The following is a 144,179-nucleotide window of genomic DNA, read 5'->3' on the forward strand; positions in this document are numbered from 1 at the left end:
TAATCTGCTTAATCCAGTATTGCTTTGTGGGGGCTGTGGCTGTGACAGTGTGAGGTCTATCCTGGCAACATTGGGTCAATACTGGAACCAGCCCTGGGTGAGGTCCTGACAGGCAGTGAAGCATAGCGGTTAAGGCTTTGGACTTCTAAGACCTGAGATTGTGGGTTCCAATCCTGCTACTGACACTGTGTGACCCTGAGTAAATCACCTCAACTTCCTATGCAACAATCTGAAAAACAAAAGAAATGTAACTATCTCAAATATTGCATTGGATGAGTTTTATACTGAACAACAAATCAAAACTGCACATCTTTGGAGAGAGAAACGGGACTAGTCATACAGATACAAACAAGAATGTGCAAATGCCACACTTGTAGTGACCAGATTGTAATTTGAACCCAGGACTCTGGAGCTGTGAGAAAGCAACACTAATTATTGTACCACTTTCTCAAATTGCATTATTTGTTTTTGGGATCATAAGGATTTTGAAGGCTTTCTTGTGTATATGACACAGTTGATTGTACTATATGGGAAATATGATGAAACCTAAACCTTTAAAAAGTCAATGCCAAATTTGCTATTTTAGTGTTAAAAGCTGGGGAATTGTCAGCAACACCATAACAGATTCACTGTAGTACATTGCAGGACAATATCAAGAACAATTAATGTGAACCCTGCATTCAGAGGTTAATGTTTAAGATTATCTTCTAGGAAGTAAAAATGTTAGGTTTGAATACACAATGGCAGGTCTGAAAATCAAGAGTACACCTTATGAGAAGGCCTTAGGAATTGTAGTGGACTATACACTATCGACTGGCAGACAGTGTTCAGAGGCCATTAAGAAGGCTAACAGAGTGTTATGTTATATAGTGCCCTGATGTGTGGAGTATAAGTCCAAGGGTGTTATTCTCCACCTTTATAATGCACTGGTGAGGCCTCATCTGGAGTACTGTGTGCAGTTTTGGTCTTCAGGCTACAAAAAGGACATAACAGCACTAGAAAATGTCCAGAGAAAAGCGACTAGGCTGATTCCAAGGCTACAGTGGATGAGTTATGAGGAAGAATTAAAAGAGCTGAGACTTTTCAGCATAAGTAAAAGAAGATTAAGAGAATACATATTTGAAGTGTTTAAAATTATGAAGGGATATTTACAGTGGATAGAGATTGTTATTTTAAAATGAGTTCAACAAGAACACTGGGACACAGTTGGAAACTTGTTAAGGGTAAATTCCACACAAACATTAGGAAGTTTTTCTTTGCATAGGGAACCAGACATTTGAAATAAACTACCAAGTAGTTTGGTAGACAATAGGACTTTAGGGACTTTCAAAAATAGACTTGATGTTATTTTGGAAGAATAAAATGGATAGGACCAGCGAGCTTTCTTGGTCTGAATGGTTTGATCTCCTCTAGATTGTTCCAACGTTCTGATATTCATATGCCAGTACAAGTTTGCAGTGGCAGAAGCCAATCCCAGTAGCACCAGATCCAAAGCAGGAACCAGTCAGGGATGTGAGGCTTTTTCTAAAGTCAATGCTCATTAATTTCATGGTGGATATATTTCATGAATAAGTACATTAACTGTTAACAATGTATTGTAAACTGTTGAATTCATAACTGATTCGCACTACGTTAGGAAATGAAGACATGGATACCCGCTGCTCCCTACTTTTCTCTCGACTAGTCTTGTCTGTGTCCCATCGATGTGTCCAGTCTGAAGGCATCACTTACCAATCACGGCTAATCGATGCTCGAAAACACGGAGCAGAAACGCCGGCGACAGGGGGCAAGGAAAGTTGGAACTGTAGAAATGGCCCTGCTCAAAGTGCGACGTTTTGACAGTATCGGCTTGTGGCTGAAGACAGGGGATTCTTTAAATTTCTCCGTATGTTGCTGTCATTGTTTTGTATATTTACATTATATACATTATTACATATTTTGCATTAATACCATGAGGACCAGTGACATGACGAATATAACTCGGCTGAAATTCTGTAAATGTGCTGTTGGAAGTGTCATTGCACATAATGCGTTGAACCGACAATTTCACGAGTCCTTAGATATTTAAGTACTTTTGTTGCTAATAATCGTCATTATACGTTTGTGCACATTAACTGCTTTAGAATTATTTTGGAACGTTTAGAGATTTGTTAATGAGTCTCAAGTGTTTGATCAGCTGGCGTCTTACAAAAGTTAGAACGCTAATTTAGTTATGTTTATAACGGACATAAGTATGATGCCGCTTATGCCTGTAGCACTTGTTTAATGTATATTAGTGTCAACAGACAACGTTAAAAATAATGGAATGCATTCTCTGCATCAATAATGAGACGAGCGTTCGGGAGTTGACCTTCATCACCGCCTGGCATCGAACAACGCTGGTAACTGCTCACATTCGAGAAGCTGCCCTCAACATCTTTCAGTTAAGTCACCAGTGCATATGTGTTGGTGCGTGCGATTTAGTCATTGCGCAATAGCATACTTTTTCAGAATATATTAAATAACCCACGATCCACTTTATTTATTGAACGGTACACGTTCTGCATAGAAATTGACATATGCGGTAAATTCTATACTAAGTTACGATTCAGACGGATGAATTGATTTGTCTAGTATAACTTGATGTGTCACAAATGGCATTTTGGCCCAACGAGAAAGTCGAGTAAGAATATTCTATTGCTTAAATAGATTAACTTTATAGTTTCTTTTATTTACTTTGTAGGGTACTGATGGCGTATAATTAATATAGTAAAATAGTCAATTTCTGGTATGGTATTCTGTTTTATTTTAGGGCTGTATTACCCAGTCATGTAGGACTTCAAGTTCAGTGTCAGATAAGAAGCAAGCACTTGTTCATGGCCCAGATCTTGAAGATTTCGTTTCTGGAGACCTCCAAGACAGAAGCAAGTGGGCAGAATACAAAGGAAACTTAAAGAGACAGAAAGGAGATAGGTAAGAAAAGAAACACATAAGCTGGACAATAAATTGCTTGCACCAATATCATATTTATTACTTTTATTCTGGCAAAGATTACACCAGTTAATACTCTTTTTAATTTTTGTTCACCAGAATAACCAGAAACTGAATACAGTCACAATGTATTTCTGCAGGAACTCACTTAAAAGTATGGATAAACATTGAACAAGTACTGATTGGGAGAACTAATTAGAGGTCAGACTCAAAAAATATAGGATTTTAAAAAGAAGTTATAAACAATTCACAGTAGTTTTTGTGAACAACCTAACAACCAGTCAGGATATTCAGTTTTCATTAATCACTTTTACAGTATATCAAGCAGTAACTAAGTGAGATCTGTGAAGCACCTAATTAAGGCAGGAAGCAATCAGGTACCAAATAAAACTTCTCAAAAGAAAAAAAAGCCTGACACAAGCTTCATGTGTGCAGTTTAAATTTATTTTAAGCAAAAACTACCATTAGAAAGTTATACATGAAGTACATACCCTATTGATTCTGTCATGGTTTTAGTTTCTTTCCAGTCACTGTATTTAAAAGTTATTACCCTTAGGGTGACTCACAGTGAATTAAACATGACATGCTTTTAGGTCACTTTTCACATTTGCTCTCAATTCCTGATATTACAAACCTCACTTCTGTCCAGTGTCTATATCTATATACTGAACTTTTTTCCACAGTCCCACCTGTATGCTAAAGGTATCATTCAGCTCCCATAAGGTTTTGTACCTAAAGTTTCTGTATTCTTCTTCTTCTTTTTATTATTATTATTATTGTTATTATTATTATAACCTCTGCCACACAAAATAAATGTTAGTCACTCTCTCAAACTCTCAAATAAAAAAAATTGCATCTTGCTGCACAAAATATTAAATTGGGCCCTGCAGACCTCCCACATGAGCACATATGGCTACCAAAGAACATGTATATATTGTGAAAATAAATATGCAATTGGATGAAAACATTTTATGTACAGTACAGGCCAAAAGTTTGGACACACCTCCTCATTCAATGTGTTTTCTTTATTTTCATGACCATTTACAGCACTCCATCACTCTCCTTCTTGGTCAAATAGCCCTTACACAGCCTGGAGGTGTGTTTGGGGTCATTGTCCTGTTGAAAATTAAATGATCGTCCAACTAACCTGACTTTTGCACAACACAACTGCTGGTCCCAACCCCATTGATAAAGCAAGACATTCCACTAAATAACCCTGATAAGGCACACCTGTGAAGTGAAAACCATTTCAGGTGACTACCTGTTGAAGCTCATCGAGAGAATGCCAAGAGTGTGCAAAGCAGTAGTCAGAGCAAAGGGTGGCTATTTTAAAGAAACTAGAATATAAAACATGTTTTCAGTTATTTCACCTTTTTTTGTTAAGTACATAACTCCACATATGTTCATTCATAGTTTTGATGCCTTCAGTGAGAATCTACCAATGTAAATGGTCATGAAAATAAAGAAAACACATTGAATGAGGAGGTGTGTCCAAACTTTTGGCCTGTACTGTACTTACTTAAATTTAGCAAATTTAAAATTACAATTTACTGTATACTTAATAAAGAATATCTATGAATTTCCTCTAAAACAGTACTTATTTTTTTGTTCTGTACTTATTTCAGTTTGTCTCTGTTCTTTCCAATGTTGACTATACAAAGTGAGATTTGTACATACTAAATACCTGTCCTAATAGCATTCCTCTCCGAGTTTATGATTGTGACATGTACCCATCATTTTCCTAGTACTGTATACAGAACATCTAAATGGAGCCATATATAATTGACCAGTTCAGACTTTTTAATGTTTGTATATCTTATAATTTAACTATGCAATTAGTTTTTATTTCAGAGCAGCCAGAAAAATGACATTTTGTGGATATAAACGATAAAATACTATTTGATTTCTATTACAGGCTGAGATTACCACCCTGGTTGAAGACTGAAATTCCCATTGGAAAGAATTACAATAAGCTGAAGAATACATTAAGAAATTTAAATTTGCATACAGTAGGTGGAAATTACTCCTCTACTTTGTGTTATTGTGGTATAGAAATTGTTCTAAAAGTTAAATGAGAACTGATGTACATATGTAGCTTTTTAAGACAATATTACAAAATTATTTATAGTTATATTTGTCTCATCTCATTTTCAAAGCCACTTAATCAAATGGAGTATCTGGACCCTATATTGGAGCCTTTGTTGGCATAATAATGGATAATAGTGATGTACTGTATCTTGCTTTAATATACAGTAGTTGCTTTAATATCTTGTTCTTGTACTATAACCAGAGTTGTTAGCTTGTTGTTTTTAAAGACTAGGGGGCCCTGCTCACTTCACTCGCCAACCCCTGTGTTTGGTTTTCCAGATACAAATTTTTAAGATTTTTTTTTTTTATTTGAATTTTGGCAATTTTTATTAGTTTCACTTTTATTTCAGAACTTCTTTAAAAACAATATTTGGAATCTTTCGAGTCCCAACATACTGAATCTTTTAAATGAGGTCCATGAGACATGTGTTTAATGACTTTGTACAATAATTCAGGATAGGTTTCTCTGTTTGGAATTTCAGCACAGACAAAATGATCTACATCATCAGCGGTTAATATTTTTTTTGCAAAGTAACCAATAAATGCAAGTGAGGTAAACTCCATTTTTGCAATTCACTGACTTAAAACTTCAAAGCCTTACAATATTTACATACTTCAGACATATCATCTACAGTATGTCCATATATTCGATCTCTATTCGCCTTTTCGTTATTTCTCAGAGTAATAATTTCTCTTTGTTTGTGCTAATTCAATGTTTATTTTCTTTTTCTGAAACTGACGTTTTTTTCTGCTTTCATATTCTTTATCTTGCTCTGCATGTGTTTCGCGCCTACGTTTTTTGAGTCTTTTGAATTCCAGTTTTCATTATCTCTAACCTGTTCTGCATGTGTTTGGTCCACTTGCTTTTTAACCTGTTTATGACGTTTTACTTTGTTTTCTACTCTTTGTCTTTTATTTCTGACCTCACTTTGTCGTGCTATTTTTTCAATTACACCTGGTCCATGATGCAACCTCCGCGTCTGGCTCGAAAAGAGAAGAAGTAAAAAAAAAAAAAAAACCTGACATACATAGTAAAGTCTCACAAAAGTTTTTAAAACAATCAAGAAAAAGAACGCTGACTTCGTAACCCCAAACACAACCTTCTAGCACCCTCTCCAACCCCCTTATCAATCAATACCCTGCTATCAGTCTTCTGTGCTGTACTCTGCTCTCCCTCAATTGAACCTAACAATCACTCAAAAAAAAAAAAAAGGCTTCAACCTGGCTGGGACACTAAAATTGTTTCGAATTTTACTGCTTTCATATTCTTTCCCTTTCTCTGCACGTGTATCACACCATTGTTTTTTTTTGAGCCTTTTGAATTCCACTACTTTCATAATCTCTAACCTGCTCTGCATGTGTATAGCACCAACGTTTTTGAATGTGGTTATGAAGTTCTACTTTGTCTTTTAATTCTGAGTCCGATTGGACGTGCTTTTTTTCAATTCCACTTGTTCCTGGCTGATTATTACTTTCCTTATTTTCTGAATTTGCACCTAGATTATTCTTTTTTGCATTTTTTTCTCTCCAACACTTTTGAGTCTCTTTTCTCCACACTGCTCTTTCTTCTTCGTTTGGTCGTCGACGGTTTATCTATAACGTATTGTCCTTATACGCTTCATATGCACTGAGAGCCCTGGATCTGTGTGTGCTCAAAGCCTTGACACGACTGAGTGTTTTGCTGCCCGTGGTCTTATTTGATATTAGTTGTAAGTAAGGTGTGTCTTGCAAGAATATCATGTTCTACATCCCGCGAGACGGTCCTGGGTCAATCTCTTGCAACAAAGTCTCATATTTAAGGTTCCTGCGAGACACTCCGTGGCCAATCTCTTTAGTCTCACAGGTCTTTTAAGTGTCTTCCGTGATCTTCATGTGAAGATTACGTCTCGTCTACGTAGTCTTTCTCTCCTAGGATTTTTTTTATAACAGAGAGATTATAATGTTACACTTTTTTGTGTGACAAAATGTTAATGGTGCAGAATTCATTTCATCCAAGCTAACATGAATGAATTAGCGCCCACCACCTCTCTAAATTCTCAAGCAGTTCTGACTATTTCCATTCTAAAATATTCCTTTCCTGAAAGCTGTACCGTACAGCATTAGTTAGGAAATAACATGTTAGCCATTACATCTGGATCTTTTCCCCAATGTTATGACAGCACTGCAAGGTGGACTTTATCTGAAGGTGCTTCTGTTGGAAATTCTGAAGCACCATGTGTGCTCTTCCACATCATATCCAGTATAAAGTTACACACTTATGATATGTTTCATATCTTGTATCTTGTGTAAAGTATGAATTCCCCTTCATGGACAGCATGTTGAAAAGATAAGGTCAGAGAATATCAGCAAGGCATTTAAAACAATTTATGGCTATGTGGATAAAGCACAAACTATATTCATGCTACTAGGTGGTGTGTTTGTCTTACCATCTGAATGCCTTGTCTTTGAAGTTTTGCCTGCCTTCTTAACATGCATGTGATACTAGGGAGGCCAAAATTCCTGTAGAAGGTAATTAATCATAATAAGTGCTAAAATTCGAATTTTTGAAAATTGTGAAATATTGACAAGCTAATTCATAACTGATCGTTCAATTTTTATTTTCTTTGGTGATCTAGTGGTAGGCTTGCAACTGTACTACACTAATGACAAATTTTTAGACTCTAAAGAAAAGGTACTGTTTGCAGTGATATGTGATAAATCTTTACAGGTTTAGAGGTGCTGTTTACATGAAAGGGTGCATAGGCCAGAATTCTCATACTTAGTTCTTGAAGTACAGTTTTGGGTGGAACAAGTTTACTGATTAAAAGCCACTTTTTACTTTTAATGAAACATATTTTTTCCAAGCTTATTCTGTTATTTTCTATGTAAGATTATTATACTTTTCAGAGATTATCAACAAAGTGGTTTATAAACAGGAATCGATAAACACCATACAGTCCCTCAGAATTTATCTCTTTGTGAATATTGTTCATAAACATCTACTTTACAATGAGTTTAACACAATGCACTGTTATATATCTTATTCACAACAAATATATAATAGATTAATAAAAGTGAAACTAATTAGGAATCATAATTTAGTAAGTAGAATCAAACAAAGATAAAGGTAAATTACTATGCAGTAAAAGTTGTAAGTGTAGTAGGACGTTTTCAGAAACCTATTTTAAATTTACTATACATTATCTTCAGGGGTTCTGTCAGAAGGGATATAAATACTTGCATCTGCTTAAACTCTTTTAAATGACAAAATGCAACTTTTAATTATTGATCTTGAATCATTTAAATTTCTTTCTATGAAAAAAATGTTTTGTACCCTGGGTCAAGAAGGGGTGAAATTTAAAAATGACGGTCATATTCTAATAATTGAACTGTTATTGAGATTTGACTCAGAAACTATTGTTTCACATTCAATGCATATTCACTGAGCTTGACAATTTGCAGTAGCTATTCTAATTCCACTGATACTGCAATGTTAACAGGAGATACTGTATTTAGACTGCTATAGCTTGTTTTCTTTTACTTTCTTAAATAAGGAAAAAATAGAGCATGTATCAATTTTTATGGCACATGATTAGTAATAATATTTGTTAAACATTTCAGAATTAACCCTAATTATTATTAAGATATTATCCTCTTGCTACTTTTTGTGCCAGTTTATTATGTTCCTAGTAGATCAAGGGCCTAAAATTGCACCATTTAATGAAAATATACATCTTATTAGAAAAACAAAAATCAGGTTGTGAATTCTTATACCTTCTAAGTGATCACTAATATTTTATGAACTCATGAATGATGAAGCCTTTCCACAGTTTATATTAAGTGTGTCTGCATGGAGTGTCCCTTTTATAATATATGTCAGTTTTAAATGAAAGCTAAGTGGAGAGATTATTTCACATGTGTACTGATTTTGGGAAAGCCTTGGAGATTTTAGTTTCTGATTTAAATCGGTTCCTGCCAGAGGTAAGGTGAGAATTTCTTAACCTTAGATCAGTCTTTCTTATGCATGCAGGTATGTGAAGAAGCACGATGTCCAAACATTGGAGAGTGCTGGGGAGGAGGGGAGTATGCCACAGCAACAGCAACTATCATGGTATGACTCTTATTATTTTTAAAACATCTGCAGCTAACCATAATATCTTGCCTCAAGCTTCCTTTTTAAAGCATGTTTTTGTGAAAGTCTAGCTCTTTATTTTATTTTATTTTTGGATAACGGTACTTTTCAAGTCAAACTTTTTTTTGAAAATCATGGTGTATTTTAATTTATCATATGAAATTGCTTTCTAAAATGAAGCTAGTTTTAATAATTAAAAAAAAAATTACTAGCCCACTGTTTACAATGGAGCTAATGGTTACTAGTGTTCAAATTTGTAAAAAAGCCTTCAAATTTACTGAATATGCCCCTTTGATGTAGCAAAGGTTTCGATTTAACAAAGCATGCCTTCAGCATTTCTAGGACATGCATGTGAGGACAAAAGTAAATTGGAAATATTACATTTTATTACAGATTTCTGGTATTATTTTCTCAAGGTAAAGATATGTTATCAACCCCCATCACCAAGCTATATTCTGCTTACTATTCTACTTTTGCGTCTACAATTCTGTTTCTTCGTTGGTTATGTTTTGCCATTGCTTGCAACAACTGACAAATACACCCTTAAGTCATATGATTATTTTTCCTAAATGGCACCTAATATTCACCTATTACATTATATGTTGTTATTTTACATATCCTACGGAGTGATGGTAGTTGGTGGCACGATTGGAACTCCAGCCACCGTACAAAATCTCACACTGTTCCAGTGTGGTGCTGAGGTGTCACCCACTGCACTCGGGTCCCAATCCAGGTGGGTCGTCATGTGGTGTCATGCTCCCAAACTCTCTACAGGGTGAAATTCACGTCAAGTGACAACATCGTTCGTAAACAGCTTGTATGCGAGTTTCAGTGTACAATATACAAATAAAAATAATGTGAACTGAGCTGATTACAATGCATTATATTTTAGTAAAAGCCTTAGATTTTTGAAAGAACCAAGTCACCTGCACAGCTGCATTTTATGGGAGATTGTATGCATTTGTGTAATAAAAAAAATAAACTCCTAAAATGAAAAAGCTAGAGTGCAAAAGAGCCCAACCACAATGAAAGAGTTTATGCTCCACAATCCAGTTATCAAATATTTAACACATGATGAGTTACACTTCTTGAGGATGTGGTAATGAAAAAAACTGAGGACAATGTTTTTGAGTGATTAAACTCAGTGATACCAATCAATCTGTAAATACATGGAGAGGACATACAGAAACTGGCACTGTGGAGGATGAATGTTAGTATTGCATTACCATTATGTTTATGTTAAAACATCTGTACTAAACTTACTAAACTACAACCTGATTAAAACTAAGTGTATGCCTATGTCTGTTCAGTTCTTATTACATGGGTGCTCAATCTTTCTCTTACCAGAGCACTGAAGTACATGTGTGCATTGTTGTACTGGCAGCAACAGGCAATATCTTTGCAAAATAATACATTAAGCTTCAGTATAAAGAAGGAATGTGGACAATCGTAAGTGTGACTTTTTCAGGGATTATTATTTAGTTGTCTACAGAACAAAGACGGCAATTCACATCTGGACATCCACATTCAGTTTTGTCAACAGCGATGCTTGGTGTTGACTTTCTGAGATGAATCTATGTCCTGAAAGGTTGCTGCAGAGGAAGACAAGCAATGAACTGAAGTTGCCTTCTTTTAAAATGGCTGAATCTCACAAACATGTTTTGCTTTTTGAATGTTTTCTTCTTAATGTGTCATGAATCCACTGTTTTATAACATAGGTACAATGTCAAGATGCAGATCAATACTTGGTGAAATTTTTATTTTGAAAAATGGATGTATTCGATAAGTTTAAATTATTTTTTGTTCACATTGGGACTCCAGTACCACCAATTAACAAAATGTTAGAGCAGGCTAGATATTTTTTAAAATGTATAAAATAAGCTTCATTTTAGAACACAATTTCATGTGTCAAATAGATAACTCTAGTTATTGTCATGACCAATAATTAAATACAGTGAACCCTCGTGTATCACGGTTAATCCGTTCCAGACTCTACCGTGATAAATGAATTTTCTCGAAGTAGGATTCTTTATTTATAAATCGAATATTTTTGCAGTTAGGAGTATAGAAAACCTGTTTACGACCTTCTAAATACGTTTTTTAACATTATTAGAGCCCTCTAGACATGAAATAACACCCTTTAGTCACCATTACACTCGTATTACCCAATATATTAGACAAAATAAGGGAAAATAAGACATATTAGACGTTAAAAATATCATATTACTAGGCGCACTCGCCTTTTAAAGCGACCGACTTTTATCCTCAATTTTTGTGCGCTCCATGTGTACATCAGGCATGTAAGTGTAGGGAATGAGAACATCAAAGTGCCCATTCATAACATCTTCCGAAAACCTAAGTTTTTTTTTTATCCCCTCAAGTGCCTGTCTAAAGTCGTACAATGTCAGCCCAAATCTGTACCGCTAAAGACGGAGTTTCATGCACTAAATAAGCTATAGATGAGAATAAGCAAGCACCATCTCCCCTGATATTTACTATGCGGTGAGGCATTTGTACTCCATCAACATTAATTATTTCCAGAGACATAATTTTGTCTATTTTTCCAGCGCATCGCGCACAAAATTTTGCAAGGGAACGATGGGAGCACCAGAACTCTGCTCACATCACGTCGCTTCGTACCTCAAGTCTGTAATAAGCGGAATACCGCTACGCTTTGCACTCACGGGATGGAAGGACAATCCCGAACGCTTTTATATAGTAGATTATTGTACTGTACATTTAATTGCACACAAACACACACAGTTCTTACACACAACCACTAACCTATGAAGGCACGACCTCAGTAGGAGAGTCTTCAGAGGTTGGTGCATTATCTTCAGCAGGTGCGTTGTTGTCTTCTTCCGCTGAAGGAGTACTAGGAGTAGGCAGTGGGTGTCTGGGTGCGCGGCTGAAGAACATCTTGATAGGCAGTTGCTGGCGCTGTCTTTTCATATGCGTGAGGGGGCTTTTGTAGGGTATTGCCATCTTTAATCATATCCAAGAGTTTCACCTTCTCCTGGATAGTAAGCATCTTCCTCCGGCGCTTAGTTTTATTGTCAGAAGGCTTAGAAAAAGCAGCGTTTAGGAGCCATCGTAGGGCTTAGATAAAAGTTCTCAGAAAGCGCATGCTTAGTGACGTAAGCGTGTATGAGAAAAAAATCTCGATAGACTGAAGCCGCGAAAGTCGAAGCGTGATATAGCGAGGGATCACTGTATTTAAAATAAATTAATGATTAATAGTTGTCATGATTGTGGTGAAATAATTTTAACATGAAAAATACCAAAATTATCATTTAGCAAAGTTTAATTGGTTTTAATGTAATCTATTCAGTATACCAGAAAGTACAACTTGATTTCAGACCTGATTAAAAAGTTATTGGGGGGAGTGGAGAAGTGGAATGAAACACTTTGCATTTTAATGAATGGAAAACGACAAAACATTCTGCAGAAGCACAGATACCTAAAGTGATTATTTTTAAGTAGCACTGTTACTGTTCAACATTTTACTGTACAATATATATTTGTGGATTCAGCACCTTATTTTTTCTGTAGTAATATGTGAAATGGTAATTTGTTGATTTTTTCATAAATTCTAAATATTTATTCCATAGCTAATGGGTGACACTTGTACAAGAGGCTGTAGGTTCTGCTCTGTTAAAACATCTAGACAACCTCCTCCTTTGGACCCAGATGAGCCACTCAACACAGCCAAAGCAATTGCTGAGTGGGGTCTGGACTATGTGGTGCTGACTTCAGTAGACCGAGATGGTATGTACCTGTAAAAATTCAAAGGATAAAAATTAAAACCATAATAGTGTATGTTGCAGTATTTACTTAGAAAATTGTACTTGTAGTTAGAAACCAGTAACTTTAATACTTTGGGATGTTTACAACACTTCTTATGTTAAAGTTCAGGTTAGACTTTAAAAGCAACATATGATATGTGCTGCTTAAACGTTGTATTACTAGATGACTTCCAAGAATTTTGTTCAGTTACTTCAAAGCTTAAGCTGTGTCTGATTTTTTTTTTTTCACTGTTAACTAAATATGCAAAATATTTCAGATTTAGGAGATTAAATCACATAAGGTTGAAAACACTGCAGGTTAACACTCTGTAGGAATATGTCCAGAATAATCCATACATTCATTAATTATCCAACCTGACTACAGGGTCAATCCCAGCAAACACTGGGCGCAAGGCAGGAAACAAACCCCAGGCAGGGCACCAGTTCACCGCAGTGTCCAGAATAATTAATTGTTTAATGAATATAATTGCAGTATGCAGGGACTATCGGATACAGACGCCCTTTACACCCCAGAAAGTTTCATTCAACTTTTGTCATAATATATTTTTTAAACTTATGAATGTAGCTGTAGTCAGTTTTTTGCAACCAAACTTTAAAAGTTGTTTTAGAGAGAGCTTGGGAAGCTTTCAATAATAATTCATACCAATGAAAAGTTACATATTAATATTATTCTATATTTTGTTGACTCTTATGTAATTTTTAACCTTTTTTTGCTATTGAAGCACAAGCAGATAATGTATGAGCGTCACACAGTGAGGTGGTGGTAAAAAAAATTTAACTTTGGTACATAAAATTTGCTTTGTTTCAATATATTTTACTACATTCCAGAGAAAATGTTTTGTCTTCATTTTATAAATGAGTTTAAGTTATTTCCATAAAATTTCTTCGAGACTCTTTGTAGTTTTATTTGTACTGTTTATATTTTATTCACATTCATTAATGCAGTTTTTTTTTCAAATTAAATGTAAAATCACTAGTACAAAATACTACTGTATTCAGATTGGTTGAAAAAGAAATATGTTCGTGATCTCTGTATGTATATATGCGAGTTGCTTAGTTAAACCTCTAGAAGTGCACACTGGAACCTCTCATCATTGGCATTGTATGGCAACTGTTCAACTTAGGACCAAAATTCACTACAGAGGGTAGTAAAATCAGCTGAAAATAGTACAGCTCCCTTTGTTCAGAATTATACTTCTTTTTAAAGGAAAGCAGACCTCAGCCATCCCACATGATCACTTTTCTCTCCCTATGTTTGGCAAATGGTAAAAAACCATTAGCACTTGCCCCTCTAGATTTGAGGACAGTTTTTCTCCTTGAGTCATAAGGTTACTCAGTGGTCACTTGTACAGACTACTGCCTGAGCATACCTAATGTACGTTCTTGCGTTCTGTATGTGTTGTCTGATGTTTGTATTTAATATATAGTATGGTGTTGTATTCATTGTCTGCTGCTGATATTACGGATATGTTACGAGTCTTTAGGAATTGTGCAAGTGAGAATCTTGCTGTATTGTGTACACATGACAAGAACATTAATCTTGAATGTAATCCTTTCTTGTCAATAATTTGACTTATCTTTTTGTGTTATTATTAAGAAATATTTATTTTATACTACAGTTTAGTGTATAGCATATTTATTGACTTTTGAGTTTAAACAAAAAAAAACTAGGATATCTATATAACAATAGTAACTGTTATTGCTCAAATTTAAAATATAATGCTGAAAAAAGTATAGTACAATCACAACTTGCATGTTTAATATTGACACAACCACTTATTAAAATAAATTTATCTAGTTCTATATACATTCACAGCTTTTAGCATAATGATATGGAACAGATGAATATAATAACTAATACAAAAATTTAGTACAGAATTAAAATTAAAAAACTAGAAAGTATAGATAATTGTAAATCAAACTGCGTATGATTTAAAAGGCTCTCCTCCTTTGCAAAAAAAAAATGTGAAATATACCAGCTTTGCCCTAAAAAAGAAAAAAAAATAATGTAAAACATGTAACTATATTATTAATGCATGATGGATCAGTCACTTGCCAAGAAAAAATAAATGGTGTTTAATTTTAATGAAGGGCGCCCAGTTATTTTTCTACAGAGTTATAGTTTGTGAGGGCTCGGGTGACGTTAGCTGTTGGGAAAAAGTAACTGCTGATATGTCAAGAGGCTATACAGTATGTTACCTGTTTTATGTGTGTGTGAGGCTGTAACTTAAATGACTGCATATTATAAAATGTTAGTTTTCTGTTGGTAAAATCTGAACCTCAGGTAATATGTATCATTAGTAGCGGCTACATGTAAAAAGGATATGAATAATAAGTAATACATTTTGATTTTAATCAGATATTGCTGATGGAGGTGCAGAACACATTGCAAAAACAGTTTCTTATTTAAAGGAAAGGTAAGGCAGTTTTATTTAAATAGCAATGTTCAAGATTTCCTTCACCTGGGTGTTTGAATGCCATGGTTTGAGTCAATGAAACTAACAATCCACTTATTCCTTTTACATAAGACACAGATACTCAAACACCAAATCTGGCATTTAGAGACTTTTTTTCTCCAAAGGAAATATGAATCAGTAAAACTTTTTTGTATTATAAAATATTTGAGCGATATATGAATTTTTTTAAGTTAATGTGGCAAAAGTTCTAGTATATTTTAAATTGTGGATGGCATCATAGTCTTTTGCAGAAAAACATCCTTATTGTGAGCTATCTAGATATATTTGCTTTTTAAAGACCTACATTTACACACACATTCATATATATTTTCCATTGATTAAATATTCTAATGGATACTTTCAATTACACGCATTACATCTCACCTTAACAGCTCCTTTTAGTGTTTTTAAATGGTTAATAAGTAAATAGTGCAGTCCTTGTGATAATGCAGATTTTTTTTTTTAACTCTGTCACCTTTCCTTAGTTGATGTGGTGTCAAAAATATATTTTGTGCTCATTCTAAGCACCACAAACACACATACTCTACCAGTCCAACTCACTCTGCAGTTTATGTTCCAGCCATAATTTGTCTTAGGCTGTTCAGTCTTTTATTTTATAACTTTATTCTGTAAAATATGCTTTAAAAAACTTTAAAAGTGTGTGCCATGATATTCCTTGTATAGAAAACACTGTAGGCTTCCTGTAGTTTATGTTGTGGTAATTTCAAGACTGCCAAACTGTATCAGTCATTTTCACAGTACCATGTGATAGCTTTCATATAGTACAAGCATCATTATACCTTTCTGATACAAATTAAGGACAAAGTACAGAAAAGACATTTCACCTAGACAATTATTTAGTAGGTATCATATGTAAATATTAACAACATCTATCACCAGAAGTGTATAAAACAACATCACCACAAAATGAATAATAGTAGACAGTGTTTATACAGGGTGACACAGAAAAATAGGAACTTTCAAAATGCGTAGTGGCAGCCATGTACAGTTGGCAGCACTGCAGAACTGGGACCTTCAGCTGTAAACAATCTTGCCATTTAGTAATTTAGTAATCAATTGCAAGGCAATCCATGGCAGCTGTGCGAGGATTGTTCGGTAACAGTGTCATCTCAAGATTCGGTGACATTCCCTGACCCTCAAGATCACCGGATTTGTCCATTTGTAATTTTTTCTTGTGGGGCTACCTTAAGAGTCAGGTCTACATGACTCGGCCAACGACACTGAATGAACTGAAACAAAGAATTCAAGACGAAATTAGTGGTATCCTACCTGAGATGTTGCAGCAATCAATGGGGAACCTCAACAGCAGATTGGAAGAATGTATACGTACAGGAGGATGCCATCTACAGGACGTAATTTTCAGACATTGATAATTTGGATTACTGTCTCTTAAAAGGCAAGTTGTAGTGGTTCAATTGCTGTCAATAAAACTTTTTTGGTGGATTTCTTCGATTTTTATTGGGTTTTTCAAAAGTTCCCGTTTTTCTGTGTCACCCTGTACTATTCTTTTATCTTTATGTATCTTCAATTAAATTGACCTTTCAGCTTGTGCAGTCACTTCACCATATCATCCTTCCCTAAATTTTGTGGTGCATATTATACATTTAAAATGGTAAAGTAGCATTTTTCAAGAGTCAGAGCCTCCATTTTAAATAGGCAAGCAAAAATAATGCACTATGCATATCATTGTCCAAATATCCATGCAGATAAATACAGGGTGATTTTAAAGGACTCATACCACACGTACCATTCTTATGCATGGTGTGTTCCAAGATTAACTCCTTGTTAGCCATTAATTCTAAAACTTGAGTGATATTTATCTAAGGAGTATGAACAGTACTGTACACTTGTGCATAATGTAATGCATTGTAATCATGAGTGATTTGTTATATTTATTAAAAAATCTTTGTTTTCTTCTTTATGGACCCAGTTCAAAGTTGCTTGCACCTTTTTTGAGAGGATTAACTTTATTGTATTTTCTTTCATTCTACAGAAATTCAAAAATCCTAGTTGAGTGCCTAACTCCAGATTTCAGAGGTGACAAGACATCTGTTGAGAAAGTTGCTTTGTCAGGATTAGATGTTTATGCGCATAATGTGGAAACAGTCAGAGAGTTACAGCGGTAAGGGAAACTTTTTAAAGTATTTTTTGCATAACATACTTAAACTTGTTACATAGTGGAGGGTAGGTTCCTTTTGGAATACTTTGCTCATGACAATACTGTTATTCTAGGATATTCAGTTCATAATAAACTAAAAAATGAGAGATGTGTAGTGAATATTATGTATGTTGGAAGTAATTTGCCATTTGCCATGTATGTATATGTTTACAAGATTTAGAAAGGAAATTATCAATTTGGATTTTTTTAAGTGGTACATGGCTTATATGGGACAAAATAGTAGTAAGCAACATGCCTTTAAGAGTAAAATTAAATTAGGCAAGATCATGCAATGACTATTCATTGTAAAAGTTAATTGCCGATTTCATTGTTCCTTTTTAAAAGAAATGTGTATTTAGCATTGACAAACAAATACTTTGAGTGAATGCTTTTGATTTCCATAAAGTATTAGTACATTTTTTGGTTTTCTGCAATTTATATACAGTAAATTCATTATTTAAAAGCTACCAGGAGAGGGCTCCAATGAGTCATACAACCGAGAATAATTAATTTGAAAGTGAAATTTCCAGAATCGCTCAAATTCTGGTAAGCATCCTTCTTATCCAGCAGGTGGAGCTTTGTTGTAAAATGGTTTAGTATTATAGTAGGTGGTGTGTGTTTGTTTTGTTTAACATGAAACCTTTAGTAAAAAATATATTTTAACACCTGGAATGTCCAAAGCTACATCAATACTGAAGAGATTTAACACAAGCCATATAAATAATCCCACTAAGACAGACATGTGCAATTCTATAAAAAGCATTTGCATGGTCATAGTTGTAGAAGAGCACCCAGTAAAAATCAGAAGGTAGTTTTTTTTTAATTACAGGTTCTTTATATTGAAGCATGGTAGTTAACCTGTCCCTATTCCACAAATTATAAAGGTAAAATAAAAAATATTTTATGTGCTTTTGTTTAAGAGAAAACAATTACACATGATATCAGTGTTTTACACACAATTTTCTTGATGTTTTGGCTGCTCCCACTAGGGTTTGGCATAGCAGAACATCTTTTTCCATATCTTCTGCGTCTTGTTTTGTTACACCCATCACCTGCTTATGTACTATATAGATATTATATAAAACGACCTGGAATTGGGTTTTAATCACAGGGTTACATGACATTTTGAGTAAAACTCGGATTTTCTTATTCTTATATATCCGATTTGTATGTTGAACTAGCACTCTGCATTTTATTGTCATTTTCAATCAGTTTAATATCTGACCCAGTTATTTTGTACACTTGTATTTTAATAATTACAAGGAACACAAACTTCAAGGTCACTGGTAAGTAAAGAAAATTATACTAGAACTTTATGATTTTTTCAGACTGGCATAAAATGGACCAAGGATTTCTTTTTACAATATATAGTGTTTATTATATTAGGTCTGTTGACTAAAACTGTATTGTTCTCATTTTAAAAAAGTACCCTGTGGTAATAACTCATCAACTGCACCTCAGATTAAACAACCAGGTATCTATTATAGCATCTGTGTTTTGCCTTGGATACAAGATAATGACACCTGTAATAACATATTGTTCATATTGATGGACAAAAAGATTTAATAGGTTATAAATGAAGCCTTAGTTAACTTGTTGTTTGTGCATGTAGTATATCTATTATCATTTTCAGCATTCGATTTCTATGTTCACGTGTTAGGTTTCTATATTGTAGATAAAGCAGAGTGGAAGAAGTGCAGAGGTGGGTGGTTTTGAGAATGCAAGAAAAGATTTTTGCCGCTCCATGTAATCTGCTTTAAACTGACTGTAATTAAAGCCTTCTTCCTAACAGTGCGAATCTTGTACTTGTGTCAGAAATAGTAGTGTGTTAGCCAAGTCCAGAAAATGGCCGTTTCAGTGGACTGTGAAGTGTTGCCCTTTAAGAAAGAGTGGACAGAAAGTTAACACACTGATGATGTACTTTTTCATATTCTTTGAGCATATTGTATAATTTTAGTTAGCAGTGTAACATCAAACAGAATTAAAATAGTGAGTGCTTCAAATTAGAGTCCACAAGTACAACATATCCGTTCTCATTAAGCTGGAAATCAACAAAAATCAATTGAAATGGGGAGGTTGTAAATCAACAGTATAAGTTTATTTCACATCATTACGATGTGCAGGCAGATTGTATAAATGCCTGATAGTGGCCATTTTGCAGATTAAATGTACAAGGCTGCAATATGTAATGGCTTTGTTTAGAGGAGAGGAGACTACAAAAAGAAAATGAAAGCAGCACATCTGTTAAATGTTGGCAACGAATAAGTATGTCTAAAACCTTTTAAGTGTTTCCCACTTTTAATACTAATAATTCTGTACATGTATACAGCGCTACAGTGAGTGGGGAGCCACTTCAGCCACCGCTAATGTGTAGGACTCACCTGGATGATGCCATGGCAGCCATTATTACACCAGTACACTTGCCACACATTGGCTATTAGGTGGTGAGTGAGAAAGAGGGAATGATTAGGGGGCCTGAATGACTAGGCCATGGAGGGGTTTAGCCTGGACTTTGAGATACACCGTTCTCTTTACGAATGAGGCCCAGGGATCTTTAATGACACAGAGAGTCAGGACCTCGATTTTTATATCTCATCTGAAGGACAGTGCCATTTTTACAACACAGTGACCCCATCATTGCATTGTAGCATTGGGATCCACATTCAGACCACAGGGTAAGTGCCCCCATCTGGCCTCACCAGCACCTCATTCAGCAGCAATCCAAGCTTTTTCCTAGATGGTCTCCTGTCCAAGTATTGACCAAGCCTGAACACGCTTAGCATCAGGTGAATGAGCTGTTCTGACCTGTGGTATGGCCGCTGGCTAAATGTTTGTAAATTTTAAAGTCACGTCAAGACTGCTTTATCATACTTTATAAAGAAGGGTCAGGTGAAAGTTGATTGGATTAAATTATGAGTGAGGAGTACGTCTCAGTAAGTCTGTAAAGGAGTAATATGTCTATGTATGATTCTGTTTTAATATCTAATATTAGCACACAGAAGGATTAAAATGACCTATATTTGCTTGAAGGTCAGCATTTGAAAACCAGGCATTGACTGATATTTTTTAATTGAGCAATGTCAGTACATTTTTCAGTTAAAGCGACCAACATAATTTTTCTGTAGAAGCTTTGTTTCCTAACATACACATACAGTAGTTAGAATTCAATGGTTTATTGTGGTTTAATGTACAAAAAACATTTTAAGAGGTTTGTTTTTTTTAAATTGTAGAATATACAGTAACCAATAAAATCAATATAAGCCTCTCAGTTTTTATTTGTTGTTGATTTTTACTTGGTTACAAAAGCATGTTTGGATATTAGCCAGTTTTAGTTTGTAAGACGCCTGGATGATGCTTTGATCAGTCAGACAGAAAGTGTTTGCTAGTAAAAAAAAAAAAAAAACAAAGTTTCATGGAAAATACGGACCAGTCCCAAAAATAAATCCCATTTATTTCCAAATCCAATGCTTTGAGTAAAGGAATTCAGTCTTCATCTCTACAGTAGGGTACTTCAAACTGAAAAATGTTTTGCTTTTGTGCATATTGCTGGGAATCTTTTTAAATACTTGATGCCAACAGCAATGTCAAATCAGAGCTTTCATCAGCAGACACAGAATCTGTTATGTTTTCAGGGAGACATTTTCTTACGATTGTTCACATATGGTTGCATTACCAAGGTAGGCATTATAATATATTATTAATGTGCTTTTTGGGGTTTTGATGAGTCCTGGGCACTTTACTTTTATTTACTACCCATGTGAAAATGTCTTAATTGTGAAAAGTGGATACTAAAGTAGAGCAGATGCAAATAAGGGAGGAATGCTGTTGAAGAAGCAATACTGGAATGAACTGCTGTGTTTTTAAACATGCTGGTCAGTGCTGTGGTAGAGTAGACTCCATATTTGCCTTTACTCCCACTAATTCTTATTTACATATTTGTCATTTGAAATTTCAGGCGGCCTCTGGTGCTGAAAGTATCTAAAGAACTTTATTACTCAGACAAAAAAGACTTTTATATATTGGAAAACACTTAGGTAGTCACCACAAAAAAATGATTAAACGATAATGTTCAAGTCTTAGAAAACTGAGATTAAAATGATTTAATGTTAGATAAGAGCCTCCCCACTACACAGTGCATTAAAGAACAAACCCGTGTTTCAAAGAATTTTAAAGCAGTTGATCTGGGTTTAAAAAGAAAAACGGAAGTGTAATTGTTGGTTAAATCGTGCTCTCTGATTTCAGGCAGGTTCGTGACCCTCGAGCAAACTTTGATCAGTCATTGAGTGTCCTGAAACATGCAAAAAAGGTGAACCCTGCACTTTTATCAAAGACCTCTATAATGCTGGGGCTGGGAGAAACCGATAAACAAGTTTACTCAGCCTTAACAGGTAAGTTTAAAAACACACTATACATTGTATAATGCAGTATATTATTTCAGCTTGTTTCCTTTTGCATGAGTGTGAAATTGCATGATGTAAACCAGCAGTAAAGAACCATTTCAACTTTGAACATGAATTTAGTGTTTTTTTCCAGTTTTGACTACACCTGACATGTCTAAAGAAAGTCATAATAGACTATATTGAAGCCTCCCATGCTATAGTAGCCATGAAGAAACAGCAAATAAGGCCTCTTTAGTTATAGAATTACTAGAAATAATACAGTCTGAGCTGCAAATGTGTGTTCATTTGTCCCTTTATTCCCCCACTTCTGTTCTTTAATTTGCCTGCTTAACAGATTTACTCAAAAATCTCACATTCCCCACAGTGAGTGTAGACTCTGACAGATGGACAAGCAGGCCGTGACTGACGGATTTGTAGACATACAGGTAGGGGGTGCCAAGGACTAGGATTCTCCCACCTAGCATTAAGCATTTTTAACAACCTCCTGCCATAGGCTGTCAGCAACGATTCTCAGAAAGGCAGTGCTGCAGACCTTACCATGTTTATAGAGACTCCTTCCCTGACGAGCTAGAAGTCTGAGATTTTAGCACATGGAGAAGGTGTTGCTTTTTTTTTTTTTGCTTTTTTTCTTTTGGCTCATATGTGGTTTTGGTGTGTTTTTTCTTTCTTTCATTCATTAAGCTACTCCTACTGTGTATTTTGCAAATGTTTTGGTTAATTTATCAAAATGTTTGGTATACATGTTGAGTGACATTATGTTATGTATTTAACATTGCAGTTTTACTGTGGAGCTGGCATAATCCTCTGTCTCCGGCATTCTGGTTACTTATCATATTCTAAAAATGTGTATGTTATCTTAAATAACCACTCTAAACAGTGCTGGTGTGTGTGTGTGTGTATGTATGTGTGTGTGTGAGGGCATTGATTCTCCCCACTGCTGGTAACCCTATCCTGGAAAAAGGAAAATTCAGAAAATCCATGGGCATCCGAGTACCTGTGCCCATGTCAGGCATTGAGTTGGTGGGCCACATCAATGCTGTGCCAGGCCTTCGTACACTTAGTATTAAATTCAGAAGCTGCCTTCTCTAAAATTATAATGCAGCTTTATTTTTAGAATTGTGATCATGGAAAGACATAAAAATTCTGTTTTGTTTTCTACAGAACTGAGAGAGGCAGGTGTTGATTGTTTAACCCTAGGACAATACATGCAGCCTACAAAACGACATCTTAAGGTCAGTGCTTTGAATTTTGTATTGTCAGTCAGTCAGTCAGTCAATGTCCAACCCGCTATATCCTAACACAGAGTCACGGGGTCTGCTGGAGCCAGCACAGGGCGCAAGGCAGGAACAAACCCCGGGCAGGGCACACACACACACCCCCACACCAAGCACACACTACGGACAATTTAGGACCAGCAATGCACCAAACCTGCATGTCTTTGGACCATGGGAGGAAGCCCATACTGACACAAGGAGTACATGCAAAATGGGAAGTGAACCCAGGTCTCCTTACTGTAAGGCAGCAGCGCTACCACTGTGCCACCATGCTGCCCAAATTTTGTATTGTTTACAAAAAAATGTTATCAATAGTGCACATTAGATCATTTAATGGAAGTGTGACATGTAAAGTCCATGTCAGTAGTAGCATTGCATGAATGTAGAAAATGCACTCCTCTTCAGTCCATTTTTAACAGCTCAGAATTTTCTTTGATGCATCTTTTCTCCTTGTCTATGTTTGCTTCATTTTAACCATGTCTCTGATCAGGGTCTGTATCCAGCAGGGGGCATCAGTTAGCCCCCTTGTTAGAATGAGTTCTTTTGTAATTGTGGCGTGTTACATAACCCGAATCTATACAGATAGGATATTAAAAGGCGATACCCCTCCCTTAGTGATACGGTGATAAGAAATCACATAGGAGAAATAACTTAGCTTTCCTTAATGATGGCTTACGCTGCATAACAGACAAAGGAAGCCAATGGCAAGAACCCAGTTCAGGAGTGGGGGCTCGATGTGTAGGGTCTGCCATTTTCGCCACTGCGTTGGAAGGATTTTCAGGATCAGATGACGTTACCTCCCATCCGTCTGTCTGCTTCAAAGGTGTGCCGGCAATGTTCCAAGGCTTTATACTCTTTCTCCAAGTGCAGGGCCCCACTTAGGTGAATATTACAATTCCAAAGAAGGCAAAGAGGATGCAGATTATCTGTCTTGTCTTATGCTTTGCCTAGCAGTTCTTAAATGGTGAAATCCTGTGCTAAATCTGGCTCTGTGCATGTGAGTAGAAAAAGCCAGATTTATAAAATATATTTGCACAGAGCACAGTGACATATTAAACTTATACACTTATTACAGGGTCCATACCACCCAGCCACATGTCCTCCCTGGAGATTGAGTATGGGCCACTGAAATGAAAAGCAGCAAGTTCTTTTGTAGTTTCCAAAGGAGTTCTCTCTCAGCCAGAGGTAGAATGGATGCTGGCTTCAAAGAGGCTTCTTGTGCAACTGCTGGTTACAGCAACTAAACTGGTTACACTCGTTCCCCCATGAGCAAAGAGATGAAGTGGCTGTGAATCCCAAGGCCTTGAGTTCTGCTGTCTCAGAGAGGGTGTATGGATGAGAGAGGAGTGACTCGCTGAGCAAATTCCTAACCCCAGACAAACTGGAACATCTATTAAAGTTTATATGTAGTCAGACTTGACTTTTCGTTTTATAGGAATAGTGTAAGACATCAACAGCCTTTTATAATTCAAAAAACACCCTTTACCACGATAGTGACCATAGTTAGTTAGACCCGAGTTAGTGCAGGGCTGTGTTAACATTCATCTGCAAAGGAAAAAAAAAAACATTAAAGACGCAACATTACAGTTGTGGAGCCATCATGAGGTGAGCATTTGAAAAGGGGGAAACATAAGTAGGAGGATGGATGGACCAACAGCAGGACAGATGAAAGGAGAAAAGTTGAGAGTAGGTGAGAAAAGGCTATCACTTGAGAAGATGAAGGGAGAGTTTAAAAAGTTAGTCTGTCATTAAGAGTTGAAGAAATCTGTGATCCCAGGCTGAAAATGAGTTTAGCTTCTTCAGTTTGACGCCGTGTGAAAGAACACAAATGGAGATCAGTGTGGCAATGATTAAGGGATGTCAAGTGTTCTACAGTAGGCTTTGTAAGGTCTTTGATTTGAAACAGTCAGCTAGCTGTCTCTCTGTTTCACCAGTGTAGATGACTGGGCACATCCTACGAGAAATGCAGTAAATATAATTGTTAAATGCAAGAGGTCAGTTATTTAATATTAAATTTACCAGAGGGCCCAGATACAAGGGTATTGTTAGTGACATACTTGCCAGTGACACAGTGGCGCCTGTTAGAGCTGAAAGTGCCTGGTGGAGAACGTAACTGTCCTCCGTGAAGTAAGCTGTGGATGAGAAGTTTGCGTAGTTTAGGTGTTCGACAGAAGAAGATCAAGGGAAGGTTAGGTTTTCTTTCTGTATTTTTTGCCTTTGGTGAATGATTCTGATCAGAGCCATGCTGTCACAACAAGATTGGGTCTGAATTTGGCCAAACATCTGCTTTAGGTTTTTTCCTAAGTGACAGTAATATTTTGCCAGTGTCTAGTGCATCTGGATCCTCGCCACTCTTCACTTTTACTTGACTGACGCTGCATGTGATCCTCATACTTCACCGAATGGACACGGTTAGGTTTCTGGACATTGTTGTTGGGCTCACCTTCCATGACAAGGTGTGGAGCACAGCAATACAGCAGGACCTTGGAGATGTACCACTGTAGAGTTGTAGTGGTTTGGGCAGGTAGTTAGGAAGACCCCTGGGTGCCTCTCATGAGTGTACCAGGCACAGCCCACTGGGAGAAGTTGGCAAGGATAAGGAAAGTGCAGAGTAAAAGTGATTGGACGTTGAGCTTTCCTTTACAGCGTTGACTTAAGGTGTGTGGCTCTGAGTGGACATATTAGGTTGTTTGTTGTGAATTACTATGCAACGTGACACACAGCTCTAGTAGAAGGACAGAAAGCCATGTAATCCACAGGGCCCACACTTACCTCTAAATCAGGGGTCCCCACACTTTTTCAGCTTGCGGCCTCCTTTTAAAATGACCAGGTCGAAATGATCTACCTACATTAAAGATTACATATATACTAGCAGAATACACGCGCTTCACAGCGGAGAAGTAGTGTGTTAAAGAAGATATGAAAAGAAAAGGGAAAATTTAAAAAATAACATAACATAATTGTTAATGTAATTGTTTTGTCATTGATATGAGTGTTGTTGTCATATCTATATCTATCTATCTATCTATCTATATATATGATAGAGATATATATATCTCAAAATACCCTCGCTTCACAGCGGAGAAGTAAAAAAGAAAAGGAAACATTTTAATAATAACGTAACATGATTGACAATGTAATTGTTTTGTCATTGTCATGAGTGTTACTGGCATATATATATATATATATATATATATATATATACAGTATATATATATGTATACATACATGTGTACATATATACACACACACATATACTATGGGGTGCCTAACAGGCAAATACATTGATTTTCTGAATATATAAAGTCCGCATCAGAATATATAAAGTCAGAACTTGAATATATAAAGTCAGTGTCGGTATATATAAAGTCAATTCTGATTATATAAAGTCAACATCGGAGTATATAAACTCATTCCTGAATATATAAAGTCAAAATATATTGATTGAAACGACTCTGAACTTAAGGTGTGTGGCTCTGAGTGGACATATTAGGTTGTTTGTTGTGAATTACTATGCAACGTGACACAGTGGGCTCAAAGCCATTCTGCTCCATCCTTTATATTTGATTTGATTTGAGGACTTAAACTTGTAATTGAGGCAGTTTGACTTAGTAAAACTCGTACATCGTGAAACAATGCTTTGAATGATTACGAAAGAAAAGAGTTTAGGTCACCTGCAAACAAAAAAGGGAGGGGGACACCTTTAAAGGTCCAAGTAAACAGAAGTAAGTTATTTTAAGTTAACAAAAAGCCCATTGCTGCACCATTTCAAATCCTCCAGGTCAGTTCAATAGTTTATAAAAATTATGTGACAAAACGTAAAGCTGTTTTTGTACTTTTTAGGTGGAAGAGTACATTACTCCTGAAAAGTTCCAGTACTGGGAGAAGATAGGGACCAAGCTGGGATTCCTGTACACAGCCAGTGGCCCCCTGGTACGCTCCTCTTATAAAGCAGGTAGGCATACCGTGGCAGTCACTGGGTGGGCTGCCGAGGCCGGACCAAAAACTACAACTCGTTAGTGCCAGATCTCCTGAGTGAATAAACAGGAGCGTGTTTGTGAAAAATTAAGTACGCCCCATGAAATGTGTTTGCTTTTTTTTTTTTTAACCACATGTGGACATGTCAAGATTTGGTCTTCATTTAAACAGTATATTTAGATAAAGATGATGCAACTGAAAGCAAAAATTACATTTGACTTTGCAATATGTAATTCAATGAAATTTGAACAGATATACTGTTTTCATCTATGGCAAAGAAAGACAGACCCATGGCTGTAATAGCGGGCATTAAGCCCTCTTTGGCATAAATGACCTCAAGTAGGAATTTCCTGTAAGTGTCTGCCATTTCTCCATGTAGAATTCTTTCAGCTGTGTGATGCCCGAGGGGTGTCTTGCATGCACAGTCCCTTTCAAAGCAGCACAACACCTTGATGGGGTTCAGATCCAGGCTTTTGACTTGGTTTCTCTCACTTCAGCGGTTCCTTGGTGGACTTACCAGCATGCTTGGGCTCACTATCATATTGCGACATCCATTTTCAGTTGAGCATCAATCATCTGACAGATGGTCTCACGTTATGCTCCAGTACCCTCTGCTACAGTGAAGAATTCATAATGGATGTTATAATGGTGAGCTGCCCAGGAAAGTACCTCCAAACTACATTATAACCTTTCCACCACAATGATGGTATAAGGCTCTGCCGGTCAAACACCTTTGTCAGTCACATCTTCTGGTACTGTGGCCAAATAACTATTTTTTCCCCATCTGTCCAGACTACACGTCCAAAAATTCTGGTTTTTACCTAGGCGTCCATGGGCAAACCTTAGTCCTTCTTTGACATCAACAGTGACAAACTGTATGTAGGCCTTGTGATGAAGTTCTGAGGTTCTTTGAAACGTCTTTCAACATCATGAGTTCAGCACTCAGAGTGAGCTTGCTGGGGTGGTCTGGACTGGACAATTTGGCAGTTGTTAGAAATCATCTCCACTTGTAGCTGATCTTGAAGACAGTGGTATGGTTGATTTCCAGTTGTTTAGAGATCATTTCAAATTACTTTCCAGACTCCTAGGCATCTCTGACCTTCTTTCTGAAGACTCAAGAGAGCTCTTTCCACCTCAGCATGGTGACAACACACACTTCAACAACACTGAGCAAACCAAACAACACGTGTGAGGCTTAAATAAGACAAGATCTTCTCTAACGATCATTTGCTCCTGATCCTAATTTTAAGTAGTGATAAATGTAGGGGTGTCCATACTTTTTCAACATGTGAAATTTCCATTTATCTTTATTTAAATCATACACAGGACTATAAAATGTAAACATAACATGATGATTTTTATATTAGATCACCTTTATTTAAATATACTGAAGATCAAATCTTGATATGTCCACATATATTGAAAAAGAAAAAACATTTCATGAGTTGTACTTACTCTGTCACATGTAAATACAGTGTATGTGAACACATGTACAGTATGGGTGTTTCTGATATTTAAGTACAGCAAGAGAATCCATAATATGGTACAGATTAACTGGTGTTGCTTTCTTTGTGTTTTCAAAATCTGGAAACAGAAAATGATGGGTAAAATGAAACAGTCCGGCTTCTGCTCCTATGCTTTAAGGCCAAGGCCCATGATGGCAGCACATTGTACCAATCGTGGGCTGAGCGGCAGTCTGTCACAACAGTTATAAAGTCATGTGCATTAATTCATCAGCTCAAGATACAATACCGACTGCCAAGGAGAATGACCTGTAATATATTTCACTGTTTCAAAAGTAGGGAGCTAAGAGGCCTTGGAAAGGAAGATCGTGACTAGTAAGAAGGGTTTTGATTTTTATGATAATTTAAAAACCAGGGACTAAAGGCTGCTATATTCACAAAGAGAAATAAATGTCTAAAAGCTGGGATGGCCCGCAGTTTCATGATGTTACCATGATTGCTTTGTTTAGTGCAAGGCCACTCCTCCAATTTGAAAAACAAGGTACATAACAAAAAAGACAAGGACAAGCTCTAGTAGAAGGACAGAAAGCCATGTAATCCACAGGGCCCACACTTACCTCTAAATCAGGGGTCCCCACACTTTTTCAGCTTGCGGCCTCCTTTTAAAATGACCAGGTCGAAATGATCTACCTACATTAAAGATTACATATATACTAGCAGAATACACGCGCTTCACAGCGGAGAAGTAGTGTGTTAAAGAAGATATGAAAAAGAAAAGGGAAAATTTAAAAAATAACATAACATAATTGTTAATGTAATTGTTTTGTCATTGATATGAGTGTTGTTGTCATATCTATATCTATCTATCTATCTATAGAGATAGAGAAACACCCTTTACCACGATAGTGACCATAGTTAGTTAGACCCGAGTTAGTGCAGGGCTGTGTTAACATTCATCTGCAAAGGAAAAAAAAAAACATTAAAGACGCAACATTACAGTTGTGGAGCCATCATGAGGTGAGCATTTGAAAAGGGGGAAACATAAGTAGGAGGATGGATGGACCAACAGCAGGACAGATGAAAGGAGAAAAGTTGAGAGTAGGTGAGAAAAGGCTATCACTTGAGAAGATGAAGGGAGAGTTTAAAAAGTTAGTCTGTCATTAAGAGTTGAAGAAATCTGTGATCCCAGGCTGAAAATGAGTTTAGCTTCTTCAGTTTGACGCCGTGTGAAAGAACACAAATGGAGATCAGTGTGGCAATGATTAAGGGATGTCAAGTGTTCTACAGTAGGCTTTGTAAGGTCTTTGATTTGAAACAGTCAGCTAGCTGTCTCTCTGTTTCACCAGTGTAGATGACTGGGCACATCCTACGAGAAATGCAGTAAATATAATTGTTAAATGCAAGAGGTCAGTTATTTAATATTAAATTTACCAGAGGGCCCAGATACAAGGGTATTGTTAGTGACATACTTGCCAGTGACACAGTGGCCTGTTAGAGCTGAAAGTGCCTGGTGGAGAACGTAACTGTCCTCCGTGAAGTAAGCTGTGGATGAGAAGTTTGCGTAGTTTAGGTGTTCGACAGAAGAAGATCAAGGGAAGGTTAGGTTTTCTTTCTGTATTTTTTGCCTTTGGTGAATGATTCTGATCAGAGCCATGCTGTCACAACAAGATTGGGTCTGAATTTGGCCAAACATCTGCTTTAGGTTTTTTCCTAAGTGACAGTAATATTTTGCCAGTGTCTAGTGCATCTGGATCCTCGCCACTCTTCACTTTTACTTGACTGACGCTGCATGTGATCCTCATACTTCACCGAATGGACACGGTTAGGTTTCTGGACATTGTTGTTGGGCTCACCTTCCATGACAAGGTGTGGAGCACAGCAATACAGCAGGACCTTGGAGATGTACCACTGTAGAGTTGTAGTGGTTTGGGCAGGTAGTTAGGAAGACCCCTGGGTGCCTCTCATGAGTGTACCAGGCACAGCCCACTGGGAGAAGTTGGCAAGGATAAGGAAAGTGCAGAGTAAAAGTGATTGGACGTTGAGCTTTCCTTTACAGCGTTGACTTAAGGTGTGTGGCTCTGAGTGGACATATTAGGTTGTTTGTTGTGAATTACTATGCAACGTGACACACAGCTCTAGTAGAAGGACAGAAAGCCATGTAATCCACAGGGCCCACACTTACCTCTAAATCAGGGGTCCCCACACTTTTCAGCTTGCGGCCTCCTTTTAAAATGACCAGGTCGAAATGATCTACCTACATTAAAGATTACATATATACTAGCAGAATACACGCGCTTCACAGCGGAGAAGTAGTGTGTTAAAGAAGATATGAAAAAGAAAAGGGAAAATTTAAAAAATAACATAACATAATTGTTAATGTAATTGTTTTGTCATTGATATGAGTGTTGTTGTCATATCTATATCTATCTATCTATCTATCTATCTATCTATATATATATATGATAGAGATATATATATATCTCAAAATACCCTCGCTTCACAGCGGAGAAGTAAAAAAGAAAAGGAAACATTTTAATAATAACGTAACATGATTGACAATGTAATTGTTTTGTCATTGTCATGAGTGTTACTGGCATATATATATATATATATATATATATATATATATATATATATATATATATATACAGTATATATATATGTATACATACATGTGTACATATATACACACACACATATACTATGGGGTGCCTAACAGGCAAATACATTGATTTTCTGAATATATAAAGTCCGCATCAGAATATATAAAGTCAGAACTTGAATATATAAAGTCAGTGTCGGTATATATAAAGTCAATTCTGATTATATAAAGTCAACATCGGAGTATATAAACTCATTCCTGAATATATAAAGTCAAAATATATTGATTGAAACGACTCTGAACTGAACTAAGTTAACAAAAACGTATTCAGAAAAATAAATTAAAAAAACACTGTTCAGTTAATGTTTTGAAAATGATGCATGTGCCCTGCCCAGGATTGGTTCCTGCCTTGCGCCCAGTGTTGGCTGGGATTGGCTCCAGCAGACCCCCGTGACCCTGTGGTCGGATTCAACGGGTTGGGAAATGGATGGATATTCCAGCGCTGACTTTGTATATTCCGACGCTGACTTTATATATTCAAGATTTGACTTTATATATTCCAGAGCTGACTTTATATATTCAACTTTTGACTTTATTTATTCCGACAGTGACTTTATATAATCAAGTTTTGACTTTATATATTCGGGAATGGACTTTATATATACAAGTTTTGACTTTATATAGTTAAATTTAGTCATCATTGCATACATTTTTCTTCACCATAGAAATTTAAAGGCTAAATTCAACTTCCATTCCTACCAAAGATATTTCTGGCGACTAAATAGAATCTACTTATATCCAAATTGAGCTATTGAGCTGTCGCCTGCCTGCCTGAATAAGTCACCCTCGCTTCGCTCTTACTTTTTTACTGTTCATTTAATCATGGCTAGTGGCAGAAAAATTATAAAATGGAAGGAGGATTACACTGAGTATGGCTTTACCAAAACAATTCTTGATGGTGAATAAAGTATCGATTATTCATAAAGCTTCAATTGGTGATCTGTTTTTCTGTGTTAACCTCATATTTTTTCATACTTGTTCTCAAACCAAGGGGGTGCGAGGTTAAAATGAATCGGGAAGCGCTGATCAATGTAATTGGTGTACCAGGAAATCATGCATTGACAGAAGTTCCCCTTTGCTTGGAATGCAAAGTTTGTTTAAATGCGTGATTTTTTAACGCGTTATGGAGCACATGCATCGAAGCTTCTCAGCTATGCTTGTGCTAAGAAAAGGAAACATTTTAAAAATAACGTAACACGATTGTCAATGTAACCTTTTGTAAGTAGTGCCTGGAGGATTCAGAGTGTGTATAAACTTGTGGATTTTTCTGTGAGTATTTGGTGGCAGCGTCACAAAGTCACTTCCGTAAGACTGCGTTAGCTGCGGAGCTCAGCTCAGAGCGAAATGAGGTGAATGGGAGGGGAGATGATGACGTGACTCCCCCACCCGCGTTAACTGTCAATCCCCCACAAACACAGTCTCTCGGAATTTGCATAAGCACAGCCCTTCACCTGCAATTTTAACTTAGTTACAAAATGATCAAAATTCTCATTTATATCCTGCGTCCTCTCATTAAACTTGTATCCCACATTACCCGTGGGCATGACAAACGGCAGCGGCAGCCTGTCTATAAACTTAATTTAAACTTTAGGTTTACACCTTGCTTTGTTTCCGAAGTAGCAGAACTCATGAACATGGTTGTATATGTCACTCGCTCGCTTCTTATTGTTTCACTGCCTTCTCAATTATATAATGCATGTTTTCTTCAGCGCTTTTTGGAGCTCTTCCTGGTTTTCTACATACTGCGCTGACAGTCAGTTCACGTGATTACGTGGGAGGCGTGATGATGTCACACAAAACTCCGCCCCCCACGGCTTTCGAGCTCAACTCCATTACAGTATATGGAGAAAAATAGCTTCCAGTTATGACCATTACGCGTAGAATTTCGAAATGAAACCTGCCCATCTTTTGTAAGTAAGCTGTAAGGAATGAGCCTGCCAAATTTCAGCCTTCTACCTACACGGGAAGTTGGAGAATTATTAATGAGTCAGTGAGTGAGGGCTTTGCCTTTTATTAGTATACTAGCAAAATACCCGCGCTTCGCAGCGGAGAAGTAGTGTGTTAAATAAGCAATGAAAAAGAAAAGGAAACATTTTGAAAATAACGTAACATGATTGTCAATGTCATTGTTTTGTCACTGTTGTGAGTGATGAGTATTGCTGTCATATATATTTACACACACACACATAGATATATACATATCTATACATGTACACATATATATACACACACACACATATATACATACATATATATCTACATATATACATATACATACACACACACATATATAAACATATCTATACATATACATACATATCTACATATATACACACACAGCTATTTCGTATCAGTGCAATACGCTGCTTGTTAAAACAGATAACTCCGCCTTACGTGCAAGTCTGCGTGGATATTATGAACTATCGATTTGTTCAAGTTGTATTTAAATTTTAAATAGAAGGAATTTTTATTTAGTCGACAGAAATATCTTTGGTAGGAATGGTAAAAACAGACAGGAATATTATTCGTGAATAAATCAACTCAAACCTTAAACAACTTATAATATTTTGCTCTCCATAAAAATATATCCTGTCTAAATTATACAAGTTAGAAATAAAGTAAACGTTAAAAGAACAAACATTCAAATTTCTTTACTCTTATGTAATTTTATATAAAAAATAAACTTAGATTTTAAATATCCCAAAAGATTTTGCTCTCCATAAAAATATATCCTGTCAAAATTATACAAATTCAAATATGAACATGGTGCATAACAAAACCTGGAAATATAAATAAAATGTGTTCCTTTCAGCAATAACAAATCAAATCATTCAGTTGTCTTTGCTCATATGTCATTTTAGAGCTGGACGCCTGGCATCTTTTTTTGGCAAAGTTTGTTTCTGTTTGGTGTGAGGTTCTGTGTTGTGGAGATTCTCAGGATGGATTGCAGGTGCTCATCAGTGAGGCGACTCCTGTGTGCTGTTTTGTTAGTCTTTATCACTGAGAAGAGCTTCTCACACAGATATGTGCTACCAAACATGCACAAGGTTCGAGCCGCATGTAGACGGACTTTTTGTTCTTCAAAGTCACCAAAGCGCCGTGCAAACTCAGTGCGCCAGTTTATCAGCAAAGTGCGATTTGGGAACACCGTAGTGACGACTTGGTTTAACATTACTTGGCAACAGGGAAAGTGGGGCAAGTTGCACTGGTGCATTTGTGTCTCCCATAAAAGCAGCTTCACTTGAAATCACTTTGTGATTGTGCACGGGTAAAAACGTCCGCTGAAGTGTCAGATTCTTATTTAATTCTTCTGCTTTCTGTATCTTCTGCATTGCATTCAGGTCTTTCAGGTTACCCTGATGTTTTGTGTCATAGTGCCGCCTTAGATTAAATTCTGTAATTACAGCCACATTAGCTCCACAAATGAGACACACGGGTTCAGTAAACATATACTCAGCCTCCCATCGGTTTTAAAGGCTCTATTTTCAGAATCAACTTTTCTCTTCAGCATCGGTGAGCTAGCTTGCAATAACTTGCAGCATCATAAGCTAGACTTGATTAACGCGTAAGTGTTCGGCAAGGCAGCTGAAGCGCTGCATTATGGGATCTGTAGTTTATTGTGTTACCAGCGCTTCATATACCCAGGCCATTAATAACAATAATACAGTATATAAAATGATCTCACTGGCCGGATATAATTACACCGGCCGGATGTGGCCCGCGCCCTTGAGTTTGACACATATGGACTAAATAGAACTTGAAAATATATATTTTTAAATGTGATCGCAATTCAGATAGAGTTGACGCAAGACTACAGCCTGCATGCCTCAATAAGTCATCCTCCCTCGCTCTTACTTTTTACCGCTCATCTAATGAATACACTGAGTATGGCTTTACCAAAACAATCATTGATGGCTAATAAAGTATCCATTATTCGAGTATGTAGATCGGGTATATATATATACATATATATATACCCGTATCGCAGCGAGAAGTAGTGTGTTAAAAAGCTAGAAAAGAAAAGGGAACATTTTAAAAATAACGTAACATGACTGTCAATATACAGTATTTGTTTTGTGAGTGTTACTGAGTGTTGCTGTCATCAAGGATTTGATTATCATTATTTCTTTCAATCAGGTTCGTATTTGTAGGATGTGTTGTGTTCAAGTTACATTCCGTGTTTGTCAATCGCTGTAAAGATGACAGGTTTCATTCATCGATTCGCTTCTTACTGCATCAATAAACAGCTCGCCTTCTTCTTTATCTGAGACCTGACACACTGCATGCACGGGTTTTTTACACTGTCTTCCTTTAGCGGACATTGACTTTTTCCAACGTGTGCTTTGTTTTGGATTTATGAATATGCTTGTATGTATCAGACGCTTCATATTTTTGCTGCCTTTTCAATTGTGTAATTGGTTTTGTTCAGCCTCTTTGGAACTGTTGCTTTTATCTGTGCACTGCGCCAGTTCACGGAGCCGCTCGTGTACATGCATCGAAGTTTCCCAGCTGTGCTGGTGCCATCTCGCTATGTCCATGGCTGTATTTAATGTTACCTTAGTCCTGGCACTTAAAACTTTCTCTCGCAGTTTCGCTGAGTTTGTACAAACACCACCCTGACCATCTCATCTTCCTCTGCATAAGCACAGTCCTTCACCCGTGAATATTTAGTGGAGTTTGCTATTGGATTGCCGCTGACGGACGGCCTTATATGGGCAGGCACTAAATTACAAACGCCAGCGGCAGCCTGTCTATGAACTTAATTTAAAGTGTAGGTTTACATCGTGCTTTGTTTCCGAAGTAGCAGAACTCATGAATATGGTTGTATATGTCACTCGCGCTTCTTATTGTTTCGCTGCCTTCTCAATTATATAATGCATGTTTTCTTCAGCGCTTTTTAGGTCTTCCTGGTTTTCTATGTACTGCGTGATTACGGGAGGCGTGATGATGTCACACTAAACTCCCCCCCACGGCGTTGAAGCTCATCTCCATTACAGTAAATGGAGAAAACTGCTTCCAGTTATGACCATTACGTAGAATTTCGATATAAAACCTGCCCAACTTTTGTAAGGAAGCTGTAAGGAATGAACCTGCCAAATTTCAGCCTTCCACCCACACGGGAAGTTGGAGAATTAGTGATGAGTCAGTGAGTGAGTGAGTGAGTGAGGGCTTTGCCTTTTATTAGTATAGATATACAGTATATATATATATATATATATATATATATACAGTAGTCCTTCTCGATCAAGGGGTATGCTCCAGACCCCCAACGATAGGTGAAAATCCGCGAAGTAGAAACCATATGTTTGTATAGTAATTTTTATATATTTTAAGCCCTTATAAACCCTGTTAACATTATTAGAGCCCTCTAGACATGAAATAACACCCTTTAGTCAAACGTTTAAACTGTGCTCCATTACAAGACAGAGATGACAGTTCTTTCTCACAATTAAAAGAAAGCAAACATATCTTCAAAGGAGCGGCGTCATAAAGGAGCGCCGTCAGGAGCAGAGAATGTCAGAGAGAGCGATCGCAAAGAAAAGCAAACAATCAAAAAATCAATACGTGCTTTTAAGTATACAGAAGCGCCGCGATAAAGCTGCATTTTGTAGAGGAGCGTCCGTGTCCTCTGTGCAAAAGCCCTCTGCTCACACCCCCTCCGTCAGGCAGAGAGAGTGAGAAAGATAGAGAGAAGCAAATAAGCACCGCGTGGGAAGCATATCTTATAGCATTGACGAGTTTTAGTTAATATGTAATACATGCTCTGATTGGGTAGCTTCTAAGCCAACCGCCAATAGCATCCTTTGTATGAAATCAACTGGGCAATCAAGCTGAGGAAGCATGTAACCTAAATTAAAAGACCCATTGTCCGCAGAAAGAGGCGAACCAGCGAAAAATCTGTGATATATGTTTAGATGTGCTTACATTTAAAATCCGCGATAGAGTGAAACCGCGAAAGTCAAAGAGCGATATAGCGAGGGATTACTGTATAGACTCAAACCGATTATAACAGCAGCAATCCAAGCTGTGAGAAAACACTAAAGCGGAGGCGTGTCAGACGTCGTGGTACATTTTCTGATGCAGCTAGAAACTTCGTGATGCTACAGCCAAATACACAAAACAATTCCTCTGACAATCATGTTACATTATTTTCAAAATGTTTCCTTTTCTTTTTCTTTACTTCTTTAACACACTACTTCTCCGCCCTGAAGCACGGGTATTTTGCTAGTGTATATATATATATATATATATATATATATATATATATATGTGTATATATATATATGTATTAATATATATGTATCTATATATGTATATATATACGAGCTGTGGCAGAAAAGTAATGAGACTGGCAACACTGCAAGCGATCTGGCAACTCTGCAAGCGATCTGGCAACGCTGCGCTATTGTCCTTGATAGAGCACACGTATCAGTACCCTCCCATAGCTCAGTGCGAGTTTCAACTCCTTCCGTTAACTACGTGATTTTTGTGACTGCTATTAGCGAAGTTGTGTTTTTGGTTGTGCCACGCAAAATGGAACAGCGGAATTTGGAGCAACGTTGTGCCATTAAACGGCAAGTGTGACGTTTGAAAAGTTAAAACAGGCCTATGGGGAACATTCTTTATCCCGAGCTCAAATTTTCGCTGGCACAAATCATTTTTGGAAGGCAGAAAACACGTTGAAGATGAACACCGTTCAGGGAGGACTTCAACTTCGAAAACCAATGAAAACATTGAACGTGTGAACACTCTTATGAGATCAGACCGTCATTTAACATTAAGAATGTTGAGTGAACAATTAAATTTGAACAGATTTATCGTTCATCAAATTTTGACTGAACATTTGCACATGCGAAAGGTCTGTGCCAAAATGGTGCCGAAAAACTGCCCTCTCCATAACAGAATTTTTGACCTCAAAAGGAATTCCTGTGGTTCCCCAGCCCCCTTATTCACCTGACCTCAGGCCGTGTGACTTTTTGCTTTTTCCTAAACTGAAAAATGTCCTCAAAGGACGTCATTTCGGGACTTTAGAAAACATCCAAAAGAGTGTAACGGACATGCTGAAGACCATACCGGCTGAAGACCATACCGGCTGAAGACTTCCAGCGCTGCTACCGACAGTGGGAACAACGTCTCCATCGGTGTGTAGCTGCCCAAGGGAACTACTTTGAAGGGGATAACATTGATGTTTGAAAAAATAAAAACTTTGGTAAATAAAAATCAGTCTCATTACTTCTCTGCCACACCCGTGTATATATATATATATATATATATATATATATATATATATATATATGTATGTATGTATGTATGTATGTATCTATACTAATAAAATGCAAAGCCCTCACTCACTCACTCACTAATTCTCCAACTTCCCGTGTAGGTAGAAGGCTGAAATTTGGCAGGCTCATTCCTTACAGCTTACTTACAAAAGTTAATCAGGTTTCATTTCGAAATTCTACAAGTAACGGTCGACAACGTCCACCATGTTTAACTTTCTTATTTATGGCCCCATCTTCACGAAATTTGGTAGGTGGCTTCCCTGCGCTACCCAAAACCGATGTACGTACTTATTTCGGTGGTATGACGCCACTGTCGGCCGCCATATTGAACTTTCCAACGTCACTAATTCTCCAACTTCCCGTGTAGGTAGAAGGCTGAAATTTGGTACTTATTTTGGTGTTATGATGGCGCTGTTGGCCGCCATATTCAACTTTTCAACGGTCTTTGTTACTTATGGGCTTTGGTACGCGGTTCCCAACGCTAACTGAATCCTCCTTACGTACATACAGTGGTGTGAAAAACTATTTGCCCCCTTCCTGATTTCTTATTCTTTTGCATGTTTGTCACACAAAATGTTTCTGATCATCAAACACATTTAACCATTCACAAATATAACACAAGTAAACACAAAATGCAGTTTTTAAATGATGGTTTTTATTATTTAGGGAGAAAAAAAATCCAAACCTACATGGCCCTGTGTGAAATAGTAATTGCCCCCTTGTTAAAAAATAATCTAACTGTGGTGTATCACACCTGAGTTCAATTTCCGTAGCCACCCCAGGCGGATTACTGCCACACCTGTTTCAATCAAGAAATCACTTAAATAGGAGCTGCCTGACACAGAGAAGTAGACCAAAAGCACCTCAAAAGCTAGACATCATGCCAAGATCCAAAGAAATTCAGGAACAAATGAGAACAGAAGTAATTGAGATCTATCAGTTTGGTAAAAGTTATAAAGCCATTTCTAAAGCTTTGGTACTCCAGCGAACCACAGTGAGAGCCATTATCCACAAATGGCAAAAACATGGAACAGGCCTCACTTGCCTCAATTAAGGTCAGTGTTCACGACTCCACCATAAGAAAGAGACTGGGCAAAACGACCTGCATGGCAGATTTCCAAGACACAAACCACTGTTAAGCAAAAAGAACATTAGGGCTTGTCTCAATTTTGCTAAGAAACATCTCAATGATTGCCAAGACTTTTGGGAAAATACCTTGTGGACTGATGAGACAAAAGTTGAACTTTTGGAAGGCAAATGTCCCGTTACATCGGGCGTAAAAGGAACACAGCATTTCAGAAAAAGAACATCATACCAACAGTAAAATATGGTGGTGGTAGTGTGATGGTCTGGGGTTGTTTTGCTGCTTCAGGACCTGGAAGGCTTGCTTTGATAGATGGAACCATGAATTCTACTGTCTACCAAAAAATCTCAAAGGAGAATGTCCGGCCATCTGTTCGTCAACTCAAGCTGAAGCGATCTTGGGTGCTGCAACAGGACAATGACCCAAAACACACCATCAAATCCACCTCTGAATGGCTGAAGAAAAACAAAATGAAGACTTTGGAGTGGCCAAGTCAAAGTCCTGAGCTGAATCCAATTGAGATGCTATGGCATGACCTTAAAAAGGCAGTTCATGCTAGAAAATCCTCAAATAAAGCTGAATTACAATTCTGCAAAGATGAGTGGGCCAAAGTTCTTCCAGAGCGCTGTAAAAGACTCATTGCAAGTTATCGCAAACGCTTGATTGCAGTTATTGCTGCTAAAGGTGGCCCAACCAGTTATTAGGTTCGGGGGGCAATTACTTTTTCACACAGGACCATGTAGGTTTGGATGTTTTGTGTTATATTTGACTAATGGTTAGATGTGTTTGATGATCAGAAAAATTTTGTGTGACAAACATGCAAAAGAATAAGAAATCAGGAAGGGGGCAAATAGTTTTTCACACCACTGTATATACGTCCATAGCCTGCAGCTCGGTCACCGTGTGAGGTGGCGTTGGGTCCCCCATGCCCAGAGATGCCGCCTGCCTTTTCCATTCTCTGTGTTGCATATTGCACGGCCATATCAGGCTCACTCTTGATATCCGGAGGAACATTGTGTCTTATGTATTGAATGACTGGGACAGGTTCAAGGTGTGGACTGATGATCGTAGAGGAGATAATTATACTACACAGGAGCACTAGAAGAGTGAAATGCTTAAGCCCTTCACCTATGCATCTGCATGTGAGTTGATGGCTGCTGCTGAATTGTTCGGTTGTCGCTTTCAAGTGTACTGAAATGGCCAAATATTTTACACCTTTCGACATCCGCCAATGCCTCTTAAACATCTTAGATTCACAGCTGACGATTTCAGTAGTGGACACTTTGATGTTTATGAATGTTTAAACTCTCAAAAGCTGGATGTGAAGTTATCGATGAAACTGGTTGTATGCTTACAACGCTTGACAGATGCCGAATGTCTCTTCAACACAAGTCCTACACATACTGTCGTAATTGCAACAAACCATGACACTCAAACCGATTATGACAGCAGCAATCCAAGCTGTGAGATATGAAACAAGATTACTGTTCACATGGCCAACTGTACGTTGCATGCTCAAGAGTAAGCTCAGCGCACAGCTTGGTCATATTACAACCGGAGGGCCGAATACACAGTGTGGTATACAAAGAGATCCTTAACAAATAATTATTGGTATATTTTCCCTCAGTTTAAAAAGGTTTAATTTTCTTCTTAATAAAAATTTTAAGGCAGTACTACGCTGTGAAGCGCGGGTATATATATACTGAGTATACATAAAATATATGTTGTCATACCTTACATAACTGAATAACCTTTATGGCACAATAACAATTCAATACATTTATGGTCACTACAGTATTTGCATTTAATAATCTTCATGTGGGAAAAGGCTGACTCACATAAATAAGTGGAGCTGAATAATGCAGTCAAGGAGGTAGCACATTTCCTCATGTTTGGGTACTTTTCCTCAGTAAGTTCCAAAACTGTCCAAGAGCCCCAGACTTCAGCTGAATGTCATCCTGTGGTGTCAAAATCTCATCCTCCATTGTAGAGGAGTTTTAGGTAAAACAGTGTTGCAATTTTTGATGCGGGTGAATCACCCTCAACATCTTCCCTAAATGGATGGCACTTAAATGTAGCGATTGGCTCAAGAAAAGGTGAGCCTTGAAACCGTCTGTCAAAGTCTGACAGGCAGTTTTGTCAATCTGTTCTGTGTAGCGTATGCTGTCAAGTTGCGCATACGCCTTCCATTGCATCTCTAGCTCTGACGCGAGGTTTTGGATGTTCTCCAAATTAAGGCACTGCAGCTTTGAGGACAGATGTTGCATTTTTCGTTAGAAAGCATTAACTGAGCTATTAATCATATACCATTGAGTTCTCTTTTCTGTGCAGCTGTAAATTAAGCTCATTCAACATGTTGGTCAGATCAAAAAAAAAATGCCAAGTCTAGCGGCCATTGATCGTTATTAAGTTGCTTGTATTCTGCATGTTTAATGACAAGGAGAAACTCCTTTTTCTCCGGCCAGGGGTCTTGAAATCTCAGCAGGAATTTCTCCCTAGTCATCTGCCACAACGAAGGCATCTTTTATCATCTGTCCATCTTGGAAGGACTTCTTATGCTTAATGATCGAGTGACTCACCCGGAACGATGCTTCGGTGTGTCTGCCTTTTAAATTCAGCCGAGTGAAAAATGACGGCTGTCCTATTAACTGCGATTTTCATTCCCTCTCTTTTCTCTTTCTCAGATCGCTTTTTGGAAGGAAGTTTCATAGTTTTTATGAACATTTTCCTTCTTTGGAATAGCAATGATAAATTGACAGATCCCACAAACGCACTTCGATTGTGACATTGTGAGAGAAAAAATCCAATTCCACATCCAGCCCATACCCTCCCCAAACAATTTTTTTTTTAAAATCCCTTCTTTAGTCGATATAAATGGGAAGGCTAACTAGATCACTTAGATAGCCGGAGTTTTGCAGTAGTTTGCGCTTGATCGTGCATGGGATGACCAGTGTGTTAGAAGAAAAGAGATCTCAGACTGGCTGTCCTGTATGTCAATCAAGTGGCAAATGCCATAGGGTGGATATATAGACTAACATTTAAAAAAATATTTTTTTTGAATGCAACACAATCTACCTGCACTACCTTTCCTATCTACCGGTCGATCGCGATCGACGTATTGGGCACCCCTGCTCCAAACAAACCCTAATAGGTCCCAGGAGCAAAGACCAAATTAGACAAATTTGTGAATAAAAGGAAAGGGAAGCCAGAGGGACCCAGACTGAGCCTGGGCAGACCAGCCACCCGATTCATTTAGGGATGAAAATATTTGAAGACCAATTAAACTGAAGAACACCAATTGTCAAAAAGGGATAAAGTACCAGAATGCACTGGTCACAACTGAGACAGCTTGTACTGCAGCAGCCTGACGAGAGGAGGGTCTGGGGCATTGGTGTATTAATCAAAGAAAGGAACCAAGGGAGAGGATGGCAGACAAAAAATGAGGGTTTTGCCAGGCAAACCATTGGAACAAAGGTGGCAAAATGAATCAGAGGAAGGACCCAGTAGAAGATATACGTTCTATGAAGCATTCGTGAATTGATAATAGGAATTTCTGAAGCAAAATCTAACATTCCAGGAGAAAGGGGAAGCCAGTGGGGAGAGAGAGAGGGACGACCAAACAAGAGCAGAGTTAGGGGCAGAAGTTTGTAAAGAGTGTCGTCGCTGACAATTGAATTTCTTATTGAGTTTGATGTCTTCTCTCACGCTGCATTCACCCGCCTGCTATTTTATTTACAATTACCCATTATTCCAAGCTTCTTCTGTTTGTATCTGTTTGAAAATTGGAACTGAACAACCCATATTTAGGTGCTTTTCACATATAATATAAAAAGCCCCTACTGCAACAGCCACGTCCATCTTTCTGCTAACAGTCTGGCTTCTGCCTCCACTCAGTCCCACACTCATCTGTGCAGTTGCACGGCTACTTCAGTCACAGCAACTCACTTCTTCTGCTCTGTGAAATTAAAGTGGGTACGTGACATGATGTTCATGTCTGTAAACCTACAAAAATCCATTTAACTTATGTAGAAATGTATTAAAGATTGCTCCACTGACTAAATGTGTACTTTATTTATACTGAAACCAACAATATGGCTGCTTTATGTAACGATTACGATGATTCACTATTTCACTGACACTGTAATTTAATGGCAGAGCACCACAATGACCTGCTGTCTGTTGAGTTCAGACATCAGCACAGATTTTAAATCTCCTTTAGGTATTTCTTTTAAAAAATGTACAGTATGATAAATAAATAAATATCCACATCCAACAACAATGGCGCATGAATCTTTTCATCACTTAAGTTGGAATCTGCTGTCTGTGAAAGCAATTTCAGCCGAATGATATTGTAAATTGGTACTAAAAAACACATTATATGTATACTACTAGTATATGTAATTACAGTCAATTATCAGTTATTTTTGAATATGACACACCATTAGAAAAATATGTAATAAACAAACTTTATCAAATAGTGACTAGAAAATTTTAAATGCTCAGACCTGCTAACCAAATTTCTAAATGTTCCTGAATGTTCCACCATCCGTTTGTTTTCTTGCTTATTAAAAATGATCTAGGCCGGTGTTTATCAATCATTTTGGTGCCGTGAACCACTTTTTCCCTTGTAAATGTCTTTGCAATGCTGCTGAATTGAGCACGATGGTCGAGTTTGGGGTCCATAAGAAACAATAGTAACCCATGACCCACTGGCTAAGAAGCCCTGATCTAGGCAGTCTCCAATTCTCACATCAGCAAGACTCCAAACTTGTTTGAAATAAACATTTTCAGAGTAGTGAATGTCTTAGTAGTGCAAGTCCCAACCCATGTGAGCCACTGAAGCTTTACTTCATCTTTTGGCAGCAAACGCCACCATAAGCATTTCACAAGTTAAAATAAATTGGACATCAGATTGTAAAGAGAATCTGTTTACAGCGATTCTGTACTGTTGGAACTGAGTGACTGGCTATCGGTACACAGAGCAACTCAGTAAATTGAATAAAACACCTTGAGCTAGACAGTCCAGTTCCTTATCTGCTCTGCCACACTGCTTGCCTATGGTGGAAGTATGGCATAGCAAGACTAAGATGCAGGATTAGGGCTCTTCTGTGCCATGGCTCTGCTCAGAGGATTGTCAGATGGACATTGAAAGGGAGTTTGGGTAGAGCTGAGTGTGCGTGCATTGGCTTAAGGGGTGGTGTAAGGACTGATATTTTAGTTTCTGATCTTCACATGTTTTTGATCAAAACGATTTACAACACAGATGTCAAACACCAGGCCTGGAGGGCCGCAGGTTTTCATTCTAACCCTTTTCCTAATCAGTGACCAGTTTTCACTGCTAATTAACTTCTTTTCCCTTCAGTTTAATAGCCCTGTTTTTAAGGATTCAGCTCTCTGAATTAATTCTTTTCACCATTAAATGACTGTTCAAACAGAAATGAGATGTGAAACGAGCTGACAGATGACCAGCTAAATTGGGGCTTCAAACTCCAACCAGTTTCTCAATGAGAAGCTGATTCTTTTTGTTAATTAAACACATTATTTAATTCAGTGGCTTGTTGCTGCTGCTCATTCTGCCACAGTAGACATTTCCAAAACTGTTGATTTTCTGTTTTTTTCTAAGAACACGGCCAAAATGTTTTGGGGACCCAAGCAGATCAGCCTTACTGAGACCTCCACCCTTCTTTATTTCCAGATATCGTGTGATGGGCACAGGTTAGCTGGTCATGTGGCGTCTCGTTTTGTGTCTCATTATTGTTTGGCTGCTAAAAAAGGAAAAAGAGACAACTAAGGGGCCGGAGTCAAGTTAATTAAAACTAAGGCAAAAGAAGTTAATTGGCAGCCAAAACTGGTCACAAAACTTGAAGATGGTTAGAATGAAAACCTGCAGCCACTGCGGCCCTCCAGGAGTTCAAAACCCCGATTTATGATTTCACTGGTATGGAAACACTGTTTTCCTAATATTTTGAGTATTTCACATGCTGCCAGTGAGCAGCCTTTCATTCATGAGTGTTTGCTTTGGGGTTTTGAATTTTATTTACATTTTCATTTCAAGGTGAATTCTTCTTGAAGAATCTGATTGACAAGAGAAAACAAGAAAGCAAGTGAGGGTCAGGAAAATGCAGCCAGCGTGTGTTTGCTGGATATTAACCAGTGACATGCACAACACAGGCACTTTATGAAGCTCATCTAGAGAAGGGGACATCTGGGAACAAGACAACTAGCATCTGAAACCTCAGAGTCAATGTGGGCCGTGTTTAATTTGTAAAAGGTAATAATAAGTGAAATAAGAGAAGTCTTTGGCTTGATCCAACGTGCATTTCTCAGGATTACGAAGAAATTATCAAGCCTTCACTTGTTAAAAGTGTGATCAAAAACAATGTTAAAAGTAGTCAAGTGAAATGCTGCTGTTCCAACATTTGTGTATGTTATTATCTCTAAAAATGTAGACTATAGTATTTAATAAATCAGAAGACTTAATAGGAAACTTAAAAGGAAAACAAATCTGTTTTTTAAGTAAGTTTGAAGCATTTTTGAATTATTGGTATGCATTTGAAAATAACCTGCCATTGTTGTACAGCCTTTTAAAAGGTCATTCATCTTCCATCCTCTTTTCCTACAGCACTGGCACTGTGACGCTTATCACAAAAGTGACTTTAATAACCAAACTCGTTCCAGTTTTTGATTTTAGCTTCACAATTAAGGCTTAACCATTTGAGTGGGAGTGCAGCCCACTTTGGGGCTCACCTCAAAACACCACTAGCTCTCTGCTCCCAGCTTTTTGCTGCCTTTCTAGTTTGAGTTCTTCGATTTAATAACAACATACTTAAACTTTACTCTCAAAAAGTTCAAATAAGTAAACAGTTTCTTAGCCTGTGACTGTTTAAAAGAAAGTCTACGTAATCATCACTGTTACCTATCAGCAATAAAGCAACGTGGCACCTTTTTACCAAGTCTTTCACAATGAGGACTCCCAATTCACTTTTTTCCAAGTTTACTTATCCCCAGTGTTTGTGTTTGTTATGTTTGACACATTGTGCTGTGGGCCAGTTGTCTGGTAAATTTCAGTTTTCTTTTAAAGTACATTGAAACGTAAAACACCTTTAGAATTTTCAAATTTGTTTGACACGTTGCACACATTAACCCAAGAATGACAAAAAAGCCCACTTCCGATGATGCAACCCACCAACCAGAAACTCTCTAAACTGATTGATATGTAAACCAGTAAGTGATCTTACTGACCACTGCGCATGCTGGACTAGTCGTTCTCGTTCACTGCGCTGACACTTTGACATGACGTATACTGTAATGTAGCGGATGCAAATGGCTAAAGCCGCAGTGTCAGGCCTGAGCTTCACCATCACTGGACATTTAGATGAAATGAATATTAATATTGTTATGAATTAGTTAGATTTTGGCTGTTATGAATAACAGATGTGGCTTATTAATAAATGCAGTGCACAGATGTATCTACCGTAGCAAGTCACAGTATGTGTGACGGTGTGCCCAGTGCACTGTCATAAAGCAAAGAACTGCTTAATACTAAACGGCTTACTCTGAATTTTTATTAAACATATAAAAAAGTCACTACAGGAGGAGATGGACCTCTGATCTTACTGCAAGATTCTTTCAGTGCCATATACAAAATAAACACAGTCTGTTTCATCAGATTGTATGTGCTATGTGAATTAGGACACTGACTCCCAAAGACATGTCAGGTTTGTGTTTGAGAACTGGCTAATATTATTTAACTAACAAATGTGAAACAATACAAAGTGTTGATTTCGGGGGCTACAATAATTTAATAAATCACCTACAGAATCTGTGAAAAAAAAAAAAAGTGCCAGGCTGTGAAGCATCTTAAACCAAAGAGAACTGTTGCACATGAAAGTGTTTAAAAATAACAATTCTGTCCTGCTTAGTACACTTGGCAGATGTCAACCAATTACCAAGTGATGAACTTAACAATGAAAGTATATTAGGGTCTGCAATTATTAAGTACGCCTTTAATGAATTTAACAAAAACAAAAAAAAAAACTCTAAGCAGGAAACATTTTCTGCAAGGAAAGTAACTTACACTTTCATTATTGTTTGCTGTAGAACGGCATTCCATACAGTGTATCACTCATTCAACTACGTTAACATTGACTAGTAGCACAGATTATGCAAAAAAACAGACATTTTTATGTATTTACATTTTACATTCAAGTTCCAGCATAGGCAGGCTGGCTGAGGGTCACACAGTGAATTTCAAGTTGGATGTTCCAGTCAAGGCCCTTGTCTAATAAACTCTGCACAGCCGGCCTTGTAAACTGTACTTCACGGAAAGTGTATGATCCTTACTGACACACACACACAAACACACACACACACACACACAAAGTAAACTATCTGGGGGGAGAAAAGGGTATAAAAACAAGACAGCATTTAATAAAATCATTGAAACTATTGTTACAAAAATAGAGAAACTAAGAAATTGTTTACACATAAACGTATTATATAAAATTTGTATAAATACAAGGAAGCCAAAGGTTTAACTTAGTGTTGGTCACAAAGGTTTTCTTTTTTCTTTCAACTATTACACTCGGTCCATTCTGTTTTAAGTCTGCCATATTGACAGCTCCGCTTCCTAAAAAAAGGAGCCTATAAACCGAGGGTCACATGTAAAACAGCAGCAGAGAAAACTGAAGGTGGTGGAGAGTTGAAGCTAACCAGAACACAATGTGAAAAGTCTAATATCCTAAGTAAAGAAACAATGCTACTGAGCAGGTCTACAAATTCTAGAACTATATTCTGAAGGATATGCAAGCTGCAGAATTATTAGTGGTGCAGGAAATAAGAGGTTTACAAAGTTCTTTACACTTTTGCCTTCTTGGCTGGAGGCTCATGAAGACTAATTTTTGGAATGCCAGCAGTTGGTGTAAAAGGGATCCTATGAGTGGTAACCTTCTTTCCAATGGTTTCAACCTAGGAGAACATACAATTTCAATTACACAAACTGAAAAATACAGTTAAAAGTCTAACAGAAAAAACAGGCTATTGCATTTCCTGAAGGTATCTCCTGTCTGAAAGATAAACCCATTTATGATTTCTCTATGATTAAAAAGTTAAATAAATGAATAAACGTGCAAACACAAACACACAGAGAATCAAATCTGTAATAATGAGATTCCAGCTTGCGTTCTTTCAACCCTGGCGTAACTTAATCATACCTGAAATCCTATGCTCTGTAATTTATGATGGAGGCTGTCCAAAACTCTTCTGCCATCAAATATAAAAGCTGGCTTCAGCATTTTGTTGTAGATCTTCTCATAATCCAGTTCCTTTTATAAAACGATTAAAGAATACAATTTTTAAAATATTTCCTTATATCACAGAATCTTGAGTTTGGCAAATGACATTTTTGAAGTCTCTCAGATGACTATTAAGTGTAGTGTAACTTCAATCCATGGTTTTTCTAGCTTTAACAAACATTTCTTTCGTATCATAAGATTTTTTTAAGATCAATTTTTTTGATGAATACAAATCCTCCTTCTCAAACAACAAGAACAGTAAATTTTGAAGAGATCACCAAGTTAAATTCTAGGCTTTCACTATTCCCATTTTCTGAAGCTGCATGTTCTGTCCTGACGGCATTAAGTGCAAAGCAAGAACCGACTGTTGATGTTCTCTAATTTGGACTCTAGTCCATTACAGTCACTCAGACCGGGCCAATGCACTTAAACAGAGAGAGAGCCAAACCAACCATGGTATGTGATTAGCTATGGAGATGAAACTACATACCATGCCATCCTTATCTTAAACTTTCTTTCACAAAATTCAGTATCTCAAGTATGAAAACAAAGTTTATTTTTGTACATAATCTTCCGAAGAAACTTTCTCTCAGTCCCTAGTGCTTATGCTGCAGTATTCTGAACAGCTAGGGCGCCAGCTATTTTAGTTAGGAAGAAGCAGTTTATCTTCTACAAACCTGCATTCGCCTTTTTTAGGTCACAGGGAGTTTTATGAAACACAAAGACAAAGCAGGAGTCAGCCCCACATGCTATGGCAGTCTGTGGCTGAGCGAACACAATGGGCAATTTAAAATCTCCCAATTAATCCGCCTGCTGTGTTTTTGGGCTGAAGGAAACAAGGCACAATCCCTGGAAAACGTGCATGCTTTATACACAAGTATACAATCCACCCTTCAGCGTTTACTAAAATATACATAGCAGATAAACCAAATATTAACACTAGCCTTTATAGAACTTTTTTTAACAATGAAAACAAAGAGTTTATAACAAAGGTATTATGTACCAAGTAATTGTGGCATTTCGTGAAGAGGAAACCTTTCATATGACTATGCTATTTAAAAATTACTAAATGAACTTTAAACATTTCTGAGCACAAGTTTAAAATAATATGTAGAAATAAGTAGCACTTACTATAAACATGTCCCACTCTGTACAGATAACAAGTGCGTGGGCGCCATCACAGGCCTCATAGGGGTCATTGGTCACCGTTACCAGCTGAGATACTTAAAACAAAAGAAAAAAATGCATTAAATATTAACTTGTCTGTATTTCTGTTCTCCAAGTATTAATACTGAGCCTGTGAATACAAAGAACACTGCACAGCAGAAAATGTATTTCATTTATTCATTGATCATTCGCAGAATATGTATATATTTTAGTAGATTCTTCTAAATTAAACTTCTATAATAATTCAAATCATAAATCATGCAGTACTATATAGCAATCCCAATATTTAAGTTACTAACATACAGAGGCACATTAATTATAATGTATGTTTGCATAAAAATGGCAAGACTGTATTTCTACCTCGCTCTGGGTTGTCTTCTGAAATGTTTGGATGTGAAAGATCTTGAATGATTTGCTCTTTCAATACTTTGGGGTCATAGATCTGTAGCTTTGCACCTTCATCCATCAGATATTTTGAGATATAAATACTGGAGGACTCCCTGCAATCAATGGGACAACAAATCACAATCAAACAGAACTGAAATTGCTAACATATTACCTAAAAGCAAAATGGAGCACATTCAGCTGCATATCTTGTAAGTAGTGTTACTGTTTGTTTTTGCCACTTTAAAAAACAAAGAAATACACTTTTTAAAATTGCTTCTTGTAAATCGCATACTTGATGAGTAGTGTAATGCTGCTTATTCACATACATTTCCTGTTAACTTTCAACATTGGCTTTGAGCAATTTTCACAAGGTGAAAAGATTGTGAAGGATCAGTTTTAATAATGTCTAGGAATCTTTAACGTGCAGCCTTCTCTGCTCAAGAATGGAGACATTCAGATCCATTCACATGCCGTTTGGCCCAACAATGCATTTGGTTTCTACACCAAACTCATTTTCTAAGATTGTGAAGCTTTGGGTGTCATTTACACACATTTATTTTCTACATCAGAATCTGTTGTTATTATACATTAGAAAAAGTAACAGTTCAAGCACAGACACACCAAAACCCCCGCAAAGCAACACCCACCCAGCATCTCTGCGGAGTCGGCTGTAAGCAGTCTCCTCTTGTCTGAACCCTTTGCACCCAGACAACTAGTTACCTTGAAATCCACTTTTATAAAGTTACCCTTGATGCCAAGTAGGTTCTAATTTCAAAATGAATCTTTGGAGTGGGACTAAAGCGAAAACATTTGAAATTCTAAATACAGTAATGCTGTACGCTTTGCTTTTGTCTACTACTCTAGCTGCCTATTCAATTCAAATTCAGGGGTTATGACATGTTATAAGTCTTAAAATTTGAAAAGCTGCAGCCTACATAGCTTTTCCTATTTTTACTCATTATATCTACTTCTAGGGCAACCAAACAGTTTTTTGCTTATGATCAAATAGCTGACTGCAGATAATATTCTTGACATTTTGAAAAATAAAACACCTGCACATTTAAAATGCAAACGTTGGCATAAATTGGGAAAATTCTTAATATTCTAAATACCTTGTATCTCCAGTGTCTTTCTTAAATGCAAATCCCAGAAGTGCAATCTTTTTCCCAGTAACCGTGTTGAAGAGGCTGTCAATAATTCGACAAGCAAATCTTCTTCTCTGATATTCATTCATGTCAATGACCTTAAAGTCAGTCAGTTTAGTTAGCATATAGTGGAAAGCAAATGGCAAAAACTACAATACTCATACAGACACACAAGCAAATTGGCAGGTTTATATAATTATATCACTAAATACATAAGATTTATATGTTTTATATATCAACTTTTTCAGGCAACTTATGGATTGCTAGTAGTTTGCTTGCATTTGCAATTTAAATGAAAATATAGCCAGGTAGACAAAACTATAGGGACAAACTAGCTCTGCTTCCTTAAGCAATGGTGCCCACCACAAAGTACAGCCATTGATTATCAACAATAGCATTCAATGGCATTCAGTATCCAACTCATTAGCACCTTCACCTTTCTTAGGAATGCAATACAGTCGGCTCTCCATATCCGTGGGTTCTGCATTCGCAGAGTCAACCAAATGTGGATAGAAAATATTTATTAAATAAAAAAAATAAAACTACATGAAGTACTAAGCTGAATCTACAAGAAAGAAGTGATGTATACAGGCAAACCCTGCTGTCCCCTCCTGGTATTTCACTGATCATCAGACTCTCTCCAGCATTCATTGTTCGAGTTATTGTTCGCCTCGCATCTCTTTTTTTTAGTACTTACGTTTTGTGTGTTGCTGGTTAATGTAATGTAATGTCCACACATTGGGTGATAGGGTTTTAAATGTTTTCTGTTATGAAACATAGTGCTTGCTCGCTCTGTCTCAGTGCTATAGATGGAAAACAGTCTGCAACACGCTGCTGATTCGGTCTGTTTCTGTTTGCTTAGTAGGTGAGCTAAACTGTTTCATAAATAGTTTTCGCTTTATCCAAATATTTTTTGTTGCTTTTTATTCATTTGGGCTTTAATAAGTAGCAGTTAAGTAATTACTTGCTATTTTAAGCCATAGCACTGTAGATAACCGAAGACATGCTAAACAGTTTGCAACTCACTGCTGATTCTGGCTGTTTCTGTTTGTTTGATATGTGGTTAACTTTCCTTGAGCAGAAATGACATAGTTACGCAATGCAGAACACACCATCTGGAGTTTACACTTAACGTGCACTCGTCTCTTACTAAAGGAGACACCAGGAATTGAGGGATCTAGTTTGGGGGGTGTGGGAATTAAACATGCACCCTTTGTTTCTATGAAACAATGGCTTCTAAAAAGCAATTAAGTGGTCAAACCAGTCCTTCTAAAATGCTATCATTCAGCAAAAAAAGAAAAAAAAATACATATTTTAAAAAGTGTCATGTTGCTTGCTTTGGTTTACAGTATATGTTGTTCTTTGCAAATTTATATAGGGGACTTGAGCATCCACAAATTTTGGTATTGTCAAGGAGTCCTGGAACCAATCACCCACAGAAACAGAGAGCCAACTGTAAAACAAACGAAGCAGTTTTCATATTAGAGATGCACATCTCATAAGAGAGTGCAGGGTGTACATGTGTTATAGTACATACCTGCTGCCAGTATGTGGCAACTTCAGGCAAGTTGAGTGCTTCACAAAGGTATACTAAATTGAGGACATCCTTCTGGAAACAGCTTCCACCAAACCCTGAAAAACAAGATCAATCTTTTTGTACTGCTTATTTTATAACTGTATCAAGTTATCAATATTTAAATGCAAGGCAGAAATAACAAATCTGATAACCTGTCACATACTTTAAGGAGTTCAAGTACTTTAAACTGGACATTGCTACCAGGCAAGATTACTTATAAGAATAAAGTCACTCTGAAGCAGTATTTTCAGTAATTACAAAAAAAAAGACACTGCTACACAACACTAAAAAGTAAATCACTTACCAACACTGGCTTTAAGGAATTTACTTCCAATTCGCTGGTCCATTCCAATCGCCTTGGCTACTTCCTCAACATCAGCCCCAGTGGATTCACAGAGAGCACTGATAGAATTAATACTACTGATCCTCTGGGCCAGAAATGCATTTGCTGCCTGCCAGAAAATATATTATAATATACCAGGCAACCAAAATGAACCTAAAGAAGCATCATAATAGACAATCACTCTAATTTACTAAAGTCCATGTTTTTTCCCCGACTAAAAAAAAAGGTTAAAAATACAAAATGTTCTGTAATTTGGGATATGCCATGCTATTTATAAAAACTGTCAAGTATGGTCTGGTCCTCGTGATGATGATTTTTACACAGATATATGTGGTTACATTCAATGCCTAAAAAGTCAGTTTGCTTTCAACATCCCTGTAGGATTACCCATCCATTAAAGACGGGTTTATACAACTATGAATGAGGGGGAGACGCAAATCTTCAATTCAGAATCGCAGCCCTGTGGTAAAGACATCTGCCCTGTTTACACTCAATGCTGGCTTTTCAGGACGCAACTATTAATGTTTTAGTTAAACATACATACATTTTGACCATATAAATGGATATCGGACTTGTGGGGAACACAAGTTATGTGAATTTTTTTTTCTTTTTGCATGGACTTTTTCACATTGTTTGACATTTTGTGTTGGTCACGTGTCGAGTTTGAATATTCAGTATTAAATTTCTCCACAAAAACATGAGATTCAAATTTTTTCCCAGCCACCACTACAAACTACATGGAGTAACATTTTAAAAAATATACAATTTTTGGGTGGAGTAACAGAACATGCATTTCTTTTCTCTTTTATATAAATTATAAATATATAATTCTTAATAAAGTGCTGAAAAGACCACCAATGTCTCTGTTACACATTCTTCTATTTTATGACAAATTCTTCAAAGCTGCCCCATAATGCACCACACATCACATCAGTTTAACCTTTAAAATCACACTTACTCTATCTCCAGATACTACACTCTTCTCTGTGCTTTTTTAACCATGATAGATATTATCAAAAAAATTGGCGCTTGGAGCTGTTTAAATCTCATGAGTGCACACATAATCATGGATTGCCTAAGCCTCTCTTGAGTTAACGCAAAACATTTGTTGTTCATGGAACCGACTGAGCCTTGATTGTAAAATGAGGTTTATTCAAGCAGAGCTTACTTGGCCAAGTCACAATTTCATAAGCACACTTCATGGAATATCCCCCAGTTCACGGTCTGTGCTTTTGTTTGTTTTCTATTTGTGTCTAAATGGGCTGTAGTCCAGGAACTCCTGTTTCTTTTCCTCATTGAAAAGATGTTCTTATTAGGTTAACCAGCAGCTCTTAATTGGCCATTCAGTGTGGCTGTTGGCATGTGTTTGGTTTGTAATGAACTGATGCAATGCCTAAGGTTGGTTAGCCAACCATTATAGGAGAAACCTACGCTTCCTCAAATTGCATGAGACCACCAAACAGAAATGTTATGGGAAACTGTCAGCAGGTATGCTGCTGCTTCATGACAATGCACCATTCCAGAAATCCCAAAAATTGAAGGCTGCTGTCAGTGAATGTGGCTTCATGGCGTGTAAGTATCCACGGTACAGTTCAGTCCTGGCACATTCAAAACCCACAGAAATTCGTACGTGGATGGCAATTTCCTGATGACAATGACCTTAAGGAGTCAGTAACAAATTAGCTGAAGGACCAAGATGAAGCCTTGTACCCAAATCAGTGAATGCAAAGTGGACCAAGTGTGTTGAAATCAATTACATTAAAATGTAATGAGGTGAGTTTGACCAAGAGATTTTATTTTTATAGTCCAGTAGATAAATTATTGAGCACTCCTAATATACACACGCACACCCCATTACTTTATCTATACATTTAACACACAACTAGTTATTTTCATATAATCTGAGAAATGCAAGATGCCTAATTGGTATGATGGTTGCACATACCAGTTTGGAGAGTTCTGAGGACCATGTATTAGTAGTCAGAATTTTGTCTTTAGGAACCCAGTGTTCATAAACCGCACACAAAGCCTGGATAGCTTTCTGCCCCTCTGAGCTATCATGTCCTCCAATCAGGACGCGGTCTGGATTTTTCAGGTCCCGTACTGCTGTGCCCTCAGCAAGGAATTCAGGGTTGGACAAGACCTTTTTTGAAAATACAAAAAAAAAAAAAAAAATTTACAAAAAGCAAAAACAATCAAGCACTTACATAGTACATCCAATATTAAGATTCATTATAGCCTAATTCACATTAAACACAAAAAACACAATTAATGGTAAACCTTACTGTTACATGATTAAATGTTTTTTAAGCATTAAGAATACATTTTTTTTACACCTTGGCAAAAAAATTCAAGACACTTAAATGTTTTTTTGAAATCTAAACTCATAAACCTGGAAGCTAATAATGTTATTGTGGATTTTGTTTCCAGAAATATTTTAAAACATTCATTCATCCATCCTCCTTAATAAAAGTTTAAGTGTTTGTGTAGCTGTCTGGTTGCTATGCCTCTGACATTCCAAAAGATGGAGCATCACTAGCATTTGTGGTAATAAAATGCATTGCATTTGTCATTCTAATAAATGGCGTATCACAAACATTAACACTGCTTTTATGAATTCTATATCAAATGGCATATAACATGGATATATGCATTACATAGTGCACTGCAAATATTAAAGCTACATTCATTACTTGAATTTCAATGGGTAACACAAGCTAGTCTGTCAATAAAACTGTTAAGGTAAGCTATGATGACATTCTAAATGTAATGTTTAGCAGTGGGTGCCCAATAAGGAAACCAAACAAGTAGAAAAATAACCAAAGTCCCCTAAGCATCAGTTATACTCAAGTGGGGAGACCACATGAAGTGGATACACATTCATCAAGAATCTTTTTCAATTTTTTTGCATATATTCATCCTAACTCAGGTTCAGAGGGTGACAAATACAAATTTATTATACCTAGCAGACAAAGATACACTATTCATCAGATGTATAAAAAGGAGTGTAAAGCTGAAAGTTAATAGTAGAATGTCTTAAGTGAAGACAGGACTCTTGACAGAAGAATGAGGGGACAGGCAGGTATTCAATTCAAAAGCACGATCGCATGTGAAGGGGTGTCATGTACATGGATTACTTTCATTTTCCAGAGGGATTTATTTAACAATACGCATGCACTTTGCATAGTGTGCATATGACTTCACATGTGGATAAAGCAAGCAAAATAAGTCACAGGAGACTCTTTTTTTTCATGGACTTTTTGATGTTTGCTGTTGTCCAGTGTTGGTCATCATAGGCTCCCATTCTACCAGAAACATTCTTATGTCCATTCCCCAAGAAAATATGATATATATTAAAAAAACCTTTCTTGACCACCACTCCAAACTACATGTGGTAAGTAACATAAAAAAAATGTAAACTTTGGGTGAGGTTCTCCTTTAACGTTCAAAAGGTACTTAAAAAACTGCTGGCACAGAAAAGGAGAATAACTGTAAGAACCAGAATGCCTGTCCCAGCTAATCACTTCCTGCAATTAAGTCTTTAGCTACCAAAAAAGCATTTTCACTTGAGAATGGCCTGAAAAGACACTTCTAATTGTTTGAATAGAGGTACTTTCACTTTGTTAATTTGAAAGAGTCAAAAAGAACTCCACAAAAATAACAGAATGCATTACCTCCATAATGTAAGAGAAAAATAAAAGGTACAAGTTCATGCTTTCTTTAACGAAGACAAAGATTATTTTAGCAACATTTTCAAAATTAGTTTTACTTTCTATACTCTGTTCAACTTAATTTTCAGTTTAGTTTTATAAGCTTTTAACCATTTCTATTTTAGTTTTTATTTTTAAAAGACTTACAGTACCTGAATTACATTTTATTTTGTAAGACTATATATTTTTTTTAATTAGTTAGGTACTTTCCCTTTAATTCAGTTTGATACTCTAACCTTTGCGAGATTGATCATATACTTGCTTAATGCCAGTGACATATTTAAGAACTAATAAGGCCTGGATAAAAGAAAGGATGCATATAAAAGCCAAACACACTATACAGGTCAAATTCCATTATAAAAAAGTGCTCTGGACTGAAAAGAAAAAATCATTATTATAAAGGAATTGGAATAAAGACTAATGTATGGAGTAGAAAAAAAAGCATTTATCATTTGAAAAATACATGGTTTTGGCCTACACAGTGCTTTTTTGTAAAATACCAGGTGTGATTAAAAAATACAGTCAGTCATTCTCCAACCCACTACAGGCCAACACAGGGCCACAGGGGTCTGCCGGAGCCAATCCCAGCCAGCACAGGGCGCAAGGCAGGAACAAATCCCGGGCAGGGTGCTAGCCCACTGCATCAAAAAATACAGTGAATGTATAAAAAAAAAGTATTATAATAAAAGACACATTGCTATTAATCCTCCTCAAAATACTCCACCTCACTTCAAACACACTTATCCCATCATTCTGGCCACTTTCTGAAATCTTTAGTTGTGCTGTCATGGCTGCCTCAATGTCCTGAATTGATTCAAAACATTTATCTTTCGTGGTCATTTTGACTTTGGGGAAATATCAGAAGTTGCATGTGCCAGATCCGGAGAATAAGGTAGATGAGGACACACAGTAATGTTTTTACTTAACAGAAATTACTGTTCCAGATAGCGATCTGTGACATGGAGCGTTGTCATGATGGAGGATGAAACCATTTTCCCATTTCTTGGGTTGTTTTCTATGCACATCGTTTCTTAAACACTCTAATAAGCCCTTATAAAAATCAGAGTTTACCATAGTGTTCCTGAATACAAACTCCGTTTGCAGAATTCCATGAAGGTCAAGCAGTGCCCAGAAACCAGAAATAAAGTTTGGTTTAATGACCTGGGATTTTTACCTCTCATAAGAGTCTAGCTGTGAACCTCCAGATATCTGCTCTGTTGAGGAGCATATTTGTTGTATATTTGCATTATGCTATGGTTAAGATTAGAGTAGTTGAGAGTGTTATCGGACTCATATAATGACAACTGTTGGGTAAACCAAGTGAAATAAATTAGCAATTTGTTCAGCAGAGCCATTGCTGCCGTTATTAATGAAAAATGACTTTGTTGTAATGCGTTTTGCAGGTAAAATCGACTTTACCTAGAACCAAAAAACAATAAAATCATTAACTCAATTTCGGTAAAACTGAGTTTGTTATAATGGAATCTGACCCGTGTGTATACTGTATATAAATACACACACACACAAATCAAAAATAGAATTCAAACTTAGTATATGCCAATATCTTAGAATTTATACAGTATATATACAAGTGACTTCAGCAGGAATAGTTCCCAAAGCACGCCTACTGCCAAGTGGGTTTGGGGAACAAGATAAAAATTGATTCTAAAGTGAGTCTCCAACATGTTCATTAAAATCTCACTGTCTTCTTTTAGCTGCCATTTGTCACAGACAATGAAAACTGTCTCAGGCTATTTATATTCATCCACCTACTAAGGCTAAAAGTAAAGAAAACTGTGGCGGCTCAAAAATGTGCATATGACCTTACAGACACATAACTACTGGCACAATAAAGTAAAGGAGATAATTCTGAAGACTAGTGGAAAGGTTTCACAAGAGGATCCTGCAGGTTTTTCACTGTCTGGATAAAGACGGTACTGTGACTGGAATTATTACATGACATGTTGATGATTTTATATGGGTTGCCACACATTTCTGTCTCAATCACTTGATACCTTAGATCAACTTTCCAGATCGGTCATGAAGGGGATGATTAATTTGGCTATTTGGGAGTGGAATTTGTAAAAGTTATTGAAGCAATATGCATACAGCAAAATGCTACACAGGGAATCTTCAACCCATTGCCATAGAACCTTCTTGAGCTATAAAAAGGGATGCTCCCATTAGTGCACCTGAACTGGAACAACTAAAATCAAAAATAGGGCAAATTCTCTGGGTTGCCAGATAAAGCAAACCTGAAATTATGTTTGATTCCAGCATCTACACATCCAGCACAAAATATGCTACTGTGAAAACAGAACGTGTACCCAACAAGGTCATTAGCAAAATTAATTCTGCAAAAGTGCCTTTGAAGTTTCAACACCTAGGAAAAGGCATGAGATTAGTTGCTTTCAGTGACACTTCACTTGGGAATCTTCGTAAAGGTGGCACACAAGGAAGACACATCATTATTTTGGCAGGAGGAGGATAATTCTCATCTTTTTCTTGACAGTTGAAAAGAGTAACTATTAAGTACTTTGGAAGTAGAAATCCTGGCAATGTCTCATGGCATTGATATTTCAATACTTCTTTCTATACTTTTTTCAGACCTTGACTCAAGAAACAATGCTCTTCAGGTCATTTGTGTTACTGGCAATTACTCTTTGGCTGAGGCAGTTCAGTACATGGAGCTATAACAGAGAAAAGACTTTGTCTAGAGTTAAGTGGGATAAAAGAACTTAAACCAAAACATCCAATGTGGTTTGTGGTCAACCACAAAAGGACCAGTTTGCTGACTGTCTTACAAAAAAGGGACTTGTCCTTTTTGTACTTTTAAAAGCACTGAAAGGAAGAATATGGCATGTAAAATGACTAGAATTGCCATTTTTTGCTTTGCACCCCCCATAACCTATCATTTATGCGGGAGGAGTGAAAAATTTAGATTCAGAAAAATTTCCATCTCTGGTTTTTGATGGATCTCACTGTTTTAGGGTCCCCTGATACCAAAAACACCAATATCTCTTTGATGGGTGTGTTGTCTGTGTGTCACAGTTTAGCGTTAAAACAGCTGGATAAAAAAATACCATACTCAAAGCTTATGTGCGTTATGAGATGATAATGTACTGATTAGTTTTTGGAACAAATCGTGCAAGAGAAAGAGGCACTCTAGAGGAACCCTTAAATACTTAAATTCTGCACTTAATTGTGAATTCTTCTTATCAATTGCTATCGTAATGATCTATTTTATGATCAGCTTCAGAGCGGTAAATAATTACTCAAATGTTATAGAATAGTTCGGTTAACTTGGTTCGTAGGGCACGAAGCCTACTGATGCTCACGTCCAAATTTTTTTGAGTTGAATGATGAGTAATTATTAGTTCTTCTATGAATAGAATTTTCTTAAAAAATAAAAATCAATGAGATTGATATCTCATATATGTGTGCTACTATCTGAGGTATTGCTGTACTGCATTCCTATTAGAGCCCTAGAAACGAGTGATCAGGCTTTTGGGCTATGCCTCTCTGTGCGCTCATGAGTAGGTAATAAAATGTTTGTTGTTAATATCAATGTTGTTTTAACTTTACTGAAGTTTAACATTATGCAGGTTTTATTCAATGGCAGCCTAACCTAATTGGTGGGAAGGAAGACAGGCCATAATGTGTAGACAAAAAGACTGTGGAAAGCTCACTGAGATAAGAAAATTCAGATTCCTGATTCCTCATCCGAAATGGTAGGAGCCACGTATCTTTTATAATTCTCACTTTTTAGGTTTCCAGAACATTAAGAACCTAATTTTTGCATAGAAATGTCCAAGTGAAATTCTAGGATGGCCCCAGTGTACAGATAAGAAGTTCCCAACAGTACTGTGGATTCTGGAAAGGAGAAGTTTATACCCTGAAGGTAATGTCGGGTTTGGGAAAATACTCTGCAGGTAGAGTGAAAAGTGTAAATATTAAAAACGTACGTGTTGAAAGTATTCCTAATATACTAATATGAAAAGAGACCCAAATGCTTCAAGTTTGTGAAACTTTTATCTATTTTTAAGACAGATGATGGGATGTTTTTTTTAATTCAAAGGTGCTTTCTCCTATTTAAAAGTGCAGGAGGCTTTGATATGATAAAGATTTTCTCCATAGGAATTATTTCAGCTCAATCAAGTGTGAATGCAAAAAGAAAGTCACATATTCTGAAGATGCGGACTATGAATGCTAATCTATGCATAGGTCATGTATTACATAAAGATTAATAAAAGCAAGGATTAAAACATCACAGCGCATGAACTCCACAGAACCACTCTCACGGTGTTTGACTTGTGGGAAGATTACATCCCAGAAAATCATTTTAGATAAACATCTGAAATTATTTTAAATATGGATTAGTTTATAACAATATCTACTACAGATAGTTGACAAACCTCAGGAGATCTTATTTTAAAAGACAAAAAGATTAAAGTGACATTAAAAGAGGAAACCTGAAATAGTTGTAATTATTGAAACATGTTGCCACAACCTCTCTGTATTCATCCCAAATTGTGGGCATGTGCACAAAGGCTCAAAACACGCACCACTAAAGGGTTACATATACCATCTGGCAAAAACAGCATCATGCCACGTTTGGTGGCAATCAAGTTTTACTCATTTTAACCTTTGTGGAAAAGGGACAATAGACTTCTACACAGTTTTAAGTATACAGTATTGACTATCCAGCCATTCTAACTGGAAATGATGATGTTAACCAGGTACGACAAGGATATACTACGTTCTGCATTATACCTACTTTTTTATAAGTATGAGTATGCTCATGAAGCAAACAAAGAAAATAAAATCCTTAAGATTTACAACTGCTGCCTGAAACATCAGCTGTATGCATTTCCAGTAGTTAGTTAGTCACATTGTAAATGCACATCAATGATAAACCTGGCCTATGCTTTGGACTGAAAAGAGTGTTTTAGTTAATGACAGAGACTACAGTAGTTTTCAGGAAAAATAACTTGAAAAAGCAGTAGACTGTGTTCTTAAAAGGGAGAGGGTAAAAACAACCACATGGTCTCACCTGCAGATTAAGGTTTGGCTTTGTGTTTGCATCAAAAATTCGTCGAATGCTCTCTGCGGCTCTCACTGGCACAGTGCTCTTTTCAGTAACAATTTTGTAGCCATCAGAAACTTCCACAATTCGACGAGCACAAGCTTCAATGAACTTTAAGTCAGCAGCCCGACCTTTCCCCATTCCATAAGTTTTTGTTGGTGTGTTTACCTGAAAAAAGAATCATAATAATCTGTAACCAAATACAAGCACCTGAATACATTAAAGCTGCAGAGTGAAAACTTTTACCACAGAAGCATGTAATTTCTCTAAGCATTCTTATTATTATCTCCTCTGACCACTCTTACAATGGCAGGAGTGCACTATACAGAATAAGTACAAATCTATCAACAGCTTGTGATAAACCACTTTTAAAACAAATCGCAATTTACAAATGCAAACCAACATTTTCTTATCAGATATAGTCATTTTTCTGTATAGAAGACATCACAAAATTTAAGATATTTTCTATCCTTTACTCTTACCTTTGACAATGCATATTTTGGATAAATAGCTTAGAACTAATATTTCACTTACAGAAATGAAGACCAGGTCAGCATTTCTAATGGCAGCATCTATTTCAGTGGAAAAGAAAAGGTTTCTTCCTCGACAGGATTCTACAACGTCTTTCAGGCCAGGCTGGAAAAATTAACATAAAAAATGCAATATTCATTGGAAGAAAGGAAATACAGAACAATTAAATATTTAGCTTAATTACTATCCGCATTCTCTCCTGCAGCATTACAGAGAAAAATCAATTATACTTCAAAGTAAAAATATAGTTAATGAAATCAACAGGCTTACATAGTCTTTCCACCAGAAAACTGCATTTATGTCAACACATTTCCTTTTTAAAAATGGATTTCATTGCTAGAACACTCGTAACTATTGGTCAGTTACCTCATAAATGGGAAGTGTGTCTGAATTCCATGCCTTTATTCTGGATTCATTCACATCCACAACAGTGACTTCAATTTCAGGACACATCTGTGCAATAACACTGCAGGTTGGCCCTCCAACATATCCGGCACCAATACAGCAGATTTTTTTAATCTCAAACATCATTAGGATAATAGACCTTAAAAGAGAATGAAATGTTACTTTCAAGGAAAAGGTGTATTTAACAAACTTAAAATCCCTAATGGACAGTGACAGGAAGTTTCATTATAGCAATTTATTACAAACCTCCATAAAATATCAATCAATGCATTTTCTGAATTTGATTTACCAACTATAGGCTTCAATTGATTATCACAAAGATGTTTCTACACCTTGTTTGACCTGTGGTCAATTCAATTGATTGGATTTGGTTAGGAAAAGCACAAATATGTCTATAGAAGGTCCCACAGCTGACAAGGTATATCAGAGCAAAAGCCAAGCTGTGCAGAGATGGGCGAAACTACCAGAAGGACAACCATCACTGCAACACTCTTACCAAGCTGGGCTTTATGTCAGAGTGGCCAGACAGAAGCTATTTATCAGTAAAATATACATGCAGAAAAGGCACCTAAAGGACCCTCAAACTCTGAGAAACAAACTTCTTAGGTCTGATGAAACCAAAATGAGCACCTTGTCATCACTATTACAATACCATTCCAACAGCAAAGCATGCTGTTGCATAAATCATGCTATGAGGTTGTTTTTCAGCAGCAAGTACTGGGAGAATAGACAGGGTTGAGAAAAAGCTAAACAAAGCAAAGTATAGAGATATCCATAATTAAATCAACTCCAAAACATGTTGGACCATTGACTGGGCAGAAGGTTCGCCTTCCAATAGCACAATGACCTTAGGCACAAAGCAAAGACAAACACAGGAATGGCTTAAGGACACTCCTTGAATTGTCCAACTAAAGAAAAGACTTAAACCAATTCAAACATCTCAGATGTTCTGGAGAGACCTGAAAACAGCTGTCCCCTTATAGTCTCCATCCAGCCTGACAGAGTTTGAGATGATCTGCAAAAAAGAATGGCAGGGAATTTCCAAATCCAGGTATGGAAAGGTTGTCGAGTCATACACAAGAAGACACTAACCTGTAATTGCAGCCAATGGTGCTGAGTAAGGGATCTGAATACTTGTATTAATGTGGCATATCAGATTTTATTTTTAGTAAATTTGCAAAAATTTCTAAAGCCTTGTTTTTATTTTGTCATTCTAGTGTATTGAGTGTTGTTTGATGTGGGGGGAAAAAAAGTAATTTAAATAATTTTAGTACAAGGCTGCAACAAAACAAAATGTGATAGAACTGAAGGGGTCTGAATACCTTCTTAATCCACTGTATAACAGATGAAGTAACAGCTTCATTTTTTTTTTACATTAACAGCTTCAAAGCCTGGGAAATTTTGTTTATGAGTCATACATTCTTCTTTCCAGAGCACCACGCCAAAAAAGTAAAAAAAAAAAAAAAATATATATATATATTAAAAGTGGCGAACTGTTCACTTTTAAAGTATTTAATCTTGTGTGTCATTATTTCTGGGAAGCACCTCTGGAAAGTACAGCACCAAATAATCTTTTTGGATAGAGCTCTGTTAACTTTAATTACAGTAATGAAGAAATGTTTGTCCATTCCTAATTGCAAAACTTGCTTTAAATATAGCATGATTCATAAAAATGTGGTAAACGTCGGTTTTAATGTCTTGCCGCAAGTTTTCAATAAGAATAACATTGAAACTTTGACTGAACAAAATAAAGCTTTTGCTGTAAAGTTCATTCTCCTACTAGAACACCCTCTTTTTACCCAGTTTTGCCTTTCTGGCTGAGGGTGCAAAATTTTATTCAGCTTTCTCTGTATTGTTCCTCATCCCTCTTTGCATCAGACCCAACAAGATGATATTTTATGATTGGTTTTGGTATAACCTTGGATGGTGGGCAGTGTTTCAGTTGCTTTTCAGATTTATAGTCCAACATTTGTCACATCATATCATGACTATCCACTGGAGGAAAGACTGGCATTGTCTTATTTTGCTATGCTTTGGCACACAACACCATTACTTAAAAAGAAGCTGCCAGACCCTCAATTTCAGTGCAAGTGTCAGTTTTCGCTCCACATGGTCTCTGTGGAATGTAGCCCCTGGACCTTATATGATACAATGATCAATCACAAAATGACACCTCAATGTACCATCTAAATACTTGATCATGGAGATAAGGCCATAACTCAAGGAAAGGCGGCGTTGATGGACACAAGTTTACACTAACAGTCAACCATTGCCGTGGGTATGGCTGTAATAGCTGAAGGGATTGATTATACTCTGAAGGACAACCTGGTGCTTTACTGGAAGACTCAACTGTATTGCAGTTAGACGAGGGCGCCATTACTCCAAACCTTACTAAGAAAAAGCAATTGCACAAGCAAGAGAGAGACCGTATGTAAAAGCCACATATTATCTTGCTAAAGACATCAGCTGACTGATCACCAACTGTACAGCAGGTGTAAACTTTACTAGCCACCAAGGCTACTGTGTGAAGCCTCAAAGAGAAAACTGCAGTACCGCTTGCAACCAGAAGGTGTGACCAAAAAGAAGGACAGGGGCTACTGAACATAGAAAGAAAAGCATGTGCATCACCCTGCCAGACAAAGTCAATCCAGAAGGAACAAAGCATCGCCTACACCAATTCATAAGTATGCCTACTTTAATTCTGAAAACTATTAATTGCAACTTAATAGGATAAATCCAAATAATGTATTATGGAATTGATATCACTGCAACTGAAAAATAATAACCTTTGTGAAAGTTGGGTTTGAATTAAATTTCTTTCTAAATCTGGCAGGAAAGTTCAAAGCAGCATTCCACATGCGCACAAAGACGTTGTCTGTTTGGTGGGCCTAACCAAGTGCATATTAGCTGTGAGCAAATGAATGCCACAGTGTAGATGCTAAAAGCTTAATAACTAGCTACAGAACTTACCCATCTTGATCACATGAACAGAAAGATCAGAATGTATGTTATGTGCCTTTTTCTATAGGAGAGAAAAATGTCAATTAAGCCATCTTAAATTTATGTTTTTTGTGTTGTTTGTTATTGTATTTCGCTTCTATATCTATATACATATATAGTTGATCTCCAGCTTTTCTGCATTTAACTTGTGTGACTTCAAGCATTCGCATGATTTTATGAGTAACTTCATTTTTGCTTCCACATTGGTAACTGCAGGCTTTGCAGCTATGTACATTAGAGAAAAAAACGAGAGACGCAATGCACGAAAGTTTGGGGAGTGGCTAGCATCCTATTATGCACTTCCCTAGTCTTGTTCAACCTACCAATGTAGAGATAAAGATCTCACCATGAATACTTTGCATATTTTCTTTAAATAAAGCTTTGTATTGCAATTATTCCTCCATGGTATTGTGCAAGTCCTTCAGGCACTAAACCCAAGTATACAAAGTCAGTGCTGTGGCTTAGAGAGAAAAAAAAAGTGTTAGATAAACTGTACAGGAATGTCAGCATCCACTGTCGACCATGAGTTTGGAGTTAACGAATCGACCAGCTAGCTACAGACATCAAGGCTGATGATCCCATCATCAATTGAAGCATCAAGATTAAATGGTAGCTCACCTCTGCTATGATCCCAAACTCCAAGACCCTTAAGGATCTCAAGCAGCACATGATGCAGACATCGCTGATGAATTATTTCAAGCTGGTGAGTCTTTCACAATCTCCAATATAATCTGCCAGCCATGACGGACAGAGTGTCATAGGCAATGCTAAGACTTTGCTAGTCTCTGCATCTTCTGACAGCAGCAACTACATTTTTTTCATTTTATTATTGTGATGTTTGCTCAAAACATCACAGAATACTAGGAAATGACTAGTGAGAAAAAATATATAGCCTTTTTACCAACTTTAGTTTGTGCACTGCATATTATGGGTTATTTCATCTTTATTGTGTTATGAAAACTGCATATTATTAGAAAATCTTTTTTAATAAAGACTTCTATGGAAAAAGGTGTATTTTGAGCAATGTCTATCATAAGAATACAGTTTTTAACGTCAAAGGAACCTAGCCTCCTATTTCCAATAGGTGCAATGTATTATCACTTGTGTCATTAAATTTCTCACTGCTTTCTAGCAACTTTACTCCTGCAAAAGTTGAGGAATGACTGTATATGTATGTCTATATATGTATTTGTAGCCAGGTGACCAACGCTCTCCGAACCGAACCTCATCAATCCACCCACCGCCACATCCACCTGTCCTTCTCTGCTTATTTGCTATATATTGCCGTGGGTTCCTGTAAGTCTAATTATTTTATTCTGATTATAATTCCTGGTAGGATTCGAAAGCTTAGTAATAAAAAAGCATTTGAAGATACGTAATTCATTTGCTCCCTTTGTGGATTTCCAGTAACTTCTTTTCCCCTAACTTACAATAATTTGGTGTCCCGGATGGAAGTGAAATTGAAATCTCTCACGCACACTATGCCGCAGACAATAATTTATTTACACTGCATACACACACACACTGTCTTCCTAAAGTATTCAGTTGTTTGGGCAATTCTCTACTATTACTGAAACATAAAAACCTACACTAAAATTCAGTTCTCAGTGGTATCAAAGCAATGAAATCCAAAATTATTATTTTTTTCTTCTTTATAATGGGCATCTGTTTCACGTTAGAAAAGAATCTGAAAGAACGAAAAAAAAAGGAAACACGCTGTTTGTATCAGTCTTCAAACTCCACACTTTCGTATGTTATACATCCAACTTTTCCAGGAATATCAGCTTTATTAAGTCTATTGAGATAAGTACAGTATGTACCAGCCTTACACCAGGTAGATTCTTCCAGGCAGTCTCGCTCCACGTTGTTCAAGTCAGTCAGACAACACCTGTGCACCTCATTTTTCAAAATGTCAGTTAGACAGAAATCAGAAAATTGACTGGGCCATTGCAGAATTATTTATCTTTTTGTCCTTGACCCACTGTTGTCCATGAGCCACTCCAAAGTTATTTCTAGCCTTGTGTTAATTCTGGTTGTAAGACACTTTTGCCCAAGATTCTATTTTTTTTAGCAGTCTGAAACAGGTTCTTTTGCAGAATCTGCTCATATTATTCTATCAGTTTTTTAACCTGTTTAAAAGGATCTATGGAACACTGCAACCAGAGAAAACATAGATCACAAGACAGGTTGCTGCGGTGCCTACATCAGTGCTTTCCACCATCTACACTGTAGACCCTGCCCTCCATGGACTACCACGCATCTCCTCACGCCTCCATTTACTAATTGCTGTGATGGCTCTATATTTACTAAGGCGACTGCCACTGATGGCACTCACTAGCATTTGTTCACCTCCTCCTCTTCTGGAACTAAAGTTCTCCATGTGAAAGTCTGGTGGCTCTCTGGAGCTGTGATATTCAGACACCACTTTCAAATGACACACCAACATCATGGATGGAATTACAGCATACTTTGCCACTAACTACTGTACAAGGAACCTCTTTTGTTTGTCATGGACAGTCTGACCACATATGAACAGGCTTATCAGATAAGGTAATTTATTATATGTGGAGTGGTGGCTCTGAGGCTAAGGATCTGCGTGGGCATCCTGAAGGTTGCCGGTTCAAATCCCCGTCACTGCCAAAAGAGATGCTACTCTGCTGGGCCCATGTGAGTGAGGCCCTTAACCTTCAATTGCTCCAGGGGTGCTGTCAATGGATGACCCTGTGCTCTGACCCCAAGAGGAATGTGAAAAAGAAGCATTTTAAAGCATGTTGTCCTCTATAACTATGTATGTGACAAATAAATAAAATATTATATTCACTTTTATGACAAGCATGTGTGACATGTTTTCCAAAAACTAAATAATACACAGGTCTTCCTGGGTAGTGCAGTGAGATGTTACAACATTTAAACATTCTTTTTCCTTACCTGTGTTTGAACCTTTTTAAAACAGCAATAATCAATGTGGGCTTATTTTATATTGTTTGGAAAAACAAGTACAATAATTATTTTTCTACCTGTGAATGATACTGTTTTAGAAATAAATAATTTATATAAAGGACTATATACGTTCATGCAGAACTCTATGGAGATGTTGCATTTAAAGTTGACTCACAGCTCTAGAGACCAGAGTTTTATTCCCAGGCAGGTGACGGTGTGGAGGTGGAAATTTTTCACATATTCTTGTTGTGTTTCACTCCAGCTGCTGCAGGGCAAGTTTGGTTGCTTTATGATGTTAAACTGGGATAGTATGAGAGGGTGCAGGTGTGTGAATGTCACTCTGAGAACCTGAATTACATCTAGGGTTGTACCCAATACTACCCGTATAGCTTTCAGCTCCCTGTGACCCTGTAATGATGAAACTGAATTTGAAAAGTGGATGGGTCCGTATTTTACACAGTTGGGACCACGGTCTGATGATACAGTTTAGTCAAGGCCACACAGGGAGCTAGTGACAGTCATTTTAAACTTCCTCTTTGGTCAAATACCAGAAGACAGACAGAAGTCTGACATTCTAAGAAAAACCTCTTTAGACGAGGGAAGAAAATGCCCATTGTACCCAATCAGTGTCAGAGCGCTGGATTTCCTGGCTAGTCTGCTGGATTTATGAGAGAGCCCTGCCAACATTTCAGCACTCGCGCAAAGAAAGTAATAACTTAATAAGAATATTAATGATAAATAATATAAGGAGAATACGCTTCCGTAGGAGAATGACATGTCATTGTTTTTTTTTTTTTTTTGTTGCGGAAAGACAGGTTTAGCTAGTATGGAGGAACATTTTAAAGATCTGACTTTCGCAGATGGGAGGCACGGTGGCGCAGTGGATAGCGCTTCTGCCTCGCAGTTAGGAGACCCGGGTCCTCCCAGTTTGGAGTTTGCATGTTCTCCCCGTGTCTGCGTGAGTTTCCTCCGGGCGCTCCGGTTTCAGGCTAGGTGGGTTAGCGATTCTAAATTGGTCCATTTGTGTGTGTGGGTTGGCACCCGGCCCGGGATTGGCTCCCGCCTTGTTAGCTGGGATTGGCTCCAGCAGACCCTGTGTTCGGATTTAGTGGATTGGAAAATGGATGGACTTTCACAGATGATTACTGAAGTTTTTAAATAAGTATGTTGAAGTGGTTTGCAGAATCTTTAAAGATCATACAGTAGTCGCAATATTCTTAACAGATTTGCTGCGAACAGTCAGATTAGTATGACCAATTCTTTCAACCCCTTTATTCCATGCCGAATCCGAAGGACCAGAGTTCCTGTCATGATAGACACGTTATAACTTACGTGGTGACAACAGCAAAATAAAATCGCATGATAGCAAATGAATTTCTAGGTTAGGCACTTTCAATAAAAGATATCCATTTAAGATAGTCATATGCAAACTCTATAAGCACACACAACAAGCAGCGTTCGGAACGAGGAAACCCGTGCCAGTAAAGCAGGAAACGTTTGAAACACTACTTGCGCGCCAAACGGCTAGTGACGCCACCGGCCTGCTGATGGACGAACGGGAGAGCGTTGCCGGGTCGTTCGCGAGACTCACCCACAAGAAAACAGGCACTCAGTTCTCGCAGCTCTTCTCTAACAATTCGTGTAGCACTGCGCTTTAATAACACGCTGCTGCTTCAGGTTGCGCCGCCTCCCACCCCTGGAAGTCACGGTACAGTCTGGATATCACACGTTTGGGTGAGCCAGCCATTCTGAGGAGGGGTCTTCTATTGCGCCAATCAGAGCCGAATGGGGGCGGGGAATTGACGACACGTTACGTCATACAGAGGGAGTCTGCGTTTTACTTGTACTGGACCTACAGGTCTTGCTACGCACAGTGACATTGACAAGGGTGTGAAAGGGTGAGGTGATGTTCCGCTTATGCGGCATTTTGAAATATTTCGGAATTTTCTTTACATCATTCGTTTAGGCACCGGCTACAGAAACCAAAGGCTTAAGTGATTTATCCGATTGCTCATGCGAAAATACTTGCGTCGCTGCTCACTGGCACATGCCTTGCCGTGATTTCCACACCCTCGTTCTACTACAAGGATCACCAGGTGAAAGGCTACATCAGAATAGCCAAGAGGATGCTAAAAAACGTGCATTGATCAAAGTTCAATGCCTACACGTGTCCGCCTATGTGTGAAGCCTTATTTTACTTAGCACTATCAAGATCGTGGCTGAAGTGACCAAGTTCTTTTAGGATTGACGTTATTTGTTCCTCTGGGATATACCAGTCTTTTTCGTGTGTTGTTAGTTGTCTATTTCTGTCAGTATGTGCATATGAAATGTGCTGCGAAATAATTTAGCTCAGTGACTGGAGGCCGTTTGTGATAAAAGGCCTTGAAAGCACTGGTGCTGGAACTGACCCACGAAGCATGCCATATCTCTAAGATTAGCCTGCCTGATCAGATGGCTAAAATCTAATGTCCAAACCAGACCACTGTCCATTTATATCAGAGGCAAATAATTCAGTCTTTCCTGTCCCACTGTGGATTTAAGCCTATTTCGCACTAGTCTGAAATTCAAGAATGATTGCTCATCACCTGTATTTGTAACAATAAGTGTCAGGTAAAGCCTGAAAACGACATTTATATTTGGGAAGATGCCCTGCAATTTTTTTTAATTCTCTAAGAAACTGTAAAAGCTTTGGAGAGGATGAAATGCTTTTAGTGGAAATGAATTATCTGAACTGGACGATCTTCTAACTACTGCTCCACCATCTAACAACAAAAAACGCAAGTAATCATAAACAAAATACAACAAACAACCACAAACTAGCAGTAAGTGAAGCAAAAATATGAACATCATACAGCAGCTCAAAACAAATCCAAAAAAAATAATTTCACAATAGCACAACAAAATACTCCCATTCCTTAATCTCTCTCGGAGTCTCCCAAGCTCCTATCACTGTTCAGCTCCTGTGGTTATGATTAGCAATCCTTGTTAAATTTTTTGTAACATTTCCTAGATGGATTTTTATTAAGTATGTGACCAAATAAAAGTTTAGAGCTAAAAGAGGAATCTAAAAATATATATTTTTTCATTATATGGTGAAAATGAACAAGTGGAAAAAAATTACTATCTTGCCACACCACCATATTTGTTTGTTGATTTACAGCAATTATGTCAGCAGCTGCCATGGTGATCTATCCCAGAACCATCCAGGAATTCACAATGCCTGTCATGCTAGCCTCGTAAGTATCATTGGGTGCTGGGGAAAAAAAAAGTTTGCCTAAGTCACCTGCATGGCACATCGGGAAATAATTCAGCTAACAAGGTTGCTAGCAAACCCTGCACATTTGGGGCCCCCAACTACTGCCTCGGTAAACTTTTGCTAAAATCCAGGCATGGGTACAGGACCAAGAGCACGCCAAGAACTACTGTAGAGTTGGTACAAATAGCTCAACAGAATCTTGTTCTCTGTAATATGCGCACATTGCCATAAACCTGAGCATGTTATGTTATTAACATGTGGTTTAATCCCATCTACCCATTTTTAATCAGATAGATGGCAGTTTATGGAAACAGTTTTAGGTCCTGTTCCATAGTTTCCTATAATAACTATTTATTTGGACAGCAATCTGATGTCAGGGGTAGCCATAGTGTAAGGTTTACATTGCTGTGTCAGCCTCTTCAAGCCATTCACTGACCCCTCACCCTCTATGAATTGGGGCAGAGGATGAACATAATGCCACTTACATTCTCAGAAAAGTCAGATTTGTAGGAAATGGGAGTCTATCCCTGAAGCACTGTGCGCAAGGCAGTAAAAAGCCACGGACAAGACGACAATTTCTCCACTCATACACACCCAAGAATGGGAAATGTGAATTTGCCTGGTAACCTAACACTTTAGAGAGAAAAAGAAGGAATGGAAGAAAATCCATGCAGCAAGTGAAAACAAGCAACAGATATCTGAGATACTAATCTTAAACAAAACTGAAAACTTCTGTCTAAAATGGCTAACATTAAACATCCTCAATAATCATGGTCTTCTAAAGAACAATTTTGACAAGAAAAAGCCTATCAGCCAAGCAAAGTTCACCAATTCTATCCATCTAATATCTTTAAAATAAAATTATCACTGATGTCCTACTTTCTATCACACTAATAATTTGTTCCATGTGTCTGTGGGTTTTCTGTGTAAAGAAACATTTTTGCATTTATATTAAATGTCCCCTCAATGCGTATCCAATTGTGTCCCTGTGTTGTTGAAGAACTTAATTTAAAGCAACAGATGGGATCCACTTCAATAATTCCTTTCACAAAAAAAAAAAAAAATCAACCGTGTCACCTTTTAGTCTCTGTTTACTTAATCTGAAGAGGTTCAACTCTTTCAGACTTGCCTCATAACTCATACCTTACAGCCCTGGAATCGGCTCATAATTAACATGACATACATCCTTTTTATTGTATCCTTTGGTTGCTTCCTCACAGAATTCCAGCATATTAGTCCAACACATTCTCCCACATGTAAACCCACGTTGACTGTTGTGAATTAGCGCTTTATTGGCACTGACCCAACACAGACTCTCACTGAGGCATGTGTCAAACCCACAAGACTCTTATTTTCTTCACCTTTGGGGCACGTCTTCCCCGTGAACCCCACAGGCAATACACAGTCCCAACAAGCACTTTCAAACCACCACAACACTCCTCCTTGGCAACCTCGTCCTCTTCCTCCCGATTCTGGCCCCCGAGTGGTGGTTGCTGGCTCCTTTTATAGTTTACCCGGAAGTGCTCCTGGTGCTTGATCACCGAGTTCTGGCTGCACCTCCGGGTGTGGTGAACATGCTGCCCACATGAGCTCAGGAGTCCCAAACACAGCACCCCCTGGCAGTGCCTGTGGGACCCAACAGGACTGCACCCAACTCCAATTCCCAGGGAGCGCTGCGGGAACCCAAGGCACTGCTCCACCACAGGGGGTGGCCATCTAGTGTCCAGGGGGAGGTATTGCAGGGTCCAGGGATGCTCCCCCTGAATATAGTGTGCAGGGGCGTCTTGGCTGGACATGGACGCCGGCCGCCTGCCACACTGTTTACTAATATTACATGATGCTCAATCTTTTCCTGAGTAATTGCTTCCACTAATTTATAATGCAAGCATTTACTATCAGACTACTAGAACCACAGCAAGTTATTGAATATACAGAAAATAGCACCGACACAAAAATAGTTGATATACTGTATCTTACATTAACTAATTAAAAAAAAAAACAATTACAGTTTATAATGTGAAAACAACTAAGTTGAGTTTGCTTTAAACATTTACACAATGTTAAATTACTGTGGCCAGTTACAGTAACTACTTACTATATTTTTGCAAAACAGTGACATCTGCTGTAAGATGCAGGATAGATTGAGGGTTAGGGGTAGAGTATCACCAAACCTGTCCACTGACAATAGTATCTCCCAGCATATTCAGATATAAACTAATCTTTTATGAATAGTTTTATCACTGCCTTTATTTGTTGGTATTTACTTTGCCTTCAAAGAAATTGATGGACTTACCTGTATACAATGTTGAAAAAATGCACTTCAGACCAAGACGAGACTACCAGAAGCCATCATGGTGTCACAAATGTATTTGTCTTTATTTTTCAGCATAGTGTATGATAACTCATTTGAACAAATACATTTTTTTTTGCAACTCAGCAGACCACATCTCATGTTCTGTGCATCACTTTACCTGCAAAACATACATGTTAGGTTTAATAAGAGGTTTATGCACCATATATCATTATGAAATTCTCTAAATAAATTTTCCTGCTTCCACTTTACATTATTGTATTCAGCTGACCTATCGGCTTTTTTCTTTTGTCTCAAATCAATCCATCATGATCAAAAAGTTTGACTTTTATTCACATTGCAACATGACTTTAATAACTGCTGTGGGTGGAGAATCAAGTTAAGCATTGTTCATCTCTGAAGCACATGCTAAATGTATTTCAACAATGAGCCCTTATGATTAAAAAACATTTTGACATAAAGCAAGGAATGTCATACTTGGGGGCTTTATAATGCACGTACATAATAATAAATAAAATAAAATAAACTAGCAGCTCTAGAAGCTGTACCAGGAGCATCAATCAAGTACATCCCTGGACTAAGAAAATTAAATTACTTTAGCCTTGAACAGTGAAGCCCATATGGCAGACACATTTAAAATAACACCTTTCTCAAACCCAATTCAAGGTTAAAGTCTACCACAACAACACAACATGTAAAGTGTGAAACATGCCTGGAAAGGGCATCAGTCCATCCCAAAGCCCATTCTCACACATGACTACATTCACGCTGGGCTATTTTTGTATCACCAATTAGCCTAATCTGTATGTCTTTAAGGATATGAGGAAAAACCAAAATATTGAGAAGAAATGCAATGGAGACAGAGTGAGAATGTTCAAGCTCCACACAGACACCAATAAAGATGCCAATAAAACGCAAGTATTATCTACCAGTAGTGAGGCGACAGCACTACCCACTGCTTTCATTTAAAAAAAGGACAGTGGTGAAAAGTAGGGGAAGTGTCATTTTAGACAGAGACCCAGGAGCAGTTCTTTGCACAAAGGACCTTGAGAATCTTAAGCAATCTACCAATCCACTACATTCAAAAAAAAAAGTACCAGAACAAGATGACAACAAACATAATGGGTGCCCACTAATTTTATACATGGCCATAAGTGTGATTGGAGGTTAATTAATCAATCTGTACCCCTCATTTACTCAAATGTTTTGTGAGCAATTGATAATTTATATATAAAGTCAACATGGGTAAGTAGGGAACAATTGACTATGTACTGTATTGGACACAGCCGAAGCCATCAAAGCATTTGATACAATTGGTCTACTCTCACACTTCAACATTAACACATACACAAAAAGATCCACAGACAATACCCAAGTCACTATATAATATTCCACATAGCAGCCCCTTCACATAACTTCACACAAGAGCGATGCCAAGTGCCTGTCACTCATAGTTGCTGACAAAGGGACTCACTGTCAGGAGCAATAACAAACATACAGATATTGTTGTGATGCACAAAGGCTCAGTGCCCTTTTGGTTATATGCCACTTACCAATCAACAGGGTCCTATTTATAGCGCACTTGGTTCTTCTAATTCAGGTGCAACGTCTTAGCCTTGACAACCCTGTAGGCAAGAAAGCATCAATCTCCCCACACTAGTGCTCTAATATTTACTTCAAGTGCTCAAGATATAAAGACCAAGTATAGAAATGTAAAAAAAATGTATTTATTAAAATATAATAATATCAAGAAGAAACAGAATATAAAACAGATAGTCTGGACGAAAACTCAGACCCGACAGCAGGTGCGGTTATAAAGCGGCTTTATTTTTCAGAGTCACGGTGAGAGAGAGTTTCAGAAAAACAGACAATCAAATATACATGACAGCGTCAGGGCTCTTCTGAACCCCGTCTGTTGGGTGGGGTCCAGTTTTATACCCCTAGAATGCGTGATTTAATATCATTATAAAATGTAACAGTCAACACATTTATTATACACAAACCTTGAGCCCCTTTAACGTCCCTTGTAAAACTTGATTTCTTGGTTCCTTTTGTTATGGCGTTCAGATGTAAGCTAAGGGAAAACGTGATAAGGCAGACTCATGTGTGGAATGCTCAGACCTTGAGTCCTTTGCACAAACATTTTTCTGTTTGCTAAAACAAAGCATGCTGTTACTTGGTTTTGTAAAGCTTACTTCTCAGACATGAATTAGTACAAGGGAACGAAGAGAACATTCAGTTTCCACAATAGCAATAGTCTGGAAATAGTCTTAGAATAGCTTATTGATAAACCAACAATGTCAAAAGTGAATGTTGTCCTGGGCCACTTTTTAATTCAGCAGTTGGCACGATGCATAGGTTTGCATTCCCCATCTTCCAGATGAAAAGGTCTTCCCTTCCCTTCCTTTCTGATGTGTGTTAGCCACTACACTGTTGCTCTCTTTGGTCCATCAGATGAGCCATATTTGTGTTATAGTCACATGTAGGGTTCCAGGGCGTGTGACATCACACACATATGATTGGCTAACTGTTCTGTTGATTAGATGACTCTGTCCAAAAGCGTTGATCTTTTTTTTTTTTTTTATAATAACCATTAAGTTAAAAAATTTTCGTGGTCATTTCTACTAAAACCATCATACATTTTTTTTTAAACTTTGATTAATTAAAGTTATATTGGCATGAGATAAAAAAAAATATCAAAAGGAAGAGAAAATGCAGATGTATTTAGATAATTTGCTTTCAGGTATCCTCTTTGTAAATTAGTTAAGCAAGTTGCTTAAAAGGTCCTGAAAACTCCTTTATAGTTTATCCTGGTCTATTTGAGCAAAATTAAAAACTTATATAAGCAGTCTGTAATTTCAGAAATTGAAGAATTTATATTCTACGATACTAAGAAAAGCAGGAATTGAACTACAGCATAAATGTGTTACTCCTGTGCAATTGCATGTAACATGTTCCAAGAGTTAGGAACTCCAGTGACCTAATAAAACTGTCATTGCTTTTCTCTGACTGACATTTCATTTGTCTTTCCAATTGGTGCTCATGGTGTCAGAAGCAGAATTTGAACCCACAACCTCAGGGTATGAAGCCCTAGGTCCAAAGTCTTAACCCACTACATCACAATACCTTGCCAATAAAATTATCTTTGGTAAAATCCTTACAAATACAGTATTCTATACAGAAAAAGTACTTAGTTACATGTAATAAACCCAATTAACTGATGGGACTTATACAAATATCTACTCTATATATATACTCAGCAAAAAAAGAAACGTCCCTTTTTCAGGGCTGTGTATTTCAACAATAATGTTTTAAAAATCCAAATAACTTTACAGATCTTCATTGTAAAGGGTTTAAACAATGTTTTCCATGCATGTTCAATTAACCATAATTAATTAATAACATGCACCTGTGGAATGGTCGTTAAGACCTTAACAGCTTACAGAAAGTAGGCATTTAAGGTCACAGTTCTAAAAACGCAGGACACTAAAGAGACTTGTCTACCGACTGTGAAAAACACCCAAAGAAAGATGCCCAGGGTCCCTGCTCATCTGCGTGAACGTGCATTAGGCATGCTGCAGGGAGGCATGAGGACTGCTGATGTGGCTAGGGCAATAAATTGCCATGTCCGCACTGTGAGACCACTAAGACAGCGCTACAGGGAGACAGGAAGGACAGCTGATCATCCTCGCAGTGGAAGAGCCCGGATCTCAATCCCATTGAGCACGTCTGGGACCTGTTGGATCGCAGGGTGAGGGTTAGAGCCATTCCCCCCAGAAATGTCCAGGAACTTGCAGGTGCCTTGGTGGAAGAGTGGGGTAACATCTCACAGCAAGAACTGACAAATCTGGTCCAGTCCATGAGGAGGAGATGCACTGCAGTACTTCAAGCAGCTGGTGGCCACACCAGATCTTGACTGGTACTTTTGATTTTGAGCCTCCCTTCATTCAGGGACACATTGTGAAACATTTTTAGTTTATGTCTTATGGTGTTGACTCTTTTAGTGTTCATACAAATATTTACACATTAAGTTTACTGAAAGTAAAAACAGTTCAAAGTCAGAGGACGTTTCTTTTTTTGCTGAGTATATATATATATATATATATATATATATATATATATATATATAAAAAGCCTAAAAGTGTGATTTTATGTGACATTTTTATGTCACGCTTTAAATCGTGTTTATTTTAAAAACTACATATGTTTGGTATCATTCTTTTCAGATTTTATCGAACTTTAATGTGATGTTGTTAGATTTTCATACTCTTATTCCGTTTTTTAAATTATAAAATAAAAAATATCAAGAACTCACATCCCGTGAGACGAGTCTTTGTGCCAAGAGATCTAAAAGACAAAGAGTAGGACAGCTGCTGTACAGGCTTTTAAATGTTCGAAGCACAATGTGAGACTTTGATCAAGCAGCATGGCAGCAGCAGCAAGCCAGCAGCTCATCAACCAAAAAGGAGGTTAAAAAAAAAAAAAAACAACTATTTTTTCCCCATTGTATCACCATTTAAGTGGGGGCGTTCAGCCCCCCTTCTTCACAACACAAGCGGCAGAGATGTGGGTGTCTGAACGCATGCTTAGGAGATGCGGACGGATCACCTGCTTGCTACACTCCTGCTGTGCTGTGTGTTCTGCTTCTCGCTCTGTACGTCGATCATTTCAAAGTCTATACAACAGCTTTCCTCGCTTACCCCTTCCCTTCCCCAAGCCCACCACAACCAATTACCCGGGGTGCATTAAGTGCCTGCGACTTTCGCATCTCTGCTGCTCGCGTGGGAGGTGAAGGGCTGAACGCACACTAAGGGGATGCGGACGGATCAGCTGCTGCTGCCGAGCTGCATGTTCTGCTTGTCGCACTACGCATCAATCATTTAAAAGCCTGTACAGCAGTTGTCTTTTTCTCTCACTGCTGTGTCTCTTGTGGGATGTCCGGGCTGATTATTTACTTTCCTTATTTTCTGAATTTGCACATAGATTATTATTGTCCTCTTGACTTTTGTGTCTCGTTTCGATGCGCTGCTCTTTTTCTTTGCTTAGTCATTCACATGTCTTCTAGAACGTATAACATTTTTAAGAGCTGGGAGCACATGAAGTGTGTCTGCCAAAAGCATTCCAACAACTGCGAGGTTAGATGTCCGTGAAATTGTTTTAAATTGTTTGTAATTAGGACATAATGTGCAAAAGTCAACGTCTCACAGGTCTTGCTTCCTAAGGTTGTAATGTCTAGTCTCGTGTGTCTCTCTGAGATGATCACGTCTCAACCCAAGATGTTTTTATATAATAGATAGATATATATATTATATATACTTACAGTACTTACATATATACAATTGCACTCAAGATTTTTTCAACCCCCATTGCAAATTAGGTTTATTGGCAACATTTACAACTTTCAGCTGTTTGCAGTAAACAAAATCAAACAAGAACAATTTAAATAGCTTAAAACAACTAATATTACAAGTGGTTTGTCCACATTCAATGCAAAATGCCACTTTTAATGACTACTGCAGTCTCAAAATTATTCAACCCCTTCATGACAAGCATTTGTAGTACTTAGTAGAACACTCTTTTGCAGTTATGACCTGCTGTAAATGTGATGCATAACCAGACACCAGCTTCTGGCAGTGTTCCTGAAGAATCTTAGCCCACTCCTTATGGGCAATGGCCTCCAGCTTACTAATATCTCCGAGTTTGTGTGCTGCAACCACCTTCTTAAAATCCCAGTATAGATATTCTATGGGGTTCTAGAATATGCTTGGGATCATTGTTTCTAGAATATGCTTGGGATCATTGTTCGGTTGGAAGGTCCAGTGAAGCCCAAGCTTCAGCTTCCTCACAGACAGTATGATGTTTTCTCTTAGGTTTTCTTGATACTTGATTGAATCCATCTTGCCCTGCACATGCTGCAGATTTCCAGTGCCAGAAGAACCAAAGCAGCCCCAGAGCATCACTGAGCCACCACCATGCATCACTGTAGGCAGGGTGTTCTTCTCAGCATATGCCTCATTCTTCCTTCTCCTGACTCAGCCATAATATGCAATCAAACATCACAAAGTAAGGCAAAGTATAAATGAGGTGCTTGATTAGTTGCATCAAGTGTGCATGAGAGACAATTGAGAGACTGATTTGCAAATATGTGCTATTAAGGGGGGATTCTATTCAGAGGGTTGAATAATGACTGCAGTAGGCATTAAAAATGGCACTGTGTGTTGAATGTGGAGAAACCTCTTATAATATCAGTTGTGTTGAAATATTTAAATTGTTCTTTTTTGATCTGTTTATTGCAAACTGCAGAAAGTTTGTACATTTTGCAAATAAAACTAATTTGCAGTAGGGGTTGAATAATTTTGAGGGCAAATGTACATGAATCAATAGTTAAAGACTATTGAAAATGTCCAGTGTCTGCAAGTGAGTGAAAAAGGCAAAAAACACATACTGTGGTAGAATAATTAATAATACTCTGCATAACTAAGAATGGTTTAAAAAAAAAAAAAAAAGCCACACCATTATTTAACGTCTTCTACATGTTCTATATCTGCACTTAGTAAAAATCCCCTAATTAAGGATGCATACAATTAATAACTAAATAACTGCAGAGCATACTACACAAAAAAGCTAGCTGGAAATCCAATATTGTAGCGAGGAGCAGGGAAGTTGAAAAGAGAGAGAGAGATGATGTTGGAGTGTAATATGACATGCTTGTCTCTATGTGAGGACAAAAAACAGAGAAGGACAAGGGGCCATGTGCAATTTTTTGCTAGGGACAAAAACATTATTCAGTTTGAATAATCAAAATCCTGTCTTACCATCTTATATCCCTTCTCCGCAAGACATACAGGATCTGCACATCTTTCAGACTGAACTGTTTATTTTCAAAAATAGTGCATATGGAACACTACCCAAAGGTTAATTCAAAGGTAAAATAGCATGACATTTCTTGCCTTGTAAACAGCTGAAAAAAATATTTTTTGAGAAAAAGCAGTTACTAATACATAATCCACAGAAATAAATTGTAACCTATTTCTTAGTTTACCAAACATGCAAAAATTAAGGATTTTCACAAAAAATTACATGTACAGCATGTGGCAGTTGGTCCAACTTTAAATATGGGGGTACAAGCCAAAACCCAGTGCCAGCGCAGGGACTACAATTTCCATTAGGCAGCAGCAGTGTGCTGGGACTGACAGAAGGGCACCCTTATCAGGGAACACACAGCTTTGTACCAGGGTGTCTTCAAAGACTGCAGTTATAAGCATTTTTTTAAATTAATATGGATAACAATTGCATTGCCTTGAAGTAGTACAGTTTTCGTCAAAGAGTACATTGCTTTGTCTCAGTGTGGATTGTACTTAGTCATGTCAAACTTTCAACACACTTTTTCTGTTTATTTTCATCAGAGTTCTTTTCTGAAACAAAAACAGATCCAAAAGAGGTGTGTGTTGTTGCCTTAACCCTTAAGGAGCAATGATCTTTCTTCCCATAACCCCGAAAACTTTTAAATTACCAGAAAACCTATTCTTTAGTAGGTTTTGCAGTTGTGAAATCACATGTTAAACAAAACTCTATGTGAAAAGAAACTTTTGCTCAGCATTAACCTATTATTATGTGATGTTATATTTTACATTACCTCGGGACATTCTTGCTGCTGGACATTGGCAGCGTGGTACATGTTGGTCAAGTGTACAGTCAGGTGTTTTACTGCATTTTGTACACCAGACAATAACTCTGAAATTATACTATTTTTTTTATCAAACCAAATCATTACGTTAAAAAAAAGTAAATGCTGTTGTTCACCTGCATATCCTTACTAAGTGCAAGATAACCCAAGATAAAACCCACGATTTGTTTTTTAGCAAATGCCAACTCACTGTTTAGAATATGTTAGAAAGAGAAACACTGAAGACAGTAGTAATACCTTTCACAGTTTTTTGATGGTAGACATTTCTTCAAATCCATTTTATGATTAGGCAGTTATAATTTTAGGCTTTGATACCAATAGAGTGTCATAATTTAAAGCAATTCACTGTCACTGTTGAATGAATCAACTTTTAATCATCTTTTTAACATACTAAACTATTGCCACCATACTCTCTCTTGCAATAATATGGAGAACCACACTGATGTCTGGGAACCCAATCACCCTGGCCCTCCTATTTTAGATGTTAACATTGGATTTAATCAGTCAACATCTCATCCAGTTTATTAATGTGGGATTAAATATCTATTTGTGAAACTACATTAAACTAGGAAATACAAAGAAGCAGCATGCATAGTTCCAAATCAGTAAGAAGTTACCACAAAGTATACACAAACAAATTTTCCGTTCATGAGATCAGAGAAAGTGATAGTTATCAGGGAGTTAGTGTAGTTGACAGACAGGACACTTTCATTTCAGCCAGCAGTGACAAATGGGTAAGCAGTTAAAAAAACACATATTTACATTCTTACCTTAACCCTTACAAATATAACGGGGCAATGCTGGTTACTTCCGTTAGTGTGTAAAAACATTAAACTATATATACATTCTATGGGTAAAAAATAATACTATACAGAAAAGCAGTTCTTCAAAAGGCACATCAGTTGCAGGAATGTGATGAGACAGGCTCTTTATCTATCTATCTATTATGGGATACTGACCTATTCTTTATTCTTTATCAAATTATCTTTTCAGCTTCCACAATGTGCAAAAATCTGAGTGAGCAAAAACTAAAGACTAACTTTACTTTAAAGAAAAAAAAAAAAAAAAAATATATATATATATATATATATATATATATATATATATATATATATATATAGACATTAAGCCCGTTACAATAACGGGTGCTAGAACAGTATTGCATAAACATTACTAGGAACAGTCTATATTAAATGACAAGGGACCTCGACCTCATTCTGTTTGTTGTCTTAATTTTTTTGTTAAAAATATTTTTGCAAGAAGCCTAAAGTAAAATAATATTAAAAATTAAATAGAAACGTATATGACAATACAGTAAGTATAATTAATATTGCCTTAGTGTAAAACTTTATAACAATCTGTAATACACAATATCTGAAGAAGATATTTAGGAAAATGTTTTTATTTTTTACCTCAGGAAATTTTTCAATAAAATTTCATTATAGACAACATTTTTGTAAACACTCTTGTTCAGGACCATCTACAACGTTGACAACAACATCTGTAAAACTTCTAACTCTTGATAATGCAACATATAACTGACCGTGGCTGAATACTGGTTCTGGCAAGTAAATGGCAACTTTTTCTAAGGTTTGCCCTAGAGCTTTATTAATTGTTATGGAAAAGGCTAATGTAACTGGAAATTGTCGCCTTCTTATGGTAAAGGGTAAATTAGTAGAGGATAGAGCCAAATCAATACAGGGAATATTCTGACGCTCATTTTCTTTTTTACAATCGATCTATTTGCTGGTATTTTTGTCTTTCAGCCTTTCTTTTGTTGATGTTTACTTGCTGAGCTGACCGTTCTTCCAGGAGATGTTGCTTATATACGATTTGAGTGTCTGTGTCTATTGTCCTACTTGACGTGTCCTTTTTTGGGTGGCATGTTGTTAGTAGATAGTTAGTTAGTAAACATGCACGGGGAGTATACGTGGCCTCCCCAGCAATGGATTTTATGCGCGCGCACTACCCAATCAGCACTCTCCCCAGCAATGCTGTCCTTTATTTGCTTATCATGCGCGGCCGCGGCTACACCATTCACTGTGTGCCCAGCTTCCAGTGTGGATATATATATATATATATATATATATATATATATATATATAATTAACAGATGAACATGGAACCTTCAGGCATTTGGAAATTATTCCCAAGGATGAACCAGATTTGTGGAGGTCCACAATTTTTTACGAGGTCTTGGCCGATTTCTTTTGATTTTCCTATTATGTCAAGCAAAGAAGCAGTAAGTTTGAGGGTAGGCCTTAACAAACATCCACATGTTGACTTCAGTAAGGCTAATTGGTTATCAGAAGCTAACTGTGTAAATTGCCTTAATGCTTGACATGATTTTCTAGAATTTTCCAAGTTGTTTAAAGGCACATTTAAAGTGTATAAAAATTTGTGACCAACTGGTATTGTGATAAAGTCAATAAAACATGAAATAATCTGTCTGTGAACATTGTTGAAAGAAATTACTTTTGCCCAGCACAAAGTTGATGCTTTAGCAGTATGCCAAATGTATAGTTTGTTAGTATAAAATCTGTGCAGGGGCTATAAATCAAAGAATTCACCCTAAGCGTGTGTGTGTATATGTATAAATATATATATATATATATATATATATATATATATAAATATATATATATACACACACACACACACACACATACATACAGTGGGTACGGAAAGTATTCAGACCCCCTTCAATTTTTCACTCTTTGTTATATTGCAGCCATTTGCTAAAATCATTTAAATAATTTTTCCCTCATTAATGTACACACAGTACCCCATATTGACAGACAAAAAATAGAATTTTTGAAATTGTTGCAGATTTATTAAAAAAGAAAAACTGAAATATCACATGGTCCTAAGTATTCAGACCCTTTGCTGTGACACTCATATATTTAACTCAGGTGCTTTCCATTTCTTCTGATCATCCTTGAGATCACCTTCATTTGAGTCCAGCTGTGTTTGATTATACTGATTGGACTTGATTAGGAAAGCCACACACCTGTCTATATAAGACCTTACAGCTCACAATGCATGTCAGAGCAAATGAGAATCATGAGGTCAAAGGAACTGCCTGAAGAGCTCAGAGACAGAATTGTGGCAAGGCACAGATCTGGCCAAGGTTACAAAAAATCCACCAGTCAGGGCTTTATGGCAGAGTGGCCTGTCAGAAGCCTCTCCTCAGTGCAAGACACATGACAGCCCGCATGGAGTTTGCTAAAAGACACCTGAAGGACTCTGAGATGGTGATGAGACCAAGATAGAACTTTTTGGCCTTAATTCTATGCGGTATGAGTGGAGACAACCAGGCACTGCTCATCACTAGTCCAATACAGTCCCCACAGTGAAGCATGGCGGTGGCAGCATCATGCTGTGGGGATGTTTTTCAGCTGCAGGGACAGGACGACTGGTTGCAATCGAGGGAAAGATGAATGTGGCCAAGTACAGGGATATCCTGGACAAAAACCTTCTCCAGAGTGCTAAGGACCTCAGACTGGGCCGAAGGTTTACCTTCCAACAAGACAATGACCCTAAGCACACAGCTAAAATAACGAAGGAGTGGTTTCACAACAACTCTGTGACTGTTTTTGAATGGCCCAGCCAGAGCCCTGAGTTAAACCCAATTGAGCATCTCTGAGAGACCTAAAATGGCTGTCCACCAACGCTTACCATCCAACCTGACAGAACTGGAGAGGATCTGCAAGGAGGAATGGCAGAGGATCCCCAAACCAGGTGTGAAAAACTTGTTGCATCTTTCCCAAGAAGACTCATGGCTGTATTAGCTCAAAAGGGTGCTTCTACTAAATACTGAGCAAAGGGTCTGAATACTTAGGACTATGTGATATTTCAGTTTTTCTTTTTTAATAAATCTGCAACAATTTCAAAAATTATTATTTTTTTGTCTTTCAATATGGGGTGCTGTCAGTACATTAATGAGGGAAAAAATAAATTTAAATGATTTTAGCAAATGGCTGCAATATAACAAAGAGCGAAAAATTGAAGGGGGTCTGAATACTTTCTGTACCCACTGTGTGTGTGTGTGTGTGTGTGTGTGTGTGTATATATATACTTCACACAGTGTTACACACGTATTGTTGTTATATACACATTATACGTAAGTACAAAGTAATTAGTAATTCCAACACATAGTTGGCCCTAAAACAGAAAGGAAATGGCACAGTGGTTAGTACTGCTGCATTACAACTACAAAGCACTGGGTTAAACATCCAGCACAGGCTTTATTTGTGTGAAGTCTTTACATTCTCCCTGCAGCTGTGTGAGCTTTCTGCATGTACCACTACTGCCTACATCTTTCCAAAGATATGCATGTTAGGCTAATTGGTAACCAGCTCCATATGAGTGAATGTGGTGATGTGCCTTACACCTTACATTTAAAAAAAAACAATTCTGAGTATGTTGTCATCCTTAAGATCTACTAAATGTTTAAAAAACACACCCAATGATATACCATTCATTGACATATATTTTATGAACTAATAAAAAAGTACACAGTACAAGCCCTTTAGCTGGAAAGTGCATAATAAAAGCCAATTATCTCACTTTCAGCCTTTCATACAAGATTCAATTATAAGTCCAATACCATGACTTTCAAAAACTCCAAACAAATGTTCATATACAAAACAATTTGATTTGGCAAGTTATACAGTAATTGATATTTTCACACCTTTAAATGATTAAAGTAATATGAAAATATTCTTATGCAGTAGAAGTATTTATTGTATGTTTTATACATAATCAGTTTCAAAGTAATTAATGCAAAAGAAGCAATCCCATAGGTTCAATTCAGTGTTAAACTGCAAGGAGCACAAGTGCTATCTTCAAATAATATAAACTGCAATAAGAAAAATAAAGTAGTCACCTATGACTTTGGTAAACAAAAGTACTTAATGGTGCAAACAGAAACAGGCTAGAGAACAGTGAAACTATTAATGTTCAAGCTTTTCAATCTTTTACTTCCATGTCTATACAGAATGGAAACAAAAGTACAGTGGGATACAACATGTTACCACTAATACATACTCTTATTTTCCCCTCGTCCATTGCACAGTCTGGAGGCTCCCACTCCAACACTTTATCAGAACTGAGGCACAATAAACAGTTTGTTAGCTTCAAATTTTCATGAAGAAAAATTAATATTTTAAAAATATTGTACTGTAGTGTTTGCTTAAAAAATGATTTATATATACTGTATATTACATATATACTGTATATTTTATATATATATATGTATATATAAAAAACACACATACATACATGGAAAGTGCAATAACAAGCAAAACATCCACTAAATTACAAGTGATCAAAACATTGAATTATTGATATTTAAACTAACAGGGCAAAACTATAAATAAATGAGGTATCTCATATTGGATTTAAATGATTACAAGCAGACAATGCTAGAACGGGTACAGTGTTATCAGTTATAAAGTAACATCATCCATATAAAATTATTTCAATGTATTTTAACAGAAAATCTGTTTAATTCCAGCATCTACATAAAGAGAAAAATGTGGTGGCCCACTATTGGTCAATATATACTTGGGTTAAATAAAACTGACAGAAATATGCAGAATGGCACATATAAATGAATAAAAATTAGAGCACCTGTCTCTGCTTGTGGAAGTAAAAAGCTTTTAAATAACATCAAAAGTCTATGGCTCCTCAGCAGGCACTTTTCCAGAAATGTTACCTTCATTAACAATTTCTAATTTAAAAATCTGATACAAATGTAAATGCTGTTGTGGCCAAATACCCAATTTCCTTTGATAGAAAATTTAGTATGAATTCTTGTTGGCCCATCTTGTTGTGCAAAATAAGTTTTTAAGTAAAGTAAAAGGGGAAAAATGGCTTGAGTAAGAATGCTGTACTAGTTCAAATGTTCTTTAGAAATAAAAGAAAGCAACAGCTTTAGCAAATAATGGTTCAGCCGTATGACATCAGCTTCATGAAAGATAATAAAGAAAATAAAAATAAGCATTCAATGTAGTGAAAATAGGGATGGGGAAAAACTGTATAGGAAATGTATTCCCTGAAACAATGTTTATTCTAACAGTCCGTTCATCATTAGCATAAATAACGCTGAGGTAATTATTTCCTCTTTTGGTGTAGTAATAATGTTGCTTTCATCCTCAAGTACCACACTGATGTATGTAATAATATGTAATGATAGTTTTAAATAATCTACTTAATTTAATACTTCACCATGTATCAAAAGTTAATTGTACTATCCTACCCCTTTTAAAGGGTCTTTTTTACTTTTAACAATTATGCCTTTGTAATCTAAGGCTTGTAACATTTATACAGGATCCAAATCAAACAAAAATAAGAGAGGTCAAAAATTTTAGCTGGAATGTGGAAACTAAAAAGTATTTGTTTAAACCAGTAGAGCTCATTCAAATATATGTAAAACTAAGAAAACTAGTATAATCTATAAAAAGAATGCTGACACCAAAAGAAATCCTAGGTAAAAATAGTTTAAGAAAAAATTGATTAGGATTAGCTGAGGTGAGTAAACATTCCAGAGTTTTATCCAGAGGCCACAACGTTTGGTCATACAAATTCCTGTCAGCTGAACATCATTTCAGTTCTCCATCTAATCCACAGGGGGTGCCGGGGGTTCACGTCTTTGATTCTAAGAGTAATAAAAAAAAGAAAAATTTACTAGTACTGTGTTACCTAAAATATATTTTAAATATATATATATATTTTCAATATATTTACATATATTTTAAATATATATACACACACACACATATATATATATATATATATATACAGTGCATCCGAAAGTATTCACAGCGCATCACTTTTCCACATTTTGTTATGTTACAGCCTTATTCCAAAATGGATTAAATTCATTTTTTTCCTCAGAATTCTACACACAACACCCCATAATGACAACGTGAAAAAAGTTTACTTGAGGTTTTTGCAAATTTATTAAAAATAAAAAAATTGAGAAATCACATGTACATAAGTATTCACAGCCTTTGCCATGAAGCTCAAAATTGAGCTCAGGTGCATCCTGCTTCCCCTGATCGTCCTTGAGATGTTTCTGCAGCTTAATTGGAGTCCACCTGTGGTAACTTCAGTTGATTGGACATGATTTGGAAAGGCACACCCCTGTCTATATAAAGGTCCCACAGTTGACAGTTCATGTCAGAGCACAAACCAAGCATGAAGTCAAAGGAATTGTCTGTAGACCTCCGAGACAGGATTGCCTCAAGGCACAAATCTGAGGAAGGTTACAGAAAAATTTCTGCTGCTTTGAAGGTCCCAATGAGCACAGTGGCCTCCATTATCCATAAGTGGATGAAGTTCGAAACCACCAGGACTCTTCCTACAGCTGGCTGGCCATCTAAACTGAGCGCTCGGGGGAGAAGGGCCTTAGTTAGGGAGGTGACCAAGAACCCGATGGTCACTCTTGTCAGAGCTGCAGAGGTCCTCTGTGGAAAGAGGAGAACCTTCCAGAAGGACAACTATCTCTTTAGCAATCTACCAATCAAGTCTGTATAGTAGAGTGGCCAGACGGAAGCCACTCCTTAGTAAAAGGCACATGGCAGCCCGCCTGGAGTTTGCCAAAAGGCACCTGAAGGACTCTCAGACCATGAGAAACAAAATTCTCAGGTCTGATGAGACAAAGATTGAACTCTTTGGTGTGAATGCCAGGTGTCACGTTTGGAGGAAACCAGGCACCACTCATCACCAGACCAATACCATCCCTACAGTGAAGCATGGTGGTGGCAGCATCATGCTGTGGGGATGTTTTTCAGTGGCAGGAACTGGAAGACTAGTCAGGATAAAGGGAAAGATGACTGCAGCAATGTACAGAAACATCCGGGATGAAAACCTGCTCCAGAGCGCTCTTGAACTCAGACTGGAGCGACGGTTTATCTTTCAGCAGGACAACGACCCTAAGCACACAGCCAAGATATCAAAGGAGTGGCTTCAGGACAACTCTGTGAATGTCCTTGAGTGGCCCAGACTGGAATGCGATTGAATATCTCGGGAGAGATCTTAAAATGGCTGTGCACCAACGCTTCCCATCCAAACTGATGGAGCTTGAGAGGTGCTGCAAAGAGGAATGGGCGAAACTGGCCAAGGATAGGTGTGCCAAGCTTGTGGCATCATATTCAAAAAGACTTGAGGCTGTAATTGCTGCCAAAGTTGCATCGACAAGTATTGAGCAAAGGCTGTGAATACTTATGTACATGTGATTTCTCAGTTTTTTTATTTTTAATAAATTTGCAAAAACCTCAAGTAAAGTTTTCTCACGTTGTCATTATGGGGTGTTGTGTGTAGAATTCTGAGGAAAAAAATGAATTTAATCCATTTTGGAATAAGGCTGTAACATAACAAAATGTGGAAAAGTGATGCACTGTGTGTGTGTATATATATATATATATATATTGTGAACGGTACCGGCACAGACAGGCGGACATGTTGTTTTGACACCACCACACGCTTATTTACAAACTATTTACAATATATGGTCACCAAGACCCCAAACAATGGTCACAAAGACCCAGTCACGTGCACAAACCCCAAACTCCCAATGTCCTGGCCACAATGCCTTTCGGGCCGCCTCCACTCTCCACTGCTTCGTCCTCCTTCCACCCACTCCAGCCCTGAATGACGGAGACGGCCCCTTTATGGAGGACCCGGATGAGCCCCAGGTGTTCCCGGCAATCTTCTGGCCACGCCCCAGCGTGGCGGAAGTGTCGGCTGTCCTCCCGCTGCTCCCGGCACCGTCCCAGTCTTCCCCAGCACTTCCTGGTGTGGCAGGAGTGCTGGGGAAACAAATCCCCAAGGCATTGGGCGCCTCCTGGCGGTGGCCACGGGCCCCTACAGGGAAGAGCTTCCAAGCCCTTGACCCGTGGCTCCCAAAACAACCCGGAAGGCACACCCCACGTGATCCAGGCCGGGCTCCGACCCTCTTCCGTCCCTCCTGGCGCCCCGGCCGGGTCATAGCCCCTGGCATCCCTGACAGTGCCCCACAGCCAGCGAAGACCACTCGTGGGTAAGAGCGACCCGCCCCCGAGGGCAGCAGAGCTCCGAAACGGGCCCCACTCGAGGACAGCCGGGGTCCGGCCCCGCACTCCTAGCAGGGACAGGGCGGAGACACAATCCAGACACCAACCCATGGTGCATCCCTGTGCCTCGCACAGGTTGTGCTCCCCTTTACCGCACCCCGGGCCTCCTTGGTGGGCACCCCTCCGGGACCTCCACGCCTTTGTTCTGAGCCACTCGTTCCCCGCTGGCTCCTCCAGCTGCGAGCGCACCTGCGCACCGACAGAGAGATCCTTCTGCAGACGGCCCGACATCAGAGGGCTGTTCCGCCGAAGGGTTCCTTCAACTCGCCCGGGTCCGCCCCTACAAAGAGAACACAGGGCAGAACCGCTGCCAAAGCACCCAGCTCGTGCCACGCACGGGCAGCGTTCCTCCAACCGCACCCCGCACTTGCCTGATCGGCACCCTCTCCGCGGCTTCCGTGTCCCTCTCGACGATGGAGTCGCCGGCACCGCCCGCTCTCTCCGCCGCCTCAGGGATTCCCTCTGCTCTCCCAGAGGGCAGCCAGCCACACGCTGCACCCAGCAACGCTGCTCACCTTATCGGAGGAATCGCACCCAGCCCTTTATTCCTCCCTTCACTCTGGGACGCCTGACGGTTTGAGACTCCTTATGGAATAAAAGGCGCTCTGTCCCGTCTGCGTCCCTATAGTGCGGCGCAAGACCGCAGCCAACTCGGGGCGGAGGGCGCTAGGACCCGGGGCACTTAGCAGCCCGTGTCCCTTCAGCGTCCTCACGGACTCCCCTCGCCAAGATGCAGTCGCGGCGCCGCACTCCTGTCGGAGGGCTGCTTACTCGAACTGATCATTGTCTTCACAGCCTTTTCAGCAGCCCTCCCATATGCTTTACGGAGTCGGCTGTACTCACCGCCTCCGCTGTACCTCTCCGCTGGAGATTCCAGCGTCGCGCCGCCCCGCTGTCGATAGTAACGTTCTCAGCGCCAGCGCCTTCTTCTCCAGTACCAGCACCTCAGCCCGGAGGGCACATAGCACCTGTAACACACGCTGCCCGGGCGGGCTGAAGGGACGCCCAGCTCCGCCAAAGCAGCCGCAAAGACAGGAAGTTAACCGACGCTGAGCCTACCTGACTGTCGGCCTCCGACGCCGCCACTTCCTGTGGGCCTTCTCCTCCGCCCAATCGGGTCTCCCCTGCTCGTGATGGACATTCCCTGGTCCGCCTCTCTACAGTCATCGGCGGGCACGCAAGACACACCGCCCAATCGCGTGCCTGTCAGGGGAGGGACTTCCGTCCGCGCCATCTTGGCTCCCTTTCTGCGGCGGCGACGCGCTTGCCGGCAGCCTTGCTGTTGCCAGCGCCTCGAGCTGCAGCGTCTCCTCCTTCGCAGCCTCGCGGCTGCCGCTGTGCTGCCGGAGCCCCGCAAACCAGCATGCGCCCGCCACTGACGCGGATCCTGGAGGTCCCTGCCTGGAAAACAAAACACGCCCGGCCCCCAAGGGCCGGCTGCCGATAGGCAGGGAACTCACCTCCCAGGTCCCGCCATACCGAGGAAACGCCCTCGGTGTGGCCTCTCCGACGCCATGCCGCCCCGGCGCCCAGCAACGCGCGCTGCCGGAGACCGCTGCACTCTTCCAATGCACGCCGCCCGCCCGCTTCAGGGAATAACGGCCCTCCTGCGGACCCCTGGCGGTCCGTGGGGTTCCTTTACCCCGCGGGGCTGTGTGCACGCAGCACCCGGCGTACGTGGGTGGGGTCCCTGCTGCACCGGGCCGCCCACAACAATATTTTTTGTACAGGTCTCCGCCTTGTAACAGGCGGAGCATCCTGCCGACACGCCAGATGTGAACGGTACCCGGCACAGACAGGCGGACATGTTGTTTTGACACCACCACACGCTTATTTACAAACTATTTACAATATATCGGTCACCAAGACCCCAAACAATGGTCACAAAGACCCAGTCACGTGCACAAACCCCAAACTCCCAATGTCCTGGCCACAATGCCTTTCTTCGGCCGCTCCACTCTCCACTGCTTCGCCCTCCTTCCACCCGACTCCAGCCCTGAATGACGGGAGACGGCCCCTTTTATGGAGGACCCGGATGAGCCCCAGGTGTTCCCGGCAATCTTCTGGCCACGCCCCAGCGTGGCGGAAGTGTCGGCTGTCCTCCCCCTGCTCCCGGCACCGCCCCAGTCTTCCCCAGCACTTCCTGGTGTGGCAGGAGTGCTGGGGAAACAAATCCCAAGGCATTGGGGCGCCTCCTGGCGGTGGCCACGGGGCCCCTACAGGGAAGAGCTTCCAAGCCCTTGACCCGTGGCTCCCAAAACAACCCGGAAGGCACACCCCACGTGATCCAGGCCGGGCTCTGACCCTCTTCCGTCCCTCCTGGCGCCCCGCCGGGTCATAGCCCCTGGCATCCCTGACATATATATATATATATATATATATATATATATATATATATATATATATATATATATATATATGAGATTATGTTCATATTACAATACAATTCTTGCACATATAGCATATCAATTTTAGTTTAAAAAATTTCATGACCATTTCATACTAAGGTGTGATAAACTCTATTCTAATTGACATTGTAAAGATTATAATTTTTATTATCTAGCCAGGAAGACAACACCTGGAAACTAACATTCTGTCTGGAAGTGATGGTGAAAAATGGGTACTGATTATTAAGTAACCAGAACACAGTTTACTGCCACAAATAAATGCAATGTGAAAATGAAATGGGCATAGCATTATAAAACAAATTTTTTTGCAGTCAAAAAGATTAAACTAATATCATTTCACCATAAAAAATGGCACTGGCATGCCATGCTCATAAAATCCTTCAACAGGATAAAAGTGCATTTGGGTTTTTCAGTGAAATGAAAAATAGTTTACTTACAATTTAAATTGCAAGCAATGTAAACCATATTCCACTCTAGCATTCTAACTCAAGTTGTAACTCATGAGCATGAAGGCATCTACCATTTGTGGAGTCAGTCGACAAATCACAGTTCTTTATTGACAGTTGCATTCCCACTATATATCATTTATCTGACTACAAGAGAACACAAATCAAAGCAACTGACAGATTTTTGTATCAGTCAACACAGTCTCAGAGAAATAGTTGAAACACACACAAAAAGAAGCATCTTTTGTCTTGGATGATCCTTTCAATACTTGCACTTTCTTACTCTCATAATTCTGACAGTACCATAGATGTGGAGCACAATTGCATGTCCACAGACATTCCTCGTTTTGGCAAGACTTACTTAACACTTTGCATGAACTAGTTCACTACTATGTATGCTCATGTCCTTAGATTCTCTTTTTCTTCCAGAAAAATTAAGGTACATGGCAGGGAATGGTGATGTGAAGTCTATAAAAAAAAAAACACAAAAAAAAACAGACACACAAGCTGGGAGAGGAGTATGAAATGTTATCTCTAAATCAGGGGTGCCCACACTTTTTTGGCTATATATATATATATATATATATATATATATATATAGTATATATACTGAGTATACATAAAATATATGTTGTCATACCTTACATAACTGAATAACCTTTATGGCACAATAACAATTCAATACATTTATGGTCACTACAGTATTTGTATTTAATAATCTTCATGTGGGAAAAGGCTGACTCACATAAATAAGTGGAGCTGAATAATGCAGTCAAGGAGGTAGCACATTTCCTCATGTTTGGGTACTTTTCCTCAGTAAGTTCCAAAACTGTCCAAGAGCCCCAGACTTCAGCTGAATGTCATCCTGTAGTGTCAAAATCTCATCCTCCATTGTAGAGGAGTTTTAGGTGAAACAGTGTTGCAATTTTTGATGCAGGTGAATCACCCTCAACATCTTCCCTAAATGGATAGCACTTAAATGTAGCGATTGGCTCAAGAAAAGCTGAGCCTTGAAACCGTCTGTCAAAGTCTGACAGGCAATTTTGTCAATCTGTTCTGTGTAGCGTATGCTGTAAAGTTGCGCATACGCCTTCCATTGCATCTCCAGCTCTGACACGAGGTTTTGGATGTTCTCCAAATCAAGGCACTGCAGCTTTGAGGACAGATGTTGCATTTTTCGTTAGAAAGCATTAACTGAGCTATTAATCATATACCATTGAGTTCTCTTTTCTGTGCAGCTGTAAATTAAGCTCATTCAACATGTTGGTCAGATCAAAAAAAAAAGCCAAGTCTAGCGGCCATTGATCGTTATTAAGTTGCTTGTATTCTGCATGTTTAATGACAAGGAGAAACTCCATTTTCTCTGGCCAGGGGTCTTGAAATCTCAGCAGGAATTTCTCCCTAGCCATCTGTCTCAATGAAGGCATCTTTTGTCATCTCTCCATCTTGGAAGGACTTCTTATGCTTAATGATCGAGTGACTCACCCGGAACAATGCTTCGGTGTGTCTGCCTTTGCTTTTGAATTCAGCCGAGTGAAAAATGATGGCTGTCCGATTAACTGCGATTTTAGTTCCCTCTCCTTTCTCTTTCTCAGGTCGCTTTTCGGAAGGAAGTCAGTTTTGTAGTTTTTATGAACAGTTTGAAAGTGCCTTTCCACATTTTCCTTCTTTGGAATAGCAATGATAGATTGACAGATCAGACAAACGCACTTCGATTGCGACATTGTGAGAGAAAAAAATCCTCTTCCAATTCCACATTCAGCCCATACCCTCCCCAAACAATTTTTTTTTTAAATTCCTTCTTTAGTCGATATAAATTGGAAGGCTAACTAGATCACAGCCGGAGTTTTGCAGTAGCTCGCCATTTGATCGTGCGTGCGGGATGACCAGTGTGTTAAAAGAAAAGAGATCTCAGACTGGCTGCCCTGTATGTCAATCAAGAGGCAAATGCCATAGGGAGGATATGTAGACTAACGTTTAAAATTTTTTTTTTTTTTTTAATGCAAAGCGATCTACCTGCACTCCCTTTCAAATCTACCGGTCAATTGTGATCGACATATTGGGCACCCCTGCTCTATATGATGTAAATTATTCCTGTAAAACCCAAATTTGAAGGTGGGAAGCAAAAGATATGTTCAGGAAAGGTATGAGAAATGTTGCAAGCTGAAGCTGCAATAAGCTCTGTACTGTACTACTGGCAGTTAACATTCCACGTTCGTCAGTCGCGGCAACTGCAAAAAACATAGTATATTCTGTAATTGGTAATCTCACTACTGACCATCCCAGTACTTTCATTACGACCTCTACGGACCTAAGCATGTTTTGCTTTCCTCCACCCTTACCAATTTGTACCAATTTGTCGACTGTACAACAAGAGAAAACAGGACCATAATTTGGTACACCTCATGCCAGCATATAAACTCACTGTCCAGCGGCTGCCAGCCGCCATCAGGACCATACAGGAATGGACAATGGTGGGTGAGAAGGCTCACTGACTGGGGTATGCTTTTTGAGTAACACAGCCAGGATATAGACAGTCTGCTACTACCTCACAGACCTTCCAATACAATTACATCATACCTGTGGTCTCCTGCCTCCCTCCACTTTCTGGACTGTGTGTCTTTGCTGATCAGTTGAGGAGAGAGCTGGGAAAACTCTGCATAAACAAGGCTTCAGGGCCCCAGGGTGCTAAAAACAAGTGACTGCCAGCTCTGAAGGGTCCCCTCAACACCTACTCTCCCTTTCCCTAAATTTGCATGCTACATGCTCCACATAGCCTACTCCCACTTGGACAAAGTCAGCACCATAGTCCGGATAATGTTTTTTGACTTTTCCAGTGCTTTTAATGCCATTCTGCCTCATCGACTCTCAGAAAAGCTCAAGGCCATAAACTTGATGCCTCCACAGTGTCATGAATCATGGACTAACTGACCAACAGACAGTAGTTTGTGTACTAAGGGACTGTGCTTCAGAATTGGTGGTGTGTAATACTGGAGCACATCAAGGAACTGTCCCTTCGTCACAACTGACTTCCAGCACTAACCAGTGCTTGCCACCTACAGGAATTTTCAGATGATTCCCCCATCATTTGCTGTATTAATAATGGAGACGAGTCCGACTACAAGAAGGATGGAGGACTTTGTGTTGTGGTGGAGAGACAACAACCTGCAAGACTGAAGAGCTGGTGGTGAACTTCATTCCTTATTTGGGGGGGAGGACATGGAATTGGTGCAAAACTACAAGTACCTGGGGATCTACATAAACACCAAATTGGTCTGGTCTGACAACAGTGGCTCTATGCAAGAAGGGTCTGAGCATAATGTACTTACTAAGGAGACTCAGTTCTTTGATAGAGCTTTGGACTCTTATAGAGAAACTCTTCGATTGTTCAATTCATGCGGTTAAGATGTTTTAAGAGAGCTTGTTTGTAAATTTTTTAGCTGGTTATCAAGCGTATGCATTTTTTGACTGGATTTGGGAAGGAACTTATAACACAGCGATAGAACTCATCTTTTACAAGGTTATTATCTTTAGTTATGGTTATGCGAGTATCATAATACAATAGTTACCTTTCCCTATATATTAAACTAGCAAAATACTCGTGCTTCGCAGCAGAGAAGTAGTGCGTTAAAGAAGTTATGAAAAAGAAAAGGAAACATTTTAAAAATAACGTAACATTATTGTCAATGTAATTGTTTTGTGACTGTTATGAGTGTTGCTGTCATCAAGGATTTGATTATCATTATTTCTTTCAATCAGGTTCGTATTTGGAGGACGTGTTGTGTTCCCAGTTATATTCCATGTTTGTCAACCGTTGTAAAGATAACAGGTTTCATTCATCGAAGTGTTCACTACCCAAATCGGTACTCGTGAATCTAAGATGTTTAACAGGCATTCCCGAATATTTAGCGGCAGCGTGTCTATGAACTTGTGGAATTGCCTGCAAGTATTTAGCGGCAGCGTCTCTAGGAACTTGTGGATTTGCCTGAGAGTATTTAGCGGCAGTGTCTCTATTAAGTTGTGGATTTGCCTGTGAGTATTTAGCGACAGCATGTCTATTAACTTGTGGATTTTTCTGTGAGTATTTGGTGGCAACGTCATAAAGTTGTTTCCATCTAGCTGCATTAGAAAATGTACCCCAATGTCTGACACACCTCCTTTTTACTGTTCTCTTTCAGCTTGGATTGCTGCTGTCATAAACGGTTTGAGTTTCATGGTTTGTTTCAATTACGTTAGTATTTGCAGGACTTGTGTTGAAGTAACATTCGGCATCTGTCAAGCGTTGTAAGCATACAACAGCCTTCATTGATAACTTCACATCGTAATAAACGAACAATAAAACTGCGGAGAAGCCATGGATTAAATAAAAAGGCATCAGTTATAAGCAGGGAGACGTGATTACTGTGGCGAATCAAAGAAGGGAATGAAGAGACTAGAGCCACGGACGGCCTTATATGGGCAGGCAGGCAATTACGTGGGAGGCGTTGGGGATGGGGGACGCAATATAGGCAGGCAGCCAACTATGTGGGAGGCGTGGTGATGGGGGATGCAACGGCGCCTCACACGGTGACCAAGCTGCAGGCAATGGACATATATATGTACGTAAGTAGGATTCAATTATGACCGTTACGCGTAGAATTTCGAAATGAAACCTGCTTAACTTTTGTAAGCAACCTGTAAGGAATGAGCCTGCCAAATTTCAGCCTTCTATCTACACGGGAAGTTGGAGAATTAGTGATGAGTGAGTCAGTCAGTCCGTCAGTGAGGGCTTTGCCTTTTATTAGTATAGACTAGAATTAATAGTCCTCAGAATCAAAGTAATACTTATGGGTAATGCTGTTCCTTTCTTGTCAGCTTTCTCTAGACACACGTGCAGGAATTTTAAGCACACTTTCTTTTGTTTCAGGAGCTAGTCTTCTTCTTCCCCTTAAATACACATATCCTCGGTTGGTAGTAAATTGCTGTTTCAACAAGACAAACACATGGTTTACGTATGGTCTCTCTCTCTCATTTATGCGCTTAATGTCCTCAGCAAGTTCGGACTAAAAGCAGCTTTGTCTAAACTCCAATACAGACAGATATTCCACCCTTCCAGTCCAGCACAGTTGCCCCTTTGAAGTAAAAGGCATTGCTTCAACCTATCTGACTACATAACCTTCATCCTTGACTAGGCTGAGCTGCAGCTCAGGTGAAAAAGAGCCAATAGTTAGGGTGTTACAGGAGTTTTTATATGGAGAAATACAGGTCTTGTTATTGGCTTCTTGGATGCACATAATCCCATCTTCTTGGCTGACCACTGGTGCAAAGTTTTGTTCATCAATGTTACTCATCCTTAATTTATGGCCCCTGTTTCAGAACTTGAGTGTCCATTTCAAGTGTTCCTAGAAAGATGTCCCTGGCTAGTGTATTGTCTGATATTTATCATCTTATCAGATAAAGCTACAGAGGCTGCATACTAAAGGGAAGCCCATTCAGGCAAACAGAATTTTTAACTGGCAATAAAATTGTCTGTCAGCAGTTCCCTAAGCCAGGAGTTGGATTCCAGCCTGACAAAATGGATAATGCCAGTCTGTCCTAAAGCTCTTACATGATATACTGTAGCTAATTTAAAACACACTGATACAATGTCAGATGTACAATCACTGATTTCATGATTAGTAGAGTTGTACTACATGTATCTGGGATCTGAATGCATGTAGCAGTCAAGTATCAAAATCACAGTGCACTGGTGTTCACAAAAAACATTGTTATAAAACAGTAACATTCACTCATTTCATTTTTATTGTGTAGATTTGTAGTATGTAAACACATACATAATAAATGTGTTTTGTAAGAATACTGCAGAAACTGAATAAAAAGCATAGTCCAACTTTTAAAATTACAGAATCTTACAAAAATTGTTTTTCCAGAAAACATGCTTTTTTACAATCTGTACAAGCTGCAGACACAGAGGAAATTTATTTCTGCCTTGAAACCAGACTTGTTGATAGGAGTAAAGCAAAAACTATAAAACCTAAGGCCCCATAATAAAACACAAGAACAGGCACAGTATTTTTTAATTTATAATAAAAAAAAGCCTTACTGAACGGCACAGAATGTAATGACAAATTAATGTATATCAGAACTGTGAAAAAAGAACTGACCTAAAAAACACTGAATTTCTTTCATGAAGAATTGATCTAGACGACCAATAGCTAATCCTAGCAGTGTCTGCTTTCTCATGCGCTGTCACTTTTAGATTCAATATTACCTCAGAATAACCCTTTCAGGTTTTCATCTGAAAATTTCTGATTGCCCCTTATTATTCTACCTTTGATTTTCCTCAGTTAATGAAAATATTCAGATTAATTAAGGTTAAACACAAATATTCACATAATAGTAGACTGTTCCTGAAAGTGTAACACACCTGGAGTAAATTGAGGACCTAGATATAATACTTACATTATGTGGACCAGAGGACTTTCCTGCTGCACTTGGCCCTCTCATGCTGGCAGGTCTTAGAAGAAACAGAACCAAAGCAATGATTACCCATGCCACCATTATCATTGGCAATGTAAGGTCACCATTGCTGGAAGAGTTTGGTCCTGGCACTAAAAAGATAAATACAGAAAAAGCCAATTAAAACAAAATGTGGCCAATAACCCCTGTATTTCTTAAATGTTAATTTAAAATGGTAGTGGACTGTGTGGACAATTGTGGCCTAATAAGTACAGAGTTCCTACGAACAGTGAGAAGTGCATAGCCATGTTTTACCTAATTAAATGTTTCTGCACAGTAGGATAGCTACTGTATATCGTTAAATGCAAACCACCCAACCTCTGGGTAGATTTAGCTTTGAAAGGTTATGTCTTGGTTTTCCAGGATACTTCATATGAAGAGGTGATTCTAATTTGTCTCAACTACTTTCTGTACACTTATTCCCACACCTACACTCATTCATATAGAGCCAGCTTACAGCTACCAATGAACCTTAACATGTGTATGTCTCTGAGATGCGGGAGGAAACTGAAGTATCTGGAGAAAACTCACATGGCCTAACAGGGATAACATCTCCACACACAGTCACAGATTTATACTGATACATAATAAATCATCTTTTCCATCATGGCCACTGCTTAGACAACGTCTGTTTAAGCCCTAATTTAGTTGACTGTGTTCTGAATATTTTTAGAAGAATGTTCTCTAATGAGCTACTTTCATCCACTGGGTCACCTCAAGGCTGTCGTCCACCTCCCATTCTTTTTTGTATAAGAGACAACTGCTGACGTTCATGCAAAGACAGGTTACTTTATTAGATTTTACAAGATAAATAAGAGTGTTGCAGTCCTATTTCTGGTGACTTTGTTAAAGGGTGTGAGCTTTTACATCTGTATAACTTTAGAATTGATGATATGGCTGGGACTTTTACCCAGTCCCTTCACTCTCATTTCTTAACAATAATGAAAAACAGACTTTGGTAATAGTGAAATACTACAAATTCATTGATAAACCAGCTGACCAATTATCTTAATGCAGAAGGGGTAAAAACTGCTATTCTAAGGAAAATGAAATGTTTTAAAGGAGACAGAACTACTGTAAAAACTTTGTGAAGTGTTTATCAAACATTCTGCCATATTTGTTTTTATATATTGCTTTAGGAAGATTAGCTTTAAAGAGCAACTTGACTATAAAAACTGTACATTATTTATCTGCAGTAGTTCTCTCTAACTGAGGTAAATCACAAGCAAGTTAGAATGAAGGCCAACTTAACTGTCAAACATGATGCCCTGCTAGGAATTTTTAAATTACCTAGGGTCTCTTATTTGACCAATAACCTGATTCTTTTATTTCTAGTAAACAGCTCACTGATTGTTTTAGACAACATACCAGAATCATCCATATCAAAAACATTTCAGAGCCCACTGTGGCATATATCACTTATCTTCACTTCACATAGCAAAAAGACATACAGTAGCTGTTTGTTTAAAGACATTGAAGTTTATTACTTCTACACATTTCAAAAGCTACTGTAAAATAAGAGCAATACCAAATTATAAATCTCACTATTATAATAAAAAAATCTTGGGGCGAGACAAGACTTTTTAGCCTGGGACGAGACGTGACTTTTTCAGAGAGACACTTTCACATCCTGCGAGACCAGACTTTGTTCCAAGAGATTTAACCACACCAGGGGCCAGAAATAAAGTAGAACATCATAAAGAATTCAAAAACGTTACACATGCAGAGCAGGTTAGAGATAATGAAAGTACTAAAATTCGAAAGACTCAAAAAAATTCTAGTAAAGATTGCACTTGCGCAAAAAAACGGAAATTATTACTCAGTGAAATAATGTAACAGTGAAAAGAGATTGAATATATTGTTTGGATTTAAACTTTAAGTCAGAGACTTGTAGATCGCCTAATTTGTGTTGCCATCAGGGTAAAGTAGTGTTTCTTCCCAATGAAGAGGTGTATCCACGAGAATTAAAAGATTTGTTGATTGGTGAAAGTGAAATCCACTTAAGCGAGCAGCAGAGACGTGAAGTGGCTGGCGTGTAGCACACGCCAGGGGGTTGACAAGCAAAGCGAGCAGGGTGTGAAGTCCCCTAGTATTCTTTAAAGAAATACTACATGAGCTATATTGGCATTGGATTACAGAACTGGCCACTGATTTAAACACAGATTTTTCAAAATGTTTTATATATGTACTTGAAAATTGGTCTGCCATTTTAATACTCAAAGCAACTGACACATAGTTATGCCATAATGTGAATACCCAAGTGCAATTAAGGCACCAGTGGCATTTGAAATGGAATGTGTAGTTAAATGTATCCAAAGGAATTCAAGCTGAATACCTCTTTCACTTCATAAAATGTATTTGTTTAAGTATATTTTGTTGGAGGGTCTTACCTTCATATCATATCCCATAGCACAACATAACAGCAGGATTAGACCACTAGAATTTTCAGTTCAGCACCCAGCTACCTCTCCCAATTGCCTTGGTTTTTCATGCCAACACTAAAGTGTAGATACTTATGTGTGTTATTTCCAGGGAAAATTATTTTCCATTTCTAATTTAAGCCACAGCCTAAAATTAAGTGCTTGTCAACTTTGTTTTAGCTCTGTACATTAATATGAATTTAAATTCAACACTAACTTTCAAATATTTGTCCAACTATTTTATGTGAAATGGCAATTTCACATGAAATTGGTGAATTGTCTACCTTACTTGAAAATAACACATTTTTATTAATTTGAAATTAGTAATTTATTTTCTTTCAGAATACTTAATTTGTTTTAGCACAGCTAAGTCCAACTAAGTATACTTATTAGAGTCAAGTAGAGCTGAAACAATTGTTTCATATTCTCAGTGTCAATTTTTTATTTACATTTTCAAACCTCTAGCTGGTTAATTGCTTAATTTGAAGGAGTTTGCATAGTGTTGTAAATATAAAATGGATTGAAGAAAAATGGACAATGGTGGAAATTTCAAAAAGAAGCAAAGCATGGAGACATATTCTTACAAGAAAATTCTAACACCATAACATACAGAATATGCAAGGCTGATTTAATATTCCATGGCAGTACAATGTACATGTTTGAGCCTCTGAAAGGGAAACAATTTGGTATGTAAGGAACCTCCATAGCATAGTAATGAGAACTAGCCCTCCCATTCTGATCTTGTGATTAATCACAGAACAGTGGTAACAACAGGACAAAAAAATAAAAAAATAAAAAATGAAAACCCAGTTAACAATTAACCACTGAGCAATATGTTTACTAATAACAAATTTGGTAACACTTTAGTACAGTTACTGCAAAAATGCATCAATTATTCATTTTCTCTTATGGAACAAGACCTTAACAAAGGCTTGTTTTGGTCTTCATAGAACTTCTAAAACATCAGTAAGTTATTCAGCTCTGTGCAGTCTGGCATCTTGACATGACAGTAAAATTACTTGTTAATATGAAGGATTCACAGGGCTTATACTAACTATACTAATTATGTAATAAGTGAAATTTGTCTCAGTTAAGACACCTTACACCACTCAAAAGTGAAGATTTGTTATTAGGTCACATTACAGAGATGAATAAATGATGGATAAACAGTCTGCTGATGCACTAAAAGTCTTATGAAAACTCAAAGAAGGTCTTGCTACATAAGATCAAATGAGAAATAGATGCATTTTTGCAGTATCTAAAGTGCTACCACAAATACAAATCACAAAATTTTTAATATTAACCAAGTAGATGTGGAGGTTATTGCATTTATACTTTAAAAATGCCACTGCGTACATAGCATCTGGTGGCTTGGGCACTATTCTGACAAACTGAGTTACCCATAGTATGACTGGTCGGAATAGCTTGAAAAAAATGAGCTTTCATTCCCAAAATCAATAAAACCACAAAATGTATCAAATTACACAAGTCATAAGAGTAAGTTTTTGAATACAATCAGAAGTGATCTTGAGTTGCAGTTCAATGTAATATACTATTGGCAGCATATTTTTTTATTTGCATAATCATTACCATATATATAAATGTATGAAAAATTGATAAAGTTGGCTTAATCAGAAGTAAAAATGTGATACTTTGTACATTTTTAATGTAATAATCAGCAGTTGATAATGTCATCGTGTAACATCAATTGGGTTGCAAAAAACATTTTGGGGGGTTAACAAACCCTATCAATGAATATATAACTCATTTTGTGAAATAAAAATATGATCGTAACTGACTTGCAGTGCTAACCCAGTTAAACAATACTACAGCTGCAAGGTACACATGAGCTATTTTGATTAATCATCAGTGTTCTATTAAGAGAATGCACAAAGACGAATGAAGGACGCATTCTAACACTTGCCAATCAGAGTGGGACTGTCTTTTATTCCTGCACCATCAATGTCAGAGCATCTATTCTCTGCTGCAAGGACACATTTACTCAAAAAAGAGCAAACCTGAACTGAACATGCAGACATGCTGTCTTTTCTCCATTTCAATTACATTTCATTGCTATTGCTCAGACTTCACAATGGATTTCAAGTGGCTTATTTAATGGTTATTGAATTTAGACCTTATGTGATACTTCTTTTAATTAATTTTGTTTACCTCAGAACATTATTTTGAATTTTATTTTTGCATATTTTTTCTCAGATATTTGAGAATAAAAGAAACTGAAGTAAAAAGATGTTATTGAACTTAAGTTGAAATTTTTTTTTCAATGAATCAAGTACACTACAGTTAATACAGGTTGAATTTTTCCTAATCCAAAATGGCTTAGGGCCAAGTCTTTCAAAAATTTTCAGAATTTGGAATCTCATTCATCCCGTGTGTAATGGATATAGCTAAAGTCATATGTTCCTCATTATCTAATCAGCTTAACCAGTTCATGGTCACATGGAGCCATTGCCTATTGCGACTGCACTTGGTCAGAGGCAGGACCCAAACCTTGGATGGGTTGCCAATGCCACACAACCACCCTTATGCAGCAAGAAGGTTATTTGTGCCGAATGTAATTTGTGAAATTTATTTCACAAAGCCATGCAATTCAGCTGAGAGAGAGAAAGAGACTGCCAGGGAGACTGACAAATGATAGCTGTAAGTCAGGTTGGGGAGACAGGCAGAAAACATGTGAAGGGCACAAGCAGGTTATGTTAAAAGGTGCTGATATCTGCTTGACTAATATGGTTAAAAACCCCAGAGTCTGTGAAGATATTAATAACCAGCCAGTGGTTCTGGTAGTCATCCATATCTGACATAAATTATATGAATTCTATGAATATGTAATTATGTGAGTGTTTATAATGATGAGGATCCAGCACGATGTCAGAAGCATCTCACCATGCAACCAACATTCTTCGCTGCTGGATGGGACATCTATGTGTCAACATTCTCCCACTTGGCCATGATGTCCCTTTGCTTCTCTCCGGTCTGAATATGTGTGTAAAATTCCATTACAACGAATATCTTTACAACAAAATTTTCATTACAATGAAGTATTTTTATGGTCCCGACAGCTTCCCCATATGACACGTGAATTTGGAATTTCGCCATCGACACTGTCAACTTTCTTGAAAGACAGAGCAAAAAAAGTAGAAAAATCTCGAGTTGCAAACGCATGTGAACTGCTGCATTTGAAGACGTCGAAAAAGCCATTTTTATGTGGTTCAGTGATGCACATTCAAGAAACATTCCTATTAATGCAGCACTCATTCAAGAAAATGTGAGGTTTGTAAACTCTCTTGGTACCTCCCCCAACTAGACAGCAAGCCAAAGAGCATCCCGAAGTGCGATCTCCGCGTCTGTACGGGGCAATAGCAGGCTTACAGATATGCTGCGTCTCTCTGCCAAAAGTAAACAGAAAAGATCTCGAGGGGTGATGCAAGGTTAGGAGCACATAAATTGTAAATGTAGATAACAGGATTACATGATCACTGACCTGGCCACGACTCTGCCTGACTGCTGTGTCTGTGTATAGCAAAGTGGCAGATCACACTACAATAAATAACTGTGCCGTTCCTGTTTCAAGCTGAATAAAGCTGGGTGCAAGACAGGGACTTATAGCGCGACCCCAATCTTTTAGGATTTGCTTCTGTGGCGCTTTACTGCAGCGCTGTGAGCCTCCAATTGCCCTGCCCCAGCAACAGACAAACAATCTTCCACAGACGCTGCAATCACGCTTCAGGACGCATTTCAGCGTGTCGTTCCCGTTGGGTGGGGAGTGGAGGGGTTGGGAGGATCTCAAAAGAGTTCAGAAACCTCACAATATGAAGGAGGATGATTCGGCTCCTTATTGATAACTGTGCTGCCCAAAACAAGCTTCCACATTTAGATAATGTTTGCGTTGAATTCCTCCCACCCAATTGCACAGCAGTGCTTCAGCCATTGGATTTGGGCATCATTCACACCATGAAAGTGTATTATCGCAAGGAAATGCTGAGAAAAATTCTCGTCAGCATAACTTGTAGGCAGGAGGAGATCAAAATTAACGTGAAAGAAGCTATTGAAATGATTGCAAACGCCAGAATACAAGTTAAAGAAAGCACTATAGTAACAAATACAGAATCTCGTTACAAAAAAATATTTTTTAGGTCCCTGGGAGTTCGTTGTAACGGAATATTACCTGTATATACAGGATTATACATTATATTCTGGGAATGAATGATATCTTTTAAAGCAACTTAATTTAAATTCTTTATTGTCATGTGTAATAAATAAATAAATATAAATAAGTAAATAAATAAAACCAGAATCCTAGGAATAAATAGAGACAGTGGCAGAAGTATATGTGCAGGTAGCAGTGGAGGTGACACAAGGTTACTGATTGTTCATGAGTCTGATTGCAGTTGGGTAAAAACTGTTCCTGAACCTGGAGGTGTGCATCCAAATGGACTTTAGTCGCTTCCCAGATGGGAGGAAGGTGAAACGTGACAGTGCAGGGTGGCTGGGGTCCCGCCTGATATGGTTCACTTTCCTGAGACAGCGTGTAGTGTGGCTGTCATGGATCGCAGGGAGCTCTGTGCTCGTGATCTGCTGTGCTGTTTTTACCACGCGCTGCAGAGCTCTGCAGTCCTGAACTGAGCAGTTGCTATACCAGGATGTGATGCATCCTGTCTGGATGGATTCCACAGTACACCTGTAGAATCTGCACAGGGTTGTGGGGGACATCCGGGCTTTACTCTGTCTCCTGAGGAAGTAGAGGCGTTGTTGGGCTTTCTTGACTACTGCCGCAGTGTGATTTGACCATTTAAGGTCATCAGTGAGGGTAACTTAGAGGAACGTAAAGCTGCTGACCTGCTCCACAGCCTCACCTGGGACTGTGCGCTGTTGCCTTTTGCAAATATCCACAATCATCTCCTTAGTTTTGCTAACGTTGAGGGTGAGGTTGTTGTTCTGACACCATTCTGACAGGAGTCTGACCTTTCCCTGTAGGCCATCTCATTGTCCTCACTAATCAGACCTATTACAGTGGTATTGTCAGCAAACTTGAGGATAAATACATATAACTCTTTTTGTACCATATTTCTCTCCTGTAATTATTTTACGCCATGGGTACAAAAGGGATAGCATTGATTCTAGTTAATACTGCATCAAGAAAAACATCCTGGGGCGAAAGAGTGCTCTCTGCTGGATACACCTTAATCATACAGTTAGTTTTGTCTTTTTGTGTGATTCAACTCAAAATACTACTTTAAAACTCAGGACAGATGTCTTGAATTTTGCAACATTTAACACATCAGCAACGGTGCAGAATATATAGTCAGGGGTTAAATTTACTTATTTTATTTAAAGTATAAGTGTATGAACTTGTCTTTGATACTCTGGGAAATCAAGATGGTGGTTCTAAACAAAGATATTCAAATGCATATAAACAAGGCAGGGGCATCCTAGTGACTATTACTACCATTTCTAAGTGGTACTTTAATTCAAGGGCGGTACAGTGGCAGCGCTGCCACCTAGCAGTAAGGAGACCCAGGTTCATGTTCTCCCCATGTTCAGTGTGGGTTTCCCATTTCCTCCCACATTCCAAAGACATGCAGATTAGGTGGATTGGTGGTACTACATTGGCCCTGGTGTGTGTGTGTATGTAGTTCTGCAATGGACTGGCACCTGTCCAGGGTTTGCTCCTACCTTGCATCCCTATGCTAGCTGGGATACGCTCCAGCACCCCCCGCGACCCTGTTCAGGACTAAGTGGATTTGAAAATGACATGACATGACTATAATTCAATCAATCAGTAATGCTGCTTACTGACATTTTAATATGAACTTTTTTCTTATTGAGCATCTTAAAACTACTTAAACACGAGGGGTGGGGATCGATCTGTTCTTAACACAATTTTTCTTTTTGTAAAAACTTGATTGCTTTGTATGGATTGTAATAAAATTAATAAAAATAAAAAAAATAATAAAAAAAAACTACTTAAACACATTTGACAATTTTCTAAATACTTTCGCAAGTCTCCATTGTTTAGAACCGCTGCTCGAAACATTCCCAACACAAAATAAATCACAAATGTGCTTCACCAAAAAAGTGGGACAACATTCAACACTGAATTTCTAAGCAAGGCAAGACAAAAAATAATAGGTTAATAGATAATACACTAATAAATTAAGTTTAACTTACTCTCCTGAAGACATTCTGTATCTGTACAGTAGGACTGGGACTGTCTTAGCTGAAACACATAAAATGATAGAAATAAGAAAACTGTCTGCTTTTTACTTACCTTCAAGCATCAGTAGGAGGAGATGTAACAAACAATGGTGTAAGAACACAACAGAGTAAGTAAAAAAGCATGAGGTTTTCTCATTTGCCTAGTTAGGTAGTAGAATGGAGATTAAATCTACAGTACAATATTTGCCCACTAGTTTTCTGAAAGTCTATAAATAATCAACTTGAACACCATGTCTTGAAAATTACTTCTAGACTTTCAAACATCTTTGCATCAAAATGCCAGCGATCAAATACTATTAAACATAACCCTGGGTATCATTACAATAAAAGATAACCTCTAATGAATTAGGCACATGTTGAATTAGTAAAATGTTTGGTTAATAATTTAGTGTAAAAAGCTCTGTGATACGGTTTTCATTATTTCCTATGTTAACCTTGACTGTTAGTGTGGGACTTGCTCAACATACCCCCCGAAGTTTAACAATGCAAAATGTATTATAAATGTAGTTCTCTGCTGTTAGTATTTAGTTAACATTGTTCTGAGACTACAGATCTGTGACTCATGAATGTTATCCACAACGGACTGCAAGTTGGGAATGCTTGAAAGATTTTTAACTTAATTTCACCTATGGGGGCAACTATAAAAACTGCATAAAGTGAAGATGTCAGATTCCCTGCCGGGAATATATATTTTCCTACTTTGCATTTTCAGTTGCCTTCTTTTGCCATATTTTTCACATTGCTGGGCGAAATTAACCACAGGTAATCAGCAAGAAACTCTCATTAGGTTCACATTAATATCAGAATAACTATGCTCACCTGAGATGAGAGGATAAAAAAAAACATTTTTATTATAAACTGTTAAAAAATACATCTAAAGAATACAAAGGAATAAAAGGTGACATTCTTTAGATCAGCCTCTTAATTATCTTATTAGCATCTTATCTGATAATGTGCCTTTTTTTTCAAAACAAATAAATACATACAATGAAGTCCCCGATAAACCACTGCTGCTCAAATAAAAATCATATACAAAAAAGGTGTGCAAAATATCAAAATTTACACAAAAAGTGCATTAAAACTAAGTAACATGTATATGTTCTGAAGTCCTCTCACTCTAACTTAATCACATGAATCAAAAAAAGACAGACATTAGGGAGTCCATAATTATATTTAGAAAAGTGTAAACAGGAGGATTACTGCTTTTGCATTTTCAACAGTTCAAAGTGAACCAGACTTTCTTGCTTTGCGTACATATTTAACTCAAGTTGTATATAGTTGTAGAAGGGCTGTATATAATGTGGCCATGCATCCAAATCCAATCCATATTTGGAAGTAAAAATGTATGATTGATACTAAATGAAGATAAATTTGATTCAAAACTGTGCAGGAAAAAACAAATAGGAACATCTAGAATAATTTCAATTTGCAAATCAGAAATAATTAAATCCTCAGTCTGTCACATTGTTGCCTAAAAAATACATTATAAAGACTGTCAATCCTATCCCCAACCCCCCACATGCTTGCTGGAATGCAAATACAGTGCATAATGGAAATAAGCTGAAGTTACAAAGAAACTTCTTTCCCAACCCACACTTGTTCTCACTGCATCCTGTTCTAGCAGGATAGAAAACGAACAGTAAAACTGCTGATGGTAACTTCTGCAAACATAAACATGATCGGCTCCAACCCAAAAAAAAAAAAAAAACACAAAGATTTCTTTTTAAAATGATGAAATTCAGTACCTTGAGCACCACTTTTCTTGTGTTTCCATTTCCGAAAATTTGTCAACTGTATAATAATAAGTAACTTAGACAAAGTAAGCCAGTAAATACATGTCTGACATTCTTTTCTCCACAATATATAATGTGGCCATGTTTACATTCCACTTTCATTTTAAACTAATATCAGAAGCATGAAGAAACCAGTGGGAAATAAAACTTTTTTAAAACTATTTTAAAAATAAAACTTTTCCATGACCTATCTATTCCATTTATTGTTAATGATGGATTCACCACCACAATCCCCAATGACCAAACTAAAAAAGAAACAAAAAGAGAGAGAAAGAAAACTATTTGCCTGTTACTAAATTTTGGCATACATGTCTGTAATGAGTGCCTACCAAGAAGCAATGTAAAATGGTGGCCTAATCAGTTTTATGGTGAGGCGTGTTCCTGTACAAACAGGGGATAAATCTAACACTCACATTATGGGCCACTGAGTTTAAACATTAGACGATGAATGGGATGAAAAAATGTAAAGGAAAAACATATGTGGGTAGACAAGACAGAATAAACTGATTAGACGACAGAAAGAGATGAAATACAAGCTGAAATATCTAAGGTACAGAGAAGTCAGGCAATATTATTTTGCCTTTGTGATAATGCCATTTATATCCTGTTACAGAAGTGTATGTGAAGTACGTAATTGCATCACTATATCAACAAGTTTGTTATTTTAAATGAACAGGATTAGCAGACACAAAATCCTAGTGCAAATACATTTTCGTGAAAGAACTGAATCAATGGCATCTGTTAAACTGTAGCTCACGTGTCAGTGAACTGATACTTTTTATATATCTTTTTCTCACAACTATGCATACATTCATATATAACTCATCAAATCAAACTAAATCAAACAGTTGGAAGCATACTGTATCCAATCCTTCATAATAATACAAGATTTATTTATTGATGAGTTACTTACCAAATTAATTAATCTTCTCATAGCATTATCATGAGAACAGATGCATTCACAAGGGTCAAACCCTCCTTCTGCCATGATGTACCTCTATGTTGTTGAATAGTACATGAAAGGCAAAACAATGAAATGCACATGAAAATACATACATTACAAAAAAAATGGTATACACAGTCTACATTTTGTTAAACCACACCATACTAATGATGTTTCAATTTGATTAACCTTCGTAATGTTTATGAATTATGTGTATAACACCTGTAATCAGTCTTCAGCCGTGATTTTATGCCCCTTACACATTGCAGTTGAACTTGCAACTACCCTTTTGGAACATATAATACAAAAATTCACATTGTGTGAAATTATCTGGCTTGACTGGAAGGGAATACCTGGGTGAGGATGATTCAATTAAGCAGAGTAAAGCCATCTAAATAAACAGAAGAAATTCAAAACAGGGGTGCGAAGGAGGTCATGCAATAGTCAAAGGTTTCAAAAGACAAATGATACAGGTATATATTTGTTTATAGTGTTTTGTTTCCAATCAAACAAAAATTACTGTACTGACAGGTGAAAGAAAATCAATTAAAGATTAAAAATGTTAAATCTAAAAATATATTGTCCATTAATTCTTTATTTATGCTTTGCAAAGATACTCTGGACTGTCCACTGAACAATATCTACCCAGGTTAACAGCATAATTGAAAAAATAATGATAATTACTGGTTACAACTGCTATCAGTGAAAGAGGCTTACATCGGTTTTTAGTGTGTAATAGTAATACTGTACAGTATTCTCAAAACGACAAATTTTAATTCAACGTTGCCAAGAGGCCGCAGTCTATCCTAGCAGTGCTAGGGAGAAAAGAGCCCTAGACAGGAGATAGGAATTGCTAGGGATCATATATGATACACTATCTTGATACTTGGATTATGATCATCTTGAGATTTTTTGGTTTTTCAAGAAATACTGCAAGTACTCCAATAAAAAGTACTGTTATTTAATTACATGATAATTTGAACATTACCCACTTTTTATGTAACTGAAATTACAATCCAAAGCACACCACTATAGGCAAAAATGTCAATCTGTGACACTTAACTAGAAAAACTCTTGACTCAATCCACCATACCTTTTTTGTTGTGGAAATGGATTTCAAGTACTGTATCTCCATATTCATCCTAGTAAGACATGGGATACTGAGATACAGTATACGACCCATACTTGATCTTTGTGAGATAAGCCTTTGTGTTTACGGTAGGCCATTCAACCCACTGATATCGGAATGTTTCACATTTAAGATATGTTTAAATATATGCAAATACGTATTCAAATTTATTGTGTTTACATACATGTACAGTACATAGCCATGAGGTACCTTAAGATTGTGAACTTGCTATGTTCCTAATAAATGATTACATTTTCAAACACAAGTAAAATATGGTGAAAACCATTCAGTTTGCAAATACTAATAGATAATCCATGTTACTTAATCAATGGAAAATATCCTGTGAATGCTTCAACTCATAATTGCAAGGAGGCACTTTCTGATGAGGCATCATGTTTTTCCACTTACTTGTTGATTACATTACTTTGTCGGTTTTAAATTCTGCATAAATCAGCCTTTCGGCACTCTTGTAAGCTGGAGTTGGGGAGTCAGTCCTAGTTTATGCGAGTATATGATTTTAATGCTGAATCATGCATACAAAAGGTGTATATCATAAACGCCAAAAACAACAAACAGACAGTTGACCTAAATGTAGGGGAGAGGATCTGATCAAAGAATCTCTGAAGCAGTCCTAAAGTTTGCTGTTCAACATCCATTAGAATGTGTCTTGATTTACACATACTAATGCAATTATTTTTCATTACAACAGGTAGCATATCATACATATTATTTCTGCTTCAGATATTCCCATACCTATCCAAGGAACCAAAAAAAAAATGAAAGAGAATTCACTTAAGCACCCACAATTGCACTCACCTTTGGGGCCACTTTAAAGTCACTAATCAAGCCAGTTTGCATCAATTTGGGACAGGGAAGGCAAACTTAACTTGATGAAGAAAGCCCATGCTGTGCAAGCGCCACACAGGGTCAAATGGTAGTACAGTGGTTATTACTGCTACCTCGTAAATCTAACATCCCAAAAATAAATAATATAAATGTGACATTATTAGTAAAAGCTGTCATAAAATGTAGTCATTCTCTTTAAACCATACATACATACATGTGACAATTCATTTTAAACTTGAATTTAAGATATTATACTTTTAATTTGGACAGAAAAAATGTAATCCTGTACTATTTCACATAAGGCATAGTATTCTCAAAATTGATAACATACATACAGTACAGGCCAAAAGTTTGGACACACCTCCTCATTCAATGTGTTTTCTTTATTTTCATGACCATTTACAGCACTCCATCACTCTCCTTCTTGGTCAAATAGCCCTTACACAGCCTGGAGGTGTGTTTGGGGTCATTGTCCTGTTGAAAAATAAATGATCGTCCAACTAACCTGACTTCTGCACAACACAACTGCTGGTCCCAACCCCATTGATAAAGCAAGAAATTCCACTAAATAACCCTGATAAGGCACACCAGTGAAGTGAAAACCATTTTAGGTGACTACCTGTTGAAGCTCATCGAGAGAATGCCAAGAGTGTGCAAAGCAGTAATCAGAGCAAAGGGTGGCTATTTTGAAGAAACTAGAATATAAAACATGTTATTTCACCTTTTTTTGTTAAGTACATAACTCCACATATGTTCATTCATAGTTTTGATGCCTTCAGTCATGAAAATAAAGAAAACACATTGAATGAGGAGGTGTGTCCAAACTTTTGGCCTGTACTGTACAAGAGAAAATAAATTATGAAATAGGATAATCCTTTAATTGAAGTATATTCAAAAAATATACAGATAAAATGAATCCATCTCCCTAATAAAAAATAAGCCTGAAAGTTATATGCATACACTGAACAATGTACTTCAGCAAAAAACAGCATGATGGAGAGCAGGCATACAAGAAACAGCATGCCTTTCCAAAGGCACTAAAGCCAAATTTATCCACAGCATGAAGTTCTCCTGGCATGAACAAAGCCAAACACAATATATGAAAGCAAGGCCTGTTCACAGTTTGTTCAGAGGATACATGGAAACACTCAGACACAGATCACCAATCATTTCAATGTGACACTGATATAACACAGTACCCCTGACAGTGGCCCAGTATGTAATATACTAAAGAGAGACCATATGAACCACTACAAGTTTTAGCCTCAGGTGTGTACGGCACTGACACCCACATATGACTAATCTCATTTGGAGATCCACCTATTCATTAAAATTAAAAATGTAAAGAATGATGTAACTCACCTGTGTTTCTTGTGCAACAAGCACATGAAGCTGCCAGGTGATATACAGCTGAATTCTGCATGTTATGAATTGGCCTTAACTTATCTAACAGCCTAGGTTATTATAGTTTTGTCTTTTTAAATTCATTTTTATTTCAATATTTTTTCTGACCTTACATGGAAATTCAGTTTAGTTTTCCTTCATCGTGTATTTTTAGTTTTGATTTAGTTTTTATTTCACAAAGACATTTCTATTTTATTTTTATATCTATTAGTTTCAGTTTTAGTTTTGGTAATTATGGCACGGAGCGCTTACGGATTTTACTTTTGTGCCACGATCGCTAAACGGATTTGGATACGAGTTTAATGTTAGTGGAAGCTTACTACACCACATGGTTTGCTATCTGGTTTTGTTTTTTGGCTGATAAAAACAAGCATAATCAAAACCAGATACTGAATATGAACAATTTTACACAATTTTATAATTTTTACATTATTTTCTATGTTATTTGTGCTGAACAAATCTGCATTGACTGTTGACACTTTTCATCTTTTCCTTTTATTGCCCAGAAATGGCCAAGGATTTACACGCATATTAAGCTCGCTTTATCACCACAAATGCTGTGTAAACACTCGCCCTCCGTCACCAGCCACTGTTCACGGGATGAATATGCCATTCTTCTGCCAATGTTTGTCAATGGAGACTGCATGGCTATGTGCTTCATTTTATGCACCTGATAACATCGGCTGCGGTTGAAGCACCTGAACACAGTAGCTGGGGTGGGTGGTTTATGTTTGGTTAGTCTACTATCCACATGGCGTATATGTTGCTCATTATTATTTTAACAATTGGATTTTGAATGGGGTGACATTAATCTATTACAGAAAATATATACAAAAACTCCTTATTTTATATTCATTTTTGTACAAGCAAGAGGAGGACTATAATGAATAATAGTAAATATAAAGTGAGCATTATACAAAATGAGTGATACAGACATTGAAATTTTGACTGAATTCGTCCATGTCATTATTCTGGCCGACTCGGCATAAGACATGATTCTCAGAATGCTGGCAACGTCAAACAAGAAAACACACTTATACCAGTGTGTTCCACTCATTGATACTACAAGCTGGACCTGCTCTATACAAATATTAATCACTATATATATATATATATATATATATATATAAGCCTGTGGTATAATCTGAGCATGTCTGACCTCATTTTACTGCCACTTACAACCCTGTTATTTTTTTCCAAGTCAAGCAGCTTTATCATAATTATTATGGCACAAAATAATGATCCCCAAGATCTTAGTGTAATATAAACATAAACACAGGACAACTGCAAGACTAGTTAATAAATAAACAGTAAATAAATAGATAGTAACAAATTGAAATAAACAAATAAAATAAAACAATATATTTTAAATTAATAAATAAACAGTAAATGAATAGTGGCAAATTGAAATAAATAGTAAATAAAAAAATAAGACTATAAATTAATAAATACATGTTAATAGATAGTAATAAATGGCAACAAAAAGTAGTAAATATATAAAAAAATAACTAATGATAAAAACAGTAGCAGTGACAATTGTACTGCAATTAAAACTAGGAGGGGAGTGAGGCAGAAGTCCTGGAAAGATTTCTAGCCCAATAACAGCTGAAAACCTGCAAAAACCTGAAAATCTGTGGCGGAGCGACGGGCGCTGAGCAGGTTCCAGTCAATGATGGAGAATCCACTGCATCCACTGAACAGTGTCATTTCCAGGCAGAGGAGCAGCTTCAGCAACAGACTGCTGTCACTGTCCTGCTCCACTCACAGACGAGAAGATCGTTCCTCCCCCACACTATGCGACTCTTCAATTCCACTCGGGGGGTAAACATTAATATTATTATTATTAAGTTATTTTTTTGTTTTCACCTGCATTTTTATTACTCTTTAATTTAATATTGTTTTTTATCAGTATGCTGCTGCTGGAGTATGTGAATTTCCCCTTAGGATTAATAAAGTATCTATCTATCTATCTATCTAATGGTGCTGTGGGGCAGCCTAATGAATGACACTGTTGACAACCACAGGGAGTTTTGGGGCTATAGATATCAAGGTTAGATTCTTCTTGGAGTTTTGCCGCTGTTGTCCTTGGGATGTGGTGGCAGTTTGTCCCATGGAATTTTGCCTTTTGGGCCGACTTTTAAAAACAGCACAAGAACCCACACACAGCCAAATCAAAATTTTCTCCTACACAATGCTTTCAAAAATAGCACAATTTGGCATAAAAGCCACACACTGGCAGCAACATGTCTCTATTACCACAGCAAGAACGTGTGTGTTTAGGTGGGTTGTTCTTTTATTTTTATTATATGTATTTTTGAGCTTCTGTAAAATTTAAATTTCCTCTTGGGGACAAATAAAGTATAATCTAAAATATTGCTTTTGGCACATAACAGAAACCTAGCTAGGCACATTTTGGAGTCTACATGGTATGTTTTTACTGCTCCAAAGAGTGAGTTAGACCAAACTCCTAAAACTCAATTTTACCTAACCTACACTGCATCCTGAAATTGAGGTTAGCTGTATTATTGTGAAAGCTTAAATTCCATTAAAATTAAGTAATTGAGGTAACTGCTCCAAACATATGCATTTCACTTCTGCATATATTGCTCTCCAAATAATATAATTTATTTGACTTTACTAAAGAACATTTTGAAAATGTGTTCATATACCATAACCTTACTCTGTTTTAGTTGAATAAGCCAGACTGTACCACATGCAATTAGGGTCATGGGGGAACTGCAGGATAGATGCTTACTATATGAATATAAAACTTCACAAGTTACTACCTACAAAATGTACTGCATTGAACTTTTCCAATGTCAAACCATTGGTAACAGAATGCATTAAAAGTTACAGTGCATTGTAATAGGGATCTTTTGGGGCCAAAAAGGAAAGAGCAGTCTTATAGGTATTAAACATGGCTACTTGTAGGAGTGTATCAGTAAAGAACTTTGGTCGCCTAAAGACTCAGAACCACTCATCCCTAATTTGGATTAGAATATTTAGCTATCATCTTACGTTAAAATAACCCTTGCATCAACCACAGAAACATAGAACAAGCAAAAATACCATTAAATAGCTATAGCTCTACATTTTATGGGAAGGCACAAAATTTAAAACTACATGTCTTTAAATGGAAAAGATTATAAGCAAATGAATCCAGCCTGTAAGTCTGTTTACAAATCTGATTATAATGTGTTTTATATTTACCCTGATCACCACATGCATAAAAATCTTGCACAGGTAGTTGTCTCAGTTAGCAAAGGCTTAATTGACACTTTCTTTTTTTTCTCTGGTTTAATGCTACAATTGATTACAATTATTTATCAGTATTCCCTCAGCTTAAGACGTAAGAAATGTTATTGAGTTTTACGTAAGTCATACAGTTTTAATTTTGTGTGTGCTGAATTGTTTAAAATTAGGTACAGTATCAGAGTATTTCCAGACAGGTTTAAAGTGGAGAAGGACAAACTGATTGTAATTGTCTTTACCACACTACTAGCACATAGACTTGTCTTGCTCTTTGCCTTTCTTTTTTGTAACTATTTTGGCCCAAGCTCTAGTTCCCCTCTCTTCCTCTAGGGAGGGGATTCTGTTTTGTTGCGTTTACTCTTTGTTCTAACTTTCTGGTGTGTGTGTTTTTTTTTTTTATTTTTTCTAGTTTGATTTTGACGTCTTTTGTTGTATAAATTGTTGAAATAAAATTAATTAAAAAAAAGAAAATAAATAAAATTAGGTATATCAAAATATGTTATACACTGCAGTTGCTGACTTGTGGGAGTCAGTTTAAGAAGGTAGAGAGAAAATATAAAAACAGACTGTAAGAGAAAAAAATTATATAAATGGAAAATAATAAAATTAGTTGGCACCTGAATTAAAAAGGAAGTCCTCCTTGTGAAGCCATTCCAATGCTCGTCTGTTAGTTTAACAAATCTGAAAGGCTGACTAATGATAGGAAACTGCAAGATTTTCTTGTTTATCAATGAAGCAGTACACAGCACAAGTGACAGTGTTACTGGTGCCATATTTAAAGAAGAAAATACTTTAGTCACAGTTCATTGAAGTATTTTACTTTTATTAATTCATAGCATTTGCTTCATTTTTTAAAATCTTTTTATACATATTTTACTGTCTCTCACAACACCAAAATCTGATAGCGAGTTTGATCTGTCAGCCATATCTGTACGATTGTTGCTTGCCTTGCATTTACACCGCAGTAAAGTGTGATAGGGTGGCAAAAGAATTGGAGAACACTGGAACTGGCTGTGCCCCATCCTGGATTTGAATGACTGGGTTTGAGTATCTGTGTATGTAAAAATGATGAACTGAGTATTAATTTTAGATCAAAGTAAAAATAAATAATATACGAAGCATCGATTCTTTATACATAGGCCTGTTGATATAGGAACAGACTACAAATTTGAATATGGTAGTATACTTACATGCAATTGGCTTCTTTTGAAATGTTTTAGCTTAAACGAGCTCTGAAAGTATTACACAATTGTTCTCTGCATCTTCTCTCTCAATTCAGAACCAATGTAGACGCTTGTTAACACTAAAGATAACTTCCGACAAATATTTCTGTAACATTTTCTGTTGATATGGCATTTTTATAGCTTAGGCTCGATCACAGTGCAAACGACATTAAAAGAACTGCATTATTTTCACAAGCCGACTTGTCCCTCCCTCTCTTCACCGCCCATGTGCAAGTGTTTAAGTTGGCGGAGGTACAGTAAACATGATCACTGCCTCAAAACTTGGAGGCATTCAAAATGCATATCCGCATTTTATAGCAGACAGTGATGACTATGCCTTAAGTCTCCTCTCTCCGAAAAAAGGGTAGCGTTCAAACGGCTCAGTAACATGCAAATCTGGATGATGTCGGAATTTTATTACATTGCCCATACTCCTCCAAAAGAATAACGCATCAAGATCGCAATCCAGTAAATGAACTGTTGGATTGCCATCGGTCAGTTTTCTTTTTGGAGAAATCAGTTAGTATAATCGTCAATGAGAGAGAGAGTTACAGTTAAGATTGAACTTTTATTCTACCGTCGCTGACAAAATAAATAACAGCGAAAAAAGTTAACTTGACAATTCACCCACCAGAACAGCGCTGTTCTTATAAAATATGTCTTCTATGCAAGCAGCCAAACCAACATCCTACGAACCAATGTTGCTTCTTGCACACAGCTTCTCCGCCTTGCTTACTCTGTTTTGATACACTGAAAAAAAAATCTGGCCACGTCACTGACATCACGCGAGATGTCGGCAAACCTCTCACTCTTTGTACCGCCCATTTTTCTATTTATTTAACTCTTTCGTGTTCGATCTTAAGACCTGAAACTATTCTTAAAACTGCTAATATATGTGGTAGCAGTATGTAAGTAGTAGTATGAATTTCATCGTACACAGCGTCTAATTATATTTCAGCTTTGTATGTTCTCTTCGTGATTAGGTGGAGTTTAATCTCGGCCAAATCCACCTCCTCAAAAACTTATGTACGACGTTACTGGATAACTTTACAGAGGTTGTTGTTTGGTCCATCCTGACATAAACGTTAGTCAAACCCCAAAATCAGTGACGTTCAACGGTCAGGTTTTGCACAGAAATCAGTAGACCACGACTTTTCTTTACGGATCACGGCGACTACTGTAACTTTTTTTAAAGAAAATAAAGTTTGTACTTTGCAATGATCCGTAGAGGAGGGCCCTGATCGTGAAACGTCACTGAACTTGAGGTTTGATTGACATTTTGCCAGGGTGACTGGGGAGTGAATTGGATACAAGTGAATGTGCTCAGGGACGGACGGTTGCTGGGATGGATCCCTGTCCTGGGCGTGAGAGGATGGAAAAATAACCAGTAATTTGCTCATGCGTCTGTGTTTAATTGGAACGTTTCTCTGATAGCTATATGTGCAAATCATATGCATTGTTTTCTTAAAAGTTTCCATGGCCCTCCATATGAAAAGATTTATTTTAATGCATTGTCTTTGAATATTTGACAGTACCAGTTGCTCTTCTCTATTACTGAATTGCCACCCTGTAAATACTGTATATTGGTAACAGTAAACGGTTTCTCATTTTGGTACTAAAGAAATTCTTCAGAGTCCGAGTTTTTTAACGACTTACCTTTTCTGACATTGCATCTCAAAATTAATAGTTTAATTATATTTGTAAGTTCTTGAAGGTATTCATACAGGGATCTTCTAACTGATGGACTGATAGATCACCTCTTGATTGTAAAATTTCTTGTGCTTTTCATGCTCATCAATTAAAATTAAATTGAAAATACTAAAACGCAGCTGGCAATATTGCCAGCAATGCAAAAAACAGACCTAAAAGATGTTTTCTTTTGTATTTATGTAATAAAAATTATTAATATGTAATAAAGCAAATTATGAAGAGATTTGGAAAATAATAAAGCGTCTGTTAATACATTATATTTATTTCACCTCTGTGCCTTTGAAATTTTATTACAAATCAAATGTGCTAGGTTGTTTTCTTTGCCTACTCCCATGCCTGGAGTTCTGACCCTTTGTGGTTTAGTGTTAAACCCCACCAGCAGTTATAAGCTCTGTTAAAACACTAAATATTAATGCTTCAGGCATTTTTATGAATAAAGAATTAAGAAAATATCAGTATCTACAGAGCTCAGTTAATTGTAACCAATTTATTGAGACAGAAGTTATTGAAGAGAATAAAATAAATTAAAATGAATAACTCACCTTGAACATAGCAGTACATCTTAAGAATTCTAAAAATAGTTACTGATCATAGGTAAAATTATCATAGGCAGAATATTTGAGTAGAACCAGCTGGATAATTTAACAAATCATTAAGGTGATGGATGTTATGCCCCATTATACTAGTCAGATTTTCATAACGCAGGGCAGATTATATATTATATGTTTTCTTGCCTTGTTTCAGTTAAAACAGTCCCCTTTGGCAATAGATGAAAAAAATCAATATTTGGTGAACCAAGAAACGTATTTTTCACCATCCTCACAAAAGATATACATTTGATGTGATACATGCATAGATAATGTTACATGCAGCTGATCTATAATGAATACAGAATAACAGGGAGAGGCACAGAGTTAAGGCTGGTAGGTAGATTTCCTGCAAGAACTGGTCATCAGTTAGCAAACTGTTGTACTGTGGGTGAAAGAGTTGTTTAAAATAAAATTAGCAGAAAATGACAGATCTTACCTGGGGCCTGGGTTGGTAGGGCTTATCCTGATGCAAAGCTAATTTTGAAAAATTTGGAGTGACAATAAGCAATAATGAAAGAATTTGAGATTTCTCCCTTGGACATGACTGCTTCATGAATGTGAGAGGACTTGGAATTCTTAACCGGTGAATCATGTATTAGACATCACCTTGAAATGATGTTTACATTATTTTTGGCACAAAGTGAATACAGATGTGGTAAAATGGTAAAAAGAATTCACTGTCATGGACTTTATAAGTCTTGTAGGTGAACAATCAGGCACCAAATCTCAACACTAGCAAATGTGTAAACAAAATCACATACTGAGGATTTCATTATTTCATGTAGTAAATGTTGGTACTATAGTGAACATCAAGCAATATCTGATTTTGAAAACCTAGATCTTCCATTGAATGAATAACCAAGGATCAAAAGTGTTTCATTTACAGATAGAAAAGGTTAATCATAGTAATCGGATAAGTTTATTTATACAGTAAATCATGCTAGAGGGACCCTAGAAATTATACGTTAATTATCCTAACTTGTATCACATGTAAATGAAATGAAAGGCTGTTTTGCCAGACAGCGTTACATTTTTGATCAATTCCTTGTATATGTCTTTATTCAAACAATTCTTACTAAATTGGGTATTTTTTTCCCCATTCAGAATATTGTCTTTTCTTTAAACAAAGCAACAAAGTGGTAAGTACTGCAGAAGCATGGTTTCTAAATTGGTATGTATGTGTAAATCGACTGACATCCCATCCATGGCTGGTCCTTGTCATAAAATATATCGCAATTTTGCTAAGATAGGCCATGGCTTCCCACAACCCTGTATCGGAATAAACAAGTTCAGGAATGAATTAATAAATGCCTTATTTGTCAGTGGCAAAACTCTACTACTCTATTTTTTCTTCACTCTTTTAAAGCCATCTCAGTCTTTTTGTCGCTAACTGCTTCTTTTGCTTTTTTGAGTAGTCACTCCAAGTGCATAATAAAAAAGGCAAATGCTAATGAGTGAAAGATGTCAAATCTGAATTCAAGTGAAGTCTTCATTTTTATTTTTGTTTATATTTATATAAACATTTAAATAAGCATTTTTTGTTCTGCTGACTCAAAAGGTGTATGTATACATCTACATGTATACAATCTATACAAGTGGACTCAATCAGGTCCCCTTCAATTTTTTCACATTTTGTTCTGTTGCATCCTTGTGCTAAAACCATTTAAATTCATTTTTTCCTCATGCCAATCAATAATCAATACTCCAGAATGACAAAGCAAAAACAGGATTTTAGAAATGTTTGCAAATGTGTTAAAATAATAAAACTGAAATATCCCATTGACAAAAGTATACTTCCTTGAGCATCTTTTGCCCGATTACAGTCTGAAGTATTCTTGGGTATGACATGATAAGCTTTGCACACCTGGATTTGGGGATTTAATGTTTTCAAAGAGTGGCTTCCTAGTTAACACTAAATGTTAGGGAGGTGAAACTCTGAGTAGGAGAGGTATAGGATGATGTCATAATAGCCAAGATACAGTGTATGCGCAAAGTAAATATGGTTAAAGATATATGATCCTACATTTGTATTGGCTGAATATGTTCATTTTATTTCATACCCAACTTATGTGTAGTTCAACATTATTGTCTAAATTCCCCACAGTAATTCACAAATTATAACAATTATATTTTTTTTTTATAAAGTTTTACATTTACATGTTAATTGTTCTCTTCGGCATTTCATAGCTGCTTAAGAATTGACTATATCTTTATTTCTAAAACAAAATGTTTGTCTTTGGTTAATGGATGTGAATTTCCTACCATAGAAATTTCGGATCATGCTAATTTTATCATAAAGCACACAGTGAGATACCCATCTAACTTGATGGGCAACTGTTGATTCCTGCCCAGTATCGTTAATAGGTAGAGACTTTGTATAATATGCATTTTCACAAAAAAGATTCCCCCCAAGGTCTCTCTGGGAATCTCTCATAGCATTTTGAATTGTCAGTTATAACTTCTATGCAGGGTTTGATGCCCTGAGCAACACACTTGTGAGGAAGTCAACTGTCCACTGCTAACGTGTGAAGAACTTTTTTGTCTGTAATCCTACTCATAGCTGTGGGACCAGACAACATTGCTGGCCGATCGTCAGCTAATGTGTAAACCAGCTGACAGATATCTTTATAGACATCTTCAACATTTCCCTTGAGCCAAGTGCTTCAAAACCACCACCATTATACCCATGGCAAAGAATTTCTTTGTCTCGTGACTCAATGATTATCACCCTATATTGCACTCACACTTTTCATCTTGAAGGTCTTCAAGAGTCTTGTCTTGGGCCACTTGTAAGCCGAATTTACACATCACATGACCCTCTCCAGTTTGTCTTTCACCCAAACTATTACACTGAAGTAGTCATATCATCTACTCTTCATCTGGACAAAAACACACTTCTGCTAGAATTCTGTTCATTGACTTCAGTTCTTCTTTCAACACCATCATCCCTCACAATCTCTTAGGTAATTTACAAGTCTGCTAGGCTACAACATTTCCCTATTCAACTAGAACCTGGACATCCTGACAGAAAGACCCCAGGCAGTCAGCATTGGAAACACAATCTCAAGTAATATCACGCTGAGCACTGGTGTGTATACTACTGTTCATTCTGCTGACTCACGACTGTATGGCTGCATACAACTTTTTAACATCATCATAAGTTTGTGGAACGCAATGGTGTTGGGTCTCATCAGCAATGGGGATGAATCAGCTTACAGAATTGTAATGTGATGACTGGCAGACTGGTGCAAGTGTAATAATCTGTCTCTTAACGTAGATAGGATGAAAGAGATGATTGTTGTAGATAGGATGAAAGAGATGATTGTTGAAGGCCTATGCTGTCCACACCCCACTGTAAATCACAGGGTCTGTGATGGAACTGGTCGAATGCACCAAATTTCTTGGTGTGCAGTTGGCAGCTCACCTTTCTTGGACAATTGACACCATCTCCATAATCAAGAAGGAGCAGTGGCATCTCTGCTTTCTTGTTACACTTGTTACTGCTGATTTATTTATTTATTTATTTTTGTGTGTGCGTGTGTGTGTGTATGTGTGTGGCTTGTGTTGAACATGAGAAAGAAATTTAAATCCTGAAGATAAAAAGGACTCTTAAGCATGAGCTACAACTGTAAGCATTAATTAAAAGGATCCGATTCAGTTAATGAGTGAATTAGTTTAAAGGTTTACTTAAATGTATTTGAAGACATCTGTATGGACAACAAATATTTAGTAGCATAGAACAAATTTATAACACTTACAAGTCACTGTGAAGACCTAACAAAGGCAGGAAGAAGAAGTTAAATACAATGAAACTTGCAATTAAAGATAATCAATTTAGTCAAAGAGAACAAAGAGTAAACAGATTGTTTACATGCATGTGTGCATTCCTAAGACTGGCACACATGTCCTTTCAGTTTCTAGAAACTGTAATGAGACATGTTGTTGGAGGTAATGGAGTTTATCCCAATCAATCAGCAGTTTAAAAAAGGAGAGTGATGAGTATGTGCATAAAATGCATTGGAAAAAATGAGTAGTAAACATTTTTCAATTAAAAATAGAATTTATATTGACATGTACTGTATGTATACTGTATGTAGCTCTGATAAGAGACTCTGAAACTATATCTGAACCCCATCCTAAGTAACCCACTGTAGAGTAATCTTGAAATAATCCATGTAGACTGCATTGTTAATGTTTGGTATGCACCATATATTGGAATGTATTTTTCAATGCATGTACTCAGTTGCAGCAATACATTTTGTTACTAAAAATGTTTGTGATGCACCATCTGTTGGAAGTTACAAACACAATGCATATGTCTCAGTTATATGCCATATGGTATTGGATTTGTAAAAGCAGTATTCATTTTTGTGATATGCCAGATGGATACACAAATACACAGATGCATAGGCACTTGTCCTTTTATTAAGGTGGATATTTGTATTTATATTTATTTTATAAATATTTATATTTTATTTATATTACTTTCACTTCGATCACCCAACCCCCCCATAACCCCCACTGCCTGCGCTTTGCACCAGCCACTTCGCATCTTCACATTGCGAAGAGGGGGGCTGAATGCACCCCAAGGAGAAGCCTTTGCTCTTCCGAAGCAGTGATACAATGAGAAGCAAATAGTTTGTTTTTTTTACCACCTCTTTGCTCAATCAGCTGCTGGCTTGCTGCTGCTGTGCCGCGTGATCTGCATCTTGAACATTTAAAAGCCTGTACAGCAGCTGTCCTTTTGTCTCACTGCCTTGTCTCTCTTCTCCCCAAGATATTCTCTGCTCCTCTTGGGGGTCCCGCTCCTGAGGTGTGCCCCTATGAAGTGGAAGATTTTCTATTCTTTTCACTGAGAGACTGAACTGTCCCGTCCGACTACACATGGAGCCCGATTCAGTCCTGAAAGAGACTTATGTTTGTTTGAAGTGTTTGCATAACATCTATGTCTCAAAATCTCCTGTGTTTCTGTGCAACTCTGTGGCCCATGCGTGACAGCGTATGTGGATTTCACTTTCACCAAACAACAAATCTTTTAGTTCTCAGGGATACGCCTTTTCATTGGGAAGAAACGCTACTTTTCCCTGATGGAAACACGAATTAGACGATCTACGAGTCTCCGACTAAAGTTTAAATCCGAACAATGTATTCAATAATCTTTCACTGTTCTGTTATTTAACCGAGTAATAATTTCCATGTGTCTGTGCTAATGCGATCTTTACTATTATTTTTTGGAGACTTTCAAATTTTTGTACTTCCATTATATCTAACCTGCTCTGCCTGTGCGTTACGCCAACATTTTTGAATTCTTTACTACGTTCTACTTTGTCATCTACTCTTGTCTCGCAGGACATGAAAGTGTCTCTCTGAGAAAGTTACGTATTGTCTCTCTGAAAAAGTCTCATCTCGTCCCAAGATTTTTTTTTATATAATAGAGAGATATCCATCCATCCATCCATCCATTATCCAACCCACTATATCCTAACTACAGGGTCACGAGGGTCTGCTAGAGCCAATCCCAGCCAACACAGGGCACAAAGCAGGAAACAAATCCCTGCAGTTAGGATATCTTTTATGTCTGCATATTTATTTCAGCAAATAGTTATTTTGCCAAACAAATATTTAATATGAGGACAAAGGCATAGTAACTGAACAGCAACTGTAAACAGCTTTAAACATCTCTCTGACATAAATAGAGTAGATTTACATTTCACAGGAATGTGCCGCATTGTTTGAAACCATACAAGCTATCTATAAACTGCAGACATGCTTCTGTCAGAAAACTCTCCATAATGACTTTAGTTGTTAAAAATATGTTCACTACGATGAGTAAAAGGGTCCAATAAGCACAAGTGTTTGTGAGGAGTTTGTTTTAAGGATCGTTTTTAGAATTGTCAAGGTAGTTTAGCAGGGTGAAAGTCATTAATGATGTTTTGCTACATTACTAACATGAAAGGAAATTCTAAATCACAGGTAATGTTTTTGTTTATAGGTCAAGCACTAAGTCTCTTATGAATATTTTCCATTTTTTGGTCAAGGTTTAGAGCAGGGGTGCCCAGACTTTTTCGGCTTGCGAGCTACTTTTAAAATGACCATTAAAAATGCTATATATACAGTATACATATACATATATATATGCTGAGTATCAGAGGTGGGTAGTAACGAGTTACATTTACTCCGTTACATTTACTTGAGTAACTTTAAAAAAAATTATACTTCTAAAAGTAGTTTTACTGCACCATACTTTTTACTTTAACTTGAGTACATCAATCAATCAATCAATCAACATTTATTTATATAGCACATATTCATACAAAAAAATGTAGCTCAAAGTGCTTTACAAAATGAATAGAGAAATAGAAGACACAATAAAAGATAAACATAAGTCAACATTAATTAACATAGAATAAGAGTAAGGTCCAATGGCCAGGGTGGACAGAAAAAACAAAAAAAACTCCAAAGGCTGGAGAAAAAAATAAAATCTGTAGGGGTGAAGAATTTGTGAAGAAGAAACGCTACTCTTACTCCGCTACATTGGGCAACACTCGAATCATTACTTTTTTTACATTAGATAGTCTGACAGACAGTTTTCAATCTGTTCTGTGTAGCGTATGCTATCAAGTTGCGCACACACCTTCCATTGCGTCCAGCTCTGACGCGAGGTTTTGGATGTTCCCCAAATCAAGGCGCTGCAGCTTTTAGGATAGATGTTGCATTTTTCGTTTGAAAGCATTAACTGTGCTAATCATATTGACCATGGAGTTCTCTTTTCCTTGCAGCTGTAAATTAAGCATGTTGGTCAGATCGGAAAAAAATGCCAAGTCTAGCGGCCATTGATCGTTATTAAGTTGCTTGTATTCTGCATGTTTAATGACAAGAATAAACTCCTTTTTCTCGGGCCAGGGGTCTTGAAATCTCAACAGGAATTTTTCCCTAGTCATCTGCCACAACAAACGCATCTTTTATTATCTCTCCATCTTGGAAGGACTTTTTATGCTTAATGATCGAGTGACTCACCCGGAACGATGCTTCGGTGTGTCTGCCTTCCCCAAACAATTAGTTTTAAATCCCATCTTTAGTCGATATAAATTGGAAGGCTAACTAGATCACAGCCAGAGTTTTGCAGTAGCTTGTGCGTTTGATCCTGCATTTGGGATGACCAGTGTGTTAGAAGAAGAAAAGAAATCTCCAACTGGCCGCCAATCAAGTGGCAAATCTTGTCAATCAAGTGACAAATGCCATAGGAAGGATATATGATAGACTAACATTTAAAAAATGTTTTTTTGAATGCAGCGTGATCTACCTGCACTCCCTTTCAGATCTACCGGTCAATCGCGATCGACGCATTGGGCACCCCTGGTTTAGAGGTTTCATCGTGCACGATGCCTTCTTTCTTAGTGTGGCCATGACATCATATGCAAACCTTTTGACAAGGAGTAAGCAGTGTCTAATACCATTAATGACTAATTCACAGAACATAAGGGCAATAAAGGGAAGCTCAGACACAAAATGGTAATGTGATGATGTCTACAGGAGAATGAAAATTTCAAAACAAAAAGCAATAAAAATTAAACACATATTAGAAGAGTGTCAGGAGTAATTTGTGACAGACGGGTATCAGCAAGAGTGAAAGGGAAGGTCTACAGGACGGTAGTGAGACCAGCTATGTTATATGGGTTGGAGATGGTGGCACTGACCAGAAAGCAGAATACAGAACTGGAGGTAGCAGAGTTAAAGATGCTAAGATTTGTGTTGGGTGTGACAAGGATGGACAGGATTAGAAATGAGTACATGAGAGGGTCAGCTCAAGTTGGATGGATGGAGACAAAGTCAGAGAGGTGTGATTGTGTTGATTTGGACATGTGCAGAGGAGAGATGCTGAGTATATTAGGAGAAGGATGCTAAGGATAGAGCTGCCAGGCAAGAGAAAAAGAGAAGGCCTAAGAGAAGGTTTATGGATGTGGTGAGAGAGGACATGCAGGTGATGGGTGTAACAGAACAAGATGCAGAGGACAGAAAGATACAGAACAAGATGATCCACTGTGGCAACCCCTAACGGGAGCAGCCGAAAGAAGAAGAAGATTAGAATAAAACAAAAGAATCAAGAATTAAATAGTAATGTGTTCCTTACAAGTGAGAATTGCTTTTACTTTATTTTCAATCTTCTGAGTTTATGATCACTGCTTTGTAATTTTTTGATTTTGTTTCATTTGCCTTAATAACTCCTGTTTATTTTGCCTAATCTGTTTTTGGACATTTTCTAAAATCGTTTGATTACCATTTTTCCTGCTGTCTCCGTTCTGTTTATTAATTTCCTTATTTGCTGCTTAGGTTTCTTCATTTTCTTGTCATCCAGTTCAAAACTTCAAATTTTCCACCAGAACTAAGCCACTAGCACCACTTGTCACCTCCCTCCCTGGTAAAAGTGCTGTTTAACCTCTTATTCCCATAGACTCAGTCTATGGAAAAGAATTAACATAAATCCACTAGGGTAAGGCCTGCTACAAGCCGAAGTTGTGATCAAGACGCAACAACAAGCTGCACTGCAAAAATCCTTCTCTGAATTGTTAGATGTAGAAAGTGGCATCTTATGAGAATCAGTGCTGGTATAATTGCTTTTATAATTTACATAAATGATCAATCTAAAAGTTGAGGTGACAAGAGTTGCAGCAGTTACATCTGCTTCATAACTCAGACATCCTGGTTGTAATTGCAGTTTTGGCACTGAAATTTGTGCAAATTCTCCTAATATCTGCAGTTTTTTTGTAATTTCCAAAACTTTCAGAACTATACTGGCCTTCAATACCCAGTACTGGAGGAATGAAGTTAGGAAAAGTTAGTAAACAAATTTAGATAATTTTTTTGTTAAATGTAAAGATGACACAAACATGAGTGGACTAGTAAGCAGGGAAAATTCTGTGGACGAATCAGAACAAATTTCAGAAATGGGCTTATATATGGAAAATTAATTTTAAAGTTTTGAAAAAATACTGTTAAATATTTTAGCTAAATCCAAACTGTAGCAGCTGTCTTCTCATTGTAAGGCGTTCACAAATCAATCCACAAATGTAAAGCTCAAATGTATTCTTGTGTAGAATATATACTAGCTGACAGAACAGTCCATCTGGGAGCCAAAACCTGTGCTTGAAATAATCGTAAGCAAGCTATTCAGGATTTACAGCCTGTTGTGAGCTGCCAGAAAGACAGCCATGTACACAATAGCATTAAAATTAAAAGTTAGTATCTAAAATAAAGTATCTTAAGAGTTTTTCTTTATCATTTAGACACTGCCATAACTATGCAACAACATTTATAAAAATTCTACCATGATCTAATGGATCATTTGGCATTTTCATTACTTCCATACACATACAATGGCTGTAGCAATGAAACCAGAAACATAAAATTGTAGCACCCAAGGGAAAAAAAATACGTATAAAATAATGCAGAGAGAGACTATAAAATAATATGAAATAACTCTGTTTCAGACTTCACCAGAGTTCCAGAACTACTAAGAGATAGTTTGTAAATTGGAGAATGTGCATACATATCACCAAATTAACATTTTCTTGCTTTGGATATAGCAATAGACTGTTTTTCTTCAAATAACAGACTTCTTGCAAAATACAAAATCATATTTTGCCCACTCTAGTTTATTCATGCCCTGTAGTGGGCTGGCACCCTGCCCAGGGTTTGTTTCCTGCCTTGCGCCCTGTGCTGGCTGGGACTGGCTCCAGCAGACCCCCGTGACCCTGTAGTTGGGATATAGCAGGTAGGATAATGGATGGATGGATGGATAGTTTATTCATGACATAATGATAACAGATGACAGGTTCATGCAGACATACAGACATAGGACAACAAACAAACAACACAAGCTAAGTACCTTTATTTAGTTTTCACCCTCTTTTTCACATAAATAAGTGCTCAGACTTTTGAATTATATCTCTCCTTATTCAAGACAGTTTTTAAGATATTTTTCTAACAGTTCATTTAGTGTCTGATGAATCAGCCTTTCTCTAGTTAAATGTTTTTCAGCATCTGCCTTATTTGATGGTGGTATTTTCTTTGCAGCTTGCTCCTCTGTGTAGATTGTGTGTGCCACACACTGTTTGATTTTACTGTGAGGCTGTGCAATGGATTCTGTTGTGAATTAATGGAAGGCGGTTTAAGTTTTCATGTTAAGTTTCAGAGGATCCAAAGCTTTCAGAAACGGCACTGGCTCAGTCAGCTCCTGGGGTTATTGATCATTAGTACCTGTTTGTTATCTGGGCTCTGCGCTTACAGAATAATTAGGTTTGTGTCTGAAAAGGGGTCTATTACTTTATATGTTGTTTCTTTCTATGAACATCTGCCTTTGTACATGGCCTACTTTGACAAGATGAGTACACCTGCCTTTGTAAAGAAGCACCCATTCTTTTAGGATTTAATTGCATCTTTGGACATGCCTTAGACATTTGTACATTGATTTTGGCGTTACTGTAGATTTTATTCAGTCTGTTTATGCTTTGGTGCTCATGGCTTTTATGCTGAATGGGTCATTGGGCATGCTATGGATTGTATGATAGTAATTTACAGGCATTGTTTTTCCGTGCAAGCACGAATCATGTCTGCTGGCTTAAACAAAAGTTTACAGGCAAACACAGCACAGTCATATGAACTTTACAATACAGCAAGCATTTATTTTTGTTTTGAGAGAAACCTTACAATTAGGCACAAGAAAAAGCTTTACAAGTTGGTAGATTGATTTGAAAATAGTTAGTTTAGATGTAGCATAGGCTTTTAACCGAGATGAAAACTTTATTTGCGCATTTTGTAGGGGACACATGTTCCCTGAAATAAGTTATTTTATCTCATAGCCCCAAACCACTCCCCTCAAGTGATAAAAGACAAAATATTTCAACTTAAGAGAAAACTATTAGAAAAAACAGAACTTTGTTTGATTTTAATTTAAGAGAAAACAATTAGAAAAAACAGAACTTTGTTTGATTTTAATACTGATTTAAACTTTATGAAGAAACATATCCATCAAGCAAGAATTTCTTGTATAAAATATGCCAGAGAAGATTATTGCCTGTGTGGCAGATGCCCGGGATCCACGTCCGGCTGGGCCGCCCCTTTGGCACTGAATCCGGGGGAGTAGCCATGGGAGGCTAATTTCTTCCGCCAGAACACTTGGTTGCCATTAATGACTAATTCACAGAACATAAGGGCAATAAAAGGAAGCTCAGACACAAAATAGTAATGTGATGATGTCACCAGGAGAATGAAAATTTAAAAACAAAAAGCAATAAAAATTAAACACATATTAGAAGAATGTGAGGAGTAATTTGTGACAGAAGGGTATCAGCAAGAGTGAAAGGGAAGGTCTACAGGACGGTAGTGAGACCAGCTTTGTTATATGGGTTGGAGACGGTGGCACTGACCAGAAAGCAGGAGACAGAGCTGGAGGTAGCAGAGTTAAATTTCTTGTACAAAATATGCCAGAGAAGTTTATTGCCTTTGTGGCAGATGCCCGGGACCCACGTCCGGCTGGGATGCCCCTTTGGCACTGAATCCGGGGGAGTAGCCATGAGAAGCTTATTTTTTCCCCCAGAACACTTAGTTGCAGTGCGGCCACAATTCTGGAACACCGGAGCTCATCCCAATTGGGTTCCCTGGCCACCGCCAGGGGGAGCTGCATGGCTTCCTGAGCCCGTGTGGGCTGTAATGCAGCCACACCTGGAAGTGCAGCCTGAATTAGGTTAATTATTACCTGAAGCACTTCCGGGTGGGCTATATAAGAAGCCTGCAGCCACCACTCCAGAAGCCAGAGTCGGGAGGAGGAGGACAAAGCTGCCTGGGAGGAGTGGAGGAAGAAGAGTGTGTGTTGTTTTTCTTTTGTGTGTTTTGGGGACTGTATAGGGCCTGTGGGACACGGGGAAGATGTCCCCCATGGCTGAATAAAATACATTTTTGTTTAATTTTCACATGCCTCCAGTGTCAGTCTGTGTCAGGTCAATGCCTATATAGTGCCTTATGTCACACCTGAAGTCCTGGTGTTGCCTCTCAGGTAGTGTCCAGACAACATGATTCTAAAAAAATGTTCAAAGGTGGGATGTGCAAAATGACAGCACTGATATGTGAAAACATTAGGAAAGACAGAAAGACTTTGAGTAAGCATAATCAAGCTCAGTTATTTTCTTATTTAAATGTTATTTACAAAAGTAAATCCAATTAATGATAAAATTCTATATACAATCCTCCTTCCCTCTCTTTCTCTTTTTATTCAGAACTAACTGTACTACCCATCTACACTCTGAAAAATAAAGGTACCAGAGTGTTTCTTCAGAGCAATGCCATACGGGAACCATTTTTGGTTCCCAAAAGACCCATCCACATGAAGATACAAAGGAACCTTTATTTATTTAGATCCATAACAGGTTCCATATGGTAAATAACCATGGATAGACAGTAACAATTTTATGAAATACCAATAAGTCATGATTTTCAAAGAACTCTTGCTGCATACAATAACACAGACTAAGTTGGTTTTCTTAATCTGTTAGTGTCCAGCTAGGTAGTGTGCCATATATTAAAGACTAGCAAAATACCCGCGCTTCGCAGCGTCGAAGTACTGCATTAAAATTTTTATTAAGAAGAAAATTAAACCTTTTTAAACTGAGGGAAAATATGCCAATAATTATTTGTTAAGGATCTCTTTGTATACCATGTTGTCAGTTCGGCCCTCCGGTTGTAATATGACCAAGCCATGCGCTGAGCTTACTCTTGAGCATGTAACTTACAGTTGGCCATGTGAACAGTAATCTTGTCTCAAATCTCACAGCTTGGATTGCTGCTGTCATAATCGGTTTGAGTTTCATGGTTTGTTTCAATTATGACAGTATTTGTAGGACTTGTGTTGAAGAGACATTCGGCATCTGTCAAGTGTTGTAAGCACACAACCGGTTTCATCAATAAAATCACATCCAGCTTTTGAGAGTTTAAAAATTCATAAACATTAAAGTGTCTACTACTGAAATCGTCACCTGTCAATCTAAGATGTTTAAGAGGCATTGGCGGTTTAAAGGTGTAAAATATTTGGCCATTTCGGTACACTTGAAAGCGACAACTGAACAATTTAGCGGCAGCCATCAACTCACATGCAGAACCATAGGTGAAGGGTTAAGCATTTCACTCTTATAGTGCTCCTGTGTAGTACAATTATCTCCTGTACCGTCATCAGTCCACACCTTGAACCTGTCCCAGTCATTCAAAACATAAGACAGAATGTTCCTCCGGATATCAAGAGTGAGCCTGATATGGCTGTGCAATATGTAACACAGAGAATGGAAAAGGCAGGTGCCATCTCCTGGCATGGAAACCACTCGGTAAGTGACAGTTCTTTGATCGATAGTGATCATCTCGATAGACATGGTAATGGGGGTTGGAACGATAAAGGAAATGGGTACCTGAGCAATGTAAAGTAAGTCTAAAATACCTACACAATAACTATAATTGTAATAAACAAACAATAAAACAGCGGAGAAGCCGTGGATTAAACAAAAAGGATGCAGTTATCAATAAGGAGACGTGAATCCTGTGGCGATGCAAGGAAGGGAATGTAGAGACCGGAGCGACGGACAGCCTTATATAGGCAGGGAGCCAACAACGTGGGAGGCGTTGGAATGGGGGACCCAACACCACCTCACACGGTGACCGAGGTGCAGGCTATGGATGTATATATGTACGTAAGTAGGATTCAGTTAGCGTTGGGAACCCGTGTACCAAATTTCTTGAAGATGGGCCCATAAGTAACAAAGACTGTTGAAAAGTTCAATATGGCGGCAGTGGCATCATACCACTGAAACAAGTACGTACATTGGTTTCGGTTAGTTCAGGGAAGCCGCCTACCAAATTTCAAGAAGATGGGGCCATAAATAAGAAAGTTCAACATGGCGGACGTTGTTGACCGTTATGACGATTATGCGTAGAATTTCGAAATGAAACCTGCTTAACTTTTGTAAGTAAGCTGTAAGGAATAAGCCTGCCAAATTTCAGCCTTCTACCTACACGGGAAGTTGGAGAATTAGTGATGTTGGAAAGTTCAATATGGCGGCTGACAGTGGCGTCATACCACCGAAATAAGTATGGATATCGGTTTCCATTAAAAGTTCAATATGGCGGCTGACAGTGGCATCATACCACCGAAATAAGTACGTACATCGGTTTCGGTTAGCTCAGGTAAGCCGCCTACCAAATTTCGTGAAGATGGGGCCATAAATAAGAAAGTTCAACATGGGGAACGTTGTCGACCGTTACCGACCGTTATGACCGTTACGTGTAGAATTTCGAAATGAAACCTGCTTACCTTTTGTAAGTAAGCTGTAAGGAATAAGCCTGCCAAATTTCTACGGGAAGTTGGAGAATTAGTGATGAGTGAGTGAGTCAGTGAGTCAGTCAGTGAGGGCTTTGCCTTTTATTATTATTGATTTTGTTTTTTTCACATACAGTATTAGAAAGTTTTTCAAAGCACAAATATGAAACTTCATATGCAAGGAACCGTTCCCAGAATGTAATGGTGCTTAGTCAAACAATAATTCTACAAGGAACCTAATAAAGAACCTAAAATTCCATTGAAGAACCATTATTGTTAAGAATGAAAGAAAATCTAAGCAACCAACGTAGACCTCCGCGTTAACATTTGCAGTGCACCATACAATGCATATGTCTCTGTTATATGCCATTTAGTATGGAATTCATAAAAGCAGCACTAATATTTGTGATGCACCATCTATTGGAATGGCAAATGCAATACATTTTATTTAAAAAAATGTCCAATCTTTTGGAATGACAGACACATAGCAATTGGATGGATACACAGACATGTATCCTTTTATTAAGTTGTCCCTGACCTTCAGTTCTAATCTTGTTCTCTGATTCTTTTGTGGATATTTACTTTTCAAAAAGACTCTCATTTAGGTCATATAACTTCTAATATTCCAAGTACAAGGCAAAATACTTTTATACGTATGTGTGTATATATGCATGCCAAATCTAAATGTAACTTTGTACATATAATAAAAAAGTTACATTTATATCTGCATAGCCATTTAAAGAAAAGATTACAGAACATACTAATTATTCATTATATTTACTGTGCTCCATTATACGTCATCTTAAAGTAGAACAAAAGAAAGCGCCCTGCGGTGAGGTGGCACTCTGTCCAGGGTTTGTTCCTGCCTTGCACCCTGTGCTGGCTGGGATTGGCTCCAGCAGACCCCTGTGACCCTGTGTTAGGATATAGCGGGTTGGACAATGACTGACTGACTGACAAAGAAAAGCTTTGTATTTGGATGGAAAAAGAAGAGTGGAAAACATTAGTGTACAGTATACTGGAAAACACAAAGGAAAACTTCATTGTCTAACTGAAAAAAAACAGAGGAAAATTACTGTATGTATTTAATGGGAAACAGAATCTTTGTGTTTTATAGTTAGTAAACAATCAACCAAAAAGTTATAATTTCAGAAGAAGAGAACACAGGAAGTCTTCGCTAACTTTTTCCTAATTTTGTGGAAAGAACTAGAATGTGTTTTTTAGGAAAAGAGAGAAGAGTCTGGACTTTATTAAACAGACCAAAGTATATGAGTTATGTAGACAGACTTGGACAGGCGTACCGCACAAATTTAATTAACCTGCATATTCCAGTATAATGCTACAGAGAGCAAGAGCCCATTCTAACAAATTTAAATGTAAAAATGAACTAGCCCTTGACTGAATGCCACTCCTTTTCAGGTTAGAATTCCTCACCCATACAGGGCCAGTTCAAACACAAAAATGGTAAAACCGCTGGATGCACTTTATTATCTCTACAGAGAAATTTGTTTGCAACAGAAGTTATAAGGCATACAGCCTAATTTGAAAAGCACAAAAGATGTGAGAAGATACTAGATCACCCAAGAGAAAAGGAAATTGAAGACAGGCAAGAATATATAGACTGTGACACTGGTAGAATTTGAGGCCTAGTCCATGGAGCTTGTTTTTTGGTTTTATACAGCAAAGATGACATTTAAAGAAACACAACCCTGGGCTTTTGCAGTCAGATCTCCCAACAATGAATATCAACATGCATTGTAAACCCAGATACACATAAAGAGAGTATTGGATCCTAGAAAGCAATAGGGTCACAATTGTGGTTCACTACTTAAGAAATAATAGTTCAACTTCTTAAACCATGATAAATAACTACAATAAACGGGACCAAATAAATATAAATATCTATTATATAAAAAATATCTTGGGTTGAGACATGATTTTCTCTGAGACACTTTAATGTCCCGCGAGACAAAGAGGACAGCTGCTGTATAGGCTTTTAAATGTTTGAAGCACCACACAGCATGTAAATCACGCAGCATGGCACAAGCAGTAGCAGCAGCAAGCCAGCTGATTGAGCATAGAGGAGATAAAAATAAAAGTATTTGTTTCCCATTGTATCACTGTTTAAGAGGTGGTAAGAGGTAGTTTTGGATTTCCTTAGCATGCGTTCAGCCCCCTGTTCACAATGCAAAAGGCAGAGACATGAAGTAGCTGGCACGTTGCACACCCCAGGGGGGTAGGGGGTGGGCAAACGAAGTAAGCAGGGGGAAAAAGCCCCCTAGTTTATTCATATTTTTATTCTAATATGGTCCTCTAGGGTCCTGCATCCTGCCCAGCATTATGGAGTGTAAGGCAGGAAAACCCCATTGACAGGCTGGCACTTAATCACTAATTCAATTCTGTATGCTTTAAGCATGATATACTTAAATGAATTATTGCCAAATACCTAAGCAACTCAACTGCAAAATTATAAACACAGATTTCTCTAGCTATTTCTAACTGAAACAGCAGTACATAGTTATTGATTGCCTTTATTAATGTTTAATTCTATGCTTAGTCTGGAACATGTCTGTTATATCAGAACAATAATAGTTTTAAAGTTATTCTTATCAAATGCACATGCCCATATACAATGAGGAAAGGTGTGAAAGCACTTCTCATTTATTTTATTAGAATATGCCAGAACAACTCAATTGGGAGAATTCTAAGCTAAATAATTATGCACATTAAAATAATTATGGTTCGTTTCCCAGGTCCTCCCTGTGTGGAGTTTGCATGTTCCCTCCGTGTCTGTGTGGGTTTCCTCCAGGTGTTCTGGTTTCCTCCCACAGTCCAAAGACATGCAGGGTGGGTGCATTGGCGATCCTAAATTGTCCTTAGTGTGTGCATGTGTGAGTGCCCTGCAGTGAGCTGGTGCCCTGCCAGGGGTTTGTTTCTGCCTTGTGCCCTGTGTCGGCTGGGATTGGCTCAAGCAGACCCCCGTGACCTTGTAGTTAGGATATAGTGGGTTGGATAATGGATGGATGGATGGATGAGTTGGATAATGGATGGATGGATGATCACAAGATAGCTTATGGCTTTTACATTTCATTCAGGTACACATGGAAATTTTTATTTTTAAGCCAACAGAATCACGTAATATTTAGTAGTATGTTCATACTTGGTGCTAAGGAAATATATTAAAAGTCCTCAAACACAATGTTACATAATGTCTGTATTTCTCGTTTGCTACAAATAGTGAATGAGTATAGAAGACTTGTTTAATTAAATAAAAATGTAATTAAAAAGGAGTGATGCCTCTTAGGCTAATGATTTGTGTCAATATCTGGAAGGTTGTCGGTTCAAATCCCATTATTGCCAGAAGGGATCCTACTCCATTGGGCCCTTGAGCAAGGCACTTAACCTGAAAATTGCTCCAGGGTCACTGTATAATGGCTGACCCTGTGCACTGACCCCCGAAGATCATGCAAAAAGACAATCCCCTGTGAGATTATCATAGTATATATCAAAAAAAATTACACTGTGCTTCTTAAGATAAAAAACACAAATTACAGCATTCTATTAAAACCAGCTATTTACTGTATGTATTAAATCTGTGTTAGATTTTTCATTTTTTTACCACTTATTTATTTATTTAATTAATTCATCTAAAACACATGGTTAATCAAGTGCCTTACTGTAAAGGTGTTCACACCCAAAACACCAAAATATTCAGGAATTTACCACTATGAGTTATTAGAATGAAACTAGTAATAGCAAGGCATACCAAAGAAGAATACAACTTTATTCATGTTATTTCTATAATAATACAATTAAAATATAAAACTTAACATGCTGTAAATGTTAGTTTTCCAACAAATTTCACACTTCAGTACCATTCAGCTGTAGCATTTCACTATCAAAAAACTACAACTGAAGATGTTGTAGTTCTAAATAGTTCTGTCAGTCATTTACCAACCCTCTATATCCTAACACAGGGTCACGGGGATCTGCTGGTGCCAATCCCAGCCAGCCTAAATAGTTCAAAGTAACTTAAACAAGTTACGTTTTAAACATAACATAAGGATCAAAATAAAATGAGAGATACAATGCAAAACACTACAAAACCACAAAAGCAGAAAGTGTACAGTACTTGCAAATCTATGGAAAAGATGTGTATGAACCACTAGCGTTTTTTAAATTATTTGCAGCAGATATTATTTTAGTAAATCAACAGAAAGAAAATAGAAATCTCTAATAGCTGATGTCTTTTAATGATCTTTTAATCCCAAACAAATAAATGTCTGATGAAAATGATCAGAAAAGTTTTCTGAAGGGAGGTTGATGAGAAGGGTGGTTTCCTTTCTGTCACTTAGCCATGTAAACTAATTTCCAACAATTACGGTTAATTTGTTAAAACCTGTTGGAACAAACTCTCGGTCTCTGTCTCTTTTGTGAATAATTCCAGAACACATTGTGCCATACCATTCTCTATAATGGCAGCAGTGCTCTCTTTGAGTCATTACCATGTTTTCCCATCCATCCATCCATTCTCTAACCCGCTGAATCCGAATACAGGGTCACGGGGGTCCACTGGAGCCAAACCCAGCCAACACAGGGCACAAGGCAGGAACCAATCCTGGGCAGGGTGCCAACCCACCGCAGGACACACACAAACACATCCACACACCAAGCACACATTCACTATTTCTGCTAAACTCTGTTTCATACCATGTGGTGTATCATTACTGCCATTGAAACAATAGTATATTTCTGTATCTTAGAAGAAATAAACTTTTGTGACCTGTTTTTAACAGTACTAAGCACAGATAAATGAGGTTGGATAGCTCTGTTATCTCACATTAATTATATAAAATGACCAATTATTAAAATCAGTAATATTGTTTCAGCTGCATTCATGAAGAGACTCAAAGGAAAAACACACACACAATTCAGATTAGATTTTGCATCACATCTTAATCATTATGCATTCTATAAGAGAGTCATTGCAATTCGTGAGAAAGAACAAAAAGACGAGTTAAAAGACAGAATTGTTACTTAAGCATTTGAGAAAAAAATGTTTATGAAACAGGATGTTCACACCAGGTTCAGGTGTGACATGTTGTAATCTGATATTATTATTATTTAATCTATTTATGTGCTATACATTTGCAGAAAATATTGTTTCTTGTATTTTATTTATTTTATTACTTATTTATTATTTTTTCCAGTCTTGCATTGGATGTTGATGACATCTTTGCTTCCCCAGTTTTGATCTTGGTTGTTATGATGTCATGCATCACTTATGGGCATGTTCTATGTGCATTGTGTGTGCAAGTGATGTCATGGCAGCAAGCTTATTTAAGATGAAAAGCTTGTCCATTATCTGAACTTTCTTTCAAAGGAAAGACATTTAGATTGAGAAAATTAGTCTCTATATATGAATTTGTTTTCATTGCTGTTTGGACTTTTACCTTTTATGCACTACTTTTAGTTTGTCTAGTCCTTTTGTTCTGGTTGCCGATTTCTAGGCTTTTTGCAATTCATCCCTGTTATATGTGGAAAATCCCAAAGATTGCTGTTAGAGTTTATATAACCAGGAGATAAAAGTACAAAATGGGAAGAAAATTGCAGTTAGAGCTGGCACTGTTCAAAAACAAACAAAAATCACATAAGAATTGTCAAAAATCTAAAAGAAGCAAAACAATTCTCATGTTCAAAGTGTCAAAAGAAAATGCAAAACCAAAATGTTGCTGGACTTTCTTTAATCTGATTAACAAAGGAGCCTTGTTAGATGTTTCCTCAGTCCACCATGGGATGCCTGAGAATGCTGAGTGCCTCCATTTTATTGTCCCGATAGTCCTGATAACATCATGCACCACAACACTTCTAATCAGTTGTCAGCAATGGGACCTGGTTGGCCAAACAACATAACAGCCAGATATAAACAGAAATGCAAAATGGTGTCCAAACAAAAAATTTTATATTTCAATACATGTAAAAATAGTAATAAATACTAAAGTTGTATTCACAACAGTCAACTCTGTCCAGACTAGTCAGCGAATTTGACCTTATTCAGGTAATAATATTGGCCTTTTTGCATAACTTTTTTATAAAAATCAGTCATAGCAAGAGGATGCAGTATGACATATAAAAATACTAGCCGTCCCCCGCAGTTCCGCCTGTGTATTAGTGAAACAGGACAGTGTGGAGGATGCTGCCTGGCTCCCCACTCCTGACGTCACACTTTCCCCCCTCCTCGGACCACAGGCTCTGTCTCGAATTAGCGCAAATATATTGCTCCTGCAAGTGAACTATGATTCTTAGTGAGATGAGAGAAGTTGCAAAATCAACTGGAATGTTCAAGCAAACTATAAAAAAAAAACCTGATTTAAATCCATTAAGTAGTTCTCTTGTTCACCAGCTAAGCGTAAGTAAGGTACACACCCAGAGGCTGGAGTAAAGAGGGCCTCATCCTCCTGTGTCTTGCTCAGATTAGTACCGCAAGCGAACTATGATACATAGCGCAATGAGAGAAGTCATAAAATCAACCAGAATGTTCAAGCAAATTATTGAAAAAAACCTGATCTAAATCTGTTAAGTAGTTCTCTCATGAAAAGTAGACAGACATACATACACACAGAGAGAGAGACATTGGACATTATATATAGAGAGATACTAGGGGTCTTCACCCCGTGCTCGCTTTGCTCGCCAACCCCCTCGGCCTTTGCTATGCACCAGCCACTTCGCGTATGTGGATTTCATTTTCACCAACCAAAAAATCATTTAATTCTCGCGGATACGCCTCTAAATTGTGAAGAAACATTACTTTTCCCTGATAGCAACACAAATTAGACAATCCAGAAGTCTCCAACTTAAAATTGAAATCCAAACAATATATTCAATCTCTTTTCGCTGTTCCGTTATTTCACCAAGTAATAATTTCCGTTTGTTTGTGCTAATGCAATCTTTATTATCATTTTTTAAGACTTTCAAATTTTACTATTTTCATTACATCTAACCTGCTCTGCATGTGTATCGTGCCAACTTTTTTGAATTCTTTACGACGTTCTACTTTGTCATCTACTCTTTGTCTTTTATTTCTGGCCCCGGGCGTGGTTAAATCTCTTGGCACAAGGTCTCGTCTCGTGGTACATGAAAGTATCTCTCTGAAAAAGTCACATCTCGTCCCAGGCTAAAAAGACTCATCTCGTCCCAGGATTTTTTAATTATAATAG

General features: G+C 37.6%; 3 protein-coding genes across 4 annotated transcripts; 1 reads left to right on the top strand and 2 right to left on the bottom strand.

Moving 5' to 3' along the window:
* The first annotated feature begins 1,732 nt into the window (after positions 1-1,732).
* On the top strand, positions 1,733-46,241 carry lias (lipoic acid synthetase). The gene is made up of 11 exons (XM_039751312.1): positions 1,733-1,885; positions 2,792-2,952; positions 4,886-4,979; positions 9,068-9,148; positions 12,781-12,937; positions 15,335-15,392; positions 17,446-17,574; positions 21,853-21,998; positions 23,172-23,242; positions 27,128-27,239; positions 45,810-46,241. Exons 1-11 carry the CDS (start codon positions 1,748-1,750, stop codon positions 45,860-45,862), a joined length of 1,200 nt encoding a protein of 399 aa, XP_039607246.1. The 5' UTR covers positions 1,733-1,747; the 3' UTR covers positions 45,863-46,241.
* Positions 46,242-47,740: 1,499 nt separating this feature from the next.
* On the bottom strand, positions 47,741-74,907 carry ugdh (UDP-glucose 6-dehydrogenase). 2 transcript variants are annotated; one of them, XM_039751311.1, is made up of 12 exons: positions 74,887-74,907; positions 63,359-63,536; positions 62,996-63,097; positions 62,429-62,629; positions 55,611-55,808; positions 53,627-53,774; positions 53,284-53,378; positions 51,714-51,844; positions 50,575-50,714; positions 50,179-50,270; positions 48,967-49,077; positions 47,741-48,721 (listed from the first exon to the last, which is right to left on the bottom strand). In XM_039751311.1, exons 2-12 carry the CDS (start codon positions 63,521-63,523, stop codon positions 48,611-48,613), a joined length of 1,494 nt encoding a protein of 497 aa, XP_039607245.1. In that variant the 5' UTR covers positions 63,524-63,536; positions 74,887-74,907; the 3' UTR covers positions 47,741-48,610. The 2 variants fall into 2 exon arrangements, with proteins under 2 accessions (XP_039607245.1, XP_039607244.1); XM_039751310.1 differs by lacking the exon at positions 74,887-74,907 and adding an exon at positions 70,929-71,054.
* A 13,306-nt stretch (positions 74,908-88,213) lies between these two features.
* Positions 88,214-121,067, bottom strand: smim14 (small integral membrane protein 14). The gene is made up of 5 exons (XM_039751313.1): positions 120,938-121,067; positions 112,423-112,506; positions 109,669-109,717; positions 101,006-101,154; positions 88,214-89,252 (listed from the first exon to the last, which is right to left on the bottom strand). The coding sequence occupies exons 2-5, from the start codon at positions 112,495-112,497 to the stop codon at positions 89,214-89,216; spliced, it is 312 nt and encodes a 103-aa protein (XP_039607247.1). The 5' UTR covers positions 112,498-112,506; positions 120,938-121,067; the 3' UTR covers positions 88,214-89,213.
* Between the last annotated feature and the right edge of the window lie 23,112 nt (positions 121,068-144,179).

The sequence above is a fragment of the Polypterus senegalus genome, chromosome 4, assembly GCF_016835505.1.
Source record: "Polypterus senegalus isolate Bchr_013 chromosome 4, ASM1683550v1, whole genome shotgun sequence".
Taxonomy (NCBI): Eukaryota; Metazoa; Chordata; class Cladistia; order Polypteriformes; family Polypteridae; genus Polypterus; species Polypterus senegalus.

Excerpts from the sequence above, each read along its gene's own strand:
- smim14 (XM_039751313.1), bottom strand. The coding sequence starts at position 112,497 with ATGGCAGAAGGAGGGTTTGACCCTTGTGAATGCATCTGTTCTCATGAT. Across the intron at positions 101,155-109,668 it reads TACAGAATGTCTTCAGGAGA|TGCCAGGACCAAACTCTTCC; the intron begins GTAAGTTAAACT and ends TTATCTTTTTAG. Across the intron at positions 89,253-101,005 it reads AGTCCTCTGGTCCACATAAT|AATCAAAGACGTGAACCCCC; the intron begins GTAAGTATTATA and ends TATTACTCTTAG.
- lias (XM_039751312.1), top strand. The coding sequence starts at position 1,748 with ATGCTCGAAAACACGGAGCAGAAACGCCGGCGACAGGGGGCAAGGAAA. Across the intron at positions 4,980-9,067 it reads GAAATTTAAATTTGCATACA|GTATGTGAAGAAGCACGATG; the intron begins GTAGGTGGAAAT and ends TTATGCATGCAG. Across the intron at positions 12,938-15,334 it reads GACTTCAGTAGACCGAGATG|ATATTGCTGATGGAGGTGCA; the intron begins GTATGTACCTGT and ends GATTTTAATCAG.
- ugdh (XM_039751311.1), bottom strand. The coding sequence starts at position 63,523 with ATGATGTTTGAGATTAAAAAAATCTGCTGTATTGGTGCCGGATATGTT. Across the intron at positions 51,845-53,283 it reads TTGCCACATACTGGCAGCAG|GTCATTGACATGAATGAATA; the intron begins GTATGTACTATA and ends ACTGACTTTAAG. Across the intron at positions 50,715-51,713 it reads AAAGACACTGGAGATACAAG|GGAGTCCTCCAGTATTTATA; the intron begins GTATTTAGAATA and ends CATTGATTGCAG.